Here is a 122,071-nt window from a genome sequence, read left to right on the forward strand (position 1 = left end):
AAGACAGGAGGACCTGGCATGCTCTGGTCCATGGGGTCACGAAGAGTTGGACATGACTTAACGATTAAACAAGGCCTAAAGAAGAGCAGTTGAACTATTTAAAATCTTGAAAGATGATGCTGTTAAGGTGCTACATTCAATATGCCAGCAAGTTTGGAAAACCCAACAGTGGCCAGAGAATTGGAAAAGATCAGTCTACATCCCAATCCCAAAGAAAGGCAGTGCCAAAGAATGCTCCAACTACCGCACAATTGCACTCATTTCACACGCTAGCAAGGTTATGCTCAAGATCCTCCAAGGTAGGCTTCAGCAGTATGTGGACCGAGAACTCCCAGAAGTACAAGCTGGATTCCAAAGAGGCAGAGGCACTCGAGACCAAATTGCTAATTTGCGCTGGATTATGGAGAAACCCAGAGAGTTCCAGAAAAACATCTACTTCTGCTTCATTGACTATGCAAAAGCCTTTGACTGTGTGGACCACAGCAAACTATGGCAAGTTCTTAAAGAAATGGGAGTGCCTGACCACCTTATCTATCTACTGAGAAACCTATATGTGGGACAGGAAGCAACAGTTAGAACTGGCTATGGAACAACTGATTGGTTCAAAATTGGGAAAGGAGTACGACAAGGCTGTATATTGTCTCCCAGCTTATTCAACTTATATGCAGAATACATCATGCGGAAGGCTGGACTGGAGGAATCCCAAGCCGGAATTAAGATTGCTGGAAGAAATATCAACAACCTCCGATATGCAGATGACACCACTCTGATGGCAGAAAGTGAGGAGGAATTAAAGAACCTTGTAATGAGGGTGAAAGAAGAGAGTGCAAAATATGGTCTGAAACTCAACATCAAAAAAACTAAGATCATGGCCACTGGTCCCATCACCTCCTGGGAAATAGAAGGAGAAGATATGGAGGCAGTGACAGATTTTATTTTCCTGGGCTCCATGATCACTGCAGATGGAGACAGCAGCCACGAAATTAAAAGACGCCTGCTTCTTGGGAGGAAAGCGATGACAAATCTTGACAGCATGTTAAAAAGCAGAGACATCACCTTGCCAACAAAAGTCCGAATAGTCAAAGCTATGGTTTTTCCTATAGTGATGTATGGAAGTGAGAGCTGGACCATAAAGAAAGCAGACCGCCGACAAATTGATGCCTTTGAATTGTGGTGCTGGAGGAGACCCTTGAGAATCCCCTGGACTGCAAGGAGAACAAACCTATCAATTCTAAAGGAAATCAACCCTGAGTGCTCACTGGAAGGACAGATCCTGAAGCTGAGACTCCAGTACTTTGGCCATCTAATGAGAAGAAAAGACTCCCTGGAAAAGCCCCTGATGTTGGGAAAGTGTGATGGCAAGAGGAGAAGGGGACGACCAAGGATGAGATGGCTGGACAGTGTCTGCGAAGCAACCAGCATGAATTTGACAGAACTCCGGGAGGCAGTAGAAGATAGGAGGGCCTGGTGTGCTCTGGTCCATGGGGTCACGAAGAGTCGGACACGACTAAACGAAACGAAAGAAGAGCAACACATTTGGTCCACCATTTTCTTTTGGATACAAAGCACCATCAAAACATACAGATTAAAAAAAAGCCAAGCAGCAGAATGGCTCCCACATTAGGTTTTTAACTGCCAAAAGTCAGACACCCGTTGCTTCCAGAATGGGTTTCCTTCTTAAAAAATGATTGGTATGCATTTCCATTCTTGAACTCAGGCATCTTACATTTTTTGTTCAGTATCCAAAAGAATCACCTAGATGGAGCTTTAATGAAAGGTTCCAGTATTCAAATTTAGTTGTCAATGGTCTTTTAAAGACAGGTTAGGTAAAATACTTTAGTCATCTGGTATCCCTAATAATGCCGTAGGTGTTCTGAGATACCATGATAGCTCTATGTGCTTTAATCTGGGACGATTCATCCACATATGCCAATCATCACCACTGCTTGCTGTTATAGCTACTGTTCAATCTGTATTTGTAAACAGGGCTGAAGCTTCATCCTAACTTATCTGTGTTGTTGTTTAGTTGTTGTGTCTGATTCTTCATGACCCCTATGGACCAGAGCACGCCAATCCCTCCGGTCTTCCACTGCGTCCCAGAGTTTGGTCAAATTCATGTTGGTCATTTTGATGAAACAGTCCAAATTATCTGTAATAGAGATAAATTAGCAAGGAATGAGGGGGACGTGGTGGGGCTGCAGGTTAAACCGCAGAAGCCTCTGTCCTGCAACGTCGGAAGACCAGACGTCATAAGATTGAATCCATACGACAAAATGAGCTCCCGTCACTTGTCCCAGCTCCTACCCACCTAGCTGTTCGAAAGCATGCAAAAATGCGAGTAAATAGGTACTACGTCAGTAGGAAGGTCACGGCATTCCATGTCTAGTCACGCTGGCCACGTGACCATGGAAACGGTCTTCGGACAAACACTGGCTCTATGGCTTGGAGACGGGGATGAGCACTGCACCCTAGAGTCGGACACGAATGGACTCAATGTCAAGGGAAACCTTTTACCTTTACCTAGCAAGGAACTATGCAGTGCAATAAAAACTACTAATTCAAGCAAATTAAGCACAAAATATATAGGTTTCCTTGTTTTTATTCTGTTCTCACATGTTTCCAGGAGCCTTATTTTAGTTCTTCCAGACATACACCTTTCCTCCAGAAGGGCAGCTCGGTCTCCGCTGTCTCCAGCTGGTTCGAGCCCATCCTATCCACCGGGCACCTCGGGTTCATTATACAGTATATCGCTGTAGCAGGTTGGTTGTGAGCTTTCGCTTATCTGTACATCCTTTAGGTCATCATAACTCAGCTCGGGTGAATAACTAGTGCGCCGGACGGGCTGATGAACCTCTTGGATGGAAGACTTGTCCATCTGCTGGTACTTAGAGGGCACCTCGGGTTCACTATAGAGTATATCGCTGTAGCAGGTTGGTTGTGAGCTTTCGCTTATCTGTACATCCTTTAGGTCATCATAACTCAGCTCGGGTGAATAACTAGTGCGCCGGACGGGCTGATGAACGTCTTGGATGGAAGACTTGTCCATCTGCTGGTACTTAGAGGGCACCTCGGGTTCACTATAGAGTATATCGCTGTAGCAGGTTGGTTGTGAGCTTTCGCTTATCTGTACATCCTTTAGGTCATCATAACTCAGCTCGGGTGAATAACTAGTGCGCCGGACGGGCTGATGAACATCTTGGATGGAAGACTTGTCCATCTGCTGGTACTTAGAGGGCACCTCGGGTTCACTATAGAGTATATCGCTGTAGCAGGTTGGTTGTGAGCTTTCGCTTATCTGTACATCCTTTAGGTCATCATAACTCAGCTCGGGTGAATAACTAGTGCGCCGGACGGGCTGATGAACCTCTTGGATGGAAGACTTGTCCATCTGCTGGTACTTAGAGGGCACCTCGGGTTCACTATAGAGTATATCGCTGTAGCAGGTTGGTTGTGAGCTTTCGCTTATATGTACATCCTTTAGGTCATCATAACTCAGCTCGGGTGAATAACTAGTGCGCCGGATGGGCTGATGAACCTCTTGGACGGAAGACGTGTCTGTCTGCTGGCACCTAGAGGCCAGCAGCTTTCCCGTTTGGACATTCCGCCAGCTGCCTTCGGCCACAGAAACCACCGTGTAGATGGGCAAGGACACCACCTCTGCATTCGTCAGGGACGAGGGCACACTCTGTAGGATTGCTTCGCTCCTAGAGGCACTGGCCACTTTTTCAAATTCATCGCCAGCCTGCAGCTCACCCAAAGACGGCGCAAAGGTGAGACTACCGCAAGACGCTTCGCCGGGTTTCTCGTCAAGTGGCCTAACATTGGCTTGGGATACCTGTGGGCTCTCTGCTGTATCTCTGTTGTGTTCCGGAGGTCCTCTACAATCAGTATGAAGACAGCTGGCACTTGTCTGTTGACTATGGCTTCTCAATATCTTCCCAGTTTTTCTGTTTAGCCAGATCCCAACTTCGAGAGAAATGATGCTAGACGTCTGCAGAGCTTCATCTTCTCCCTCAACATATGAGGATAAGCTCTCAAGGGTAGCCTTGCTTTCAGACTCACCAGGCAACTTGAAATCACTACCTAATGAGTTCCACATGCTGTTACTGTACTGAAATTCATCACACACTGGCTGTGGGCTTCTTTCTTGTGCTTCTTGCACAACGTCCAATTTGTTGCCCCTTTCGCAACCTAGCTTTTCGGCCTGTTGGCTGCTCCGCCGGGACTGCTGCACCTCCGCCTGTTGGCTGCCCCGCCGGGACTCCTGCACCTCCGCCTGTTGGCTGCCCCGCCGGGACTGCTGCACCTCCGCCTGTTGGCTGCCCCGCCGGGACTGCTGCACCTCCACCTGTTGGCTGCCCCGCCGGGACTCCTGCACCTCCGCCTGTTGGCTGCCCCGCCGGCTCTCCTGCACCTCCGCCTGTTGGCTGCCCCGCCGGGACTGCTGCACCTCCGCCTGTTGGCTGCCCCGCCGGGACTGCTGCACCTCCGCCTGTTGGCTGCCCCGCCGGGACTGCTGCACCTCCACCTGTTGGCTGCACCGCCGGCTCTCCTGCACCTCCGCCTGTTGGCTGCCCCGCCGGGACTGCTGCACCTCCGCCTGTTGGCTGCCCCGCCGGGACTGCTGCACCTCCGCCTGTTGGCTGCCCCGCCGGCTCTCCTGCACTTCCGCCAGTTGCCTGCCCCGCCAGCTCTCCTGCACCTCCGCCTGTTGGCTGCCCCGCCGGGACTCCTGCACCTCCGCCTGTTGGCTGCCCCGCCGGGACTCCTGCACCTCCGCCTGTTGGCTGCCCCGTTGGGACTCCTGCACCTCCACCTGTTGGCTGCCCCGCCGGGACTCCTGCACCTCCGCCTGTTGGCTGCCCCGCCGGGACTGCTGCACCTCCGCCTGTTGGCTGCCCCGCCGGGACTCCTGCACCTCCACCTGTTGGCAGCCCCGCCGGCTCTCCTGCACCTCCGCCTGTTGGCTGCTCCGCCGGGACTGCTGCATCTCTGCCTGTTGGCTGCCCCGCCGGCTCTCCTGCACCTCCACCTGTTGGCTGCCCCGCCGGGACTCCTGAACCTCCGCCTGTTGGCTGCCCCGCCGGGACTCCAGCACCTCCACCTGTTGGCTGCCCCGCCAGGACTCCTGCACCTCCGCCTGTTGGCTGCCCCGCCGGCTCTCCTGCACCTCCACCTGTTGGCTGCCCCGCCGGGACTCCAGCACCTCCATCTGTTGGCTTCCCCGCCAGTTCTCCTGTACCTCTGCTTGTTGGCTGCCCCACCAGGACTCCTCAGTTTCCACTTCACCCTTGCTAGTGTGCTGTTGTTCTGCAGCATCTTTTCCATCATTCTCAGGGCTGGTAAGTTCAGCTGCCGTCAGATTATCTTTAGCGACACCTTTTAATTTTTTTGCTATATAGTCCTGCATCCAGCTCCTCTCAGTTTGTTGACTACTGGATGTCATTAATTTGCCGGTTCTTCTGTTCATCCAGGTATTTATCTCAACAGAAATAATGCTGTATGTCTGCTGAGCTTTCGCAGAAAAAGAAGATACATGTTTCAAAAAACTTTGTTCACTGGCCTTCCGAGATTCAGGCACAGCGGATGGTTCACTTGGCTTTTGGGATCCAGGCACAGGGAATGGTTCATTGGCCTTCTGGGACTCAGGCACAGAGGACGGTTCACTGGTCTTCCGGGATTGTGGCACAGTGGGTGATTCACTGGGCTTTCGGGATTCATGTACAAAGAATGGTTCACTGGCCTTTTGTGATTCCAGCACAATGGGTGATTCGCTAGCCTTTCGGTATTCAGGTACAGTAGGCAATATACTGGTCTTTCGAGATTCGGACACAGTGCGTGGTTCACTGCCCTTCCGGGATTGTGGCACAGAGGAGATTTCACTGCCCTTCCGGGACTGCGGCACAGTGGGTGGTTCACTGGCCTTTCGAGATTCAGCCACAAAGAATGGTTCACTGGCCTTTTGTGATTCAAGTACAACAGGTGTTTCACTGGATTTCCGGGATTCAGGTACAGTAGGCAATATACTGGCCTTTCGAGATTCGGGCACAGTGGGCGGCTCACTGCCCTTCCGGGATTGTGGCACAGAGGTGGTTTCACTGCCCTTCCGGGATTGTGGCACAGTGGGTGATTCACTGGGCTTTCGGGATTCGGGCACAAAGTATGGTTCACTGGCCTTTCGAGATTCCGGCACTATGGGTGATTCACTGACCTTTCGGGATTCAGGTACAATGGGTGCTTCGCTGGCCTTCTGGGATTCAAACACAAAGGATGATTCACTGGCCCTTTGGGATTCAGGCACAGTGGGCAATATGCTGGTCTTTCGAGATTCAGGCACAGCGTGTGGCTCACTGCCCTTCCGGGATTGTGGCACAGAGGAGGTTTCACTGCCCTTCCGGGATTGCGGCACAGTGGGTGATTCACTGGCCTTTCGAGATTCGGGTACAAAGAATGGTTCACTAGCCTTTCGGGATTCTGGCACAATTGGTGATTCACTGGCCTTCCGGGATTCAGGCACAATGGTCAATATGCTGGCCATTCGAGATTCAGGCACAATGGGTGATTCACTGGTCTTTTGAGATTCAGGCACAACGAATGGTTCACTGGCCTTTCGTGATTCTGGCATAATGGGTGATTCACTGGCCTTTCGGGATTCAGGTACAATGGGCGTTTCGCTGGCCTTCTGGGATTCAGGCACAGTGGGCAATATGCTGGCCTTTCGAGATTCGGGCACAGCGGGTGGCTCACTGCCCTTCCGGGATTGTGGCACAGTGGGTGATTCACTGGGCTTTCGGGATTCGGGCACAAAGAATGGTTCACTGGCCTTTCGAGATTCAGGTACAATGGGCGTTTCGCTGGCCTTCCGGGATTCAGGCACAGTGGGCAATATGCTGGCCTTTCGAGATTCGGGCACAGCGGGTGGCTCACTGCCCTTCCGGGATTGTGACACAGAGGTGGTTTCACTGCCCTTCCGGGATTGTGGCACAGTGGGTGATTCACTGGGCTTTCGGGATTCGGGCACAAAGAATGGTTCACTGGCCTTTCGAGATTCAGGTACAATGGGCGTTTCGCTGGCCTTCCGGGATTCAGGCACAGTGGGCAATATGCTGGCCTTTCGAGATTCGGGCACAGCGGGTGGCTCACTGCCCTTCCGGGATTGTGGCACAGAGGTGGTTTCACTGCCCTTCCGGGATTGTGGCACAGTGGGTGGTTCACTGGCCTTTCGAGATTCAGCCACAAAGAATGGTTCACTGGCCTTTTGGGATTCCAGCACAACAGGTGTTTCACTGGATTTCCGGGATTCAGGTACAGTAGGCAATATACTGGCCTTTCGAGATTCGGGCACAGTGGGTGGCTCACTGCCCTTCCGGGATTGTGGCACAGAGGTGGTTTCACTGCCCTTCCGGGATTGTGGCACAGTGGGTGATTCACTGGGCTTTCGGGATTCGGGCACAAAGAATGGTTCACTGGCCTTTCGAGATTCCGGCACAATGGGTGATTCACTGGCCTTTCGGGATTCAGGTACAATGGGTGTTTCGCTGACCTTCTGGGATTCAAACACAAAGGACGATTCACTGGCCCTTTGGTATTCAGGCACAGTGGGCAATATGCTGGCCTTTCGAGATTCGGGCGCAGCGGGTGGCTCACTGCCTTTCCGGGATTGTGGCACGGAGGTCGTTTCACTGCCCTTCCTGGATTGTGGCACAGTGGGTGATTCACTGAGCTTTCGGGATTCGGGCACAAAGAATGGTTCACTGGCCTTTCGTGATTCTGGCACAATAGATGATTGGGGCAGGGTGGATGCTTCGCTGGCTTTCCGGGATTCGGACACATTTGGCAATTGACTGACGTTTTGCGATTCAGGCAGAGTAGGTGATTCACTGGCCTTGCAAGATTCAAGCTCAGAGGGCAGTTCGCTGGCCTTCCGGGACTGTGGGACAGTTGGTGACACACTGGCCTTTCGAGATTCAGGCACAAAGAATGGTTCGCTGGCCTTTTGGGATTCCAGCACAACAGGTGTTTCACTGGCCTTCCGGGATTCAGGTACAGTAGGCAATATACTGGCCTTTCGAGATTCGGGCACAGTGGGTGGTTCACTGCCCTTCCGGGATTGTGGCACAGAGGAGATTTCACTGCCCTTCCGGGACTGGGGCACAGAGGGCAGTTCACTTGCCACCCAGACCTCATCTAAGAGAGGTTGTTCGTTGGTCCCATTGGGCTCAGGCAAGTCTGGGCATTCTCCGGCTTTCCAGGACTCAAGCGTCATGGGCGGTTCACTGGCCTTCCGGGACTGTGGTACAGCCGGGGATTCACTAGCTTTCCTGGATCCAGGCAACTCAAACACGTATCGTTCAGGCGATTCAGGAAGAGCGGGCTGTTCGCTGTCCTTCCATGTCTCGGGGAGAGCAGGCAATCTGCTGCCCTTCCGGGAATTAGGGACCGTGGATGGTTTGCTGCCCCTTCGGGAATCAGCCTCAGAAGGCATTCCGCTGCCCCTCCTAGACCCAGGCATGGAGCGCAGTTCGCTACCCCTCCGGGATTCGGTTGGAAGAGGCCCCCTGATCTCTGTCTCGGACTCCAGGGCTCCAGCCTCTTGGATGACATTCTGAACTTCGGGCTCTGTGAGCGGCTGGTCAGCTGCTTCTTTTTCATCTAGGGGGCAGGCTGATCGTTCAACCTCAGGTTCTCCACTCTTTGACTCCGATTTTTCAGTAGAGAGCATCTGTTTTTTCTCCCTATAATTCTGGAGCCAACTAGTCATGGTCTGTTGGCTCTGGTTTCTCATTAGCGTACCACTTCTTCGGTTTAACCAGGTAGTTCCTTCAATGGAAATGATGCTGTAGGTCTGCTGACCAAATGAAGCTTTCTGTTTGGGCAGCACTGGCTCATTATCAAAAGACATGGGCATCTGGGGCTCCTTCTCATCATCCATTCTGAATTCTGTGCCCAGAGGTTTCTGGCCACTCTGGCTGTGTCTTGCTTCAAGTTGTTCACCTGCAGGTTCAGATTCTCGTCTCCCGGGTAGGAGACTGTCACGGTGAGGTTGCTGAAAGTGACTCTGCTCGCTGTCTCGGTGGGAATCTTGCAATTCAGCAGGGAGGCTTCTCCTGGGGAATCCTTGTGCTGCACACGGCATGCTGTCATGGCAAGAATCTTGTAACTGAATTGGAAGACTGCTTCGGTGGGGTTCTGGAGCATCAACTTGCCTGCTCCCACGGCGGGAATCCTCCAATTCTATCGGGAGGCTACCCCGGTGGAATTCTTGAACTTCTTGTTGCAAGCCATCATGGAAAGAATCTTGTAAATGAGTAGGAAGACTGCTGCGGCGGTGTTCTGTAGCACCAAGCAGCTCGCTTCCATGGTGAGAGCCTCGCAGCTCATACTGCAGGCTACTTCTGCAGCTTTCAGGTGCTTCTAGTGGCTGGCTGAGAGCACAGGGCTCTTGCAATTGAACTGGATGCATGCTCTGGTCTCCTTCTTGAAGGTCAGGCTGCTGGCTGCCACGGCGGGAGTCTTGCCATTCAGTGGTGGCACTGATTTTTTCAGCACTTGTGATACTTGTCTGTGCACCTCTTTCAAACAATTCTTTTGCCAGACTGTCTGCACTGTCTGTCTGTTGAGCCTGGTCAACTTTAATTTTGTGTGTTTTCTTACGTCGTCTTGCTCGTTGTTCGTCTGACCTAGTTTTTTCTGCTTCTAGTTGTTGGATGCTTGGGTGGGACCCCGTGCCTATCCTGTATTCCTGCATCTCTGGCTGGTGAACACTGTGATGAGATTCTTGGGCTGTGGGCTGGCGACTACAACGTCTTGATTCCATCTCCTCCAGCTGGTGAACACTGTGATGAGATTCTTGGGCCGTGGGCTGGCGACTACAACGCCTTGATTCCATCTCCTCTGCCTGGTGAACACTGTGATGAGATTCTTGGGCTATGGGCTGGCGACTAGAACGCCTTGATTCCATCTCCTCCGGCTGGTGAACACTGTGATGAGATTCTTGGGCCGTGGGCTGGCGACTAGAACGCCTTGATTCCATCTCCTCCAGCTGGTGAACACTGTGATGAGATTCTTGGGCTACAGCTTGTTCCATTTCTGCATCTGCAGAAGAGATTTTCATGTCTTCATCCTTAAGTGTTTCCTTGTCTAACTGCTTGAGTATCACAGATTCTTTAAAAGGCAGGAGAATTTCTGCAAGCGATTCTGGACCCCAAACAATACTTGTCTGGTTACCACTAGAGACCACATACACACCTGTTCTATCATTGAACCAAGAGTCTTTCTTCATTGTGTTGTTATTGTTCAAAGTTTGTCCCTGGGAAGTCTGTTGACATTCTAAGAAGTTGCTCTCACTGGCTTCCTGGCAAGGCTGCTGAGATTCCGGTCTCTCTTCTTGTCGACTAACCCGGCGAGATCCCCAGCTCTCCGCCTGGTCATTCCCAAAGCCAGAGTCTTGCCCTGCAGTTTGTTCCATTTCGGCCCAATCAGATACAGCAACCTTTTGTTCAGACTGCACTCGAGAAGACTTCTGACTCTGAATGAACGGATGGCCAACCGACTGTTGTTCCTGGCCGGGGAGCCAAGGGCTGCTATCATGAGACCCAAGAGACGTCACACTGTTTCTTGTGCTGCCAGAAACATCGGTCTGCAAGCTTTGGTCCACCAGTTGTTTCCGCTGGAAAATGCTGACTTTGCTGTCTGTCTGCAGAGATTGGTTCAGCACATCTGGCCTCTGTCCCGCTTTTCTCTCCATTTCTGGGCTAGCACTGCTACTCTTCTGCTCCTGAGCATCAAGCATTTCCTCATTCCCAGGGACTGTCTGGTCAAAAGAAGACCGGTGGCCATCCATTTCTCTGTCTGTCTATAGGCTGTTCAATCAGGTGTTGAGGCCCTAACGCAGCAGAAGGAGCAGCAGATCTTGCCGCTTGGGACTAGCCTGATCTCCCACTTGGGCCTTGTTCCCTTCTGGGCCTAACTACGAATAAATGAAACATGAACGCTACCTTGTCTGATCCCACCACGTGCAGTGATAATATTTTCATCAGGGCTGTGGTTTATGCAACATGGTCTAGCTAGCGTGTAGACCTGTTGCTGTTCCTTTGTTCTTGCTTTCAACCAGATGGAATAACGGCCTTGACCTCAAAGGAAAGAGCCATGGATTAAATGATCCCAAACCCAAACTCTCCCATGGTGGTTTGCTTGTTCTCGTTCTAGCTCATGCTCTTTGTTCTAGAAGTTTCAGCAAGTGGTCTGTGACATCACCGTCCATTCTGCTCCAGTCATTTCTATTACTGGAGCCAAGGAAGGTCTGCGATTAGCATTAGACATAAGAGATTTTCATTTTGGTCATCCAGGTATAGCAAGCCTCATCTATTCTTCTAAGGCATTAGAGCACATGCTGTCTTCCAGAGGAATCATTTTCATTAACAGGTGACTGATGGTAAGGTGTAAAGTTGGTTCGGGCAGTCAAGGGTTGGTCTACTTCCTTATTTCCTTTTGCTAGGCTCGACAGTACTGAACTGTGAAGTAAAAAAATGCAAAGATAGAGTTTCTGCTCAGAGTCACAATCTGTTTTGCATGAGGAGGTAAAGGTAAAGGTTCCCCTTGACAATTTGTCCAGTCGTGTCCGACTCTAGGGGGTGGTGCTCATCTCCGTTTCCAACCCATAGAGCTAGCGTTTGTCCAAAGACAATCTTCCGTGGTCACATGGCCAAGGCAACTAGACATGGAACGCTGTTACCTTCCCACCGTGGTGGTCCCTATTTATCTACTCACATTTTGCATGCTTTCAAATGGCTAGGTTGGCAGGAGCTGGGACAAGCGACGAGAGCTCACTCTGATGCGTGGATTCGATCTTACAACTGCTTGGTCTTCTGACCCTGCAGCACAGAGGCTTCAGCAGTTTAACCCGCAGTGCTACGACGTGAGGAAGGTTCCCTCAAATGCACTTGGTTCCAAGCAAGGCCGAGCCTGAGACTGTCTAGCTTTCTTTCCTTGATCTCTCACTCATGTTTTCCCTTCATTATCTGAATTCAGTACAAAGATCTCATATAACAACAGTGATGGTCCCTCTCTCTTCCATTATCTCACTTTTCAGTGATGTGTTATGTTTTCGATTTTAGACTATCAAGGAAAAGGCAAGGTCACCTCTCCTTATCTTCTGATAGCCAATTCTAAAGGAACAGACACTATTAAGTCACAAATTGTTATGATTCCTAAACAGAGCGAAAAACAAACACACATGTTTTAAAGCAACAAGTTGTGGTTGAAACCATTCTCCCAAAACAAAGATGTTCAAGCTATGGATCAACTTCCTCACTCAAAATATGTGTATTAACACACATTTCTTCTACTCCCAACAGACGCTACAGGCATTCCACTAATCACTGCATTTCACTATATAGTGCATGACTAGGAAATGAAACACAGACTTTGATCATGTTAATATTTTCAAACAGCGGATTTGCAAACACCATGCCCATCCACTTCGTGGACAGCAACTTCCCCGCTATATATGCTAAACTTTCTGCACACCTCTGTAAAGCTGTAAACATTAAACCAGAAGAGGCGAGGCTAAAGCTATGGAGACCAAAAGCAATACATCTTGTCCAAGGGATGAATGCCCAAGAGTGGCTCCCACCAGGACAAGATTCTGGCTGGACCATCTTGAAGTCGTTTCATAGACTTCAAAGCAAAGCAGGAAGACCGAAGAATAATCAAGTAAAATGGGGCTACGTGGATACAGGACACTTTTCCCCCCTGACTGTGGAGAAATTCAATCCATGCAGCATCTATCTATCTATCTATCTATCTATCTATCTATCTATCTATCTATCTATCTATCTATCTATCTATCTATCTATCTATCTATCTATCTATCTATCTATCTATCTATCTATCTATCTATTTCAACTTGTATACTGTGCATCTGGCTGCAAGGCCATTCTGAGCGGTTTACAATTTAGCAAGACAATAACAGTAAAAAAAGAAAATCAAACATCATGATTATAAAGCCGCCCAGAGACCTTTGGGTAGTGTGGGTAACATATAAGTTAAATAAATAAATAATGGGTCTACAAAAATGACATTTCATTCTACCATGAGAGGGTCACCTCTGGCCCAAAACCAGAAGCCTTCAATTGCATGTACAGCTGCCATTTATGTGTATGCAATTTATGCCCCATCACGTGCAGAAATGAAGTGAACAGCTGAGAAAACGTTATTAAAATTAGCCTGCTTCTGCTCAAAAATAATCCAATCATTCTGATCATCTCCCCAATGCTGTTTAATATCTACATGAGGCCGCTGGGAGGGGTCATCAGGAGGTGTGGAGCGCGGTGCCATCAATATGCGGATGACACACAGCTCTACATCTCCTTTTTTCCAACTGCAGGAGATGCCGTTCTGTCCCTTCGGCGTTGCCTGGAGGCTGTACAGGAATGGATGCAGGAGAACGGGCTGAGGCTGAACCCGGACAAGACGGAGGTACTGAGGGTGGGCGCCCCCACACCTGGGGACATGGGAAACTCCCTCATTTTTGGGGGGGTGACCCTGCCCGTCAGGGATGGGGTCCGTAGCTTGGGTGTCCATCTTGACCCGACGCTCACCATGGAGACCCAGGTGGCGTCCGTGGTCCGTTCCGCTTTTTTCCATCTCAGGCGGATAGCCCAGCTGCGGCCCTACCTTGATGTGGGGTCTCTCACCACTCTGGTGCATGCGCTTGTAGTCTCGAAATTAGACCACTGTAATGCGCTCTACGTGGGGCTACCTTTGAGATTGCTGCGGAAACTACAGGTGGTGCAGAATGCGGCGGCCAGACTACTCAGTGGGCTGAGAAGATACCAACATATCTCCCCCACTCTGGCCGCATTGCATTGGCTGCCCATCCGATTCCGCATTGATTTCAAAGTGTTAACGCTTACTTACAAAGCCCTAAACGGTTTAGGACCTCGATACTTGGCGGAACGCCTTCTCCCACCTAGATCTACCCGTGTCACTCGCGCGAGCCAGGAGATAAGGCTGAGGAGCCTAACGCAGAGAGAGGCCCGAAAGGAAAAGACCAGAATCCGGGCCTTCTCGGCGGTGGCTCCTCGCCTTTGGAACAACTTGCCCCCTGAGATTCGCGCGGCTCCCTCACTGGGCATTTTTAAGAAACAACTAAAAACATTGATGTATAGGCGGGCCTTCCCAACAGAAAACCCTTGACGATCTTTTTCTTATTCTGTTCTTTATTTTTTTTAATTTACGTTTCTGCTGTAAAGTTTTAAAATTACATTGTTGTTTTTACTGTAAGCCGCCTAGAGTGGTCTAATATGATCAGATAGGCGGGATAGAAATAAAATAAATAAATAAATAAATAAATAAATAAAATATTTTAATTTGCCTCAATTTTATTTATACCTGGCCATCAATTTAAATTGTGCAATACTCTGACAGGAATGAAGAAAGAAGAAAACAGATTTGTAGCACCACTATCTACTGTTGATGTTGTTCTCTACCGTCAAGTTGCCTGCAAATTATGGCACCCTTCCAAATGAATGACCTCCAAAATGTCCTGTCCTCAACAGCCCTGCTCAGCTCTTGCAGACTCAAACCTGTGGCTTTTCCTAGGGAGTCAGTCCCATCCCGTATCTGGTCTTCCTCTTTTCCTGCTGCCTTTCACCTTTCCCAGCATTATTGTCTTCCCCAGAGGATCCTGCCTTCTCATGATGTGTCCAGAGTAGGATTAGGCATCCTTCCGCCTCAAGAGACTATGGTACAGTGGGGTCTCTACTTAAGAACTTAATCCGTATTGGAAGGTGGCTCTCAAGTTGATAAGTTCTTATGTTGAATCTGCATTTCCCATAGGAATGGACTGAAAACCAATTAATCCGTTCTGGCTGTTTTTTTGTTGTTGTTGTTGTTATGTAGAGGTGCGTTCGTACATTGAAGCATTAGTTCCCATAGGAACTAATGCAAAGCTGGTTAATACGTACTCTACCACTAGGGGGAGAATTTTTTTTAACCTAAGATGACCTTTAAAAAAGAGCAGGAAAGGTTTTTTTTTTCCTGTTCTTATCTTGGATTTCTGTTCTCAAGTAGAAGCAAAATTTAGCAAATGGAGCTGTTCTTAAGTTGGATTGTTCTTAAGTAGAGACGTTCTTAAGCAGAGACCCCACTGTAATATGCTCTGAATAAAGGACTTGGAACAGCATCTAGTGTGGCTGAGGAGGCCAATTCGAGAGTTACAATCTCTTCCACACTGAAGACAAATACAATCTGTCCCCTGTCCAGCTCCCTGGTTTTGCTCGTTTCGGGACTTCCTCTTGGCCTCGGCCTGCTGGACAAGGGTCTCTTCAAATTGGGAGAGGCCATGGTGCACCACCTGCCTCCGGGCTGAATGCTTAGAGGTCAAGGTTTCCCATTTGTTGAGGTCCATTCCTAAGGCTTTCAGATCCCGCTTACAGATCTCCTTGTATCGCAGCTGGGGTCTCCCTCTGGGGCGATTTCCCTGCACTCATTCTCCATACTGGATATCTTTTGGAATCCGACCATCAGCCATTCTCATGACATGCCCGAGCTAACATAGACATCGCTATTTCAGTAATGTATACATGCTAAAAATTCCAGCTCATTCTTGGACTACTCTGTTTGGAACTCTGTCCTGCCAGGTGATACCAAAAATGTGTCGGAGGCAGTTCTTGTGTGGAGATGGTAACAGAGGGAGGTGAGTCCACACTCTGGCCCATGACTTGTGTTTTCTTCAGGCTGATTGTTAGTCCAAAGTCTTGGCAGGCTTTGCTAAAGTGTTCATGAGTTTATTCGCAAAGGCTTTCACGGCTGGGATCTAATGGTTGTTGTGGGTTTTTCGGGTTCTTTTTCAGGCTCTCCACAGGTTGCTGTCCTCTGAAGATGCCGGCCACAGAGACTGGCGAAACGTTAGGAAGAACAACCTCCAGAACACGGCCAAAGAGCCCGAAAAACCCACAACAACCATGATTCATGAGTTGTTGGAGGTCTCCAGTGGAGTGGGCAACAACAGCTGCGTCATCAGTGAAGAGGAAGTTCCACATGCATTTCAGTTAGACTTTGGTGTTTGCTCTCAATCTAGAGAGATTAAAGAGATTTCCATCTGATCTAGTCTGGAGATAGATATCTTCTGTTGCAGTTCCAAAGGCCTGCTTCAGCATTACAGCAAAAAAGATCCCAAAAAGGGTCAGCGCGAGGACACAGCCCTGTTTCACTCCACTTTGGATGTCAAAGGGATTTGATGTTGAGCCATCAAAAACCACAGTGCCCTTCATATCCTCATGAAAGGACCTGATGATGTTAAGGAGTTGAGGTGGACATCTAATCTTGGGAAGTATTTTAAAAAGGCCATCCCTGCTAACCAAATCAAAGGCCTTTGTGAAATCTATGAAGGCCACAAAGTGTGTCTGTTGTTGTTCCCTACATTTCTCCTGCAACTGTCTGAGGGAGAATACCATTTCAGTGGTGGCTCTATTAGCTTGAAATCCACACTGTGATTTTGGACAGACTCTGTCTGCAAGCACCTGGAGCCTCTTCAGCACAACACGGGCAAGCAGCTTCCCTACAACGCTGAGAAGAGAGATGCCACCATAGTTACTGCAATCTCCCTTGTCTCCTTTGTTCTTATACGTGACGATGTTTGTATCCTTCATGTCCTGAGGTACTCCACCTTCCCTCCAGCAAAGAGAAATACTGTACAAAATATTTCATATACTGTAGCTTGAGCCTAGAGTAGGGCAGCCTGAAATTCAACCTTTTTTGCCTCCATGCTTGATTTGTTCTAGGACTCATTTGTTTATCTTCCTGGCAGTCTGGGATATCCACAATATATCTTCTCCAATATATTTCAAACAAATCAATTTTTTCCCTATCAGCTTTCTTTCCTGTCCAGCTTTCACACCCAATACATGGTGACTGGGAACTCAAAGAGTGTAGATGATCTTGGTTTTGGTCTCGTGACACATCCTTACACTTGACCTTTCCTAATTCCTTCATTGCTGCCCTTCCTATTCTCAAATCTTCTGAGTGCAATCCTGCTGATCCTTTCTCCAGTCCTTGATACCATAGGCCATGATATTCTTCCGAACTGGCTACAGAATTTAGGACTTGGGGATTCATTCTTCAGGGGTTCCAGCCCTCCTTCAAGGGCCGATGTCAGATGGAACAGCTTAGGGAGGCCATGTTCACTTCTTGGTACCTCCGTGATGGGGTCCCTCAAGGATTGGCTGTTTCTCCAGTGCTTTATAATATCTATATGAAGCTGCTGGAAGAGATCATGCAGTGACTTGGAGTTGGATGTCATCAACATGCAGATGACACACAGCTCTCTCTCTCTCCTTTTTGTCTTCTGCAGGTGATGCTGTCTGTACAGGTCCTTGAACGCTGCTTAATGTTGATAATGGACTGGACAAGGGTCAATAAACAAATTGAATTCAGGTAAGATGGAGATGCTACTGTTGGGAGAATCATCGGACCAGTTAAACGCTGTGATGGGATTACACTCCTCCTGAAGGATCAAGATCATGACTTGGTTGTATTCTTGCACCCAACTCTCTCTATGGTGGCACAAATATCTGCTGTGGCCAAGACTACCTTTCATCAACTTTGGTTGATTACACCCCTAACAAATGCCTAACAACAGTGGTTTAGGCACTAATAATCAATAGCCTGGATATGGAACAACTAGAACTGGATATGGAACAACTGATTGGTTTAAAATTGGGAAAGGAGTACGACAAGGCTGTATATTGTCCCCCAGCTTATTTAACTTATATGCAGAATACCTCATGCGGAAGGCTGGAGAGGAGGAATTCCAAGCTGGAATTAAGATTGCCGGAAGAAATATCAACAACTTCCAATATGCAGATGATACCACTCTGATGGCAAGAAGTGAGGAGGAACTAAAGAACCTTGTAATGAGGGTGAAAGAGGAGAGTGCAAAAAACGGTCTGAAACTCAACATCAAAAAAAACTAAGATCATGGCCACTGGTCCCATCACCTCCAGGCAAATAGAAGGGGAAGATATGGAGGCAGTGACAGATTTTACTTTCTTGGGCTCCATGATCACTGCAGATGGACACTAGCCACGAAATTAAAAGATGCCTACTTCTTGGGAGGAATGCAATGACAAACCTTGACAGCATCTTAAAAAGCAGAGACATCACCTTGCCAAAAAAAGTCCAAATAGTCAAAGCTATAGTTTTTCCTGTAGTGATGTATGGAAGTGAGAGCTGGACCATAAAGAAAGCAGACCGCCGAAGAATTGATGCCTTTGAATTGTGGTGCTGGAGGAGGCTCTTGAGAGTCCCCTGGACTGCAAGGGGAACAAACCTATCCATTCTAAAGGAAATCAACCCTGAGTGCTCACTGGAAGGACAGATCTTGAAGCTGAGGCTCCAATACTTTGGTCATCTGATGAGAAAAGAAGACTCCCTGGAAAAGACCCTGATGTTGGGAAAGTGTGAAGGCAGGAGGAGAAGGGAAAGACAGAGGATGAGATGGATGGACAGTGTCATCGAAGCAACCAACATGAATTTGACACAACTCCGGGAGGCAGTGGAAGATAGGAGAGCCTGGCGTGCTCTGGTCCATGGGGTCACGAAGAGTCGGACATGACTAAACGACAACAACGAATCAATAGACTACTACAATGCTCTCTATTTAGGGCTACCCTTGAAGTCAGTATGGAAATTTCAGCAGGTTTGGAACACCACTGCCAGACTGGTCACAGGAACCAGAAGATATAAAAACATATCCCCAGTCCTGGCACTCCTTCACTGGCTCCCTGTTAGTTTCTTGCCCAATTCAAGCTGGTGACCAATGGTTACCTAAACGCTCAGCAGTTTAGGACCTCAATACTTGTCGGAATGTCTCTCCCACAAAACGCATCCTGCCCAGTTCTTGCAGTCTGTGATATTATAAATGGTGACACCTAAGGAGGCCAAAAGGAACCAGGCTTTTTCAGTTCTGTTCCCATCCCTCTGGAACAGATGTTTGTCAGGCGCCATCCCTCTGTTTCCAGGAAACTAATTAAAACTGAACTGCATGAAGCTGCCTTTTCTTAGTGATTTTAACTACTGGTCTTAGACATCCTAATTTGTTCTAAATTTGCTTAATTTTATTTAAATGCAGGTTTTTAAACTGGTGACAGTTTGTATATTGTTGATTTTAATGTTTTGTGAACCTCCCAGAGAGTGTTCACACTAGTGGGGCAGTATATACATTGAAATAATAAATAAAATCTGTCTTAAGATGCCTAGCAGCTATGTCTTGAAGTCAGTATGCATACAGACATAGCCCATAAATCTGATCCAGCAAGTCACATAATTCAGTGCATTATTTTCAGTGATTCTAACACAGGATGGCAGGGAGTATATGGAGACAAGCAGCTCACCAAATCCGAATGGGCTGCTACTCTCAACTGTCTGCCCGGTCATTCTACTAGGAAATAAAATGTGCGATCCTTGTACACCATGTTTCCACTGAGAATGCAGAGGATTTTGGAAACCAGATGCAAGGAGAAAACCCGAAGTAGCTACGCGTCCAACCCTCTACTTTGGGTCGCTTTCTACCAACCACCACCCCCGCACTTTCCCCTCCCGGCAGCATCTCTACTGCACCGTTTGAGGTGCAAAAATGTCCACAGTTGTACACTCAGCGCTACAAAATTTAAGGACGGGAGTGCAACCACAGCGCTCCCCAATCGTGTGAATACGTACGCCTTGCTAGATTCCTGGAAACTGGAGCGGTCCCTCCGTCCATTACGAGCCGTTTGCGCCCCTGCGAGCATGCACCGTGGAAGACAGGATGAGTCCCAGGCTCCCCTGGATTGCAACAGGTTTTTCTCCCCGCGGGAGAGCTTCGCTTCCTTGCAGCCCCGCCCCCGAGCCGGCTCCTCTTTGATTGACATCTCGGCACCTGGCGCTCCCGCCTCCCTGCCAAGCCCTTCTCCGCCTGAGCCTACAGAGGGCGCTCCACGCCCGGGCGTGTGCCCATTAAGGGGGGGGGGAAACCGAGGCCGACCTTTGCGCCTGCGCGCTGCGCCAGCCTCTCCCCCCCCCCTCCGCGCTCCACCTCCTCAGGCGGCCTCAGGCCCAGGCTTTGGGAAAAGCGGGACGGCGGCCGGGGCGGAGGCGGCGCCTGCTTCGGCGGGGCCGCGCCGGGGCGGGGAGAGAGAGAGAGACCCGGATGTGACCGCAAGGGGGCCGGGTCGGCGGGGAGGGGGGGGTGAGCGAGTGGTGCCCCTCCCCTCCACTGAGGGGGCCGGGAGGAGGCGGAAAAAGGAGGAGAAGCGGCTCCGTGAGGGGACGCCGGAGGGGGAGGAAGGCGCCGCCGCCGAGCTGAGGGGGGGGGGGGGGAAAGTGGGGAGGCTATGCAGCCGCCTCAGCCGCCCCCCTACGAGTTCCTCAGCGAGGAGAACGGGCAGAAATGGCGGGGGCTCCTGGTGCCGGCCCTGCGCAAGGTCAGTCCGCCCGCCCGCCCCTCCGTGTGTGTGTGTGTGTGTGTGTGTGAGTGTACCCCCTTCACCTGCCTCAGCTCCCGCTCCCTCGCCCCCCCTTCCCCCGTTCGCGAGACCCCCAACCTCTCCTTTCGCGCGTGCGCGCGCGCGCCCCTCTGACTTCTGTGCCCCTCCCGTCTCCATGGCAGCGGGACCCCGCCCCCCTCGCCCCAAGGGCTCCCCGTTCTTCCCCTCTGAGGGGTTGGGAATGGGGGGGGAAAGTAGGGAGAGGGACCCCGCCCCGCCAGGGAACGCCCCCTTCTCGCGCACCGGGGGGGGCGCCGGGAACCGTCCTTGGCCGAGCGCTCTTCCCCCGTTCCTTCACCTCAGGGGGGGAGTCTTTGAGGCATTGGCTGCCCCCCTTTCCCTTCAGTGACACCCCCCCTCCCCAAGTATTATTCCCTCCTCCCCCCACACATATACCCCTTTTGGGGGTTTTGGACCCTTCTCCTCATTCTTTGCACAGGGACCCCCCCCCTCAGATCACAGGAAACTCATCTCCCTCTCCCCCCCCCCCCAATATCCCCAGCCCTCATTCATTTCTCCCTGGCTCCCTTCGCACCTGCACCCACCCCAGGTGGGCCATATAGAAACGAATGAAATAAATAAACCCAGTAAGATAAGCAGGGTCTCTTAGCTCCCTTCATACAATCAGATGGGCAGGATAAAAATGAATTAAATAAATGCGATAAAAATGATGCCTTAGCCCCCTTTGCTCCTTTCACACCCACCCACCCACCGGGGGGGGGGGGAGAGTGTATATATATATGTTTGTGTTCATTTATGTGTATGTATGTGTACATACTGTATGTTTGTGTGTCTATGTGTGTGTATGTAAATATATTGAGATAGATATAGTCTCTCTCAGGTGGGGAGTGTGTGAAAGGAGCTTTCTTGTTCTGTTGTATTGTTTTGTTGTATCTATATACCGTATTTATTTCATTTTTATGCCACCCATTTGGCCAATGGCCACCCTGGACAGTTCCCAGGATGAAAATAACAATCATAACACAACACGATTAAAAAAAACAACAACCCAAGGTAAACACAAGATAGACCATATATTTTGGAATACATAAAGACCTTTAAAAGTCACTGGTGGTTAGATCAGGTGAGAGGCTAATAGGTTCCGCGGGGTCTCCACGGACAGATTATTTTGAAAGGCCAACTCTGGCCAAGGGCTTCCCCTTCTTCCCCCTCAAACTCATGTCAGATCCCAGCTGGAAAGAGGAAGGAAGTGGACGTGATCCACAGAAAGCTCGCATTCGAATATGGCACCTCGTCTTCCGGGTGCCGCAACGTTTTTTGTCTGTTGGGAAGCACTCCCCTTGCAAGAAGGCCTGAGGGTGTCTCTCCCCTGCCCCACCCACGCCAAAGGGGCAGGTTTCCATAGTGACTCTTTAGTGTTGCAGGAGAAACAACGAGAATGGGTTTTGTGGCTCCCGAAACGTTTTGCTTGGCATCAGCAGACATGGGCTGCGATCCACAAAAAATGGTATGCCAAGCAAATCCAGCCAGGTACCAAAGTACCACAAGATTCATTGTTTTAGAATGCACTGGTTAAAAGAAGCAAATGATGGAGGGTCGTGTTTTATGTTTGTTTTGGAGGGAACCTTTCTGAAAATAAGTTGCTCTGTGTGTCATGCCTGTGCATGCTCCTCTCTACAAAGCATGGAATCACATCTCCCTTTGCAAATCATCTGAAACCCCACATAATGGTCAAAGTTTATTTATTTATTTTATTTATTCAATTTATATGCCGCCCAAACTACCCAGAGGTCTCTGGGCGGCTTACAATAATTAAGATTCAATACAGCAAAAGATAAAATAATTAAAATACAATTAAAATACAATTAAAATTGCCATCAGACCCACAGCTAATATTATTTCAGTTAAAAGTCTTCTGGAACAGGAAGGTTTTGACCTGGCGCCGAAATGTCATCAGCGTCGGCGCCAGACGAATCTCAGTCGGGAGGGCATTCCATAGTCTGGGGGCAGCTGCCGAAAAGGCCCTTTGTCTACAAGCCGTCCCTCTTACCTCCTTAAGGGACGGCTCTTTCAAAAGGGCCCCCTGGCTAGATCTTAACTGCCGGGTAGGTTCATATGGAAGGAGGCGGTCCTTCAGGTATCCAGGGCCCAAGCCGTTTAGGGCTTTATATGTCAAAACAAGCACTTTGAATTGGGCCCGGGCAGCAACTGGTAGCCAATGTAACTTATACAGAATCGGCTTGATATGTTCCGTGGCAGCTGCACCACTCACCAGCCGCGCAGCTCGATTCTGGACCAGTTGCAATCGCCGGACCGTCTTCAAAGGCAGCCCCACGTAAAGCGCATTGCAGTAATCTATGCGGGATGTTACCAGTGCATGTGTGACTGTCATGAGACTCCGCTCGTCCAGGTAGGGCCGTAGCTGGTATAATTTCCGCAGCTGAAGGAAGGCGCCCCTGGCCACCGAGTCCACCTGGGCTTCCAGTGTTAGACTGGGGTCCAGGAGCACCCCCAAGCTGCGGACCCTGTCCCTTAGGGGGAGTGCAACCCCATTCAGGGCAGGGAAATGGCCCTCCAGCCTGTCCGGCGAAGCACCCACTAACAGCACTTCCGTCTTGTCTGGATTGAGTTTCAATTTATTAACCCTCATCCAGTCCATTATCAGGTCCAGACACGAGTTCAGCACAGAAACTGCCTCACCTGGATTGGTGGAAAACGAGAGGTAGAGCTGAGTATCGTCAGCATATTGCTGACTCCTCAGCCCAAACCTCCTGATGACCTCTCCCAGCGGTTTCATGTAGATGTTGAACAGCATGGGGGACAGTATTGAGCCCTGAGGAACCCCATGACATAAATGCCATGGGGCAGAGCAACTGTCCCCCAGCACCACCCTCTGGACACGGTCAGCCAGGAAGGAGCGGAACCACTGTAAAACAGTGCCCCCAACTCCCAACCCAGCCAGCCTATCCAGAAGGACACCATGGTCGATGGTGTCGAAAGCCGCTGAGAGGTCCAGGAGTATCAACAGGGTCACACTCCCCCTGTCTCTCTCCCGGCAAAGGTCATCGTACAGGGCGACCAAGGCAGTCTCTGTACCAAAACCCGGCCTGAAACCCGATTGAAATGGATCCAGAAAATCCGTTTCATCCAGCAGCGCCTGGAGTTGCCCGGCCACAACCCGCTCCAACACCTTGCCCAAATAAGGGAGGTTTGCCACTGGTCGGTAGTTGACCACCAGCCTTGGGTCCAGGTTAGGCTTTTTAAGGAGTGGTCGAATCACCGCCTCTTTCAAGGCGGTAGGGACCACTCCCTCTCTCAGAGAGGCATTCACGGCCTCCTGGACCCAGGTGCGAACCCCCCTGGCTGATCTTCCAATTAGCCAGGATGGGCAAGGGTCGAGCGGAGTGGTGGTAGAACGGACAGATCCAAGCACCCTGTCCACATCATCAGGTCTCAACAATTGAAACTCATCCATTAATACTGGACCTAAGCACGGCGCACTGGACACATCCTCTGATTCTGCAGTAACTGTGGAGTCCAACCCACTGCGAATCTGAGCGATTTTCCCCTCAAAATGTATGGCAAACTCATCACAGCGAGCTGATGAGCAGTCCGGGACCTCCACCGGATTTCCCGGATGAAGAAGATCCCGGACCACCCGAAACAGCTCTGCTGGACGACATTCTGAGGAAGCAATACGGCTGGAGAAATATTGCCGTTTCGCCAGCCGTATTGCCACGAAATAGGCCCGATAATGGGCTCTAAGTCGTGTTCGATCGGACTCCCAGCGGGATTTCCTCCACCTGCGCTCCAGCCGTCTCCCCTCTCGCTTCATCGCCCGCAGTTCAGAAGTATACCAGGGAGCTGTCTGGGCTCGGCGAGCAGGGAGAGGACGCTTAGGCGCAATCGTGTCAACCGCCCGGGTCATCTCCCTATTCCATAGGGTGACCTGAGCTTCGACAGGAGCGCCGACCATATCAGACGGATAATCCCCCAGAGCATTCAGGAATCCATCTGGATCCATTAGTCTCCGAGGGCGGATCATCTTAATAGATCCCCCACCCTTGCAGAGGGAAGAAGACGCTAATAGACTGAACTTGACCAGGAAGTGGTCTGACCATGACAATGGGGTCACGACCAGCCCCTCCACATCCAAACCACCATCTTCCAGTCCCGTTGAGAAAACCAGGTCCAAGGTGTGGCCCTTCTCATGCGTCGGACCGATGACACATTGAGACAGCCCCATGGTTGTCATGGTGGCCATGAAGTCCTGAGCCGCCCCAGTCAAGGCAGCCTCGGCATGGATGTTGAAGTCCCCCAGCACCAACAGCCTGGGAGTCCTCAACATCAGGTCCGAGACTACCTCTGTCAGCTCAGGCAGGGAGACTGTTGGTACGCAGCAGGGTGGGCGGTACACCAACAGAATCCCTAACCTGTCTCGCGAGCCCAACACACAATACAGGCCCTCGAGACCTCCTCTCAAAGGGACAGGAAGCCTGGTCAAGGAGATAGAACTCCTATAGACTATAGCAACTCCCCCTCCCCGACCCTCCGAGCGACCCTGGTGCTGGACTGAGTACCCAGGCGGACATAGCTGGGAGAGGGGAACACCACCCTCCTCTCCCACCCAGGTCTCAGTAATGCACGCCAGGTCAGACCCCTCATCCAGAATTACATCATGGATGAGGGCAGTTTTATTTTGTACTGACCTGGCGTTCATCAACAGCACCGTGTGGCTCGAGGGTTTGCTGATATGGTCGCCTGATACCATCTGGTTGGGGGTAGAACTAGAAGAGGGGATAGATGTAAGATATCTAACCTCTCTTCTCCTACGCGGGCATGTCCTACCCCCACCGCCATTCCTTCTCCTACCCAGCACCACCTCAATGGCTGCCCCCTCCAACACCCTCCCCCCTTCCTGTTCCATTAGATCCACTGTGGGTCTCTTCTTCATTGATGGCAATTAATAACAATTTAAAAACATTTAAAACATATATAAAATAAAACTTTTCTAAAGCCCCTTCTCTCCCTCCCAGCCATGTAGCTCATGTTGAGAGGGGGATGAGGCAGCCAGGAGCAGCAGGGCCTGATCCTGCAGGCACAGGGGAAGGTTGAGCCAGCTCCCTTGAGAAAGGGCTGGCATCCAACAGGGGCCCGACCACAGTTCCACTGCCTCTCACCCAGTGGGCTGTGGCCGGCAGATGGTCTCTTGTTCCCTCTATCAGCAGGCACGCTCGTCCGGTCAGGTCCCAAAGGAAGCTCCGGTTAAAACCTTTCTCTCCCCCTGGGCCAGGTGGCCGGTGTTGGTAGGGGATGAGGCAGCCGGGAGCAGCAGGGCCTGATCCTGCCAGCACAGGGGAAGGTTGAGCCAGCTCCCTTGAGAAAGAGCTGGCATCCAACAGGGGCCCAACCACAGTTCCACTGCCTCTCACCCAGTGGGCTGTGGCCGGCAGATGGTCTCTTGTTCCCTCTATCAGCAGGCACGCTCGTCCGGTCAGGTCCCAAAGGAAGCTCCGGTTAAAACCTTTCTCTCCCCCTGGGCCAGGTGGCCGGTGTTGGTAGGGGATGAGGCAGCCGGGAGCAGCAGGGCCTGATCCTGCCAGCACAGGGGAAGGTTGAGCCAGCTCCCTTGAGAAAGAGCTGGCATCCAACAGGGGCCCAACCACAGTTCCACTGCCTCTCACCCAGTGGGCTGTGGCCGGCAGATGGTCTCTTGTTCCCTCTATCAGCAGGCACGCTCGTCCGGTCAGGTCCCAAAGGAAGCTCCGGTTAAAACCTTTCTCTCCCCCTGGGCCAGGTGGCCGGTGTTGGTAGGGGATGAGGCAGCCGGGAGCAGCAGGGCCTGATCCTGCCAGCACAGGGGAAGGTTGAGCCAGCTCCCTTGAGAAAGAGCTGGCATCCAACAGGGGCCCAACCACAGTTCCACTGCCTCTCACCCAGTGGGCTGTGGCCGGCAGATGGTCTCTTGTTCCCTCTATCAGCAGGCACGCTTGATTCTAAGCACCGAAGAAGGCTTGAGCCAGTCAAGCACAATGTGCTATATTGCCGTGTTATTGCCTCAGTTTTTTATACTGACATTACTGTTCTACATGCCTTTAGGTGTCAAGAGCAGCTAAAGCAGACATTTCTGAACAAAGCATAACATTTGTCCTGTTGCGTGTTCACATGCTTTTCTGCATGTTAATCTATATCTCCATTATTCATTGCATGCATAACCCCTATTCTCATCACTCATTTTTCTTTACAACTCATCCTTGTTATTTTCTTTTCTCACCCTAATTTCATGCACTGTATAGATGCTGCTTAACCCACTGTTATCAAAACACCCCCCCCACTTCACGTATGTTTTGGATATTGTCCTATATACAGGCTTGCAGTAGTTGCACTAGAGCATTCCCCTTTAAACACAAACCCCCTTTCCCCTTTGCACAACATACCCTTCTTCATAGTTGCGTCTGCTGTGTAGCATAAATACGGAAGTTACCTTGATCTTAATAACCCTCCTACAACTTCCTGTGCTGAGGTGGGCCACAACCTGTTGGTATTGTGTGCTATCAAGTCACTTAAGACTTGCGATGACCCTCTGAATGATTTTAGTTCTCTAACGTCTATATCACCCAGTAGTGCAATACACACTCTCTGGGCAGTCAAACAACTCACGCATATAAACTACAGATAATACAGTGCCCAATTATAATCATTTACAAACAATCTTATCACTCTGATTGCAGTAGATGTCAACAGTATCCTTGAATTCCTTTATTTATTTATTTAACTCCAGTTCTTTGATGTTTCCAGAAAAAGAAGTCTGTGGACATAATTCTGGACTGAGTGACCCCCCCCAAAAAAATATCTTATCAATAACAGCCCTGCTCAGCTATTGCAAATTCAAGGCCACGGTTTCCTTTATGCAGACAGTCCCATCTCTTACATGGTATTCCTCTTTCCTGCTACAACTAACGTTTCCCAGCATTATGATCTTTTCCAATGAGACTTGTCTTCCTACAATGTGCCCGAAGTATGACGGCCTCTTACATTCTTGAGCCAACTCCCCTCAGTTTTGGCTTTTCTGTGGATGATGGGATTTTCAGTCCAACAGCACAAGAGACTATCGATTGCCCATGCCTGCCCAAGTGTCCTAAGCCGTCCATCCACAAGACTGTAGCATTCAGTTGAGAACAAATGAAGAGGGTAGACTTATGCTCAGAGGCGTCCTCTGATTAAAGGCGAAGGCAAGAATAGCCCAGATAGTCAACTGTACCAGATTTGCTTAGTGACGACCTGTTGCTGAAAGTTTTAGTGGGGAGCCGTATGATATTTGGTAAAGCCTGTTCATTGATTCATCTTCCTCTGCGCACATACCAACATTGGTAGCCACCTTTTGTGGCATGCATGCTGTGTGTTTGCCATCTGCAAATCTTCAGTCTCAGGATCTACCTTCTCTTGCGAAGTTGGGAGTTTCTCTGTTCACTGAGCCTGCTTTAGGCAAAAATCTTCCATCGCTGATTTTGTTGCAGTCTTTGTAACAGTCTTACTTTTCATTTGACCCTTCAAAAGTTGAATTGGGCTTGGGGTTTCCCTGAATACCATCTCTGTACGTGTCATAGACTTCTTAGAGGAGGCTGATGTGTGATTCTGGCTTTGCCATTATCTCTCTCTTTCTCTCATCCCTGAAAATGTGATCGATGTAAAAATGATAGAAGGGGAATAGGGAAAGTAGCCAAGTATTATCTAGTATTTATGAATATTGTATCCATGGAAGAAGAATCATTGTAGAAAGCTGATTGCCCCATCCTTCCCTAATTTGTCTTATGATTCGTTTTCATGAGCAAATGGAATGGCTGAGCCATTTTCCCCCCTACTGTGTCAAATATTTAAGGTTTGCCACTGCTTTTGTCACATAACCAAACCAAACATGCTAAGGTTTTATCAAATTTTAGATAATTTTGGGGGAGCAGTAATTCACCAATGTTTGTTGTTCCTTTTCATTGAAGGTTTGAGCTGTGTAATTAAGTATTTTATGAAATGTAGAGGCATTTATAGAATTGTAAAACTGTAGGTGAGGAAAAAAACCAGTAGTTGAAGAACAGCAGCATTGAGCAGGGGTTTTGGACTTGATGGCCTTGTAGGCCCCTTCCCTTTTCTATGATTCTATGATCTGTAAAAGTGTTTTGAAAATAAATCTCCTGGTATATAAGAATATTCCCTCATGCATTTTTCAATTTAGAGGCTACCTGGTCATATCTTCTTTCATCTGTATTCTGCTGCATGGTTATTTGGAAAGAAAGCAAACTGTGTTTGGAACTGAAGTGTGTTGTAGAGCTGTGATTTTAATTTACATTTATAAAAGGATTTTTAATTAGATTACAACCTGTTTTTCCATGGGGCACTTCAGTGCAGCTGGTATGAAGCTTCCAGAGAATCTTTCAGCCATGCGCTCATCAGTCTGAGACCAGATTAACTTTTCCACTGCAGCACCCATGATCGCATGTCCTGCGGGCTCTAGTGACCAGTTAGCATGAGCCAGTTGAAGTAGTTCTCGCACAGTAGGAGGGTCAATAAATAGGCAGCAGTGTTTCCTTTCTTCACAGACACAGCTGCTGCAGCATCTCTCCCTGAGCTCAGAGGCTTGGCGTAGCTTTTTCATGGCATGCAGTCTTATTTCCAGAAAGCACAGTATTTGGTGCAAACGGACAATCCTTTTTTCAACAAAGAAAAACTTGCTAATCATGGTGGTCTACTGACTGTCCGAGGGTATTAGCATTTTTTAAAAAAAAATTGGGCTAGGAGTTATGAGCGCACATTTAAAAAGGGCAAACTTCATCCGTTAGCAGTCCCAGATTAACATGGTTTAAGAGGGAGTGTTACAAGTTTAATATATGGATTGGTCTTTCGTGTGAAGTATCAACCTTTGTAGACTAGCACAGTACTGTACTGCTTTCGCTTTCTTGGGAAAGAGTTGAATTTTTCTTTCCTCGTAAAGGTGTGCTTGGTAAGTAGAATAAGGAGGCTGAGAGAATGAGTCTGTTTATATCTAGTTACAGAGACCATTTAATAGACTATATTCTAGGTAGGCATGCCAGAAACAGATTCCATTTCTTTCTTTAGTTCTGCTTTCGCTAAGCCTCCAGTAGCTATATTCTCATTCATTTTAAACATCTCATTCAATGACTGCTCCATACAGAATCTAGAGAAGTTCATCAAGAGGAAGCTGTGCAAATAAGGGAGCATAGGAGAAGCATCGTGTATTTTTTTTCCTCTGTGAAGTAGCAAACCCAGTTGCAAAAAGTAGATTTTGACAATATTCAAGGAAGAAGTAGATGTATCCCTGTCCGGCATGATATTAGCTAGACTTCTCTCCCTGCAGGTCCCACGTGTGATCATTTTAGCCTAGGCTTCTTAATGTTACCATCTCATTTGCTACACTGCTCTCCCTGATGATGTGTCTGAAGGAAGGATTAGGGTTGATGGCTTTAAAGGTTTTTCAGGAATGTTAAACTGTTGACTCTTAAGCTATCTATAATATAATGGATTACAATATTAGAACTCCTCTGTGATTTGGCGGCATTCTTCAGTGTGTAGCACATTCCAACCCTGTTAGTCCTCTAGATTCCCTTTTTCTCCATGGGTTTGATTTAGAGGAGAAACACTTAAAAAATTCATTTTTCTTTTCTGAGAAATGGGAAAGCTTTTATTAAAGATGTGGCTGATTACTTTTCAATTTGCAATTTTTAGCAGGATTTCCCCTTCCCTTTGAGAAATCAGGGCTTTCAATAGAGAGGGAAGGAGGGAAGGTTAGGTTTTTAGTTATGTCATTAGAAATTTTCCCTCAGTTTTCATCAGCATTCATTTCTGACATTGTGTGTGTGTTTGTTTTGTTTTGTTTTGTTTTTTTGGGGGGATACAAATGAAAAACGAAGCTCTTGGCAATGGCAACCAAGGCTATCTTATCCCAAATAAAACATGGTGTAACCTTTTTTGCCCAGGTTCAACAGCAAGTCCATCCCAACCTTTCCGCCAAGGAAGATTCCCTCTACTACATCGAGGAGTTAATCCTGCAGCTGCTGAACAAGCTCTGTGTCGCACAGCCACGAACGTTTCAAGATGTAGAGGTAGGAATGCTGGTGAAAAAAAACCCAGATGTTTCCTTACAAAACAATGCTGGTTTAAGAAAAAAGGAACTGAAAAACTGCTCTTGTAATCTAAGCCAAATCACAGCGTGAGTGATCCTGTTGGAGAGGGAGTAGTAGGCGCCATTTATAAAATAGGAGGCATCTCCACAGCGCAGCTCAGAGCTGTAGAATTATGCAGAGCCGTTGGAAGACCAGGGAGGGAGGGAGGGCATCCATAGCCTCTTGAACCAGGCAGGCATGGACCAGCTACTGCCAGGCATAAAGAAAGTAGAAGGCAGACGCTTGTCTTGGGGAGGCGTTTTGCTCTGCAAAATGCTTATAAACATTTGTTTTCAGTGCACGGTACTTAAGAGTCGTGCTTCAGAGAAGCTGCTTTTTTGCTCCCACAAATAAACTCGTGGAAAGACTGGGCTAGAAAACATGTACTCACTGTGCTGAGCTGCTTCGCACTCAAGAAATGAAAGCTCACAAACCAGTTATGAGGACTAATTTAAAAGAAGAGTAAGCCAGGTGGCTCCTGTAGAACCAAAAACACCTGTTGAGAGGAGAAAAACCAAATCCCACGTTGTTATGGACCCTGGAGAAGTGGGTGATCAACGTTTCCTCTGGGAGTGCAGAAACTGTTTCCAGATCTGTGCCTTAACATTTGGGCAGAAGCACATTCAGCAGCATTGCCATGTCACAGAACCTTGTCCATGTTTGATGTCTTCTACTTGGGCAGGAGCGTGTTCAGAAGACCTTTCCGTACCCAATTGACAAGTGGGCCATGGCGGACGCGCAGTCGGCTATCGAGAAGAGAAAGCGAAGGAACCCCCTCCTGCTGCCAGTGGAGAAAATCCATCCTTTATTAAAGGTCTGTTTTGCCAAGAGCTATCAATTGATGTGGGAAATGGTTGGTTTCCGTTCCGAAGGTTGAGTCTTGTTTCCTGACTCTTCCTTGAGGATCTTTAGCATTAGCAAATTCTGCTCTGAAGTGTTTGAAGCAACAATTCAAGAGAATAGGCTGAGACCCGGGCAGGGTCTTTATTTTTTTGTTCCTTTGCAAGCACAGCTAGTGCCAGTTGCAATATTTATAAATAGGCTTCCTCCTTCCTCAGAGGCTTTCCTTACCACCACCAGCAAATTCTGAAGTCCAGCCCCTCATTCACATATTGAAAGTAAAGAAGGGGACGTCAGAAAGGGCAGTAAGATCATCCGTCTCAGTGTCCCGAGCAGCATCCTAAATACAGGCTAGACTGCCTGGCAGAAAGTTGAGTCATCTCTTGCTTCAGCCGTTGCCACTGCTGTTGCCTGTCAGTGCGCCTTCCCACGGCTTGCCAGCTTGCGTTTGCTCACATTCAAGCAGATCGGATGTGACTGTGCATCTTATTTCTGTGTCAACTTTCAGGAGGTTCTTGGTTATAAAATAGATTATCATGTGTCCCTTTACATTGTGGCCGTCCTGGAATATATTGCGGCTGACATCTTGAAACTGGCTGGCAATTATGTTTTCAACATACGGCACTTTGAGATTTCCCAGCAGGACATTAAAGTATCCATGTGTGCAGATAAGGTAAGGAGCCATGGCGTCCTGAGCTTGTATAAGTGCTTTCTGCGCATCCTGATTCTTTGTCCATGTGTCTTTGTGGTTCTTAGTAACGGGTGCATTTTACCACTATTTAGGAATGCTGTCTAGGGTCATTTTTCTGCAAGCAGGAAGCTTCTAGAGGGTGTGACAAACCCAGACCTACTGGGATCTGCCACACAGTTACACTAAGCTGCCACCAACCATTCCCTATAAAAAGTCACACAGACCAGGGATGGATTTTTAAACAATAAAAAGAATAAGGTTTATTTTAAATACAAACAGGGTAAATAAAACAATCAGGTGAATAGGATAAAGTAACGTGGCTTAAATTCACTCAGACATACATACAGTTTGGTTCACCTAGAACCTTTAACTTAAAGCACAGACCCTGAACCCATCAGTTCTGGCTACCTACAGACCCCTGAACCTTTCAGGGTGGTACTCTGACCCACAGTAGTACCCTGTCAGACACACAGACTCCCACAACAGCTTCTTCTTCCCCAGCTGCTGCTTCGTCCCAACCCAGTGTCTCACAGTCTGTCTCAGCATCTCCCTTCACCACACAGGCATCACATATTTATACAGTACAGCCCCTCCTCCTGATGTCCCGCCTTCCACTCCCCATAGGATGGAACTTTCCCTCCAAACCCATGACAGACAGGTAACATCAGTGCTGTTATGTAACACCTCCCCTCTTTAAAAGTTGTTTTGTAGGGGGAAAGCTAAAAGTGCTTTTCACCAAAAAAACAACCTGCATAAAATACACAACAACATTTATACATACCATATAATACTTACATATACTTACACTCCAAGTTAACCATAGCAAATATGCATTTAAACATTTTACCATATACAGTACATCAATTTACCTTTATTAATACCAACCAAATTCAAAACCAGGTACATTTTAACTTTTTGTTTTCATTATATACATATAGTCCATGTTCTTTCGCCGTCTTCAGTCTTCAGGTCTTCTTGATAAGGCGTCAGCAACACAGTTCACTGACCCTCTGACCACCTTCACTTCAAAGTCATAGTCCTGTAAGTTCAAAGCCCACCTCATAAGTTTGCTATTGTGGGTTTTCATCGTCTTTAACCATTGCAATGGTGAATGGTCAGTACACAGAATAAAATGTCTTCCCCAGATGTAAGGCTTGGCCTTCTGGATCGCGTAGACTATGGCCAAACACTCCTTCTCCACGGTTGCCAAATGTCTCTCACCTTTTTGAAGTTTCCTACTCAGGTAGGACACTGGATGCTGGTCACCATTCTCATCCTCTTGGCACAGAACTGCTCCTACCCCGCTGTTAGACGCATCGGTGTAGATGATGAACTCCCGGTCGAAGTCTGGAGCACGCAGGACAGGATAGTTGATTAACGCCTCCTTCAACCTCTGGAACGCCGCCTCACAGTCGCTGGTCCACGGGATGCGGTCATCAGCCTTCTTCCTCGTCAGATCGGTCAGCGGAGCCGCAATCTCGCTAAACCTCGGGATGAACTTTCTGTAGTAGCCCACCAACCCAAGAAATGATTTGACCTTTTTCTTGGTGTTGGGTCTAGGCCAATCACGAACAGCTTCTATTTTGGCCTCCAGGGGTTTTATCATTCCTCCCCCTACCATGTGACCCAAGTATTTTATTTCTGGGCTACCCAGCTGACACTTGCTGGCCTTTACTGTTAGCCCTGCTGCACTTAACCTCTGCAGCACTAACTCCAGGTGTATCAGGTGATCTTCCCAGGTATTACTGAAGATCCCTATGTCGTCAATGTAGGCCACTGTAAAGTCACTGAGCCCTGCCAAGGTCTGGTCCATCAGCCTTTGGAATGTGGCTGGTGCATTTCTGAGACCAAAGCTCAGGACTCGAAACTCATAGAGACCAAAAGGGCTGCAAAAGGCAGTCTTTTCTTGATCCCTGGGATCAATTCTTAATTGCCAATATCCCTTTACCAGGTCCAATGATGAGATGAATCGACAACCCCCTATGGTTTCAATCAGGTTGTCTAGCCTGGGCATTGGGTAGGCATCAGGAGTGGTTACACGGTTTAATTTCCTGTAATCGACACAAAACCTAATGCTCCCATCAGGCTTGTCCACAAGGACTATCGGAGAGGACCAAGGACTAGAAGAGGGGACGATTATGTTCTCCCTAAGCATCTCGTCCAGCTCCTTCCGCACCTTGTCCCTATAGGGTCCCGTTACTCGGTATGGGGATACTGCCTGCGGGGGTGCATCCCCTGTGTGGATCCGATGCATCACTCCCTTCACTATCCCCGGCTTGTTGGAAAACACCTGCTGATATTTACTAAGCAGCATTTTTAGTTCTTGCTGCTGGTCTTGGGTGAGTGCAGGACTGATCTTTACCTCCTCTGGGTTGTATTTTACTTCCCCTCTACCCTCCCAGAAGGGTAATTCAGCTTCCTCACTCTCAGCTGCTTTTATCGCGAATAAAACCCTCTGTTCCCCTCTGTAGTAGGGTTTTAGGGCATTCACATGAACCACCCTCCTTGCTTGGTTCTCCTCCTGCTCTATTAGGTAGTTCAGGTCTGACATCTTGGAAATGACCCTATATGGTCCTGCCCATTTGAGCTGCAGTTTATTCTCTCTGCAGGGCCTAAGCCAAAGCACTTCCTCCCCTGGGTCAAAGTGCCTCTCTCTAGCTTTGTGGTCATACCATGTTTTCTGTCTGACCTTCTGAGCTTGCAGGTTTTCTGCTGCCAGCTCTAGATTTCTCCTTAGGTCATTCATCAAGGTGTCTATGTATGTCACAACGTCTTGTGGGTCATCCTGGGTGATCTGCTCCCAAATTTGTTTGATCAAATCAAGGGGCCCTTTCACCCCTAAGTGTGCAGCAGACATGTCAGAGTGACCCCTTTGTAAGATCATGGGGCGATACTTTTCAGGTACCACCAGCTGACTTCTGATCCCATCTCCCCCTCTTGAGATATTCCTCAGGGTCTCTCTATATAAAATCCCCTTTTTCTCCAGAAATCTCACTGGGGTTTCAGGTGTTAGCTGGGCGTCAGTCACCTGTTCAAAACACTTTTGGAGAGTGGCGTCTGCCTTTTGCTCCTGTCCAAATCTGCTGTCTGTGGTTAAGGTTTCCACCACAGCTTCTGAACTCCCCTCTGCTTCCGTCTCTGGCTCATCATTACCCCCCTGAACTGTCCCCGTGGTGGCTTGTGAGCGTGTAATCACTAGCACCCGTTTCACATGTTCAGCCAGGTCATTTCCCACGAGCACGGCTGCTGGCAGAGTCGATGAAATCGCTATCCGCCAATCTCCCCTCCAGCCTTGAAAGTTGACAGGTACCTCTGCTACTGGCAGAGAGATTACCTGCCCCTCAATACCTGCTACCTTTATGCTCTCATTTGGGATTATAAACTCCCGAGGAATAATATCTGGATGGCACAGGGTTACCTGGGAACAAGTGTCCCGCAGCCCCCTATACTGACGGTCAAGTATTCCTACGTCCACTCCTGCTGTCTCAAACAACTGAGAATCTGTTTTTATCAGCAAGCAGCGCTTCACCTCCATAAGAGGACCATTTTCCTCAGCCTGATCAGCAGAGGTAGCTGTTCCAGACTGAGTAGTCATGGCAACAGGCTCCCTCAGTGACACTGAGTCTTGCTCTTTCTGGACACAGAACACAGCTTTTGGCTTGGTCCCACTAGCATTCTGAGGCACCATTCCTTTTAGCTGCTTCAATTTCTCACACTCTGAGATCAGATGACCCTTTCCCTGACAGAAATAGCATTTTCTGGTGTATTTTGATTCTCTCTCCTCTTGTTTGGGTTTTCCCTCCAAATTCTGAGGGCTTGGTTTCATGCCTGAGGGCTTCCCTTCACCATGGGCCCCTCCCCCTTGCTGGCTTTTCCCTGGTCCCTGAGAGTACTTGCTGTAGGTTTCTTTGGGTTCACCTACAGATTTCCCCTCACCCAAGGGCTTTCTTATTTGGGAGATAAAATCCGCGATCTCTGCGGCTGCTGCCACAGATTTCGGTTTCCTTTCCCTCACCTGGAATTTCAATTCCCCATGCAGGACTGAATAGAACTGTTCCAGGGCTATCAAGTCTTTAAGCTGTTCATAGGTCTCTGTTCCCTCCTGCGACAGCCATTTCTCAAGCAGCCTCACCAATTGGGCCCCCACTTGGGTAAAAGTCTGTTCTGGCTTCTTGGTGAGGGACCTGAACCTTTGTCTCAGCTGCTCTGCATTTATCCCATGTCTTGCGAACACCAGTTTTTTAAACTCTGCAAAATCTTTCATCCGTTCCTCAGGCATCTCGGCATAAACCTCAGCCAGGCTACCACTGATTAAAGAACGCATGATGGTCATCTTCTCAGTTTCCCTCACTGAGAAGTCCACAAACGCTCTTTCCACTAAGGAAAAGAACACCTCAGGACAATCTCCCTTGTGGTACACAGGGAATTTCTTCAGGTCAGCTTTAGACAGTTGGCCTCCCTCAGAATCCCTATTGTTATTATTGTTCTGGTTCATCAGTTCCAGTTTTCTTAATTCAAACGCCATCCTTTCTTTTTCCAGAGCAATTTTCTCTCTCTCCATTCTTTCTTCCCTCTCCATTCTCTCTCTCTCTCTCTCTAATTCAAATTGCCTTTGTTTCTCCCTTTCCTCTCTTCTTTCTCTCTCTAATCTTTCCTCCATTTCCCTCACCCTCAGTTCATGCTGTTGGGCTAGGAGTATTTTTCTGAGTTCTGGGTCCTGCTCTCCTGTGCTGTCACCTTGCACTGAGCCAAATTCATCCTCAGAACCTTGGTCAATCTGGGGGTCTTTCACCTCACTCATGTCTGCTACTTGGCTTCGAGTCAAGGGCATAACCCCCCCCCTCAGAACAGGCTGCTTTAAAAAGTCAAGCCTCAAAATAAAACGACCACTTTTTTCCTTTTACCTCAGAACCAGCTCTCCCTAGAGATTGCTGCTGTTCTTCAGCACTAAAGTTGCAACAGTATCGAGTCAGAGCCTACCCCCCTCTGCTGGGCCTCTCAGCTGGCAAGCTAGCTCACTGTTGCTACGCAGATTTGCCTCAGCTTTTCCCGCCAAAACTAGGCTGCCTCAGAGCACCTAAATCTAAGTCTCCCCAGTTGGCACGTTCTTCTACTAGTGCACCTCCCCGTGAGGTACACCTAGAAGATTACCTACGCGCCTCAGACTGTCCCTGACTAGACCCCCCTTGCTCTGGGCACACTTGCCAAGGCTTTGCTGGACCGCTGGACAACTGGACCAGTCGTATCCCACACGCTGGACACCAATCAATGTGACAAACCCAGACCTACTGGGATCTGCCACACAGTTACACTAAGCTGCCACCAACCATTCCCTATAAAAAGTCACACAGACCAGGGATGGATTTTTAAACAATAAAAAGAATAAGGTTTATTTTAAATACAAACAGGGTAAATAAAACAATCAGGTGAATAGGATAAAGTAACGTGGCTTAAATTCACTCAGACATACATACAGTTTGGTTCACCTAGAACCTTTAACTTAAAGCACAGACCCTGAACCCATCAGTTCTGGCTACCTACAGACCCCTGAACCTTTCAGGGTGGTACTCTGACCCACAGTAGTACCCTGTCAGACACACAGACTCCCACAACAGCTTCTTCTTCCCCAGCTGCTGCTTCGTCCCAACCCAGTGTCTCACAGTCTGTCTCAGCATCTCCCTTCACCACACAGGCATCACATATTTATACAGTACAGCCCCTCCTCCTGATGTCCCGCCTTCCACTCCCCATAGGATGGAACTTTCCCTCCAAACCCATGACAGACAGGTAACATCAGTGCTGTTATGTAACAGAGGGTCTGAAATGCCACAGCGACTGGTTACAGGGAACATATGATTCCCCTTTTTACAACAACTCCATTGGCTGCTGATCCATTTCCAGGCACAGTTCAAAGTGCTGGTTTTAACCTATAAAACTCTAAATGGCTTGAGTCCAAGTTATCTAAAACAGGGGTCCCCAGTCCCTAGTGTGTGGCCCAGTGCCAGTCCGTGGGCTTCCTTGAACTGGGCCATGAACACGGATCTACGCCCCCCCCCCCACATGCATGGTGGGTGTATCACACTCCCGGGCGACACACCCATCCGCGAGCGCAGGGGTGCCCCCCCATAGAGCCCACAACTCTCAACCAGTCCACAGTCCTAAAAAGGTTGGGGACTGCTGATCTAAAATACTGTATCTGCCTCTATGAGCTTACTCGGGCATTAAGATAATCAGGGGAGGGTTTTCTGTCAGACCCGCCACCCTCACAAGTGCGCTTGGTGGGGACACGGGAAAGGGCCTTCTCTGTGGCTGTTTCCAGAGACTCTGGAACTTCCTCCCACTGGAGGCCAGGCTGACCCTGTCTTTTCTGTCTTTCCGCAAGTAGGCAAAGACCTTTCTCTTCAGGCCAGCTTTTTCTTAGTGATTAGGAGTCTGAGAGGGTTTCCTCCAATTGGATTTTTGTGCTCTGTTGCTTTTATGTGTGTATTTAGTATTGATTTTAATTACAATTTTTAATATACTTGTTTAATTCTCTTAATATTTCTATACTTACTGTTTTTAGCTTTTAAATAATGTCTTTTTAACAATGTAAGCCACCTTGGGTCCTTTTAAGGAGGAAGATCGGGTAAAAAAGTTTTAAATAAACAAATATTTCCTTCTCAGAGAGATATTGGGAATGTTTTCTCCATAAAATGTTCACATAGGCAAAACAACATTCAGTTCAACAGTTTTCAGTCAAGCAGTAGCTTTCTGTTTGCCTATGAGCATCATGCCATGTATAAAATCCTTCTTCTCTTTCTAGGTGTTGATGGATATGTTTGATCAGGATGACATTGGCTTAGTTTCTCTGTGTGAAGAAGAACCCTCTTCTTCTGGTGAACTCAATTATTATGATCTTGTCAGGACTGAAATTGCGGATGAAAGACAGTACCTGCGGGAGCTAAATCTGATCATCAAAGTATTTCGGGAAGCTTTTTTATCTAACAGAAAGTTGTTCACGCCTAACGTAAGTCTGGTTGCTGAGTCTGCTTTACATTTCGACAGTTGTGCACTTTGAGCTATAGTTAGCAAACTTGAAAAAGGTGGACGTTTCCCCCCTACATTTCTGACCCCAAGAAATAGGAGGGAGGTATCCCATCTTGCAGCTAAACCATGTTTTAAGGAGGAAGAATTCAACTACAGGGGTAAGGAAGGCGGGGGAGGGGAAATAGAGTGAGAATAGGATGGAGTTCCCATGCATGGCAGAAACAAACAGCAGGGAGGAGCACAAAAGACTTCACAGAGGGGGAAGATGTCCATCTCTGACAGGTGGAAGTACTTGGTGATGAAGAAGGGAGGTGAGCATGAGGCAAGGGAGGAGGAGTCCATGATCTGAACGTATTCTGTGGATTGCTTGAAACATAAAAAATAATTTTAACAAAGGAACTGCTCCTGCTGCTACTTCATGCGCTCCATGAATCACACATATGGGTTTTGTAGCTCACATGTGCAAAGGTTTGGAACATTCCTGAGTTTAAAAGGGAAGACCATTAGTGCTTTGAAGTGCTTTGGTTTTTATTCTAGTTTTTTTCCCTTGCCATTCAAACTTTATTTGGTAAATTCTTGAAGTATTACTGTATTTTTTGCACCATAAGACTCACTTTTTTCCCACAAAACAGGGGGGTGGAAAGTCTGTGCATCTTATGGAGCGAAGAAAACAGATTATATTTTCCTGTTTTCTTCTCCTAAAAAATCGGTGCGTCTTATGGAAAGGTGCGTCTTATGGAGCGAAAAATACGGGTAATTCTTTTGTAAGAACTGGTATTGTCCAAAAAAGAAATATCATTTTAGGTAATACATTCATCTTCACAGCTTCAATCCTCCCCATAAATGATATTTGAAATTTTGACCTTTTTTCCAGACCTTTTTTGATTGTACCAATTAATTTAATGTCATTGTCTTTTATCAAAGTTCTTTTTTTTTGGGGGGGGGGTAATCTGAATTCCTAGGTAGTTAATTTTTTGCCCTCTTTAAAACCTGTCATTTCTACTAAATTTTCGATCTCTTTCTTCATATTTTTGGTCAAAACTTATGTTTTTTATTTACTCATTTTTAATCCAGATACTTCTCCAAAAACCCTGGAGAAGGGTCACCATGTCAAAATCAACTTGAGAGCACACTGTTGTTAATAATAGCTTATTGTTATAGAGTTCCAAATAGAGTAGTCCTAGAACGAGCTGGAATTTTCAGCATGCATACATTACTGAAACAGCGACGTCTACGCTGGCTTGGGCACGTTGTGAGAATGGCTGATGGTCGGATTCCAAAGGATCTCCTATATGGAGAATTAGTGCAAGGAAATCGCCCCAGAGGGAGACCACAGCTGCGATACAAGGATATCTGCAAGCGGGATCTGAAGGCCTTAGGAATAGACCTCAACAGATGGGAAACTCTGACATCTGATCGTTCAGCCTGGAGGCAGGCGGTACATCACGGCCTCTCCCAATTTGAAGAGACCCTTGTCCAGCAGGCCGAGGCAAAGAGGAAGTCACAAAGGAAGCAAAACCAGGGAGCTGGACAGGGGAGAGATTGTATTTGTCTTCAGTGTGGAAGAGATTGTAACTCTCAAATTGGCCTCCTCAGCCACACTAGACGCTGTTCCAGGTCCTCCATACAGAGCACGCTACCATAGTCTTTCGAGACTGAAGGATGCCTACCTATTGTTATAGAGTGCAAGGACTCCCAACGGTCAGATTGGGCTGGGAGCCCATAAGGAAGAAGGCATTCTGTGAGGCTGGCAGGAAGCAGGGGGTTAAAATGCTGTTTCTTAGACAGTCTCAGCGGGGGCCATAAGGGCCCCTGGGGGACCTTGGCATATGTGAAGGGGGCCACAGACTGAAAACATGAGAAGTTTGTGACAGAGAATATGTTCATATTATATCTTTGTATGACGGACACCTGGAACCTAAGAAGGGCCGTGCCCCCCCCCAAAAAAAGAGTTGAGAATGGCTGATCCCGTTGACTGAAATAACCTATTTTTCCCTCAGTTTGATTGTGACCCTCACATATACTTTCACCAAACAGATGTTGAAATGCGAATGGACAGAGACACATATATGCCTATTCAGGACAGTTCTGTTTTCCTCAGGACATTGACATGATATTTAGCAATATAACGGATATTCACGAATTGACCGTGAAGCTCTTGGGCTTAATTGAGGACACTGTGGAGATGACGGATGAAAGCAGTCCCCATCCTCTGGTTGGCAGCTGTTTTGAGGATCTTGCAGAGGTGAGCTGGGAAAACGGTTCAGTTTGTTTTCTCTTCCCTCTCCATCAGCTTGGTCTATTGAGGAGCGCATGTCTGTGCATGTAGGGGTGGCCTGAAACATTTTTGCCTCAGAACAGTGACCCACTGATTCATCTAGGGGCGGTTGGTTTTAGCACACGAGGCAGAAAATCGCACAAATGCCCCTCCCACTTCCTGTGGTATGACAGTGACAATGAGAGCAAATTAAATAATTATTTACAGCCTTTCCAGGACCCCTAAAATGTGCTGCTTGAGACAGGGGTGTTACTCTGTCTCACGGTAGCGCTGGCTGGGCATGCGCATGTTTAGTTATACCCAAAGCTCTACCAATAAAAAGAATGTGCGTATTCTCGAAGACTTTCATGGCCAAACAGCCCAAAAAACCTACAACAACCCAAAAGAATACGTGTTAAAATAATAAATTTTGACAAATTATGGATTAGTTTAGAAGGAGGAGCAAACAATGGCTTCACGATTGAGATTACCTTTTCAAGTTCTTCCTCTCATGCATAAATCCTTTCCTCCATTTCCTAATTTTCACTAATTGTAGTTTTCGGTTGTATTCAGATTGAAAAACTTCCATTTTCACAAATGGGTGCCAAACCACAGTTTCCATAAACTGCGATTTGAGGTTAAAGCTAATTATGGCCTGCCACTTTATACCGCATGTTAGACTAGTGCAGACCTGGGCAAAGTGCGGCCTGAGGGCCACATATGGCCCGCGAGCCACTCCTGTCCGGCCCGCCAGTCGTTGCTGTAGTCCAGTGTTCAAGCATTTGCTCAAGCCCAAGGCAGACTGGATTTCTCCTCGCTGAACAAGTTGAACATCAAAACCATTTATAGCTTTTTGTCTAAAGTTGATCAGTTGCTTATCTTTAACATACCGCAAAAAACCTCTTTAGTATTTGTGAAGATTAACAAGTTTAACATAAAAACAATCATAACATCACTGTTCCATTTTATTTTTAAGTAAAGTTGGTTCGGCCCCCGAACACATTTCAGATTTTACATGTGGCCCCCCCTATAGAAATTATTTGCCCAACCCTGGACTAGTGTTATAGAAAACAAGGAATAAATGGGAGAGCTCTTGAACAGTGCGAGAGAAGGGAGGATATGAGTTGCACAGACATGGCTGATTTTCAGCCGTGGCTTGCAATGAGCAATGGTTGAGCTAAGCAAGAATCAGATGCATAATTTGTATGAGCAAATGAATAATTTACAAACGACAAGGGAGTCACAATATGTTGAAATTGTTTCTGTGATATGCTTGTAATGTGTTTGGAGGATGTTTCCTGCGAGCTAAATCTTATTCTCCTGCATATTTTCTTGCTTTGCTTCGACTGTGTTAAAAGACCTCTTCGTTCATGTAATGGTGACTAGGGATATGCCATTCTGTTTTTTGCGACTCTCAACTCCCAGAATTCTTCAGGAATCCGCCAGAGTTCTGGAAGTTCCAACTCTGAGACCTACATTTTGCTCAGCTCTGAGGCTGCATGTCCCAGCTGTGGCCGTAATGAATTTAAAAAGGAAGTTGCTACAGTGCTTCCTGGAATCATAGTTCTTCAGGAGGCTCCCCCTGTAGATCTACAACTCCCAGGAAGCACCAGATTAAATCAAGGCCCTGCAGGCTTAGAGCTCGGTCCTGGTGCAGAAGGGTGAAATGTTGGGGTGTGTCTGTGGGTTCGAAATCCCAGTATTTTGCCTGCGGAATTCTTGAGGTATTCTGGAAGTTGGAGTCCAAAAAAAAAGCAATGGTGCATCCCTTACTTGGATCTTGTCTGACTCATGTGAACCTTCAGGAGACATAATCTAAATCACCCTGGATTGTATCCCTCTAAATACACAAAAGTACGTATATATTATTATATAATTTGCATTTTCCCAAATAAAGTGCCTGTTACCTTGTACTGCTTACTGTCTCTTCCTAGGAACAAGCCTTTGATCCCTATGAGACCTTATCCCAGGACATCCTTTCACCACAGTATCATGAACATTTTAATAACTTGATGGCTAAACCTGCTGTGGCTTTACATTTCCAGGTATGGATGTGTCAGTATATTTAGAAGATTCAAACTGAGGCTGTCAGTCAAATGAAATTTAGGAACTACACACCTAGGCTTTCAGTCAAATGAATTTCAAGAGGGTTTGGTTTCCCTCCTGGCAACTTCTACGGACGAAGTTCTGTTTGCTTCTCTCTTTGTGTCTAGCTTGACCTATGTCTGACCTGATCTCCTGTAATGTGTTGCTGTTTCGGTAATGTGTTGCTGCTGGTGTGGACAGAAGAGTAGGAAGACACACACATGCCCAGGCCTCAGTCTGTTTATAACAGTCTCTTGGGTTCATCGAAGAGGCTTCTGGGAGTCCTATATACACATAAACTGCAGCCTTACCAGATACAGCCCTTTGGGAAAACTTTACTATAAAGCTGTATTCATAAAGCTGTATTCCGCTTTTCATTTCAATGGGAAAAATAGCCAGGAGAAGGGAAATTAGGTCCTCTAAAAGTGCTGGAGGAAGGCGCTGCTTTGTTTGATGAGAGGGTGCATAACAAATATAGAAAACATCTTTATGGTGGAATCGGGCGATAGGTGCCATGTAAAAGGGAGCTCCTTGTTCCCAGCTTTAAAAAGGAAAATCTTTAAAATCTTCTAAACCACGGTCTGAACTAGGGCTTGCATGGGGTTTCCTTGTTCGGTTCAGAGGCCAGCGGGTGATATTCCTGTTTTATCTAAAGCAACTCAGGCTTTGTCAGGTGTGATTCGGGCTTTGAATTCAAACTACAGTCCAGAAATCCAAATCACCCGCTCTCTCATTGACTTGTATTACCAAAAGGACTGTAGTGTTTGGTTAGTAAATGGTAATACATGGGATTTGGAAACACGAGAGACCCTGAACAGGTGAGTACACAAATGTGCCACATTTCATACAGCTACCTTTAGAGATGTGCATACCAGGCACCACTAAATTTTGCATTTTTAAAGTCGCTGAAATCCTATGGGCTGTTTATGCTAGCATATGTGGAATGGTGTAAATAGTTACCCTGTTTCCCCGAAAATAAGACCTAACCTGAAAATAAGCCTAGTATGATTTTTCAGGATGCTCATAATATAAGCCCTACCCCCAAAATAAGCCCCAGTTAAGTGAAACTACCCCCAAAACAAGCCCCAGTTAAGTGAAACTTCTGGTTGCTGCACAAACGCATTGTTCAGCAATCAGAAGATGACATAACTGTAAAATAAAACATCCCCTGACAATAAGCCCTAATGCATTTTTGGAGCAAAAATTAATATGACCCTGTCTTATTTTCAGGGAAACACGGTAACAAGTTGCTGATTATAGTTTGTTTTTCAAATTAAGTCATGCCACGTCTAGATAGCTTAATACCGTCTGCTGTGCCTGACTAGCAGATGTTGTCTAAGGTCTTAAGCAGGGCTCCTGCATAGATCTGCTGCCTGAGTACTTTATCTGAAGATGCTGAATCAAAAGCTGGCGCCTTCTGCACTGAAATCAAATTATCTACTACTACTGATCGTAGTCCCCTGCAGAAGGAGATTTATGTACAGCGCATTCTAGTTTGCTCAGATGTTTCTTGTCGGGGGTGGGACCCTGACTTCTTTTGCAGAAGGTCTACAATACCTAGGTTGTCCCACAGAAAACAACTTAATTATACAATCAGACATTTAAAAAAAATTCTTATGGTCTTTTTTCTTTTTAGGACAACTAATGAATTAAAGTTTGCATTTTGATTTCATTTCCCCCCCAGTCAATTGCCGATGGCTTTAAAGAAGCAGTGCAGTATGTCCTTCCGAGGCTCATGTTGGTTCCTGTTTATCACTGTTTGCACTACTTTGAATTATTACAGGTGAGAAAACACTCTTCAAAAGAAAGAAGAAACGAGGTAGAAAATATATTCTCATTGAATGGCGAAAGAGAGTGTTTGTGGAACTTGTGTTTTATCTATTGTCAGCTCAAAAAGGATAAGTTTAATTGTTACGTGGAAATTTTAAAAACTTTAAATATTTTCCCTTTGGAATAATATTTGGCGAGGAGGTCATGGGAGACAGAAGAATCTTCTCACGGCGTAAGGCATGGCAGGTTCTCTTTGGCATACGATTTTGTGAACTCCTCCCACCACCTCCTTCAGAGGCAGGAGACTGGAATCAACAAAGGCTTATGCCCCATGAAACCAACTCATCTTTAGGGTACCACAAGACTTTTTTTTCCCTGCAATGTAGTAACACGGCTGCCCCCTGACCCTAGAAATTTCTGTCTCTTGGTGAACATAAATAAGATCATGGATATGTTATGCTGTTATGCATAAGTGTATCCAGTAACCTAGAATTTAGAAAGGGAAACTGGGGATAGGTAGATAGGCCAACATGAATGAATAATCCTTCGACAGTTCTGAATGGGCCACAAAAGGGCTTGTTGGGATTTTTGCAAAGAATTTGAACGTATTCTTATTCCAATCTCATTCAGTAAAACTTGCAATAAGCAGAAGTAGTTTCAAGATAATGCTTCGTGTACATTACTTACCACTAACTGGGCCAAGATCTTGCATTTATCATTTTAGAACGGATCAATGAGTCACAAGGTTTTAGCTGAACAGAACTGTTTTAAAAGGTTACATGTCTCCAGCCTTCCCACCTCGGGGCTAGGTTATATTGAACGTTCCCTTGCTGCCTGCTTTGCATTCTTCTACCTGCTCCTGGCTTTGAACCCAGCCGGGGTGCGCACAGAGGAATGTCCTCCCCTCAGAACCAAAATACCGCTGTCATGTCCTGCAGGAGTAAACAGTAAGAATTACAGCCAGTCAGGTATAAGGGAATGTGTAGCCTCGAGGCAATGTGTCACGGCAGGCCAAGATTCCTCATGGCTCAAAAAACTTCCCCTTTAGCCATTGCAACTGCCTTTAGGAGCTTGTTGCCTCCACATTAGGTATCACCCTTGGAAATGGATTTGTTATGTGTGCAGGAGAAAGTGACTGCAATGCTGAGCAGGCAATAATTTCATTTTATTTTTTTTTGAAACGTTCCACAGCATGACTGCTTAGCGTTTTGTTTTACAGTTGGAAGCCATCCCTTGTATGAGTTGAAGCCAGGGATGGGACTTTTCTTCAGCTCTTTCCCCACAGTTCGGCCCACTGCATAATGCGGGATAGTATATTGTGTGGGGCACCCCTCAATAATAGAAAATAGGGAAGAGGGACAAAGAGGACACGGCATGGATATTTAATGCACAAACTTACTGAGTGCAGAAGGAGGCTGTGTATACCTTCCTAATCTTAGTAGCTCTCAAGACTTGATTGTCTCAGGAACTAAGTAGAATGCAGAGTGTTTGCATATTCTTGGGGTGTCTTGATTCGAGAGAAGGAGGAATCGCTCTGCTTGTTGGTCCCTACCAAGGAAAGTATGCCTCTCTTGTTTGTCCTGAAGAGTCAGCTCTTCACCCGTTCAGCCAGAATGATTTAGGAAACAAGTTGTATGCAAGACACTTGGTTATGGCAATGAGGATTGCCTCTCCTGGAATACTTGAAGGAGGCAGAGACAATAAGCCCAGGAAGGATGGAAGCCCTAACATTTAATCAAACAGGGGCGTGGGGGTGGCATTAACAACAGTGAAGGGAACAGACTGACCCAAAGGTAAACGTTTTTGCTTGTGGAACAGTCGTCCGAAAGTTCCCTGAAGAACAACCTTGACTTCCATTTCCATGCAAATCTATCCTGGTCATTTACCTTTTCTAATACTTGAATTAGAACAATGACAGCCACATATATAAACTGGTCAATCACATGTGTAAGAAAGTGTTCATATCGTCCAGCGGTTTGTAGGGGTTTTCATGGGAAATCCCATACTGTGTGGATTTGCATTATTTCTTAACTGTAGTATTATATAAATCTTCCCACTCACTCACCCAGTGCTGCTCTATTTATTATTTATTATTAGTTTTATTGTTCTATGTGCAACTCAAGTCTGTTACAAATACAGTGGACCCTCGACTTACAGACGGCTCGACTTACAGACTTTTCGAGTTACAGACTTCTCTGGCTGCAAAATTTAGATTCGACTTGCAGCCGGAGAATCGACTTACAGACCAGAAAAAACCCCAAATGGAACAAAAATAGAATAAAAACCGCTGGTTATGGGATTAATCGGTTTTCAATGCACTGTAGGTCAATGGAGATTCGACCTACAGACTTTTCAACTTGCAGCCGCCATTCCAATGCAGTGGTGCCTCGCACAACGATGTTAATTTGTTCAAAAAAAAAAGTTCTGTGAAACATCGTTCTGTGAAACACCATTTCCCATAGGAATGCATTGAAAACCGGTTAATCCGTTCCAATTAGAACGGATTGCCGTCCTTAAGCGAAAATCCCCAAAGGAAACATCGTTGAGGGAAACGCGGTTCCCCAATTGAAATGCATTGAAGCCAACTCAATGCATTTGAATGGGTTTGCGAAGTCCCTTTTCGCTCCTGTAAAAGTGCCTTAAACTGTTTGAAAAGTGTTTTAAATGCTTGCAATCGTTAGCCCACCTCCTGAAACGTATGCAAACTTAATTTGGTGTTGTTCTGAGGCGTCCTTAATTTTTGGTGATTTTTTTGTTTTTTCTCTCATTGAACTCTATTGAACTGTCCATCCAATGGCTTTCAATGGAGAAAACAAAAAATCACCAAAAATTAAGGACGCCTCAGAACAACACCAAATTAAGTTTGCATAGGTTTCAGGAGGTGGGCTAACGATAGCAAGCATTTAAAACACTTTTCAAACAGTTTAAGGCACTTTTACAGGAGCAAAAAGGGACATCGTTGTGTGAAAATTCCCCATAGGAAACATCGTTGTGTGAGGTGGCAAATTTTTCATGAAAAGCCATCGTTGTGTGAATTCATCGTTGTGTGAGGCACTCGTTGTGCGAGGCACCACTGTACGGATTAATTCCTTAAATAGAGGCTCCACTTGTAAATATCTGTCTTCTTAGCAATTGCAGGAATGTAGTGAAGATGAAGAAGATTGTGAATGCTTGAAGCAAGCCATCACAGCTCTCCTGAATCTCCAGTGTAGCATGGAACGCATATATAACAAACACTCACCTCGCCGCCGACCTGGGTAAGAAAATTAACTTTTCGGTGGACTTGGAACACAAAATAAGTTCTGAAAGCACAGGCATCATTTTGCATGTTGTCAGTATTTTGCTGCAGTGCATTTTTGAAAGTGGCATTTGTTCTGGTTACCGAGACAAGAGGTGTGTTTAAATCAAAGCCAACAGCCCAAGTCTGATCTTTTGGTCCCCTTTGCCATTGAAAACGGACTATATTCGAAGTCCTGTATTCTAACAAAATGTGTGTGTTATAGGGAGCCGGTGTTTTGGTTCTACAACTGTCAAATAAGAAGCAAACATCTGGCCATTAAAAAAATGAATGAGATCCAGAAGAATATTGACGGCTGGGAAGGGAAAGATATTGGTCAGTGCTGCAGTGAATTCATCATGGAAGGGACCTTAGCCAGAGTAGGAGCCAAGCACGAACGGCATGTCTTTCTTTTTGATGGTTTAATGATCAGCTGTAAAGCCAACCACGGACAGTCCCGCCTTCCCGGCTACAGCAGTGCCGAGTACCGACTCAAAGAAAAAATCATCATGAGGAAGGTCCACATTGTGGATAAGGAGGACGCGTGCGAATACAGGAATGCTTTTGAACTGGTTCCAAAAGATGAAAACAGCTTCATCTTTGCTGCCAAGTCTGCCGAGGAGAAGAACCACTGGATGGCCGCCCTCATTTCCCTCCAGTACCGCAGCACTTTGGACCGGATGTTGGATGCGGTGCTGCTCAAGGAAGAGAACGAACAGCCCCTGAGGCTCCCCAGCCCAAGCGTCTATCGCTTTGCTGTGGAGGACTCCGAGGAGAATATTGTTTTTGAAGACAATCTTCAAAGCAGGAATGGGATCCCCATAATCAAAGGTGGAACGGTCGTGAAGCTCATTGAAAGGCTCACCTACCACATGTATGCAGGTATCGGTGCTTTTTTTTCTTTTGAGTGACTTCAGGGAATTGTGTTTGTTGCAACCAAGGTAGAGGTCTCTAATAAATAGGTAAAGGTAAAGGTTCCCCTTGACATTGAGTCCAGTCATGTCCGACTCTAGGGGGCAGTGCTCATCTCCGTTTCCAACCCATAGAGCTAGGGTTTGTCCGAAGACAATCTTCCGTGATCACATGGCCAGTGCGACTTAGACACGGAACGCCGTTACCTTCCCACCATGGTGGTACCTATTTACTTGCATTTTTGCATTTTGCATGCTTTTGAACTGCTAGGTTGGCGGGAGCTGGGACAAGCGACGGGATCTCACTCTGTCATGTGGATTCGATCTTACGACGGCTGGTCTTCTGACCCTGCAGCACAGAGGCTTCTGCAGTTTAACCCACAGTGCCACCATGTCCCTAATCTAATATGAGACGGTGCTAAAAAAATTTTTTTTCCTCTTTGCTTTCCCAGATCCAAATTTTGTACGGACTTTTCTTACTACATACCGCTCCTTTTGTAAGCCACAAGAACTCCTGGATTTATTGATAGAGCGGTAAGTTTTTAAAAACTGCCATATGATGATCTGTAGTTGTTTTTTATTCTTATATTTGCAGCAAGAAATGTCTGTTTTGGTGGCCTATATAATCAGTTCATATTGGCATACGTATTCATTTGGTTCAGATCTCTCCTCTTCTCCTCTCCTCTCCTCCTGGGGCCATGAAGTGATGCATTTGAAATAATTCCGTTGTTTGGCAATATAATGCTGAAACAGTTCGTACTAAATTGAATATAGAGCATGTTATCAGTTAAGAAAAGTTGTGATACTGGATTTTAGCCAAAAATTGATTTCTTAAGAGAGTGGAATCTTTCTTACAGCTTGGTGGAAAAGGATAGGAAACGTATGTTGTTTTTTCTACTGGAAGTATATTTGGCTGATACAGAGCTACAAAACTGGGGTTAGGATTATTAAATATTGGGTAGTGTGTTTTTTGTTTTTTGGGCTTTTTTGTTTGTTTTTTTGCATGTTCCCCAAGATCAGTATTTTAAATCTGTCTTCAGTAGCTGCGCGGCCGGGGTGGCTACATGACTCCCAAAACGTCCTGGGGTGGGACTCCTTTCTTTGCATTCTGGGCATATTCACCTTCCAACTTCTTTTGATTGCTAGCTTTGAAATCCCAGAGCCTGAGCCAACAGAAGCCGACAGGCTGGCCATCGAGAAAGGAGATCAGCCAATCAGTGCGGACCTTAAAAGATTCCGGAAGGAATACATCCAACCGGTGCAGCTCAGGTATGCATTTCGCTTTCTTTCGCAGGGTCCGGGAGCCCCATTCAAATGATGGGACACAGGGGTGTAATCACTGTCTGTGAGAGAATACAAAACTCTCCTCGCTTGTAACACTGACGGAGAATGTAAGGCACTGAGTGCTTGTCCATAGAGTTCCTGCATGTGTGAACCAGGAGCTTATGTGTAATAGTAGCAGTATATCCTCAGACATTTAGATTCCTTTTCTCAGTCAGGAGCATCAGACCGGATGCGCTTAGGCAGATCTCTCACGTTAGCCCTTTTGCAAATGTATGAGAAGGAGGAGCGCCAACCTCCCTGATAGGTAGATAAAGATTACTGAGGTTTACAGTGTGTAGAGCACTTTTAAAATGTCTGTCAGCATCAAGAATAAGCAGATAGCTTGGGGAATGTGCAATAAGCCTGTATTACACTAGCTGATAATAGTACTGTATCTTATATATTTGCTTCCCTCGTCTTCGCTCTCTCTTTGAAATGCATTTAGAATCTAAAATTCGAGAATTTATTTATTTATTTTTTAAATAAGCCTCCCAAGATAATAGGATAACATGCATGTTGGAACAGGATTTGTTTGGCTGTTGTTTTAAGGGGAAATTGGGGGTCTATTTTGCAGTTTACAGACGCATAGTGTGGAAGTAAGCCTCCTTGAACTCAAAAAGCTCTTACTTCTGAAGAGATTTGCATAGGATTATTATTTATTTGTTTATTTATTTTATTTATTTATATCCCACCTATCTGGTCAATTACGACCACTCTAGGCAGCTTATAAAAGCCCATGGGGCTTTTGTGTGTTTTTGTTTTTTGTTCTGTTGTTGTTGTTTTGAATGCAGTAGAAGAAAGTGATCTTATGCTAAATTAGAGGGTTTCCTTTTTGGAGGAAAGACAGTAACTTCCATATATGTTCTAGAATGAAATCACTATTACCGGGCTGTAGTGATTTCTTTTTTTAAAAAAAAATCCATCTTCTCCAGTGACTACAGCGGTACCTTGACTTGAGAATGTCCCTACAGAAGAACGATTCGAGTTAAGAACAGCTCCGTTTGCAAAAAGTTGCTTCGACTTGAGATCGGAGCCTCAACTTAAGAACAAAAAAAAAAACACCCTTTCCTACCCTGTTTTTGACCTAAGTTCACCTTATGTCAAAAGAAGAAGAAGAAAATTGTCCCCTAGTGGTAGATACGGATTAACCAGCTTTGCATTAGTTCCTATGGGAACTAATGCTTCGATTAAGAACAGTGCCTCGACTTAAGAACGAAAAACAGCAGATACAGGTTAAATGGTTTTCAGTGCATTCCTATGGGAAATGGTGCTTCGACTTAAGAATGTTTCGACTTTATAACACAGTCCCAATACGGATTAAGTTCTTAAGTCGAGGTACCACTGTACTAGGCCACATGGAATGTTCCAAATAGAAATCTCAACGGGGCATCTGCAGCGGCTGCATTGCATTTCCGAAAGACAACATCTAGCTCACCTCAAGCTAGAAAGTGTGAGATTTCCACCTTAGAAGTATAGGTCTGTAAAAAGGTGGAAAGTAGACATATACAAATATCCTCCCCCACAGGTGGACATAATGAGGGTCTGGCCACCTGAGGCAGGACCATCCACACACTGTCCGCTGCTGCAGCGGGCTCGGCACTCCCTTCCTTTTGCTTCGGAGCGCCCAGCCAGCCAGCCACTCTTCGACCTGTCAAAGAGGCTCCTCGTCCCGCCTCCTGCCAGGAGCGCCTAGCCAACTGAGCTCCGAAATGATAGGGAGTGTGGGGCCCGCAGCAGCAGCCAATGGTGAGTGGATGATCCGGCCCCAGGGGGCTGGACCCTCGTTATCGCCACCTGTGGGAGGATATTCGTATATTAATACCCCCATCTCTAGTGGAAACTTTCTATACGTCGTTCACCTTCTGTCCTGAGTTTTCAGAGTAACATGATAAGGGAGACAGAAACGTTTACCCAAAGTAGCGTAGGGAAGTAGTTTTCCCTTTCCTTGCAAAAGACACGAGCACCATCTGTCTGGGCAGTTGGATCCACAAGGATTTAATGTTTGTAAAAACGCTTGAGGCTAAACTTGGTGGCTGGCAAATTTTTCCACATTATAGCCCATGCTAGAAAATGCCATCTTTCCCTATAGCTCTTGCTTTTTCTTTGGTTAGATGTCAGGGGGAAGAGTAGCAGAGATTAAAAGGGTGTCATTTCACTCTCTCTTATTTCTGACCCCTCCAGGATATTAAATGTGTTTCGGCACTGGGTGGAACATCATTTTTATGACTTTGAAAGAGATCATGAGCTTCTTGATAGACTGGAAACATTTATTTCTACTGTAAGAGGTATGTGGCTTTAATTGACTCGAATCATATTGTTCCAGTCCAGGTGTTCCACTTCATTCGATTTGCGGGTTATTGCCTGATCTCTCACATGTAGCTTTTCTTGAAGCCCTCAGTGTTTTACTTACCGTACTTGGGCTGTGCCTACACATGCATCTGAAGACAATGGTATTTACAAGTGCTGCAAGCCAATGGTCTGATGTCAATTTCCTGTCTAATTCACTTTCTGTTTTGCAAAAGGAAAAACACAGCACTGGGCAGGAGGGCTCCGAATATCTTTGGATCTGTTTCTTGCTTTTTAACAGGGGAAAAATTCATGTAATCCTTTACACAATTTTTTTAAATAATACAAACAGCTGATTTCCTTCACTTTATAAGAAAACTGGGTATGCTGTCACATGTAATACATACAGACGTTCCTGTCTTTCATTTACTCAGCTGGATAAATATTTGTGTGCTTGCCGGATGAGAAGGGCACACACAGGCTCCTATGTGGAAGATACAATCATGTAGGAGATTGTGGGAGCCCAGTGATTGTGTACTTAAAAATGTAGCTGGTGGAAAAGGCTTGGTTGCCAGGAGGTCAGTGCTCCTGCTGTGCCTGTGGAAACAGCTTCCACAAGTCGGTGCAGGTGGGAGAGAACAACCCACCTCCTTTTCTGCTGCTACCACAGACCATACCAGACACCTCCTTGGGTGGGGTGGGGCAGGAAAGGGCTCTCGTGGGGAAAAAGCATCTTCCTTTGCCTTTGACTAGCACAAGCAGAAAATCCGTTCCCCAAGACCATAGAATCAAAAAGCCGAAGTATGCTGCTTATATACTGCCCCATAGCGCTTTAAACTCCACTCTCTTGGCAGTTTATAATTTAACTATGCAACTTATATATGCTGCTCCCCCTCCCACTGAGCTGGGTACTCAAATTACCGACCTCGGAAGAATGGAAGACTGAGTCAACCTCGAGCAGGCTACCTGAGTCCATTGGGATTGAATTCAGGTTGTGAGCAGAGGCTTCGGTGCAGTTCTGCAGTTTAACCGCTGTGCCACGGATCAGTGGAGACATTTTCTTATTCATGTATTATACACAGGCTGAAGATTTCAGTTTTTCTTGACATAGAATTTGTAGTAGAGCGTGTGTGTGTGTGCACGCGCAACCACATGCATTGTGGTGCAATAGGATTAAGAAAGGGGTCCACCCCAAAGGCACCCCTGCTCCTTCTTTCGATCAGTGTGTACACGAGGCTCCATTTGTGTGCTGTGCAGAATCCAGAATGTGCTTGATTTAGACACGCAGTGTTTGGCGTGGACACTGGAAGGGAACTACAGTGCATTGATTAAAAAAACTTGCTTTAGTTGCAGTAGGACTAGAAAACCGTGTCAGAAACTAGAAGAAGTCACTGCCAGGGTCGGCAGAGCTGGGCTGCAATGTGCCACAGTCTACGTTAGCTTCTTATTTTTCCAAAAACCTACTGCTTCATGGCTCTTGTTATCTCAGATTTGCTTTCTCAAACATTCACCACCACCCTCACCCCCAGTTTGATCCCCGTTTCTAACAAGGAAACTTCTCTTTTTAATGTTTGCTCTGTGTGCGGTTCAAGATCCACTTGAATAACTCTGCGGTAACACACTGAAGTGCAACTGTACAAGCCTTCCCTCCGTGTCTTCCAGGCAAATCTATGAAGAAGTGGGTAGAATCCATTGCAAAGATAATCAGGAGGAAAAAACAAGCTCACGCCAATGGGGTCAGTCACAACATAACATTCGAGAGCCCCCCGCCACCCATCGAGTGGCACATCAGCCGCCAGTTTGAAACGTTTGACCTCATGACGCTGCATCCCATAGAGATTGCTCGGCAACTGACTCTCCTGGAGTCTGATCTCTACCGGTAAGGCTGTTTTATTGGGATGCCGATTCCCTGCATCGTACCTCTGAAAGTGATAATTGCAATTCAGTTATGCAGGCTGCCCCCTGCCCCCCCAGTGATCTGGGTGCTCAATTTACTGACTTCAGAAGGATGGAAGACTGACTGAACCTCACACAAGCTCCCTGGGATTGAACCTGGGCCCTGAGCAGAATTTTGGCTGCAGTCCTGCAGTTTAACCACTGCACCACAAGTAGGATTAAGGCTTAAATGCCTTCAACTTTCTGTATCTCATATCCTCTCCTGCTTTCTTTCTTTTTTTTTCAGAGCTGTCCAGCCCTCTGAACTTGTCGGGAGTGTGTGGACAAAAGAAGATAAAGAAATAAACTCTCCAAATTTACTGAAAATGATTCGGCATACAACAAATCTTACACTTTGGTTTGAGAAGTAAGTGCTGAATTAAGCTGAATGAGGAGATACAGTGGTGCCCCGCATAGCGACAATAGTCCATTCTGAAAAAATTGTTGCTATCCAGATTTGTCGCTATGCGGGACTAAAAACCCCATAGGAATGCATTAAAACCTTTAATGCGTTCCTATGGGGGAAAAACTCACCACTATGCAGAAATCCTCCATATGGTCGCCATTTTCGCCGCCCGGTATGCGAGGAAACCACATGAAAACGCTGCGGGCGGCCATTTTTTTCCCAGCGGCCATTTTGGAACCGCAGATCAGCTGTTTTTAAAACATCGCAATGCGATTTTTAGCCATTGAGAACATCGTTATGCGATCACTTTTGCGATCGCAAAAAACGCGTCGCTATGTGGATTCATCGTTAAACGGTGCGCTCGCTATGCGGGGCACCACTGTACAATGGAATAGGATTATAGTCATCACTTCCTTAACTGTTGGGGGAGGCCTGTTATGGACAGCTTATATTACAAAACAGTTACTGATTTTTCCCCCTGTTCAGTTCTCATTATTATTAAGGCCAGAATGTTTGCAGCAGGGTGTAAAGGTACTACTGCTTCCTCAGCAGGTATTTTCTCTCTCTCTCTCTTTCTCTCTCTCATTGCTTTCATTTGGATATACTGTATTCTTCCCCTTCTTAACATTTATCACTGTAAACGTCCTTTTGAAAATACAAAAGTAGGACTCATTATAAAACTATTTAGAATAATAAACCACAAATAAATATCAATCCCACCCCTATTTGCATCTAACGGTTCAACAGCTACATTCTGTTTTTAACTTCTAAGCAGAAGAGAGGTATGGGCTTCTTAAGCCTCCTGTTTTCTAATTGGCAGCGGGATTGACTACGTGACCTTTGAGGACCTTCCTAACTTCACAGTTCTGTGAAAAGCCGTGGTGGGAGAGTTGCACATCCTGTTTCTGACATTTTACTTTGCACAGCTGTCTTTCCAGATTTTCAGAACAGCTTTAAATTGCAAAGAATTGAAAAGAGATTAAAAAGCAGTGGGTAGGCATTTCTTTTTTTGGGGGAAAAGAAGTATGGAACTGTCAGGTATATTCCCTTGGTTTGCCAGATGGGATTTTCTTGATGTTCTAATTTATTCTGCACATGTGCACTTAGATATTTCATGCTGTTTTCAGCATGGCACAAGGGACAGAACATTGAAACAGGGAAAGAACTCCATTCAAAATATTGTTCACTCACTCAACCCTCAGTGTAACGTTTTTAGTGTGAGAATAAAAGGGGTTAGCGTCCTTTTGTGTGGCAGCCTAAGCGCCTTCTGCATATGGAATCTTTAAAAAAAACTCAGCAAAAAAATGTGCTTCTCTCCTCTCTCCCCACCCCCCCCCCCCCAATTTCTCATAATTTAGGTGTATAGTAGAAACAGACAACTTTGAAGAGCGGGTGGCTGTGTTAAGCAGAATCATAGAAATTTTGCAGGTTTTCCAAGACTTGAATAATTTCAATGGTGTGCTGGAGATTGTCAGCGCCATGAATTCCGTCTCTGTGTACAGATTGGATCATACCTTTGAGGTGAGTCTTCTTTCTGTCTTAGCGATTCAAATGGAGCCGGTCACTTTAAAATCATATTTAACGGCAATTGAATCTCAATGCAACTATGCAATGGCGTGTAGAGAGTGAGCGGTGGGATTGCCTTGTTTAAAAAACAAGGTTATATTTCAAGAAGCAGGTAAAGGAAACGAGAAACTGGACAGTTATACTAACATGGTCACCAGGTTGGGCTGTTTTTGTTCTTAGATTCTCCAAATGTAAAGCAGCAAAGGATTTAGCTTAACATTCGGAGAGATTTGTTCGTGCTTGCTTTTACTTTATGTTCTGCCAGAATGAACCCTGGAGAGTGGTGGTTTTTAGGGCAGCCTTTCTGTATTATAAAAGTCTATATTTCATTCCATATGTGACATATTTTATTGGTTATTAGAAGCATCCTTGCTATACCTGGGAATGTATCCGTAGCATGCTTAGGATGTCTGGCAGACATGAGAGCTGACTATGGAACCAGGTTTCAGAAAATGAAAATACAATTTATATCTCTGTTTCTATAAATGTGTTGTCAAGTTGCTTCTGACCTACGAAAGCCCTATAAACAGATTATTAAAGTCCATTTTTAGCAACCCCACTTAACTCTTTAGGAAGCCGTAGAAGGACATGGCTTCCATGATTGTGCCATCCCATCTCACAATCAATTTTTCTACTCCCTTCCACTTTTCCCGGCATTATTGTCTTTTCCAGTGCTGCTTCTCAAGATAAGTCCAAAATATTTAATCATTTTAGCTGAGAATTGAGGCTCCTTTTGATCAAGAACCCACTTATTTGTCTTCCTAGTGCTTCATGGTATTTGAATTGTCCCGTCCCCCCGCCGCCCCCGGTCAGCCTTGCACATTGTCTGACTTCCATTGTCCAACTGATCAGGAGTTACCATGGCATAGTCTCTTTGCATATTAAATGCTCATCTTCATTATTTGATATATATAACTCCCTAACTCCCGATTTTCCTCTCTTTCCTCTTCCTAGTGTCTGTCCCTCCTTGACCTAAGTTTTTCCCTTATATAAAATTGTTTTTAATTACATGGTTATAGTATTTTTGTTGTAAGCCGCCTAGAGTGGTCTTAATTGACTAGATAGGCGGGATATAAATTAAATTAAATTAAATTAAATTAAATTAAATTAATATATATTATTCTGGCTAATTTAACCAACTCGTTGGCTGGCTAACTCAGTGAGTTGGGTGCGCCCGGCTGCAGGTTCTTTTCGAGAGGTCATTTCTTGAGTGTGTCTCTTGGGGGAAGAGCCAGCCTTGGGCCAGTGGCAAAGTCCCAGAGCACGCTTAGAAGAAGGGAGTGGAATACCACTTCTCAGTCCTCGGTACCTAGAAAGCCCAGCAAAGGGAATTGACTTGCCAGCAGGTAGATTGCTAGTGTGGTCTAGTGGACTGAGCTAGGACTCATGATACAGTGGTGTCTCGCAAGACGATATTAATTCGTTCCGCGAAAATCCAATGGGAACAGATTGTCATCGTAAAGTGAAAATTGCCATAGGAAACATCATTAAGCAAAACGCGGTTCCCAAGTGAAGACACCTGTCTAACGAAACAGAGACCATTAAAAGACTCGTATAGCAAAGCAAGACCAAGCTGTCAAAAACATTGTAAAGCAAAAAACAGGGACCTAAAATTTAACTGTCTTGCGAGGCAAGGTCCCTAACATCGTAAAGCGAAAATTGGCCATAGGAAATATCATTAAACAAAGCGCAAGATCACTCCGGAAACCTCATCGTAAAGCGAATTCGTCGTCATACGAAGCAATCGTCTTGCGAGGCACCACTGTATCTTGGTTCAAATTCTGCTCAGCCATGGAAGGTACACCTGTTGTGCAGGAACTGGTAAAAAAAACCTCCTTAAAAAATTCATATACTATGGGAAAACCCTATTTGGGTCACCAGAAGCCAGATATACCTTGGTAGTGTTTAATAACAGCAACAAATATTTGTTTTGAAGACTTCGTAGCCAAAAATTCAACAAAATCTAGTAATGTATGGTTTTTATGTGTCTCTCCCCCCCCCTCCCCACTTTTCATTAAATCAGGCATTGCAGGAAAGAAAAAAGAAGATTTTGGATGAAGCAGTAGAGTTAAGTCAAGATCACTTTAAAAAATACCTGGCTAAGCTCAAGTCCATCAACCCACCCTGTGTGCCTTTCTTTGGTAAGTTACACTGCAAATTTAGCAGTAAATGACTTTTTGCTCAATCTCTTCTTACGCGCTGTAGTTGGTGGATAAGGCTATGGCCATTTAGAATGGTCATGTAGACCAGATGGGCGGGATATAAATCAAATAAATAAATTTAATAAATAAATTTAAGACAGAATTTTTGTGCTGAATACTCAGTGCTCTTCCTTTTAAAATTAATATTAATATATGGGAAGTATCCGGCTGGGGCCACTTTGAGATACAGGGAGCGGGACTAGAGGGGGGCCCTTGGCCTGATCCAGCACAGGACTCTTCTTTTTACATACTTACATTATGTTCTTATTTCAAAAAAAAGTTTAAAACCAAACATATCACAAGCCTCCGATGGCTGTTTCGGCTCCTCGGAATATTATCTTGCTGTTTTATCTATAAAACTCTCTTATCAAAGAAATGATAATATCAAGTAAATGGTATTACCTTGCTGGTTTTATCTCCTTTAAATTCATTTTATTCCCCCCCCAGGCCCAGTAATAGTTTTGTCCCTTACTCTGAAAATGCATGAGAGAGGCTCAGAGAGAGAGAGAGCTTGACCTGATTTGAGAGAGGAAAGGAACGGTAGCAGAGTCTTGCGTTGGTCCATGGATTGTTAAGGATGTGCAGATTTCTGCTCTCACTGAATTCTTTGTCAGGAAAATGAAGTTGCTGGCACAAAAAAAGAGTTTTTCTGTTAATTTGGGATTCTGGCCATTGTCCTTTAATCAGGCTTCTGTGCCGTTCCCCCCCCCCCTTTCCTCCACAGTGCTGTGTCTGCCTGACCTGCTCCAGAGGGTCCCTCCTGGATATGACTCTTTTTGTCTTACTTTTAAAAAACATGATTGTTCTAGGGTCACACTGTAATCTTTCTTAAAAGCATATACCAATTCCTATATAAATGACTGCCTAAATTTCCATCTTTTGACATTATACGTTATTTTGGGTTTTTACTTGTTAGCCTGTGTGCAACTTCAGAGAAACCTTGTTATTTTCATATAATCTACTTGCTGCTACAGCTGACGATGATGATAAGGATAAGCATTTATGACCTATTCTTTTGTTAAAGTATTAAAGAGAGCCTTACCAAGGATAACTGGAGAAGTGGGGGTCTGACAAAGAATTACTTTCCTAACCCTATCATGCAGAAGGGAGAGCTGAAAATCAAAGCAGGGTCTCTTTAACCCCTTCTGGTGCACAAGAGTACTGTGTGATATGCCCTGAACAATTTGCTTTTCTGTCCTTGTGGGTTCTAGCCATTAAAAAAGCTGATGAGTGCGGGCCGTCTCAAATCCCTTTCCCTCTCTCCATTTAGGAATATACCTGACAAATATTCTAAAAACAGAAGAAGGAAACCCTGACTTCCTTAAAAGACAGGGGAAAGGGTTAATCAACTTCAGTAAGAGGAGGAAAGTGGCGGAAATCACAGGAGAAATCCAGCAGTATCAAAACCAGCCTTACTGTTTACGGGTCGAACCAGACATACGGGTAATTGGAGAGCCTCGGCGTTCTTTGCTGAAAGAATGTGTTGATGTTATGCTGAGACTTTTACAGCTGTAAGCCAGCCTGAAGCTGAGATTTAACACTGTGTCATTTACTGAAACTTGAGGTACACAAGCAAGGACAAGTGATACCTATAGGTAAAGGTAACGGTTCCCCCCTTGACATTGAGTCCAGTCGTGTCCGACTCTAGGGGGCGGTGCTCATCCCTGTCTCCAAGCCTTAAAGGCAGCGTTTTGTCTGTAGACCATTTCAGTGGTCACGTGGCCAGCGCGACTAGACACGGAATGGTGTTACCTTCCCACCAAGGTGGTACCTATTTATCTAGTCGCATTTTTTACGTGCTTTCAAACTGCTAGGTTGGCAGGAGCTGGGACAAGCGATGGGATACCTATACTAGACCACCCAAAATTATTTTTTTTTAAAAAATGCTAGCTTTCGACCAATGCTAGTCTTCCTCAGGCAATTCCCCAATCTATTGTGGATGGTGCTGGGCGGGGGGGGGACCCATACAAAAGTCCCAGAAGTTGCGGCCGATGTCCTTGCCATGTTCTTGTCTGTTCCTTAAAGGTGAGCTCCGATAATGCAAACACCTGTCGGGAGTCTCGGATTCTCCTTCCTCTCCTGGGGGGCCGCTGGTTGGATCCCCCCTCCCAGCTCTCCAAACCAAAGGCTTTCCCCCTCCGTCATCGCCGCCTTTTGAAACTCTGGGTTCCTATTTTGCAAAGGGATGGAAGTTACGGAGCAATGCGGCAAACCCCCATCAGAGAACTGGGGATAAAAATTTAGTCTACCCCTCACTAGGTAGAGCCAATTGAAGCCAAATCAACCATATTGCCTAGTGGTTGGAAGCAGATGCTTGCTTCAGTTTGCAGTCCTGCTTTGCTGATGTTATGCGTCCATGTAGTCTTGTCAATGGTGCTCTGGGTGGCTATTCTAGGTATTCCTCCATAATAATAATTGTGTGCCATCAAGCTGATTCCGACTTAACAGCAACCCTTTCCAGGGTATGCTAAGTTCCTTTCTTCTGAAGGCACCTTGGGACTTAGCCACACAGGCGGATTCTTTTCCCAGGTGGCAGCATGGGAAACCTAACTCCCACCCTCTGGCTCCGCATACCTAAACCACTGAGCTATCTGGGCAGCTCCGTAGTCCAGAAAACAAAAAGAATCAAAGCAAGAGCCAGGGCAGGTGATAAGACTTTCGACTTGCAACTGCTGTGCTTTGGGCATTCCTCTTTGAGCTTTGTCTTGAAATATTCGTGGAAGGGATTGGGAAAGAAGCAGGAAGCAGAATTTTCTAGACCTATTTCTTTTGACTTAACTTTGTAAATTCATCATAGGGTACCGGATGCTCTGACCTCCTGAACTACCACCCCAGTGCCTCTTGAGTCCCTTCTCCTGTATTTCTCAGTACTGATAATGCACCTTCTGGCTGTGTCACAATGATGCTGTGGCTGTCTCAAGACCTTTGTTGTTCACTAAGAACACGTCAAATACACTTTGAGCAAGTGTCATGATGCCATCTCGCTCTGAACTTACCTGGTTTTGGAAATTGAGAAGGATCAGGCCTGGTTAGGACACGGGTGGGAATGTCAGAATTCTTCCTGTAGAGCAAAAGCCATTGATAACCAGACAGGGTTGAACATGCTCGGCTTGACAGTCTGACTCACTATAAGATGGTTTCCTATATTTCTGTGATGTCACTAGTTGTCAGTTCTTGTTAAGTGTGTCCCTTTGTCTTTGGTCTTCCTCCTCTCTCCCCTGTTCTCCTGCTGCTTCTAGATTTGCTTCATCCCAAGCATTGTCAGAGCTCCAGAATTTATGGCAGTGGCAGAATTTTTTTCTTTATACAGAACTTAGTGGTTTTTTTTTGTTTTGTTTTTTTGTTTTTTTTTTTTGTTTTTTTTTTGCTAGAGTGTTTTCTGTCTTGCTCTTTCAGTTCTCCAGCGGTGAAAAGGGATAGAGGGCTTACTGTGGGCTCATCATGCATGGTAGCGTAGCCCAAGGTCATATGGCAAGCTCTGAAAAAGAATGTCCATGAGTTTAGGTGGCTGTTATTTTGAAAGCTCTTTAAGGTAGAGAGGAAAAAAACATGTGATACGGTTTTCTTGAGTTCATGTACAAAATAGTTCCCAAGCTTGTATTCCCCAGATGTTCTTGGACTACAGCTCCCCGAAATCCTGGCCAGTACAGCTGGGGTAGGGATTGAAGGCTTCTGGGAGTTTTAGCCCAAGAATTCCTGGAGACCCAAGGTTGGGAACCACTGATGCAGAGTACAGTCAGGAAATGTCAGAAGCAGAGAATTACCTGTATGTCTTCTCTTCCAGAGAGCTGGTGTATTGTAGCAGATTGCGTTTGACGATTTAAGGGGACCTGGGTTAAGTGGAAATTCACGGGGGCTTGGGGGCAGAGAGTGGCAGTGTTAACTACTCTTGAATATCTCACAAACTTCAAAAGTTCAAACTTGTTTAGTCATTAAGATTGTGTCCTACTCTTTGTGACCCCATGGACCAGAGCACGCGAGGCCCTCCTGTCTTCCACTGCCTCCCGGAGTTGGGTCAATTTCATGTTGGTCGCTTCAGTGACCCTGTCCATCCATCTCATCCTCTGTCGTCCCCTTCTGCTCCTGCCTTCACACTTTCCCAACATCAGGGTCTTTTCCAAACTGGGTCACCATAAATTGGAAGCCTCTCACACATTTTCTTACCCCTGCCCTAACGTAATTCATGCATACATTATTGTGAGTAAACTCTGTCTTGTCAGGTGTGTCTGAATGTTTTACCGCCCAGAGTAGACCTTTGGTCTAGATGGGTGGGGTAGAAATCAAATCAAATCAAAATAAAATAAATAAATTTTGTACATTCAGTTTGGCAAAAAGGTAGTAAGACAATAATGATACCCATGAAATTATTTTTTGTCTTTTCAGAGATTCTTTGAAAATTTGAATCCCATGGGAAGCTTCCAGGAAAAAGAGTTCACAGACTATTTGTTCAACAAATCGCAAGAAATTGAGCCTCGGAATTGCAAACAGCCACCCAGATTTGTAAGCTATTTACGTATTTTTAATTATTTTAAAGCCGTAGGGCTCTATCAATGAGTACATAAGATACTGTTAGAATGCAACTTACAATATGCAACTTTTTGTGGGTACACACTTCTTCAAGGCAAAGCCCAAATGTTGATGGCAAGATGGATTTCGCCAGGTACATCTTTCATAGATATAAGCAGGAAGCGGTCAGGTTGTTTAAAGGGGCAGCTCCTGCTGTGGATTGGGTTCCACACCTCAGTTCTTGGAACAAAGAGGCACAGCCCATGTGCACATGCACCCCTCTTCCCAGTTGGCCCTTCTTCAAAATAGACAACGTTCTGCTTGGCCGAGGGAGGAGGGGTGACACAGAAAAACCAGTATCCTCCCTCTGAAAATTGGGGTGATAATTTAGTAAACTCACTAGGTTTAAGCAAGTTGGGGGTCAAGATTGACGTCAAAATAATATTACCTAGTGGTTGCAGTCCTGTTCCACTGATCTTGAGAGTCCATGTGCCTTCATGTTTGATATTTGGGGGGCGGAGGAGAGTGACAGAGACAGTGGGCTGTCTTGCCTCTCCTCTCCCTGGGATCTGGCTCTCCACTCAACCTGGGAATGGCAATGGTATGATGAACGGGGGGGAAGCTGAAAGCTCGGGAAAAGAGGAACGGCCTCTGGAGAAGGAAAAAGGAAACCTGAGAGATGAGTACTTAAAAAGAGGGGTTTGTAAGCAGTGGGGCGGGGAGAGTAACCGAAGGGGGAAAATAGAAGAGATAGTCCAGGAAGAAAGGAGGGAGAGGTCAATGAGACCTTAGAGAAGGGAGCACATACTGCAGATGGACTAGAGAGTGGACAGGAAAAGGAGGAGGAGGGATTAGAAAATTGACATAATTTGATGAGATTATTGAACAAAGACAAGATCAAGAAGGAGGAAGAAAAAGAAAAGGAACGGTTATCATAATTTATAAGATTTTTAGTACTTTCCAGCTTCGAACAAGCAACAATCAAAAACAAGTGGTAGGAGGACTTTGGGAAAGAGACTAAAGGAGAGGATTGAAACAAGAGAGGGTCACAAAGAATAATGAAGAATGCCTATAAGGATAAGAGAAAATGGCTGTAAGGTTAGCGTGGAGATGTTATTTAACTCCAGTAAGACTGAATGTAATAAATAAAAACATGCCATCTCAATACTGGGGATGCAAAAAAGAAAACGGGACCTATATGCCTCCGTGGTGGATGTGTGGAATAGGAAAGAAAGAATGGGCAGTGGTTTTTAAGGAAATTAGAAAAATTTGCTGGATGCAATATTTAGATATTGCTAATCATTGCCCTCCTGAACATAATAAAGAATGATCATTTGAAAAAAGATCAGAGTTGGTTGTTATAAAGTTTGCAGTAGCAAGATTAATATTTGCAAAGAACTGGAAAAGCAGTTTGTCTTGAAGATTAGTATGAAGATATGTGGAGCTTAGCAATTAAAGATAAGTTAACATGTGAAGTGAAAATAAGAAGAGGAATGGTAAAGTCTAATGGTTTCAAAGATGTATGGAATCCATACTATGTCTTTTCGAAGGGGAAAGGCTATAGGCCAGCAAAAGAATCCATGTATTTTTTTGAGAGAGGTACTGGGTGAAAAGTATTAACAAAATTGATATTATTGATCACCTAGTCCCGCAGGTGAAGGTGGCATGGGTGGGGAAAGATCCATGTGTATGGTGTGTAGTCACTTCTGATTTGTGTTTGAGTTTTTATTTTGTTCTTTGTAATTTTTCTTTTATTAATTAAAAAGAAAAGAAAAGGGAGAAGAACCAGAAGAAGAGGAGGAGCGTTGGGGGTTACTGCAGGAGCGAAGAGCCTTACCTAGCAGAGGTGGAGTCTTCTGAGGGGATAGGGGACGGACCCTAGGGAGAGCGGGGACACATTTTAAAGGGAGCTCCCAGGGCCTGGGGAGATGGCTTCCTGGAGGGCACCCAGAGAGGAGGCTGAGCATCCTGGGAGCCCTCAACCATGTGGAAAGCCGTTCTCTGCTTGCGGAGAAAGGAAAGAGGCGGCTGTGCCCAAGAATGAGCTTCAGAGGGGTGCCCGCCTCTTCCTAACCCCGGCCAAAGAATCAGGAGAGTGCCCTGCCAGGCTCCCCAGTACCTCAAACGGAGGAAAGAGAGAAGGGGAGATTCTCCGGCCTGTTACCATAGTAGTCAGAGAGGCCAGCCCTGTTTGCAACAGCCCTCGCCTCTAGCGTATATAAAACTGATCGGTCAGGGGCCAGACTCCTCGTCGCTAGCTCTAAAGACGTAGGGGTGTTTGTCTTGAATCCAGGAATGGGTGTGGAAGTTCACCGAGCAGTATTGAAGACTGGTTTAGAACTGATGAAAGCGATCCTTCTTGATGAGTTGTGGTCTCAGTCAACAAATCCTGTTTGTTTGAGTAGAGCTTCGTCTCCTTCTGTGGAATGTGTTTGTGTGTGTGTTTAGTCGTTTAGTCGTGTCCGACTCTTCGTGACCCCATGGACCAGAGCACGCCAGGCTCTCCTGTCTTCTACTGCCTCCCGGAGTTGTGTCAGGTTCATGTTGGTTGCTTCGCAGACACTGTCCAGCCATCTCATCCTCGGTCGTCCCCTTCTCCTCTTGCCGTCACACTTTCCCAACATCAGGGTCTTTTCCAGGGAGTCTTTTCTTCTCATTAGATGGCCAAAGTACTGGAGCCTCAGCTTCAGGATCTGTCCTTCCAGTGAGCACTCAGGGTTGATTTCCTTTAGAACTGATAGGTTTGTTCTCCTTGCAGTCCAGGGGATTCTCAAGAGCCTCCTCCAGCACCACAATTCAAAGGCATCAATTCTTCGGCGGTCTGCTTTCTTTATGGTCCAGCTCTCACTTCCATACATCACTATAGGAAAAACCATAGCTTTGACTATTCGGACTTTTGTTGGCAAGGTGATGTCTCTGCTTTTCAAGATGCTGTCCAGATTTGTCATCGCTTTCCTCCCAAGAAGAAGGCGCCTTTTAATTTCAGGGCTGTGGAATAGAAGTACAGAAGAGGGGAACCCTGTCCGCCCTCTTGGAAATTGGGGTGTGTGCGTCACAAAGTATTTGATTTTCGCTGGGGAGGAGAAGTTGAGTTTCCTTCTAAGGAAAGATGCCTTTTAGGTGTTTGGCTGAATTGAGAGACAGCATTGCCTCCTCTTACTTTCATTTCTAGGCTGGAAAATGTGCTGTGGATTTGTGGTATCTTCCCTTTTTGTTCCCTTCTTTCTCTTAAAACTCAGAAAGAGAAGAAGAGGTTGGGAGGCTGATCAGTTTCTTAAAATGGCTTGTGTGACCTGATGATCTGGGTGTGCTGAGTTTTTACACTTTCAGGGGCTGGGCAGTGGCACCTCAGAAGCTCCAAAACGTGCCAGTGAGGAGAAATCTGTTTAAGAGTGTAAAATGTGTTCTGTGTACACTACCCAATATTAAACTAATATTCAGAAGGTTTTCTGATTTATTTGAAGCAAAACATAGCCCTCCTTGCTGCTTCTTTGCTAAAGAATGTGTCTGACTGCTGCAATAAAATGCATTTTGAAGACATTAGCATTTCATTTTTAAATAAAATATTGCCTGAACGTGAAACGTAAATGTCGTACCAGTTTAACAGGATTATGCCATTTCGGCACTGATTTGTTTCAGTGCCCGCTACACAGTGTAACCCTATATATGACAAGAAGAATATGTCAAATGGTTTCTCTTTCTTTCTTTCTTTCTTTCTTTTCTCTCTCCTTCTCTTTTTCCCTCTCCCCCCCCCAAGCCCAGGAAAACAACGTATTCTCTGAAATCTCCCGGAATAAGGCCAAACACAGGCAGGCATGGTTCCACGTCAGGCACGCTGCGGGGTCACCCCATGCCCCTTGAAAAGGAGCCCTATAAGATCAGCTTCAGTAGGATCACGGAGGCCGAGCAGGAGTCTGCCGCGTCAGCACCAACGTCGCCAAACATCCCGTCCACCCCACCGGTGTCTGCGTCTTCAGAACTCAGCGTGTTCTTAGACATAGACCTCAATAGCTCTTACGGTGCGTGTTCTCAGTAGCTTTCGGTTGATTAGCTCCACCGATCAGTGGGGAGGGTGCGGCTTGGGCAGACTCCCCTCTGGAATTGGATGAGTGGCTCAATGTATTTTGAACACTGCCTTTTCCTTAAGCTTCTTTTTAAAAAACCAAACAGAAAGAGAGAGAGAGAGAGAGACCTCTCTCTCTTTCTTCCTACTTCCAGTCCCACTGCTCTCTAAGCCCTTCTCTTTATGCTCCTGGCAAAGATTTTCCTCTTCATTCCCACCCGACCCCACCTAGACTTTGTCCTCTTTCTTTGTGTCTTGGGAACATATAGAACTGAGTTGTCTGGACCTTTTTGTGACGTGCAGGATCGGTATCTTTAGATGCGGTAAATGTAATAAACAAAACAACAGTAAACTTTGAGAGGGCATTGTCTTGCCCAAATCAGGCCAATTAATTCCCTTTAGAGATAAGTGTAGATACGAACTTGGTTCTTCTAACATTCCCGTCTACTGCTGTGCGTACTCACGGTCACCCAGTGTTAACCTCCAAAGTTCTAAATCTGAAGCCGAATGCGACGGAGAGGAGTTTTTCCTGAGAGCGTCGGCTCTGCTTCCTCCCACTGTGATTCCTGTACAGACATCGTGTGACTCTCCCTGGAGTGAAATCGAGGCTGTCTGCCTTGTTCTGCCCTCCCCACTTCTCAGGGCTCAGCATGATCTCAGTAAAAGCTATACTGTTTCCCTGAAAATAAGACCTAACCTGAAAATAAGCCCTAGTAGGATGCTCATCATCCTACCCCCAAAATAAGCCCCAGTGAAGTGACACCCCGCCTTCTACCATTGTGCAGGAACCAGGAGAAGATGACAGGACTGTATTTAAATAAACGTAGATGGTTATACATGAAGAAAATAAAACATCCCCTGAAGATAAGCTGTAATGCTTTATTTGGAGGAAAAGTTAATATAAGACCCTGTCTTGTTTTCGGGTAAAACAGTACAGCTTTTACTGAGATCACGCTGAGCCCTGAGAAGTGGGGAGGGCAGGACAAGGCAGACAGCCTCGGTTTCACTCCAGAGGGAGCCACATGTTGTCTGTACGGGAATCACTTTGGTACTTTGGCATTTCAAGGGCTTGTTCACATGGAGGCAAAAGTACCTGGTTTAGTTCCTTTGGGTTATTTTCCCCACTAAATAGACAATACAAGACTGAAGTAGAGCAAATCAGCTTTCTTATTTTGTTTTAATCCTTGTATTCTTCTGTAGTCTTATATTACGAAACCAGGCTTTGTTGGGGGGGTGGGGATGGAACTTACTGCTACGGTGCTTCCTGTGCAGAGTTTATTTCTCTATCAAAAGTTCATAGTTGGGAAGCCTTTGATTAAATCTTATTAACTTCTGAAATGGGGGTCCTGGGCAAGGTTAAAGACTTTTTAAGAAGCCTTTCATTCCACTTTGAACAAATCTGGAAGTGGAGGAAGGTAGTTTCCCGACTGACCCCAGGGACATGAAACAGCCCTTGGCACACCCCTGCTCTGAGAAGGAATTGTTGTCTTATGACGGACTTCGGTGCTGCTCCATCAGCAGGACACAAAATTCAGTTTTTCTTCCTGAAATGGCCTAGGGAAAGTAGCCTTTGCAACCCACTCATCGATGATATGAGGAGGCCTGTGTGTTGCAGCTGTTTAGTGTATTTCAACAGCAGGAGGTCCATAGAGGGGTTCGAGGGGACCCGTGTCTGTTGAGAATTGAGTTCTGTACCAGATAAGAAAAATTAGAGTACAATGCAAGACACCCACAACTTCAGGCTTCATGATAATAACACAAGTTAAAGAACGAATGGGTTTCAGAGCAAGGACACATACATTTTTACCCTACAAGAATCATTGGAAAGGATCTCGAAAGCACTTCCAAGGTGGAGCAAGCGTCCTGTCAAGTGCCCGAAGTATCGATGGCAGCAAAGACTGGCCATTCTCTTATGGAGAGTATATGATTCTGGGTCTTCCTCTCAGCTCTGTTTGCAAGGCTAAATGTGACTCTGGCCGTGATCAATACACTGCGGTCCATACTAATGACGTACCTTGTGCCCTTCCTTCACAGGTAGCAGCAATAGCATCTTTGCACCTGTCCTTTTGCCCCAGTCAAGTGAGTATCTGAGCTGCCCCTGCAGAATTCCATAAGGCCTTTTTATAACAGTAAGGGGGGGGGGAGAGACAGGCACTAGGATGCCACTGTGTTCCTGTATGTGGGGAAAGAAACGCACTCAAAAAAACCCTAAATCCCTGATGGTCCAAGAGCAGAAATTGTTTTCCACTTTTTGCTCACTCCCTTCTCTTTGTTTCTTCAGAATCCTTCTTCAGTTCATGTGGGAGTCTGCATAAATTAAGTGAAGACCCTCTGGTCCCACCTCCTCTGCCTCCTCGCAAGAAGGTTGATCAGGATCCTTCTAACTCAAAGGTAGGCTGCCTGCCGGAGAGCATCTTTCTGGGAACTTGTACAGAAGAACGTGAGGGCGACCAAGGCGCCCAGGATCTGGGGGGCCACGTGAAATCTCGTCTCTTCCAGTCCTTAATGGCCACGGACTTGTCTCTTCTGTGCTGCAGCGGTCTTCTCAGGACGCGGACTTGCTAATGAGGTTGCTTATTTTAAGATGTGTCTCTCGGGGACTGTCTTCCTTCCACTTTGCTGGAACCCCTTAATCCCGCCAAATTAGATTCGATGGGTATGCACATTCAGGTCCGGAATTGATAGAAGTGAGGAACTGCCCTGAGAAAGAATATCATTTTTGTGTTTGGAAAAGTAAATTGTAAATTTTCAAAGAGAGAGAGAGAGACAGTTTGAGGGACTTGATGCTGGCTTGTTGCTCTAAATATGTCCTTTCTTTCATGTTACTTTGGGAGGCGATCTAGCTTATTTCTCTTCTCTTTATTTCAGAGCGGCTCCAAATCCGACGACGACCCTCCTGCTATTCCCCCCCGGCAGCCGCCGCCTCCAAAGATACAGCCCCGCGTCCCTGCTTACAGTGGTTCGTTTGACCCGCTGCCGCAGCAAAGCCCTCCTCCCCCGCCGCCGAGGGACCCTCTTCCCGACACCCCTCCGCCCGTCCCCCTTCGCCCCCCGGAGCACTTTGTGAATTGTTCCTTTCACCTCCAGCCACCCCCCACGGGACGCTTTCACAGAGATCCCGACCGGCTCCGGGAAGCCTCCACGTGCCCAAGCTCACCCAAGACGCCTCCCAGCACCCCTTCGCCTCGCGTCCTGCGCCGCTGGTGTGGGCTGAGCCCAAACCCCAACCACCTCGCAGCTCCCCCGGTCCCGCCGCGACAGAACTCCAGTCCTCAGCTGCCCAAGCTGCCACCAAAGACTTACAAAAGGGAACTCTCCCACCCTCCTTTGCACAGACTCTCTTTACTCGAGAACGCGGAAACACCTCAATGACCTTCCCCACGCGAGTCACGGACACTGGAAGAGTAGCTGTAAAATGTATTCGCGAAGGCTTTCACGGCCGGGATCTAATGGTTGTTGTGGTTTTTTCGGGCTCTTTGGCCGTGCTCTGAAGGTTGTTCTTCCTGACGTTTGACCAGTCTCTGTGGCCATGGGCCTCTTCAGAGGACAGCACTCTATGCTCTGGTGCTCTGAAGTGCTGTCCTCTGAAGAGGCCGGCCACAGAGACTGGCCAAATGTCAGGAAGAACAACCTTCAGAGCATGGCCAAAGAGCCCGAAAAATTGACAACATCCAGTAGCTGTAAAGTTCCTGTTTTTTTTTCTAATTTATTCCAATAAGGCAAAGCATTTGAGTACCTTGGCAAGTTAACTGTTGCAACCAGGATGCTGCTGATCAAGACTCAGTTCTCAAGGATTTTAGCATCGAGACCCGTTCCCCACTCACCGCCCTGGCTCCACTGCCCTTGTCTTCACTGGAACAGCCTTCTCCTCAGGGGATCAGTCGCACTGCCTTCTCCTCCTCCTCCTCAGTGCTGACTGTTCTGCCAGTACAAAGAATTTAGATTTTTGCACTGTCAATGACAACACTACATGAGTTTTAAACTGACGTCAGTTCATTGCACTGAGCCAAAAAAAAAAATGGTTGCTGTTTAAAAACAAAAATACTTCTAAACTGGAACACAAGCGGCCTTTTTTTTTTTTAAACATAGATCTTTCTCGAAGAGAGCACCGTCCGCTGGGAAGCTGTCCCCATCGAGACCCCTTCAGTACAACTTGCCTGGGGAAATTTCCGTTAAGATTGTGCCCACAATGGGTGGAATTCCCACCCAAGCGGGGAAGATGTATATCATGTTTCTGATTTTTTTATAAATCATTCTGGCTTCTTGCCTTTCCGAAGGGGAGGAAAAAAAAACCCTAAGAAATTGGTGAATGACCGTTTCTGCTGTTGTCAAACATTAGTCGATGCGATGTCTTAATTTCCATTGATTTTGCTGCTGAGAAGAGAAAAGAACAAAGCTAGGAAGAAAAAAAGAGAACAGAATGCCCTGCAAGCGGTTATTGTAAAGTGAAGCAGAAAACAGCCCTGCCTTGCCCAGTTATTCAGAGTATTTAGACGGTTGTGCCTTCTTTTCCGTTTTGGGCAAGTGGAGGCGTCTTAAGCTAAAAAAAAGTTGCCTGCTGTTTCGACAAACCAAGCTATTATGCCATATTATGTACAGTTGTTTATAATGTATATTTACAGAGTAATAACCTGTATACATTTCTGTGACCCGAGGCCTGTCCTGCAGTTTCTTAATTCCTGTTCACTCTATATCATTGTAGGCGTTTTCCTGCATAGCAGGGACGTTTCACACACACCCCGGACTCCAAAACGATAACAAAGCAGAACAAAAGCTAAACGTGAGGTTTTTCGCCTCAGTTTCCTTTGTAGTTCCCTTCAGGTGTTTAAACAGGGAAGCACCAAAGAGCTTTTTCCCGTTTGTTTGTTTGTTTGTTTGTTTGTTTTCTCCTTAAAACAGCAACAACAAACAAACCTTCATTTCTCCAGCAGAACTCCGGAATAGTTGGCTAATTGAAGCTGATGCATAAAATGGGTCTGGTTCAAGTACTGTAGAATTCAGAAGCCTTTCCTTGACTAGTTTGTGGCCTTTTACTGTGCTTTGTATCAGAGTTCTTAACCAGATTAATAAATCAACCCAGTCTTAATTTTTAAGAAAGTCTGGTCAAATTGTATTTTCCTTGCAAAAGTCTGAGCAACTTTGAACCTTTATTGCACGTTCAGACCAGACGTGGCTCTGTATGTTTTTGTGCCAGAAATGGAAAAACCAAATGGGTGCTCTTAGCATGGAGTTTAAAATATAATGGCTGCAATCCTTTAATTTACAACATCAGCTGCAGTGATTTTTTTATTTTTTATTTTAGAAATAAACATCTTTGCAAATCCTAAAGGCTGTAAATCTGCCTTGGGATCCCCTTCATCATCATTGGGAAAATGGCAGGGGGGCTGCAGGAAGGGGAGGCGGTGGTCTTTAATTTCCAAAAACAATGACACCACAGGTGGGGAAATACTGGTTTTAGGGGATTAAGATATTCTGAGTAGGTGAATTTAACACTTTTTATGGGATGAGAGGGAAAACAGGTTTTGAGGATAAATCTACATTGCTGAGTATGCATTGAGCTGGCATTTCCCATAGCAAATATGGAAAGTTTCAAAACTCGGGCCTTTTAACCATGCTTGTAAAGTCTGTAAAATGCATCACACTCTACAGGAGTGGAGAGAAACCTGCTTATGCTAGAAAGTGGGTTTGCCCTTAGCGCTGCCTCCAGATATCAGGCATCTGGGGGGGGGGGAGGTGATGAGACATTTTTCATCCATTGCAATGAAACAGAGAGTGTCAGATTTTGGACAAGAAGAATGGATTTGGAAGAAGCGTATAAGGCCATCAAGTCCAAAACAAAACGTCAGGGAAAGTTGAAGGCAGCAGGGGAAGAAGTCCAAATATGAGATGGTCTGACTCATACCGTTTCTCTGAAAATAAGACCTAACCTGAAAATAAGTCCTAGTATGGTTTTTCAGGATGCTCATAATATAAGCCCTACCCCAAAAATAAGCCCCAGTGAAGTGAAAGCTTGCCCTCCACCCTTGTGCAGCAACCAGAAGAAGAAGACGTGACTATTTGTATCAATGTAGATTGCTGTACATGAAAAGAATAAAACATCCCAATGCATTTTTGGAACAAAAATACTGTATAAGAAAGACCCTGCCTTATTTTCAGGGAAACGCGGTAGGAAGCCATGGCTTTTGAGTTTGGAAGGCTAAAGTAAGCCACAACTAGAGTAGGCCCATTTGAATCAATGGACTTGACTCATAAAATTTCCACTGATTCAATGGCTCTATAAACTAGCAAGCTAAGCAGCAGATTTCAGCCCTTATTAATTGTGCGACAACAGAAATGAAGTTTATTTATTTAACAGATCATCCCAGGGACTATTTCCAGACTTTTGGGAGAAAAGAGACGTACATCCAGAAAATCCAAACCTATGCGCTGGGAACAGAAAGACAAGGACCAAGGATGCTGCCTTGATTTTGGTTTATTCTTAAGGATTTTTTTGTTGTTTAGTCGTGTCCGACTCTTTGTGACCCCCATGGACCAGAGCACGCCGGGCCCTCCAGATTCTTAAGGATTACATTTCGTTTTTGTAGGATGAACTGCCTTGATGGGGCCTTTGGAACAAAAAAGGGCACAGAGGAGAAAATTGTTATGCCAAACAATTTACCTTAAACAAAAGACTGAGACACGAAGGCTTTTCTATTGAAGTTCATTTTATTTACATAAAAAGGAAAAACAAAAACAGAACGCCACTGCAGTTTGGCGGGAAGAAAAACCAATTTCACCTTAATTGTGGGTGATTAGGATTTCTTCAAAGAACAAAGGAATTGGTACAGTCTTATAGCTGTCCCCTCAGGGCGAGAGGGGTGGGCCTTTGAGGTCATTAAGTTAGTTAGCAACAATTCATTGGATTAGTGAAAACACATTTTAGACATGCGCAGAACAATTCACTTTCCCTAAATTGGGCCTTTGTCTCAACATTCCATGCTTATCTCAGAAAAGCGTGAGACCTTGAACAGAGAAGAAAAAGCAAGGAGAAAGGGGGGGTCGAGGAGCCTGTTTTTACAAGGCTGGCTAATCTCTTCTGAATACACACACACACACCAAACAACTTGTTTTTCTTTTTCAAGTAAGAACAATCTTTTATGAGGCAATTGCCTTAATTGAATAAGTCAAACTTTCACTTCTATCAATTCCCCCGTTTTTCTTTTTATAATTTCTTTTGACTTATTCACAATTATGAAAACTTCCCCCCTCCCCCAGACCAACCTAAGGTGTCTTTCACTTGGACAATTTTCATAGGAGCCCCAGGTACAATCGAACTTTACAGGCACCTTCCTGAGGCTTGCAGGGCGTGGTAGATTAGGTGACTAACTTCACACAGTTTCATACAGGAACAAACAGGTGAGTTTCTGAACTACACTTGCTGCTATTCTCCATACCGTGTTGTGCTGAACCCAGCCTATTCCACCACATTTAATTCTAGTCCAGCCTCCATTACTAATTACTGTAACACGGAATTCAATCCAAATTCTCTCGGGGTTTTCTCTAGGGTCATAACAAGTTTGAGTTTCAAGGGAGTCCTGACAAATTTTGTACTCTACCTTGCCAAATGCACAGGAGGCAATATTATCAACACAATTGAAGATGGACTTATAGGTTAAGGTCTGCTGTTCCCTGCTTCCCTGCCTTGTCGTTATTACACAGGGGCAGGTGGATCCTGTAGCTTGTAGCACAAGGCTCAAGAAGAGCCCTAACACTATCCTTATTTTGCCATCAACCCGTGGTCTGCCAATAAACAATTGCCTGATATTTCTCCAAGACATTAGAGGGGTGGGCTTTACCTCTGCTTGTAGTGGGAATTCCATTCCTCGTCCTCTGAATCTAGACTGGGCACTGACCAGGGGCTTGCGTTCTTGCACTTCTAACACGTTTCGTGGTGCACCGAAGATGCGTAACGGAGCCATCCCTTGGGAATTGGTCTCTGCCTGCGCCGAGCTATCAGATTGAATTCTCCACGGACAGCTTGCAATTGGCGTTTTTACAGCCTACAAGCTTAAGCACATACCACCTCAAAGCCGGGTTTTCGTCAATTTTAGTTATTCTGGCACTCCAATGGTGAGGGCAAAATGGCAATACAATAAACAGTAAGGCTCTTCGGGGAATGACCTAGTCGGAGTCTGACTCTGATCCAGGGCTGATGTTGCTATCTCTGATTTTAATGAGGGGGCACTGCTTGCAATCTCGGTTATGCCAGAACTCTAGACTTGAAGCCAACTTAGTGCTAGTATACAAAGTTCCACGGCCCTTACCTCGTACCTCTTTGCGTACCATCAGTTGGTTACCACAGGCCAACCCTTTGTATTCAGTGTCCCAATAGGAAGTGGTTTGTATTTGTACCTTCCACTCTTCCACCTCCCCTTTTGGTGTTCGACTAATTGAACAGGAAAACCAGGGACAAATTCTACCTGTTATATAGGGAGTTATAGACATTACTCTGACAGCAATTACCCAAATAGTGGTAACCTGGGCAGGACAATGAAATCCGACAATCCTCATTACCACCGAGAACCCCACAAATCTGTAAAAACTTCGTTAAAGATTTTCCTTTCCTCCTCCCAATCAGTGGTCCCCTCGTCCTCCAACACTACTTGATCACCAATTGAATATCTTTTTAAGAAATAGAGTCCCCTAAGACTCCTGTCTATTCTCAAATGTACCTGCCAAATTTGGACCAGATTATTAACTTTTCTTACTTCTATATACACACTAAAGAAAGGACAATATTTATGCGCTAACCGACTAATGGACATTACATATGTCGTTTAAAAATAGTCTTTTAGTCCGTCCTTGGACACAGGCACAACTTTTCACCGTCCCTCAGGGTCGACTGCGCGCTTGGCTCTGGTATAGTGAGTCCAACCAGCTTCCTCAGTTTGGATGACAGTCTCTGTTGTCAACAGTATCTGGAACAGACCAAGCCATCTTGGGGCGAGCGGTTCACTCTCCCATGCCTTGATATAAGCCCAATCCCCGGGGTGGAAGGAATGCACTGCTACCTCCAATGGCGTCCGTTGCACTGAAATGCCTCGCTCCCTGTTATCGGAGAAAATAGAGAATAGGGCCAGCAAATACTTTCTTATAAAGGCATCCTTGAACAAATCTAAATTAAGGCTCACTCTCTGTGTATCTCTGTGCATTAACATCCCAAATTTCCATTCTGCACAGGCTTCAAAGGGCGAGAGTCCTGTAATGCTATGCAGCTGCTAGGGGCAAACCCTTCGGTCAGGGCAACTGCGCTTGTTGCATCAACTATTAATTTGCTCTTTCAAAGTCTGGTTCATCCTTTCAGTTTTTACCCCTGTTGCTAACCATTGATTGGATTAACCCATATCTACAAATAATTTGTTCCAATAAGATTTTACAAACTGTCCCTGCCGTTGCCCGAGCCGTAGGGTATGCCTCTACCCAGCCAGTGAGCTGATCAGTTATTATCAAACACTGATTCCAAAGTCCTGACTTTGGCATATCAATAAAATCACATTGCAAATGTTCAAAGGGGTGGATGGCCAGAAGTCGTCCTCCCATTTCTGTTTTTCTCGGGTTATTCTTATTTACTCTCTGGCAAGGAATGCAGTGGGCTAAAATGGTGTTGGCGTGTGACCACACTTTTCTTCCCTGTATATTTTTGCAGAAAGGCTGAGACCAGAGCCTTAACTCCCCAGTGTCCTCCCTCATACAATGCCTTGAGGACTTCCCTGACCACCCCCTCGGGCAGCCATTGTCTTCCATCTCTCAACTTTAGCGTGCCATTCACCATTGTAGCTCCCTGCTCCTCTGTCAATTCAAGCTCCTTTGTGAATACACCAAAGGGGCAGTGATCTCTTTACTGGTAGGAATAAGGGCTGCTAAGAGGGCGGGATTCAATTCTTTTCCTGCCGCCTTTCTTGCTACCTTGTCAGCCAGCCGGTTTCCTACTACCTCCGGGGAGTTTCCCTTCTGGTGCCCTGAAATGTGGATAATAGCTACCTCGAACTGGAGGCTCAACGCTTCTAAAGTGTCCAGTACCAACTGATGGTGAGCCAGATTCTTGTAAGTAGTCCTCTTTCACTCCAAATTTTTCCAAAAACGTGGACTACTCCACATGCATACTTAGAGTCTGTCCAGATATTTACAGATTTTCCTGTGCTTATGTCTAAAGCTCTTTTAGGGCATATAATTCTGCTGTCTAAGCTGACATGGACGGGGGAAGGGGTCCAGATTCAACTTCGAACCCCCCCCCCATCCTCTCTACCACTGCATATCCCGTTATTCTTTTCCCATTCACTACTCTAGAGGAACCGTCAGTGTACAGGTTCCATGTTCCCTCTATTGTCTCTTCCTGTAGGTCTTCCCTAAACTTTATCTGTAGACCAGTCAGGGCAATACAATCATGTTCATTACACAGTTCCTTCCTGACAGTTTCTGATAAACCCTCAGTATTAGATCGAGTTTTTCAAGGAGAATAGCCTCGATCTGTAGCAGCCTACTGACCATCATCCACCGCCAAGGATAGTCCTATGCTGGTGTGAAGAATGCAGGACAATCGCTTCCTTTGTTCCTATGTTGCATTTACTCCTGTTCTCAAATTCTTCACCTTAAAACTGAAATATATTTTCTCCTAACGATTTCCGGGTTTAGGCTCGATGTAGTTGTTTGTTATAGGAATTAAACCATAACCCATAGTTTGCAAGGCATCCATGCCAATGATTAGATCCTCTGTGGCTTCTGGATAATTCACTCTCAATAAAAATACTACACATTTTAATCTCTTAAAACTGGTAGTGACCCCTGAATGCAAAAGTGACTTCTAAGGAATTCCCACAGAAAGTGCCTATGTAAAACAGGCAAACCATTCCTGGTGTGAAATCAACCCCCCTTGTCTCTCCAACTCCCACTTTGTGCATCTGGAGAAGCAAGGAGGGGGATCTGAACATTCCCAGCAATTCTGCTTGCTATCTCTTATCTACTAACCTATTTCTTTCTCCTGTCAAATTCTCTTCCCTTGCATTTCTCTATCACTGTCAACATCTTCACACCTCCAAAGCCTCCTTTTCAATTCAGGCTTTTTAAACACGTACTTCTGCCAATCAATCCACATACTGCATCTGTCATTTTCCTGCATGTTTTTCTGTGGGATTCCATAGTTAACAATTCCCCTAGTGTCTTTTGTGTGTGTGTGTGATTTTCCCCATTTTCTAACTACAAATTTTACAGATCCAGAAGTGTAGCTTTCCAATAGGCTTTTACAGCCCCTTTAGATGGAAAAGAATTACCCTGTTAATCACTAAAGTCTGCATGTGTTTATACAGTCCTAACGCTGGCCGGGATCTCCCTCCCTCAACACCAGGCGATTTTTTTTTTCCTACTCTGTGCCTACTCTTAACCCTTTATACCCCAGTAAGTTTAACAAGCCAAAAGAGCTTTTTCTCATTCCCTGTTTTCCATTCGCTCCTATTTCTCTTAGGACTCTTCCTGAGGATTCCATTTCATATACACTTTTGGATAACATTCTCTGTGTTTTTCATGAACTTTGAGAAAGTTACGTTCCTTCTTCTCTTTTTAATCCCTTTTCCTTTCAGCTAACTGTAGTGCTCAGCTTAGAGCAAACAGTTCTGCTGTCCGAGCTGGCATGCACTATTAGTTTTGTTAAGGATTCCTTTCCTGAATCTCCTTCCTCCTCTAGCTGTATCGCTTGTTGATACACACTTATTTTTCCCTCCTTTATAGCCTTTCCTTTCCCATTTCCCCTCAAAACTCTTTACCTGATCTTGCAACAACTTTCCTTGCCTTCTTTACAATATACTCTCTCTCTTTGCCTAGCTTCACCTAAGTATTTCCTGAGCCACCTTAAAAGTGAACACAGTCAGGGCCCCTTGCCCCCCTTTCTCTTCCCCCCCCCCCCCCGCTTCTTCATTCCCTTCTCTTCTGAGCGGGTAGGGCAGAGAAAAACTCCTCCTGTTTTCTCTTCTTGCTACCACTTTTTGAGCTTTTCGCTAGCAACTGTCCTATGGGTTTGGTTGTCATGTCATCCATTTTCTGTAACTTGGACTTTATATCTGGGTAACACCCTGACACAAATTCCAATCTCAGAATATTTTCATTTCCTGAATCTTCTGGGTCCAGCCCAGTGTTCCTTCGCATATTGCGTTTTAGCCTTTCCAGATATCCAACTGAACTTTCATTCTTTTCCTTTCGGTTGACCAAAAAGCCAATTTCATGCTAACAGTCTTAGGGACTGTTGCCTCCAACCCTTTCAACAAGAACTCTTTCATTTCTGCACTTCGCCCTCTGATATTTTCATCCTGAAAATCCCAATCTCCAGGGGTTACTTCTGGAAGGGATTCCCCGGCCGCCTGTTCTGTTCGAGCGGCAATTGCCAGAGTCTCCTATGTGACTCCGGCCAGCTGCTTACAAATGTGCAGCAGCTCTGTGGGCTTGTAAATCATAATCCCTAAAGCATCTCTGAGACTTCTCTGAGTGGATACTGGGCACTAACTCCCTGCTCTTTCATCTGCCGTGCCTTAGAGCGGGTCACCGGTCCCTCGGACAGCGTCCCGTCTTTATTTTCGCCATCCCCCTCCTTTTCTTTTACTGAGGTGGAGCAGTCCAATTTACAAACTCCAATTTTGTCATTTCCTCACCTTGTAACTTAGAACCTATCAAGTCTCTACTTACTGCCAGTTTTATTTCTTCTCCAAATTTGATTAGGTACCATATCCAAAAATCTACATAAGGGACACGGGGCGGATGGGCCAAATTTTGGCCCTTTAGAACGAATATCAAATTGTGTCTAAACTCCAGAGCACACGGACCATTTCCTTCTCTGTCTGAAACTCCTGTACCTTTTTACAGACTCCCAATGCAGCAACAGCTTGCCCACCGCACTGTTGCCAGGAATTCCTAACTCATTACCACCCCCACAAGGGCCTGGAGTCGGGGCGTCCCCCTCGGAATTCCTACCTCGGTCCCCACTGGACCTTCTGGACCCCCGCGGGCCCTTTTGGAAGTCTGTATTCCCATCCCACGGGAGACAAAGACATAAGGATAGGGAGGTTGCGTAGAGAGTAAGGGGTCTCTCTGACGCAGACACAAGGAGGGTACAGACAACAGTCGCACACCTTGGCCCAGGGTCCCGGACTACTTCAACGGCCACCTCTGGGAACCGCAAGGTCACTCACTCTTCATTCACACAACAACAACCAACCCTTTCAGAGTTTCTCACTACGACTTACCAGGTCCGTTGATCTGCTGGTTTGTTGATTCGTTGGCCGGCCGGCTTAAAAAAACTCTCGCGTTCGTGCCTCTTTCCGAGTTCTTGATGCCAAGCAGCCAAAGCGTCGGCAAGGAAGCGGCTGCCTTAAAAGAAGGCAGGGGCGCCTTCCGATTCACTTCACCACCGCCTGTTCTGCCTGACCTCAACTGGATAAAAATCCAGCCCCAATCGGGGCGTTTAGAGATCCCGGACGAGCCCCCAAATTGTTATGCCAAACAATTTACCTTAAACAAAAGACTGAGACACGAAGGCTTTTCTATTGAAGTTCATTTTATTTACATAAAAAGGAAAAACAAAAACAGAACGCCACTGCAGTTTGGCGGGAAGAAAAACCAATTTCACCTTAATTGTGGGTGATTAGGATTTCTTCAAAGAACAAAGGAATTGGTACAGTCTTATAGCTGTCCCCTCAGGGCGAGAGGGGTGGGCCTTTGAGGTCATTAAGTTAGTTAGCAACAATTCATTGGATTAGTGAAAACACATTTTAGACATGCGCAGAACAATTCACTTTCCCTAAATTGGGCCTTTGTCTCAACATTCCATGCTTATCTCAGAAAAGCGTGAGACCTTGAACAGAGAAGAAAAAGCAAGGAGAAAGGGGGGGTCGAGGAGCCTGTTTTTACAAGGCTGGCTAATCTCTTCTGAATACACACACACACACCAAACAACTTGTTTTTCTTTTTCAAGTAAGAACAATCTTTTATGAGGCAATTGCCTTAATTGAATAAGTCAAACTTTCACTTCTATCAAAATGATCCGAGAGACGTAAGACTGCAGGGCTGTCAAGTGACAGGAAACCAGATTTCGGCTGAATATTGGGGGGGGGCGGAATCTTAAAATCTTTAGAGCAGTACCACCATGGGACCCATATGACCTCAGGGGGAGGTGGTGGGAACTCCAACCATGGAAATAGGACAATCCACTCTCAGACCTGCTTTGAGCCGGACTCCTGCCTTGAGCAGGGGGTGGGGTGGGACCAGATGGCCTTAAGATGCCCCTTATGGCTCAATTATTCTAGGATTCCAGATCGAAATGGGTAGAGACACCAACGGAACAAAACACTTTTTTAAGCACTTGAAACATTTTAATTATGCTGATTGTGTGTGTGTTTTAAGTTTCCTTGTTTAACTTTGTGAGTGCCCCTTTGATGGGGACAAAGGTGGCTTTTTAAAGGAGATGATTTTTTTAAAAAACCACACATTTATTACAACATGCCCAATGGAAACGCTGGCCAGATGGGTCAGTTCAAGAAAAACGGGCCTTCCGTTGGGTGTCCCCCCCCCCCCGTGGCAGGCTGTAAAAGGTCTCTTGAAGCAATGGATACCCCTCTTTATTTCAGGAATATAAATGATCTTCAGAACAATTTTTGAGGCCTTCTCGCTGCCAATTTAGCTGGAAGCGTTTTATATTTCGCCCTGTTAAATGGTTCCCATGCCAGCAGCCCTCATTAAGTAAAAATAAAGAAGACCAGAACCATGGTGTGACCCTTTCAAGGCTTATTGTTTGTATAGCAGGGAAACACACACACACACCCCGCATCCACAGGGGATGCGTTCCACGATGCTGCCCCCGCCGATGCTGAAAACCGCGGATGAACGCGAACGGTCTACCCTGCAGGGCAAGGGCGTGATCTCGGGCTTCCTCGAGCGGCCCGTTCCAGTCACTCCGTACAGTATTTAGAAATCCAGTATTTTCTGAGATTTCCCCCCCTTCAACCCTCGGAGTCGCGGATGCGGATCCCGCGGATACAAGGATCCTGCTGGGATAAGAACCTGCGGGGCCTTCAAAGAGGGACGGATGATTTTTTAAGGCGAGCTTCGGTGGGCAAGAGTCGTCATTTCGGGAAACGGGAACCACCACCTCCTCCTCCTGAGGAAAGGCCGCGAGAGCCTCCCCTCAGCCTCCCGACCGACTAGGCCCGGGCCCGCCTTTTCCGTGACGAGGCCGGGGAGGAGCGGCTTCCCCGCGGGCCCCGAGGAGGAGGAGGAGGATGCCGCCGCCTTCGCCTTCGCCTTCGCCGGGCCTCTTCGAGCGGGAGCTGCCTCGGCGATGGCGGCGGGGCTCGGGCCCCGGGAGGAAGGCGCCTCCCTCTCCGCCTCTCCGGCTGGCGCAGCGCTCGGCCGGCGGGACGGGCTCGGTGGTGTGGGACGCCGCCCTCGTCCTGGCCCGCTTCCTCGAGAAGAGCGCCGAGGAGGAGGAGGAAGAAAGAGAAGATGGAGAAGCCGAAACCGCCGGGGAGAGGCCCCGCGGCCGGGGCCGGGGCCGGAGCCTCCAGCTGGGGCGGAAGGCCGTCCTCGAGCTGGGCGCCGGTCCGGGCCTGGTGGGCCTCATGGCCGCCTGCCTCGGGTACGGGAAGGCCTGAAGGGGGTCGGGGAGACGGAAAGAAAGGCCGCCAGGCAGGCAGGCAGGCCTCCCACCGGGAAAGCTCGGCCTGGGAGGGGGACACGTGTTCTCCCTCTCTCGCGTGTTTCCGCGTTCACACGCAGCGCGGGCCGCGTTTCCTTTCCTTTCCTCACTCGGCGTCGCGGGTTTGCTTTGCTTTCCTCCCTCCTTGTTTCTGGGACCCAAGAAGGGCTAGTCTGGTCCCCACCTAAACCGCGGCCCTATTTTGCTTTTTTTTTTTTTTTTTTTTTTTGGCTCTTTTCCCCCTCCTATTGATTTCCCCACGTGGCCCGCATGGGCTTTGGAAAAGAGGCAGGTTGCTCCAGGCGTCCCCCCACCCCACCCTCAGACCCATCCTCCCCATCCAGCATGGGCAGTGTAGTCCTCCCCATCAGGAGGGCACCCAGTTGGGAAAGCCAGCCCTTATTTTATGTCCTCTCAGATACTGTACTTTTTTCCAGCTAATTTTTATTGGGTCCTCTTGAGAGTAAGGTGGAGTAAAAAAAAATATTTTAAATAAATAACAAAATTCATGTATATAAATAAATCAAATAAATGTGCCGTAGGTCACGAGGGATGCCTGGTTCGTTTTTGTGCACCGTTTGCAGTGGCTTGAAACGGATGTGCCGTTTCTGCTTGCGCTGACAATGATTGGGTGGGAAGCAAAACTTTTTATTTTCCAACAGTGAGATTGCCTTTAAGGGTCTTTTGCCTCTCTTAGGCCAATGCATTCATGAGATTACAGCTTCCCCTTTTAATTAACGAGATGCCGCTTCGTTTTGTAGGGCCAGCGTCACAGTGACGGATCTTGAGGAAGTCCAAGACTTGCTGAAGATGAACATTGAAAATAATCAGAACCTTATCACAGGTTCCATTCAAGCCAAGGTACTGAAATGGTTCGTATGGATTTTTCGTTTTGCAATGTAAATTCTACCAAGAGGCTGTTTACGCGTGCAGGGGGCGGGGAGGCAAATTTAATCATAGAGAGGAAATCTTAAATGGGGACGAGGTCTGTACAGTACAGTAATTCAAAAGCCAAGGTACCCGTACAATAAAAGCTCGAGATTGCTTTTGATGTGATGCACCGGTTCCATGTTCAGTTTGAAGTAATATTTTATGGCCAGAATTCTGTTGGTGAGGTTTGCATGACGTTTGCATAAATCTGTTGCAGCCACTTGACAAGATACTGTGCAGAGGATCATGGTTGGGGCACAGTTGAACTTGTGACCAGGCCCAACTGAGATGCATCTCCCCTGCCCCTCATTAATTAGCCGCAGTGAGCTGTGGCGAGTGACACAAACCTTGCGCAAGCACCAGTTGGACCGTGGCCTGTGTTCATCAGAAGATCTCTCGCCAAGTCTTCAGGACAGGGTAGCTGGAAACGGAACTAAATAAGACAAATATATTGAGGGCCTCCGTGTCTTCGGGCTGGCTTTTTACCATCTGACTGTCACAGCATCTTTTGCGATGCTTATTCCTGCCTCTCTGTTGAAGAAAAAGACTTATGTCAATAGAATCCTATCAGTGTTTGCACAAGGTTGCATAATTTACTATATCTATTTGATAAAATGCCAAGATGCGCCTCAGTTGCTCTCCCATCACACAATCGAGATGCACTCTGCATCCTGTTAGTTAGCTGTGGCAAGTTGTGTATGTCTCATACCAATGCCAAATAAATAGATAAATAAATGCTAATGGGAATTATATTCCTCTCTGATTTTTGTGTAGGGGTGAAGAAGTAACAGACTTCCTTCCTGCACCGGATTATATACTGATGGCAGACTGCATCTACTATGAGGAGGTAAACCCTTTGTCCCCCCACCCACCCACCCACTTTCAAGTTACATATTGGCTGAAATCCTATTTCTTAATGTCATAGTCCCAATGACAGTAGGCCCATCAAATCAGGTTGGGATTGGGTGCTCCAGTTCCTCCATTGATTCAATGGGCGTACACTGGCTGTTGTTATTTATTTGTTTGTTTATTTTTAAATAATATTAAAAAGGGCCCAAGGTGGCTTTCAACAGTTAAAAGGTGGTATTTGAGTTAGTAGCAACGAGTGTACGATATTTAAAGGATCAATGACTACAATATCAAAAAACATAAGCAACACCAAAATACATTCAATGCAGTAGTAAGGGACAAAGCTCGATTTAAAAAGACCTGTTTAGGCAGGCAGCTTAAAGGAAAAATTGCCTGAAGAGAAAGGTCTTTGCCTGCTTGCGGAAGGGCAGGGAAGATAAGCAATAGGATTTTCAGCCATTGAGGGCTTTATTTAGGAGAAAGCTTAGTGGCATATCCCATTTCCAGAAGTGCTTCCACTTGGGTTCTCCTATCCCAGCTGTTACGAAAGTCTACACAACACATATTTGAACAGCATTTCTCCATCTTTGTAGGGCTGGAGTGAATTTGCGGGTCGAGAAAAGCAGGGAAATCCTGGCAGTTAATCTCGGGTTAAAAGTGTGTGATATTCTCAAAAGGGACTTGTGCTGAGCTAGTCCTGGGAGATCAGATTGAATGCGAGGCCCCTGACGGAGTAAAGGAGGACCCTGGTCTCTATGTAGCCTGGTCTCTCGCTCCCTCCAGTGGCCAATTCTGGTACCTTCGTCTTTAGAAATACTCATTTCTAGGATTTTTCTTTTAATATTTTGAGACTTTGGAGAAGTGAATCAGCAGACACTGATCCTGCAGATAAGGAGGGGGGTCCTTCTTTTGTTTTTGTTATGTGACCTCCTATGCACAGTTTGTGAGACTTTGAAATTGAGCAGTCGCACCTGTGGTCTGCTTTTGAGTACCTTGTGTGACCCTCAGAAATCCATTCCACGTCCTGCCCCCCTTTAAAATCGCATGTAGCACCTTTTATTAGGCTTTCTGTCAAGCTGCTCAAGCTACCGTTTCAAATCCTCACAAGAGCCCTATGAGATGGGTTGCAGTGGATCCAAAATTACATTGCTGCTTAGGAATTTGAATCCCGGTGCCCCCTGTTCTTGATCTTTAGACCAGAATTATTCCATTATTAGTACTTTCTTCCTTGGGCTTTAGAAGCATGAATTAAGGTGCTTTGTATTCAAAAGGATGTTATTCTCACAGGGCCCTTGTGTGTGTGATGACGGCTGAAATCCAGTCGTCACTTGCAAGCAGAGTAGTCCCACCGAGTCTGTATAGCTTACAGGGGAATGGATTGACCAAATCCCCACTGATTCGGTTTGACGTTTCTTCAGACTGAATGAAACGTTCCACACGCTGAGCCACCTGAAAAGGGAGGCAATCCTCACCTGCCTCTCCCAGGGGAGCTGGCGGGTGGTTCTCCCATGTGCAGCTCATAAAAAGAACTCTGCTTTGACGACCAATAAACTGGGCCTGGCCAGCCTTTCGTCATGCTCTGGGTTAGCCCCTTACCTACCGAAGTATTTATTACAAATAACGATGGGCTGCTGCTGCTACACTGCAGATGATTTGCTGTTTTATTGGCAGTCGCTGGAGCCTCTCATCAAGACCCTGAAAGACCTCTCTGGCCCCAGGACCTCCATCCTTTGCTGTTACGAAGAGAGAACCATGGGGAAAAACCCAGAAGTGGAGAAAAGGTATTTTGAGGTGAGTCATCATCATCCCACGTCACCAGCCGGACATCGTTGTTGTTGTGTAGAAAAAGCCTGAAATTGTTGCATGAGGATGTAGGTGACGGGAAAACACGAGTTCTGTCCCTCGATGTCCCAATAGGTCATCTTCATGGTTCACGGTCTCATTATTCTTGTCGTCTCCCTGGTGTCACTGTGGACAGAGCTTGAAAGTTAACAAGTTGCAAGTAATATCATCAATTGCAGATAGTTACCTTTGAGAGGTTTACCGTTATGTCATGAAATTACATCTCAGAAGTATTGTAATAAGCAGGAGCAAAGTTACTCGCATGAGAGTGACACAGTTACTTTCAAGTAACATTTTGGAAGTATTTTTGACAGAAATTTGTCCAATTTTAATGCAGTCTCTTTTCGGTCCTCTGTGTATGTGTTGTGTGGGAGGGTCAGTAATGGAAAGTATCAGAAATATAAGGGGCAGTGTAACAAATACATAAAAGCTTACCACTGTAATGAGTAACACTTGTTTCAAACACCATAAAGTGTATCAGAAACAAATTACTTTTAAAAAGTAGCTTCCCAGACCTGAGTTTGAGTCCAAAGGACATTGAGAGGTGTGGACTTTTGATTCTAGTCCGTTTTAAATCCCAGCTTCTGCAGAAGGACTTTGAGTTGGAAAAGGTTCCTCTGGAGGAGCACGATGAAGAGTATCGGAGCGAGGACATTCATATCTTTATCATCCGAAGGAAGTATACGGTATGTGTCGGTCGTGGCAGCTTTGGGGATGAGCTGATCTTTGCTCATGCTTCCAGGAAGGTCACCCTTTTAAGTCTTTGGCAGCAAAAACAATTTTGTGGCAGCTTAAAAACAAACAAGCGTTGTGGAGTGCTGTCCACGAAAGCTTTTATGAAATATTATCTGTCATTCTTTGTAGCCAGTGGCAGAAAAATATATATTTTGCCTCCATATCAGGAATTCTGTTTAAGGGAGCAACTGAGTGGCCTCGTTCTCCCAGCCTCGATCAGTCTGAAGAGGGCTACTCTGAGGTGCAGTATTACCATTTTTGGGCTCGCCTTGCATCCACAGGCAAGGATTGACCACCTTGCACTTCATTTTGTTGTCTTTTAAGTTCCATTCACCAAGCTCTGAAACCAGAAGTGACGGATTCAGTGCAACGGTACTGATGACTCTCTCCAAACCTTGGCTTGCAAATCAAGAGCTGGGCTTGGGTTCAACACCCCCGTTCCCTGCCTTCCTTTTCAGGTGCAAATCCACCTCCTCATATTGGCCTTCGCCCGGGTCTCACGTTGCACGTGCACGGAGACTAGCCACAGCGCATGGTAGCCCCGGTTCTTTTCCGTGCAAGAGGAATTTGGGGAGGGTCATCGTTGCTTGCTTGCAGAGGGACTTAACAGAAGAAACAAGTGCAATTTCTGATTTCATCCCAGTGGTTTCTATCTTAACGTTTTTCAGAATTTACCATCCTGACACCTCTGATGTTGTCTTTCGGGGCTCTCGCCGTTGGGAAAAGACCCGGCCAAGAGGTCTTACGGATTCTCTGCAGAACATCTTTGGGCAGGAGCGGATCAGGGGGCGAATCTCTTGCGAAGACAACACATGGGGTCAAGTTTCTTGGAAGATCTAAAACGCAGAAACTTGGGCCTTTGGATGACCTGTTGGCATGGGAGGTGGTTGCAAAAGAGAAGAAGGCATGTGATCGGATGGACACCCCCTCACGCACGAAGTGCACAGCCAGTGCTTTATTGGCAGATGGTTTAGTGCTTATATTTATATACATTATCCAGCCTCTCCAGTAATGTTTTATTTGTAACTGTGTACTAGAAATTCTCTTATAAAGATGCAAGTTATTAAACTCTTGCTGTTTCTAATGCATTTGTAAAGGCACCCCAGTGCTTTACGACGTGGTTTCAGATGTCCTTGCTGGTACTCGCTTAAAAGAACATATTAGAGCATATAAAAGACGAACGGGAGACATCAGAAGGAACCCAGTCAGAAGTGGGGATAGCGTTGTAAGAGGTTGCAGCGGGTGGAGGGGAAATACGTTTTCTTTGCTTTTTTAGGGGCCCAAAATGTCTTGGCCAACTTAGTTGGCGGACTTCTTTGGACTCGTAGTTCATGTGTTACGTGGCATCAGATTTCCTCAGGATTTAGGATGACCTTCAAGAGGCACTGTCATGAATATCAGTGGTCTAACCTTGCAGACTGGAGGCTACAGTTCCTGTATTGAGTCGGTTCATTGCATGCTAGGCCTTTTTCTTCTACTACTGCCTTTCACGTATCCGAGCACTATCGTCTTTTCCGGAGGGTATGGACTTCTCAAGGTATGTCCAAAGTATAAGAGCCTCGGTTTAGTCAATTGGATTATAGTCAGAGGTCAGGCCTGATTTGATCTGATGTGCCATCCAGTCACTTCCCACCTACGATACATCCATGAATCAATGACTCCCAAAAGGTTCGGTTGCTAAGAGTGTTCCGCTGAGGTCTTGGATGTCAAAGGCCGTGGCTTCCTTTCCTGTGTCTCCCATTTCATTTTAGGTCTTCTTTTCCTGCTGCTTTTCCATTTTCCTAGCCTTATGATGGTTTGAGTAATAAATCTGCCACTGTCAGAGCCAAAGCGGAAAAAAACAAACAGTTTAAAAGCTTAAAACATTCTAAAAGGGTAACATATAAATATTGGACGTTCTCAAGATACTTTGGGAGGTTTTTTTTAAGTGAACCGTCCCCATTTTTAAACTTCCTGAGTCTTTGTTTCTCCTTCGGATGGAGACACAAACATCCACCCATAGACAAATATTTACAAATAAAAACAGAAGAAAAGGGAAGTAAGGTAATATACACTGTAGTATTTTATTATGATTTTGTTCCACTCTCCTCTAAGCAGAGGCTGCTGCCAGGTAAAGCTGGCCATTTGCTTGTTTCTTATCTTTAATTTATATACTACCCTGTGAGTGTAAAGGGACGTGGTGGAGCTGCGGGCTAAACTGCAGAAACCTGTGCTGCAGGGTCAGAAGACCAAGCAGTCGTAAGATCGAATCCACGCGACGGAGTAAGTGCCCGTCGCTTGTCCCAGCTCCCGCCAACCTAGTGGTTCGAAAGCATGCAAATACAAGTACATAAATTCAGACCACCTCGGTGGGAAGGTAACAGCGTTCCGTGTCTAAGTCGCACTGGCCATGTGACCACGGAAGATTGTCCTCTGACAAAACGCTGGCTCTATGGCTTGGAAACGGGGATGAGCACCACCCCCTAGAGTCGAACACGACTGGACAAAAATTGTCAAGGGGAACCTTTACCTTTACCTTTACCTTACCGTGAGTGTAAAAGCACTATTCTGGGTGGTTTGACAACAAGTTATAATATAGATTACATGAACAAAAACACTAACAGCCCAAAAACCAAATGGCAGCAAAGGCAATTTCCCAATAAATATCAGGACAGGAGGCAAACAGACTGCCAACCTGGGTTAATAGGAAAGACCTTCCTGAAAAGAAATGTTTCGCGTTGCCTTCTAAACGACAACTGCTAGCTAGGAAGGAGCTTGGAAACAACTTGCCTGCTGCAGCTAAAATCTCCATCTAAGCAGTAAACCTGGCTTTGACATCATCCGTGTGTGAATTTGGGACATTATTAACAGCATATAAGTTGGAACGACCCACAAGAACTTGATGCACAGCCTTGAAGAAGGTGACTTGACCTCAAATGCTTCCTGTTGGTTTTCTGCTTTTGTTTTATATATTCTTAATGGCTGATTCAAGGCACCCCCTGTTCCTCTGGGAGCTGATTCCATAAAGTCGGTGCCACGGCATAGAAGGCCCTGCCTCTTGGAGAAGACTTTTGGGGCCTCCCTCCGAGTGGCTGCACGGAGGAGCCCAATCTGGCTGCACAGGCAAAGGCTTTTTTATTTACGGGATGAGAAAACCTGCTGTGGAAAGCAAAGTTGGTTTTAATTGTGGAATTGCTCTTACTGTGTGGCTGGAATGGACCGCGTACGTAGCTCAGTGGCACAGATCCACCTGGTGGGGAGGTTCCAGATTCCACGTCTAGCACCTTCAGTGAAGAGGATTATAAGCCATAGGCAAGAGATTCCCCCATCTGGGGTCCTGGAGAGCCACAAGCACCCCGCTTTCTGTTAGACGAGAGGATGAGAAGACAGAAGGATCCCTTTCGCAGCATTGCAGGTGGGTGGGTGGTGTATAAGAGAGTTTTCGGCAACATTTGCTGACTTCAGGAGAACGCAAGAATAGCAGTGAAAGGAGGATCTGAATTTAGGTCAGATTTTAATCAGCCCACTCCGAACTGGGTTGGTTTGATAGCCCCAACGTTTTGACCAGAAGGGGGCACAATAAGACCAGAGTCTGGGCAGAGACTGGCTGGAGAGGGGCCCTAAACTTTGAGAGCAGCCGAAGGGACAGCGTGGCTGGTCCCGCAGCATCCTAAGAACAGTTGCCCGGGGCACGTGCTGTAAACTTCCACCACTACCACCATTCCTTAGAGAGAAGAAAGCGTTTGTGGCACCTGAAGACAGACGCCATCCATGTCAGGGTGAACTTTCGTGGGTTGCAATCCACAGAAGCAGATACGGGGTGGAGGGGGGGGGATCCAAATGTTGGGTGGTGCAGGACTTTGGATTTTTTCTTAAATTTTTTTGTTTTCTCTTTGTTCCACGGGGGGGGGGGGCGTATTCCATTCAGCTCTTCCTCACGTTGAAGGCAGAATGGTGCGGAAGGAGAAACGGTCCTTGTAGCTACGTAAGAGGCTTCCGGATGAGCACGGTCAAGTTGCCCTCTTTGCCTTGCCTGGTTCATTTATTTTATTATACTTTTTTAATTCTATTTTTATTGTTAGCCACCCAGAGTAGACTTGTGTCTGGATGGGGGGGGTATAAATTTAATAAATAAATAAAAATAGACTGAGCAGTGACCCCTACCGCATTCTCTCCCCATCCCTCTCCTGTGTTTCCCCCAGTGCTGCTTCTGGTTTTCTTCCCCCACCCCCTCCGGAGGTGGGGGAAGATAAGGGGTGTTGGAGGCCAAAGGACCCAGCCGAGTCTTTTTCACCAGTCGCAGAAGGGCCCCTGATCTTCCATCGTGGTGGAGCCAGACCAGACTGCCAAAGTGTGTTAATAGCCAAGGAGGCCACCCCAGAATGATCTGACCGGCCGGCCGGCCTGCTTGCCTGCCTTTCGAACTTCATTCCCAGGATTGAAGGCAGACACCAGAAGAGAGAAGAGTGTTTCTTTGGCTGCTGGGTTCCTCTCTCTTGGGCATGGCAGAGCCAACCTGTAAGTGTGGAAGGGAGGAGATCATCCTTTGACTTGAATTCCTGCCGTGAGCCGGGGGTTGGACCGGATGGTCTCAGAGGGCCCCTTCCCACTCCATCATTCCTTGATTCTGTGGTCCTGGCAGCTATTCATGTCTTCTGTGATCTTCAGTAGCAAGAAGAGCCATAAAGGTGGACAAGTCGACCCCATCCTCAGCCCACCAGTTTCTCCTGCATTTTCCAGATCGCAGTGTGTTTCATGTGTTGCAGCTAACCGGTCGTCCTTCCACACAAGCAGTCGTGTGGCTCTGGCACCTGGCCCAGATCTTCTGCAAGAGGCTTTATGGGGAGCAGGCCTCTGGCGAGCCAGCCGATGTCAAAGCTGCCTTTAAAAGTGGAAAATACAGAAACCCTTCAAGGGTTGATGAGGAATGAATGGGAGAGGCATTTCCTAGCACTTGGCCGCTTGCATCAGAGAAGGAACCCAATGTTGACTGGATGGAAAATGTCAGATTTCCTAAGTCTGGGCACATAAAAACAGCCCATCCGCCTCTCCAGGCTGCCCCCCTGCCAGCACCGCGCTTGGCACGGCTGACTCAGTCAGGCTCGGCTTCGTGGCCCTCCCAGTCTGCCCCTGAATGCTCGAAACAACACAGGAGAGCCAGCGTAACCGGGGAGTCTTTGGGGATGCCTTTAAAATGGACACCTGCTGCGCCTTGCTCACCTAAGACGCAAGCCTTTGAGCCAGCCATTTTTAAAAACGTGGGTGGGGTTCATCCCAAGCATATAATATATACCTGTGTTGTGTTGTGTTGTGGGTAGGTGTGCGTGCATGTGCACATGTGTGCACATGTGCTGGATTCTCTCCCCCTGCTGAACACGAGCAGGGCTCCTACCGATACCCTTGAAACACATTCTGCTTTTTTTTCCCTGGTTCATTTTTAATACATCCACAAACTCACCTTTGGGTTTTTCTGGGAAACCTCGACCTGGCTGGTCGCCCTTAAAATGAAACCCTCACTTTGGGGCAAAAAGTTAAGCCTGGTTTCCAAACTCTGCAGCCTAAAAAGAGAGGAGAGCGTATGAATGAATGAATGCCAGCCCTCTCTGCACATGAATCAATCAAGCTTGCCCTTGCTTTAAGGTTCTGCCGCTCCCTGATGCCACAGGGGAGCCGGTTGGGGGCCCTTTTTGCTAAAGCCCTCGATGCCTGCTAAGGGGGAATTTGAAATCAAAGCAGGCATTTCCATCATTGGGGCTGGGAAAGCTGGCAAGCGTGCATGCACGGGTCCCCGTCTCTCCCCCCCCCACCCTCCGCCCAGCCGCTGAAAGGTTTGGTCAAAGGCCAGCTGGAAAAAATAGCGTTGCTATTTAAAATAGCTCAGAGGAATTTACTCAATGAAAGCAGCATCTTCCATCACGCAGGTGCACACGCACCCCTCCCCGATGCCTTCTGCCACAACGTGTGAGCCGGTTTGCCTGCCTTGTTATTTGCTCATTAACTTGTGCAATCGTTTGTCTTTTCCATTGTCGCAGCCTCTGGCTGGCAGGGTGTGTGCAGTTGAAAAGCCTGACAGCCGCGCCTCGGGGAGGAAAGACTGGCAGACAGGATGCTGCTGATCTGGGACGAGGCTGAAGGGAGAGGAGAGAAGGAAAGGTGGAGGGATGCGTCTTCCTGTTTCTCAGAGCCCATCTCTACCCAAGCTAAGGGGAAACCAGCAGGTTTTGCTTCCTCCCGGGACCCAACCCATCTCGTCAGCATCTGGCCTAAGTGAGCGACCTATGCCGGGGATGGGACTGTATTTATTTATTTCCCATATTTCCACCCTGCCTTTCTGCTCAAAAGGACCCGAGGCAACTCACATTGTTAAAAGGACCCTATTTAAAAGTGGAAAACAATACGGATATCAATATGAAAACAGAATGAAACAAGTATATTAAAAATGGCAATTACAATCAATACTGAAAACACACTGAAGAGCTACGGAGCACAACAATCCCATTTGGGGGAACCCTCTCGGACCACCAGTCGCTCGGGGAAAGCCTTTTCTGAAGAGAGAAGGGTTTTAGCCCGCTTGCGGAAGGACAGCCAAGAGGGGGCCAGGCTGGCCTCCAGTGGGAGGGAGTTCCAGAGTCTGGGAGCAGCCACAGAGAGAAGGCCCTTTCCCGGGTCCCCATCAGATGCACCTTTGAAGGCAGTGGCAGGACCGACAGAAAGGCCTCCCCTGATTATTTCGGCGTTTGGGCAGGCTCAGAGAGGGGGATTCGATCATTCAGATAGCTCAGCCCAAACCATCTGCCACATCTTCCACCGTGGCCCATCCAGAGATGTCAGGAGCAGACACAGACACCCACCCTGTGACCTGCACCCTAAAACCATAACGAGGATTCGGATGGTGCTGGTGAGGAGGATCCCAACATTGCTCTGATGTTCCTCAGTGGCAGCAGAACTTTTCACCCCTGCCTTCTCACTTTTAACACAGCCTTCCTTATTGTCCAAACATAGAGACCGGAAGGTTTCCCAAAGTCCCAGAGGCAGTTTGGGGTGGGGTGGTGGTGGTGGGGTGTGTGTGTGTGGAAGTGTCCGTGGGTTTCCAGCACAGAGTGCGAATTCTCCCCTCCTAGTTCTGCTGGACCCCTCCGTTCTGCCCGTGGAGCAACCACACGGCATCCTGTCCCTTTAAGTTCCCTTTTCCTAAGAAAGACTCAGGACATTTTAGAATTAAGGGCGTTGTTCTTGTTAGATGGTATTTGAGGTCACCTCCAAGTTAAAGGGACCCTGTGAAAGAGCCCTCTCCAGAACGTCCCGTCCTCAACAGCCTGGCTCCGCAATTGCAGACTCAAGGCGGTGGCTTCCTTTAGGGAGTCGGCCCATCCTGTATCTGGTCTTCCTCTTCTCCTGCTGCCTTTCTCTTTTCCCAACATTATGGTCTTCGCCAGAGGATCTTCCCTTCTTGTAATGTGCCCAAAGTAGGACAGCCTCAATAAGGTTGCCATTTTACCATGTCCAAGGGAGCATTGAATGCATCCGATGGAGATCAAAATGACTGAAAGCAAGTGCCTGAAAGAGAATGTCATTTCAGGAATTAATGATAAAAGATTGAAGCATTGTCTGATGTATATATACTCACAGCAGCTAGATTACTCTGGGCCCAGAAATGGAAAACCGAAGAGGTTCCAACGATAGAAGAGCTATTAAAGAAGTTATGGGACGTAGCAGAACTGGACACCCTATCAGAAGCACTACGGGAACAGCCAAGAGACTATGTAAAGCAAAGCTGGGGACTAATATATTCTTGGGCCCAGAAGACGGCAGGAGTCTAGGGTAAAATTTATGACATATGTATGACCATTTAGTATCTATTGTAAATCGATATAGGGAGATTAGGGGGGCTAACGAGGCTGGAATCTTTGACTCCAAAGGGGGGAGGGGGTATTTTAAATAGAGGGATCAGCTAAGTTTTTTTTTCCTTTGTATATGTGGTCTGATTTCTTTTCCTGTTTTTGTTTTTTTTTTCCTCTCCTCTTTTTCCTTTTTTTTGGTGTTTATATGGTTTTTTGTATGTTAGAAATTATAATAAAAAAATTTAATATTAAAAAAAATAATGTTCTCATTTTTGCCATGTCCGAGGGAGCATTAAACGCATCCGATGGAGATCAAGAATGACTGAAAGCAAGTGCCTGAAAGAGAATGGGATTTCTCTCGTCCACTCTTTGCTTTGAAGCAAGAGCAACTTGAGGGAGGGGGGGGACTACCCATAACAAGGCCTCATCTGGGACTGGGTGGGGGAAACTAAGTGGGGCCTCCCATAGCCGATCCTCATACATGGCTAGGGTCAGAGATCGGCAGCATGACAGCTCTTTGAATGTCCATAGCTTGACGAGGATTCCTTGAACCCCGGGAGCTGTAGTCAGCCATGTGGGCGGGTGCCTCTGGGAGTCGTAGCACAGAGAAATTATATCCGGGCGGATGGAAAGGAGTGACGATCTGGCATGTTGCTTATGAAATGCCTCCTTGCTATTTTGCGATTGTGCAACGATAAGGAGTAGAAGAGTGTGCAGATTTGCGTTTTTGACCCACAATTCACTCGGTTTTCCGGTTCCCTGCCTTGCCGCTCCCCATGCCCTGAAGCCGTCCTGAGTCCATATACACACTCACACACGCCCATGGGGGCAAAAGGCACAACCATGTCGGTCTACAACCATCAGGATCCCTAGACCGTATGGCGTACATCCCTCAGCTGTTTTTGCCATCTGCAAAACAGGGAAGAAATGAGGACAGGAACCACATAATAAACAAAGCAAGATGCATTATTGTATAATTAAACTGCCGTGTACAGCCACCCTCTTCAGGCGCACGCCAACAGCATAGTTGGGCAGAAACTCAACATTGCAAAAAAAAAAAAACAACAAACAAAAAAAACACAACAACAGGGGGTTTTCATTCTTGTGAAGCCAATGGCTGAGAAAAGCAGGACATACAAAATAAATAAATAAAATAAATAAAAATACAAACGGCTTTTTGTCGCCTCCGCACAGCAATCTGTCTTTGTTTTCATCGAATTGTTCGCAGGGAACTACCCCTGAGAGACCCCTGAGGTGCAATAAAAATGTCCTGTCAAAGCAGAGCCTGGCCATGGGTCCGTCTGGTGCCACGGTGCCCTGGGTATGACGGCCCTCCCAGGAATCAAAAGGACCTGCCTTTGCATTCTTGACGCCTTCGCTAAGGCCGTACCTCATGCAAAATGCAGGAGGAGGCCCGTGGAAGACAGGGGTGATCCGAAATGGCCAGGAAGGGAAGGGCTCCGTTTTTGGGGTTCTGCAGGCTTCTTGTACAGTTGTCATTCTCTCCTTTGGCCAGAGATGTTCAGGGCATCTCTCGTGTACATGGACTGAAACCCCCACCCTGTCGGAAACCTCGGTTCAGCCACCTCCACCCCATGGACCTTTACATGGAAGTAAACCACACGCATTTTAATAGGACTGGCTCTCTCACGTCTGTGGATGAGACGATGCGCAGCCTCACCTGGCCTCAGGCTATGAAGCAGGATGGCCAGAGGGCACCTCCATCCTTGAGAGGCCACGTGCCTGGCAAGAGCAACCCGTGCGGGGAACGCGAGGAGGAGACGCACACTTGGTGACCCTCCACGGGTGAGCCCATGTTCCCCGCGGGTCTCTGGGTTGGCTCCAACAGGAGCAGAATGCGGGCCTTTGCACGGTCTTCTGACGTCCCTTGAAGGAAATGTTTGGTGCCGCAGTGGAACCAGTTTGGAAACTGGCCACTCCCCTTGCTTCCAACGCCGGCTGGTCAGGATACCAAGAGATCACCCAGGCGGATGAGATATACAACCAAAAGCCTATCTCATCCTCACTGAGGGACAGTCTCATGAGAGGGCCGGCCCAGGGCCCAACACACTAGCCGTGGGGTCTGTTTCACAGATGCACCAGCTGAAACCAACAGGTAGAAAAAGGACTTATTAAATAGGGCCAGGGATTTAGGAGGTTTTACTGAGTTGACGTTGGGCTGTCTCCAGGCACTTGTGGTTTAACAGTTTATAAATATATTAGATTGCATGACATGATAACGAATGTGCAGAGGCCAATTGGTGCTTGCATAAGGTTTGTGTAACATGCTGTGGCTAATTGCAGCGTTCATTAAGGAGGCACTAGGGGCATGCGCCAGGTGATGCGACCAAGATGCCCTCACCCTGGGCGCCTAATCAATTTGTCACAATTAGCTGAAGGAAGCTTTGCAAACTTTACTCACACAGTGTGTGTGTGTGTGTGAGAGAGAGAAGCGCAATGTCTGGGCTGCCAGGATGCTAAGCTAGCTGGGTGGCTGGCGCCGTCCCTGCGGGGTGGTGCCTCCACTTGCTCTGAATGGCAGCATTTGCAATTTATTGTGTCTGGGTTTTCCTCTGGTTTTTTTTGGGGGGGGGCACGTGCCTTCCTCACAACGACATCGATCTGTACGGGAACTCGGTCCAGGGCTTTGAGCCGGCTTTTGCTGCTCTTGCAGTTTCCTTTCAAACTCCTGCCTCCGAGGCGACCGCAAAGCTTCGCCAGGGGATGAATTGTTGTTCCGATAAACAGAGACAAAAAAGGGTGAGAGGACAGGGCGTAAGAGAAATGCTATTTTGCGCTCCCCCTTTCCCACAATATCCCCCCCCAAGCTGGGTGAAAAAGAGGACAAGGGAAATCCAGAGGGGGGGCGGTTTCCCAGAAAGGACAGTAACCCAGAGAACAAGGCGGCTCCCAAATCCGGATCAAAAGTAACGTTTTTCACCTCTGGAATAATCCCCGCTCCTTCAACCTTGCACCATTTGATTAGAAAGAAAACTGACTAGAGATGGACACAAACCCAGTTCATCCCAGTTCACCCCAGTTCGTCGGGCTCCATCAGCCCCTCGCCAGGACCAGCCTTTCCTGATCTTCCACTGATCTGCCGGTCCCGAGCAAGAGCTCAGGCTTCTCTGCCCCGCCCTCTTGGCTGATCTGTCACTCAGACAAAAAGGGCGGGGCCGAGAAGCCTGTGCTTCTGAATTCAAACAGAGTCCCGCCTCTTTCCTCAGTGTCCTTTTGCCTCTCCAAATTCAAAGACAGCCCTGCTTCTCTGCTTTGCTTTTCCCCCTCTCCTAAGTCTGTTGGAGGAAGGGACGTGGTGGTGGTGCGGGTTTAACCGCAGAAGCCTCCAAGCTGCAAGGTCAGAAGACCAGCCGTCGTAAGATCGAATCCACGCGATGGAGTGAGCCCCCGTTGCTTGTCCCAGATCCTACCCACCTAGCTCTTTGAAAACATGTAAAAAGGTGAGTCGATAAATACATACCACCTCGGTGGGAAGGTCACAGTATTCCGTGTCTAGTCGCACTGGCCACATGACCACAGAAACTGTCTTCGGACAAACGCTGGCTCTACGGCTTGGAGACGGAGATGAGCACCACGTCCTAGAGTCGGACATGACTGGACTAAATGTCAAAGGGAACCTTTACCTTAAGTCTGTAGGAAGCAGTCTGGAGTCTGTTGAAGTCTGTTGTTGAAGCCAGTCCTGTTTGTTAGTTTGCTGTGTAAACTGTTTACAACTGCAAGCAAAGAAATTTTTATTCTTTCTCCGAGTAATGTCTCAAAGTGAGTTACTAAGACTAGGTGCCAGTTCCTGAGAAAAAGGGGTGGACTACTCTGGTTTGTGGACTACTGGTTTTTCCAGTAGTGATGTAAGGAAGCAAGAGCTGGACCATAAAGAAGGCTGACCGCCAAAGAATTGAGGCTTTTGAATTGTGGTGCTGGAGGAGACTCTTGAGAGTCCCCTGGACTGCAAGGAGAACAAACCTATCCGTTCTAAAGGAAATCAACCCTGAGTGCTCCCTGGAAGGGTTAGGGTTAGGGTTAGGCTCCAAAACTTTGGCCATCTTATGAGCAAAGAAGGCTCCCTGGAAAAGACCTTGATGTTAGGAAAGTGTGAGGGCAAGAGGAGAAGGGGACGACAGAGGACGAGATGGATGGAGAGGGTCATCAAAACCACCAACAGGAATTTGACCCAACTCCGGGAACCAGTGGAAGACAGGAGGGCCTGGCGTGCTCTGGTTCATGGGGTCACGAAGAATTGGACATAACTTACTGACTAAACAACAACAAATTTGCATATCTAGGTAACATAAAGCATCTCCCCCACCATACACAGCTTGGAGAAATACAGTGAGAAAGTGAAACAGAACATATTCTACAGACAGGGTTTTGTTACTTTTGTACTTCTCACACAATTTGTTCTGTGTTACAACTTAATGGCACAACCAGCCAATTTAGCTGAGAAAATATTTCCTCTCAAAACAACATTTTTTAATGTTTTGGCCTCTTAATTTGTAGGAAACGGAGAAATTCCTTCCATTTAATCTATTTGCTGTTGTTGTGACTTTCTGAAACCGGGGCGGGGGCGAGAAGGTGCCCAATGAAATCTTCTGAAGGTCATGATTGTCGCCTTCTGTTGAAAAACACAAAAGTGAACTTAAAAAGACACGCCAGATGGACAACTGTGCACAGAAATCCATTAAAAAGAGGTAAACGGCTTGCCGAAATTGTACATGTCTAGAAATTGGTTACTAAGGTGTACTTTGCACAAAAATGTGTAGAACTCGGTTCAACCGTTAATTCAAAGGGAGATTGGCAGCAAGAAATCAGAAGACAAAGACTCAGAAGGATGGAAATGAAGGAATGAGAGAACATCATCCCCAGCTTTTTCCCCCAGGTACTAGAAATGGATGTGAACAGTAAAGCAAGCCAAGATGGTTCATTTGCAATGTTCTGCTGGGTTGGAGAGATTTTTTCTGGACTGCCAGAAAGACGAACTAGTGTGTTCCAGACCAACTCATGTCTGAGCTTCCTCTAGAAGCAGAGACGGTGAAACGGAGGCTTGGGCACATCATGAGAAGGCAATATGCTGTGGAAATGTTAGGAAAGGTCGGAGTTAGCAGGAGAGGAGGAAGACTAAAGACCAGATGGACTGACTCTCTAAGGAAGCCAGGGGCTTAAATTTGCAACAGTGAAGAAAACTGTTAATGACTGGATGCTTTGGAGGTCGCTCCTTCCTCATATGTTGCAGGCGACTGGATGGCACTTAAGGACAGCAATGAGTCCCTGCTTCTCATAGAGCATGTTCTGTGCCAATTGCAATTCAGCAGAGGCCAAAGCACCAACAATTACAAATTGCCTACTAGAAAAAAGTTGTCTTTTGTTGTTGCAATACGATATTAAGGCTATTTGCACAACGCCCAGAGAGTCCCTGTCCTCTGTGGGTTGGCATTATAAAAATATAGCAAACAAATAAACATTGCTGTGGACTAGTACCTTGACTCACAGCAAATTTTACTTTAACCGAGGTGGCTCAGAGTCTGTGAAATTGCCCCTCTGCCTGGCCCGACGCGGATGGCAAACTGTCACATTCTGGTTAAAGGAAAAAAGGCTTTCCAGCAGAAGTTTGTTGTTACAAAAAAAGCTGGAAAAACGTGAATTTTGCTACTGGCCATGCCCAGCTGGGGAAAAAAAGCAAGAGAGGGAGTATTCACCCCGAGGACTGGTTGCTATTTCCTCGAGATTCACTCAAATGAGGGAATGCTTGGACGCCCCAGGAGAAAATAGATCTGCTCAATTGACACGGCCCTGTCGTTCTTGGCTTGCTTTCCTTCTGAGTCACTCGCCGCCTCGCTCACCGGCCTCGTCTGGATGTGCATACGGCTGCCATGGAGGGATCAACCCGGGTGTGTGCAAACGGCTGCAGACTTGGGAGGAAAAACCAGCCGGGCTTGCCTTCGTTCAGTCCAGACCACCCACCAAATTCTGCCTGTGATATTCCGGTGCTTCTGGTGGAAAATGCAAGGGGTGCTTCCCAGGGCGGTAGGCAGCGTGGTGTACAGAGACGCCTGCCGCCGCCACCACCCCACCCCTTGTTGACTCACAGGCAAACCGGAATGAATGATCCACGTTATGTAGACAGAGTGTCCATCTGCCCGCTAGAGGAGTCTCGGATGCTGCTGCCTCAGAAGGAAAGGTGTGATGGAGATCCCACAAGAGGGATCTCCCCTTAGGATGTCCCCACTACCTTGTGAACCCCAGGGCAGACCCAGACTGGCCCCAGTTCAGCCACATAAGCAAGCCCACAAGCACGGCCACAGTTTGGAAAGGATGTTTGAAAAGTAATTAGTTACTGCTGCAGTTCCACTTTGAAAAGTAATTAGTTACTGATGCAGTTCCTCTTTGAAAAAGTAACTAGTTACTGCTGCAGTTCCACTCTGTAGTAATTAGGGATTGCGCCAGTTACAGGGTGTTCCAAGCGAGCTCTTCCATGTCTAGCTGTTCGAAGGAAGCAAATAGTAACCGATCAGAAGGATAGGAGCAGGAGTGGGGACTCAAGTCACTGGAATCGCTGTAAAGTCAGACTTAAGTCGCACGGGTGACTCGACTTACACTTGAGTTGGGGTCCCCCCACCACCCATGACTTAGAGTTGACTGGTGACTCGGAAACCCACTCATTCCTCCTTTTTTTAATGGGGGAAAACCCGTTTTTAAGAGGGATTCAGACTTGGGCCTCTGAACTTGCCAACATCCCCAGATATGAACTGCAGTTTTCCTGTGCAACCCACTGGAGCTTCCCTTTGTAAGTGTAATAATAACCGAAAGAGTTATAGTTACACCACAAATGAGACATCATTAAGGCATTCCTTGTTACTCTGATTAAAAACAGAACAAATAACAAGACATTTATCCGTCACCAGTGATTTCCAAGATCTGACAGCAGCCTCCTCGGTGTGTTGTTGATTCCAGCTGGATGGCGCAGAACACACGCGGATGATGAGGAGGATAAAACGGCCATAGTGGTGCCACGCCTTCTCTCTTCTTAGCTTCACAGGCGAGAGACTTATTTCAGAGGAAGCTTCTTGGGGTCGGGGTGGGGGGGCCGGAAGACGAGCCACAAGGTGCCTGTAAATGGGTCAGAGGAGCCTTGCTTTGGAACCTGCCTGCTTGCCTCCAGGGCTCCAGCAATCTGTGGGGCAACCTGTTTTTCAGAACGAGCTGCCTTCTGCCTTTGCACAAGCCGGTCGCACTCCCGTGAGTTTTTTTTTAAATCTCATTTTCAAGCTCTTGAGAAATTTTGCTTCGATGCCCAGACCTAAAAGTGAGTAAGCAGGCCTGAGTTGGAACCCAAAAACGGGTGGTGAAAAAGCCACACAATTGGGAGTAAAATGGCACTTGGGGAAATTAGAGGGTCTATTAAACAGGCCTTGTTATCTCATGCATTCCACCAAAGTCTGAGCGAAGGGGACAGTACGACAGAGGTATCACACAACTCCGTTGCTGTATGTAAATGAAGTTCTCTTAACATGCTAAAAATATAGCCATAATACTTACCGTTACAGTAACACTTGAGTATTAAGCTGAAGTATTAGGTTGGACAATAATGTTAACAAAAGTTGAAGACCACAGGAAAAAGAAGAATCACAGAATCATGGAGCTGGAAGGGGCCTCTAAGACCATAATATCCAACCTCTTGCTCAGGGCTGGACTTGAAATCGAGGCAAATTTGAAAGAGAGTTGACTAAATTTCTCTTGAATGCCTTTAGAGCTGGAGCGCTCCCCACCTCTCGAGGCCATGAGTTCCACTGTCGTACTGCTCTAACAGTGAAGAAGTTTTTCCTGAGATTCAGACGGAATCTGGCTTCCTGTCCCTTCAGCCCATGGTTTCGTGTCCTGCACTCTAGGATGATTAAGAACAGATCCTGCCCCTCCTCTGGATGACAACTTTTCAAGTATTTGAAGAGTGCTATCATATCTCCCCTTTGCCTTCGTCTCTCAAAGCTAAACAGGCCATGATCATTCTGTTTTTCCTCCTAGGGCTTGGTTTCCAGTCTCCTGATTATCCCTGGTTTCTTTTAACTAACTAGATGTGGCCAGGATAGAACAACTGCCAGGTGGATACACCGTGGGCTACAGATTCGTACTCAGGGAGTGCTTATGAATGGCTCCTTCTCCAACTGGGAGGAGGTCTTTGATTTGGATTCTTTGCACCCTCTTATCCAGATCATGAATAAAAATGTTGAAGAGTGCCGGGCCCCCAGGGCTGAGCCTTGGGATACCCCACTTGGTATCTACTAAACCTTTGGGGTCCTGGCGTTTAATCCTTTTGATACCCATTATGGAAGTCAGCTCCACATCTTAGATTGAGATGCACAAAATCTCCCGTTTGACCTTTGTTGAATGCAGACGGGCCGTGTTGGGAAAAAGACAGTAAAGATCGCATGAACGATGTTGAGTGGGTGGCATTTGTGGGGACCCGTAACGGTGGTCCCGGAATAGACGTGAGAGACGACCAGTCTTGTTCCCATTCCTGCATCCGTGTTGCGTGCCAATGGCTGCTTAAGATGGGAGGGAGAGGGGCTTTCTGTAAGCGACGACAGGCTGGCCACCCAGAGCCTGGGAGACTTTAGGGCCGTGAGCCCCCCCTCCCCCGAATGCAGACGGGACAGGTCGCCTCCCCACCAATGACACAGATACTCGCCAGCTCAAGAATGCATTCAAAATGTGCCGTTTGGGAAGGTCCCACATGCCGCCACCCCCCCGATCCCCTCTTTGCAAGAGAGGACTCATGGGTGATCGTAATTGCAATTAGTGTACGAGATAAATTGTATTCCATGCCAAGTAATTTTAATTAGCGGCTCCTTCCCACAAAACCTTCCATTGTTGCTTCATCTGAATCCTACATGTCACCAGTAGTGGATGCCCAAAAGCTGGTGCCTCAGAAGCGACAGTTTGTGTTCCGGGTGGATTGTATGCAGAACAGAAGGCTATGTTTTACAACAGTTTGCATTTACAAAAATCATCTCAAAAGGGTCATAATCTGCCCCCCCCACCAGACAGGACAAAGCTGGAGAGGAGACGTCAGTGAAAGTAACAGGGCTTTTCTTACTGGTCTGGCTCCAACGGGCAATGCTGATGAGCACAGAAGCCACGTTTCACTAGGATCATCTTGACTCTTCAGCAACAGGAAACACTTAACGGCCGCAAAAGAAGCACACAAGGTTTCGGCCAACGAAGGAGCTGTTCTACTCCATCTGCCTGTGACGTGTGTGTGTGTTTTCCAACAGAGTGTGGTCTGTTCTCTAGAACTAGGTTTTAGAGAATAGACCCCCAACCTTTTCAGGCTTCCTCGCTATTACCTTTCTCTAGACTCAAGGAATTACAGGCATTTTCTGCCATTTTGGTGGGTCTCGAACATGGTCCTGTCCGGCTGTGCTTTTGGTCTCCCCAGACCCCCCAGATCATAATTATTTCCCATCTTTCTTCAAGCAAATTAAAAGGCGACCTATGTAGTGGTCCTCTTCCCCACATCATCCTCACAGGACCCCATGAGGTAGGTCAGGGCTGTGAATTTCATGAGAACCTGAACCCGGATCTCTGAAATCTCATCCCTTTCATCAACCTCTACACTCAATGGTCACTTTAAAAGAGGACTTTGAAAACCAGTCTTTAAAAAGGAATGGAAATATAGCTCTCTCAAGGATGGAGCTTCTGCTGCCCAGAGCAGTGTATCTTTCAGTGCCAGTTGTTTCCTGGTAGGCTTCTTGTACAGTTATCACAACAGGGTTCAGGATGCCAGGCTAGCTGGTGCTTTGCTCTGTTTCAGAAAAGTATTTCTGTGGACCACAACCTGTGATGCTGTCTGGGATTCTAGAAGAGGAAAAGCACCCTTTAACGCCCTTGACATTGAGGTGTGGGATAACCATCCACAAAGGCTACATAAGGAGCTAATTAGGATTGTGCTGAATTCTACCAAAAAAAAAAATACATGCCCTAGCTTCTGTGCCAGAAAGGTGCAGGACAGCTCTTAAAGAGGCAAGATGGACTGATCAAAGTGGAAATGCCTGTGGATGTCATCCTTTGTCCTGAACCAAACTGTTCCAGCCGCAGGAGCCTTGGGGTGCAGCCAAAATTCTGCTCACGGCCCGGGGTTCAATCCCAGGTAGCCGGCTCTAGGTTCACTCAGCCTTCCATCCATTTGAGTCGGTAAACTCAGTACCCAGCTTGCTGGGGACTGTGGTGACAAGGTGTAGCCTGCATCATTACCTTGTCAATTGCCCAGAAAGTGTTTTAAGTACTGTGGAGTCGTATATATAAGTAGCACGCTTTGCTTTGTCTTTACTCACAGCGATCCATGTATTGATCTATACTGGGCAGCCTCTTATTTCTATGTAAGTCCATGCATTAAAAAAGGAACCCAACCTGTTCATAAGGGGAAAGGGCTCCCTGCCGTCGCGTCACCCCAGCCTTCTTGTACGAGCAGTCGGACAGGCGGCGCGGCTCAGGATCCCAGCCCTTGTGAAGAAAGACCCTTTGTCTGGGGCAGGAAGCGCCGTCTTGTTACTCCCTCTTCCAGCTTGTTAAACAAAAAGGAAAAGCTATTGTCGGAAGGTCCTGTTTGCAAAGAGAGTAACCATCAATTCCTGCCATCTTTCTCCTCCGTCTGTGACATTTCTGGATTTTCAGGTGGATGCAGGGAATACAGAAAAGTGTGATCCTGCACTCCCGAGGAGACTTCAAGGGGAGCTCCCTTTACACTTCCTGGGGATTACTACCAGGAGGAGGAGGAGGAGGAGGAGGAGGAAGAGAAAGAGGAAGAAGAAGAAGAAGAAGAAGAAGAAGAGGGGATTCCATCACACCTATCCCCACCTTTGGAATCAGCACACCACCCATGAGTCAGGGTTATACATGCCCTCCACGGAAATTTGCAGAGTTCTCAGGCCTGGCAACCCAGCTCTCTTGCCTTCCCATTTTGCCTAACCCAATGCAAATAAGAAAAAAAAGTGTCTTTTCTCCCTCTGCTAATTATAGTGAGAAACGAGGCAAAGAGGGCAAGGCAGTCCTACCTCCCCACTGAGAAGTTTTTAGTGGGCAACTCCCTGGAAGGTTACAAAACGCACTGACTTTACCTGCTGAGCAACGCTTCACAGCCAGAAAAGATAATTGAATGCTTGCCATGATGACAGGCCTAAGCTATACACACGTTAAATGCATTGCCTGTCATTTGAGGGCCTTTTTTCCTAGGGGGTTACACGATCCCACACCACTTCTGCTGGGGAGAACATTGGGAGTGGGGTGATTCCATACACGTGCTGCATCCAAGCTTGCTCAGACAATACATGTTACCCTTTCCTGTGTGTCTTTCCCATTTATTTCACCCCGAATGATCAGCAGTAACAATCTGTACCTTTAATTCCTCATTAGGCGGCCAATGTCTTCTGACCTTCTTCATTTGCTGCGTGGCAAGGTTTCATGATCTTTCTCAGTGGTTTGGGCCAGATGGCTGCAGAGCAAGAGGTTGTGAGTTCGATTCCCCCACCCCACCCGAGCCTCTTTGACAGGGGCTGGACTCCCGGAGCCAGAGGGTCCCCTTTTCCAGCTCTGCCATTCTAAAGATGACTAGATTGTAAAGGTTATTCCTTTGCTTTAGTATTTATTGGCTGGTTTTCTTCAGAGGCCAATAAATTCTCGGTTTTGTCAGACTTCAAGACGGATGGTTTGTGAAACACAACTAGCCAGGGGTACTTTTGTTTGAGGGGGGCGGGCCAGTTTCGGAGATGCACGAAATGTAATTGCAGAGCTGAAAATTATTTACGATCGATAGGACTGTATAAATAGCGTGGCCCTGCTGTGGATGGGCGTGTGATACATTTTTGGAACCTCTCGAGAAATGGTGATTAGGGATTGTTCCTCACCCTATCCCCTCCACCCTATTTTGAAAAAGCTGTAACCAGGACATGAAAAACATAAAGACTCTGACGCGCCCTTCCAAGACCCTTGGTAGTTGCTGCAGATTAAGTCAACACAACACTTCGGATACAGGGACAAAACCAACTTGGCTTCGATCCTTTGTCCTCTGCGTGATGGACCTGACGATCTGCTCTGGACTGGCTTCCACTCTATTGAGAGGTTGTCCAGTTGAGAACAGAAAGGTGGGTTTCTCAAACCATTGATGTCTCTTCTTACAAACTCATTAGCTAATGAGCTGCGGCTTCGTGGCTGCTTCCAGACCGGTAACTCCTTCGCTGTTAAATGCCACCACCACCAAGCTGTGTCTGACACACGGTGCCCTACACCCGAAAAGCTGTGTGGTTAATGGGTTATACTCTCGCCAACTGAAAGTCTTGGCTTCTTTTACTGCGTCAACCCATCTCACGCTCCCTCTTCCTCTTTTCCTACTATCTTCCACTTTACCCAGCATGACTGCCCTTTCCGGTAAGTCTCGTCTCCTCAGAATAGCTGAAATCCAATAGAGTACGTCACAACTAGTCAACTCCTCCAAAAGTTCCACGGAATCCATGGGCCTACTCCGCTTGCAACTTGCCACTGGGTTTCAGCCCATTGTCTCCGTTCAATGCAGTGGAGCGTTCAGCCTTGACTTGATCTTATTGTTTATGCGCTGTCCAGTTGCCTCTGAGTGACGGCAAGCCTATGAATGAGTTTGGCCACTTTGGAAGCACTGGTGAGTTACTTCTGAAACGGACAGAGGAGGAGGAGGAGGAGGAGGAGGAAGGAGGAGCGGCTTCCAGAATGTCTCATCATTAAAAGCCCTGCTCAACTGACAGCTGTGGCTTCCTTTGTCTTGACCTGGCACCCCTAAAGTTGTTGTCTTTCCAGCGATCCTGTGGTGTCTCTTAGCGCTGCCCAATCACTTCCCTTTACATTTAAGCTTCAGGTCACAACACCCATTGGTCTGTGGTGTTGCTCTTTTTCAGTGTGTGCGTCCTCCCGTATCCCATGCTTAATCTGGGAAAGAATATTAACTCTGCGACCAGACCCACTGGCTTACTGGGATTGTGCAGGAAAGGGTTTGAGGGTTGGTCCAGAATCCGACATGTTCATTCGGCGTAACTGCGAAAGAGGGCTATGCGGAAGGTCTTTTCCATGGGATGAATGTTATCGTAGAGAAGTCCCCCTGAGCTGATGGAGAGCGAGGTGAACAAAAGGAAGGAAGGAAGGAAAAAGAGAAGCCACTTGCAAAAGGCAAACTAACCCAACCCTCTTGGGAAAATAACACCATGGCAGATGTTTAACTAATACAATAATTAGATTAACATATTTTGCCAGCACAGACAAGTGGCGTTTGAAACACTGGAAGTACTTGTTTCACATGAGCAATTGGGCAACTGCTGTTGTCTGCCTTCACCCAGAATGTTTGCTTAAGGCTGGGTTGAGCACCTGAACGCTGAGCGCGGTGGAAGAGAAAAGCACCGAGAGGGAAGAGGGCCGCGCAGCGCAGACTCCGAATTCAAGCATCCTTCGTTTGCTCTGCTCTGTTTCAGCATCCTTGGCTTCCATCGTTCTGAAACCCAGTCTGGGGAACCAAGGAGCTCTGCTCTGAAATTTGTTCATGTTTGCATGGTGATTTCTTGTTTGCTGTCCAAACAACAGGTCACATATCTCCCCTTGCATGGGAAGTGCGAGTTCAAATCCTCACAGCTATGAAACATGTGGCAGAGCCATCTCTCCCCTTAGCCTGCTTTACAGGGGGCGGGTGTTTGGGTCATACTGAACAACTTTCATTGAAAATGGTGCGAGAGAAGGGGGATTTGAGACACCTGCTGACAAAAAGGAACACCTTTCTATTCCTCATGCTGGACGCTCGTGCTTTTAAATAATCATCCCTGTGCCAAAATGAAGCTATTTGAATGGGAAGCCGCGGTTAAATGTTCTACGTGTGCAGCTTTCCTCTCTGACAAAGGATCTTAAAAGCACACTTATGGTTACTAGGCAATTTCCTGTCATTAAACAGAGTCGCATCACTTCATCTTCCGAATTAGCACAGTATTTTCCACCTAGTACTGCCACTGGAGTAGACGGCACCTAATCCTTCACCACAGGCAGAAAATGTCAAGGGCCAGATCTGTCACTAACTGACTAGAACCAAAGCACGCAATGGCAACAGAAAAAGTTGGGCACCACACTGTCCCCATGCGCAACGCAGTGCCAGCATTAACCAAATGTAGCACAGCTGGAGGAAGAGACTGCAGCATCCGGCGACCGAACAACAGGAAAATTAGAGGAGATTCTAGACTACTAGGGACACAGCAGAGTCCCGGGGCTTCATATATGAACCTTCTACCGCAGAATTGTGAAGTTGGAAGGAGCCTATAAGGCCACTGAGTCCAACCTCCTGCTCAGTGCAGGAATACAAGTCAAAGGCTATCCGCCAGGTGGTGGTCTACATTTCTTTTGAAGGCCTCCGGTGTTGGGAGCACTCCCCACTGCCTCTTGGGGCCATGGGTTCCCTTGCCGTACTGCTCTAACGGTTAGGAAGTTTTTCCTGATATTCCGTCAAAATCTGCCTTCCTGTAACATGAGCCCATTGTTGTGTATCCTGCACTCTAGGATGATGGGGAAACAGATCTATGATGGTTACATTCCACAACAGGAGGAACAACTGGTCTATGAGCGGAAATGTTTTAGTGCCTCATTAGAAATACAGTGGTGCCCCGCATAGCGACGATAATCCGTTCCCAAAAAATCGTCGCTATACGGATTCATCGCTATGCGGGGCAAAAAAGCCCATAGGAACGCATTAAAACATGTTTAATGCGTTCCTGTGGGCAAAAAACTCACCGTTATGCGAAGATCCTCCATGCGGCTGCCATTTTCGCTGCCCTGTAAGCGAGGAAAGAGCGCGAAAACACAGCGGGCGACCATTTTTTAACCCGACGGCCATTTTGGAACCACCAATCAGTTGTTAGAAAAAATATTGTGATGCGAAAATCGGTAAGCCATTAAACACATCGTTATGCGATCGCTTTTGCGATCTCAAAAAACACATCGCTATGCGGATTCGTCATTAAATGAATCGCTCGTTATGCGGGGCACCACTGTATTCTAGCGAAAAATATTCATAAGCTTTTCAACACAGTTAGGCATCTGCTCAGTGCAGTGGGACTCAGGTAAGGCCTCATAAGGTGGCTAGTTCTTGTACATCTAATCCACTGTGGCTTCAAGTATGTGTCAGTATGCTACCACACGTTACTCTAAGAGGCATATTTAGGATGGTGGGCCAGCACACATTTGATTGAATCATTAAGAACTGTTAATTATTCAGAGTGAGCTTGGTTGTAGTGTGAATCAGGGTGAATTTGATTTTATTGACTGAAATAAAAGAATTTGATTTTTAAATTTAAAAAATGGATTTTTATACCAAGAACTGATCATTTTTTAAATATCATATTTTTTTGACAATTTAAACTTTAAAAATCAATTAAAAAATAAATTGGTTTTTTTTAATCCACCCTGTTGTAAACCAACCCTAAGGGCCCAGCCCAACATGGAATGATAACAGACTGGCATAGTTTTTAAAATCAGAATGACAGTATAAACATGAAGAGTTATCTTGCAATATGGAATAACACTTTTTTCCTGTATCACCCAAACCATATTAAAGCTGGGACATGATTTTAAAGCGAACATTTATTCAATGTAAGTAAGAGACCTCTGGGTAGTGTGGGCGGCATATAAATTGAATAAGTAAATTGAATAAATAAATAAATAAATTTCTCCCAAAGCCTTAAATTGTAACCATGAAAGAAGAAATGCTCACATTTAAAACCAACAACACACCTTTAACCCCAATAATTTTAACTTCTACAGGCATGACCTTTACTGCAGCTCCTGCTTAAATTTCTGAGCTGTCACAAAATAAACCTGCAATCATCCCAAGGGGCCCATAATTCGAGACTAGCCAGGACTGCTTGGTTTGCACTTGCAGCCATTTGTGCCTGGTATCACAAACACTAATATGAAGGACTTAGGATTTAAGAGAAGATATAAAAGCACAATTTTTTTGACTTTTGAGTCACAGACAAGCACAGCATCTTTCCCTCTTGAAGCTTACTCAAAAACTTATTTAATTCTGAGCAAATTCTTCCCGGTTTAACTTGGATTGTGCTCAAAGGTCAAAAGCAGCACTCCCTTTATATTAGGAAATGATTTATAGAATCGTCTTTTCCCTTCACGGATCCCCTGTTGCATTTGAAAAAAAAAGCCAGAAAGAATCTGACACTGGATTTCTGGTGGCAGAAAATTGAAATCCACAAGAATCGGGAAGGGCTGCCCCCTCTTCCCTCTGCAGCCCCCTAGGAAGCACAAAAACCCCGGTTAGCTAAAAACCCTCCAAACATGGTTTTCAAGTAACCACAACGAGAAATATGTTTTGACAGGGCTGCCATGCCAACACAACACTGGGCCTAAACTGGGGCTTTTAGTCACAAATATGCAGCTGTTTTATTTTGTTCAAATGAACCACCTTAATATTCATCCCGGCCGTGAAAGCCTTTGAGAATACACCTTTGATATTTGTTTTATTTAGTCAATTTCTGTATTGCCCATCTGGCAACCCAGGCCATTCAGACATCATGCAAATGGAACTTTGTGGGCTTTGAAGTTATTAATGGGGGATAATTTAAGGCACGTCTGAATGTTAGCTTTGGAAGTGGCTTTGAACTTCAGTGTCAACCTAATTACCTATTAAATGGCAGTCCTTCAATCTTATCTTTGTTTCCCATCCATTTTCATGGAGACTGCACCCATTGCTTGGTTGTGCTGGCGCCCATCTTTTTGAATTCTAGCCACTTCTAGGACCTACTAAACACAATGTACAGTAACTTGTTTCCAACCAAATATGAACAGAACAGTCTTTTATCCGCCCAAGAAAATGAGGTTTTCCTGTCACCAGACATATCTTTAAACCAACATCTTTACCTCAACACTATCCACCACCACACACTAGAACATATGTGGCCCAAGGGTTCTCTCAACTTCTAAGAGCCAATAAAGTTAAATCTCAACTTATTCAAAGCTCCCGCAATACCCTTCCCCCTTTTACTTCTGGAAAATCACTCCATAGGCAAACAAGATTTGCTGAAAAATGTAATATCTCCTAAAAACAAGCATGCAAATACTATTCTGTCTCCCACACTCAAACATAACAGGAGAGCTGCACTGTATAATTGTTTTATTTTCTGCTTATTAGTTCTTTTACCAACACTACAACCATAATGCAGACACAAAATTCCTGTTTACTTTATTCAGGGAAATCACAGTCTACAGACTCATTCACTTATCAGACAATTTTAACGCCATTCAAAAACGTATTCAGTTTCACTGTATAGTCACATGAACACAGACTTTGGATGTACTGATTTCTTTTTCAGAAGTGGAATTCTAACAGCTTGCATTTGTACTTTGCAAACTGTAGATACATGTCTAAAACCATTGTTTTAATGGCTACTTTGAGCCAGAAAAAAAAAGACAAAACCATGTTTGCTTGAAAGAGGACACTTAATGAAAACATGTGTAATGTTTTTTTTCAGCAGCAATAATTATTTGGTGCATTTCCCACACAATCCATTCACCTTTGTGACTTCCACCCAAAACTGGAGATTTTAAAACAAAGTCAAGATTATACTTATCCTTTTAACCTACAAAACCAGCATACTGTAAAAACAAAATTAAAAGAATGTACAAACATTATGTATCTAAGTTAATGCAGGTGTATGATTTGATTCCGCCTTGGTAAGAGAAAATATACAACAACACTACACCAAAGGTAAAATGACTGTAGTTAATAAGGTTTATGCAAAAGTTCGAGAACCAGTAACAGATCTTCAAGTTTTCCAGTTTAGGCAACTATTTTGTGCTTGGCTTTAGTTATTCCAGAAGAAGACAGCTAACTGTTTATGTACTTTTCGTGTAACCACTACTACCAATGCTGCAGAAAAAATAATAAAATCTAAATTCCAAATTTATTTTGGATATAACCAACATAGTTTAGTTGTTTTTTCTCAAATTTATGCTATCTCAGCAGAATTGTTTCTGTACTTCTTATTGATTTTAATTTTACTGCTCTGACCCCAAGATTTAAAGTGAATGTTCCCATTCAATTTGGGGGAATTAAGAAAAATCAAATAAATGTAGAATAGATCTATCAAGAATCAGAGCTAAACTTGTTTTCTGTTACATAATGCTAAGTGTTCAGTTTTAAGAAATTAATTACTCATTAATTTATTCCCCTCAAACATCTTTGGTACAAGCTCAAATGTCCACGATTTAAATAGCAAAGTCAACACTGGAGAAGTGTAGTATAATGCCCCAATTTTTTTTAAACTCATACCCTTTAGAAAAAAGCAATTTTCTTCTGGTTTTGTAGCAATACATTCCAAAAATTCCTCAGATGAGCTTTACTCCTTGAGGAAATCCAAAATTAATCCTTAAGGCTGAATAAGAACCAGCTGCTCTACATTTTTGCACCCAGTATCATTAATACTCGATTGAGATCATTTTATGTTAGTCTGAATTCACTATCAACATCCCCCCCCAATACAACTAGTCAGACATTTGAAAGCTGTGATATGGTAAAATGAAACACTTGTCCTTAAAGAACAGAATGTGGAAGTTTACATTCAGTGTCGATTGCTCACTCTCCACCTCAATCACTGGTTACCTACCTGAAGGGCTTTATATAGTTTTATTAGACATCAAATAAAGATCCTGTCACAACAATGGCTGGAATTCGCCTGCTACTATTTGCCTGAATTAAGTATATATATATTTTTTGTAAGAGACAAACCTAAAATTGAGAGATTCAGGGGCTTCTCTCAAGCTCAGCAGCGTCTGCAAAACCAAGTTATAACATTTTTCTTTATTGAGGCATCTCAATAAAATCTACGAAATGATTCAGAAGCAGATGTAGGTTGCTTTCACTTCTTCAAGTTAATAAAGGTGTATCTTAGAAGCCAAGATGAAAGTCTAAAAGTATTTTACCTGCATTTTAAGAACTTGTATGTAGACTAACTGCAATACTGCTACCGCTGTCTCAACTGTTAAGACAACAACAGTTTCAAAGATTCTGGACAATAAGCTTATGACTTTAAAAAGCAAAGCATGTGACACAGTGATGCTCACAAATTATTGCTGCACTTCGTGGAATGTAAGTACTTTTGCACTAAACCCAAGAAATAATACAATTACTCAGTATTGCAGCTGAAAAACTAATTTTGCAATGCAACGTATAAGAACTTTGTTTTCATATCAGTCTCATTTCAACTTGCACATGGTTATTCTTTATAAAGGGGGCTAGTCTGTATCCTTAGCTATGCATCATATTTGCTCTATAACAACCTATACCCAACATTCTGAAATTGTTCTCACATGAGCTTCAAAAAGTTACTTTACTGGACTATGGCTCCCAAAAATACTCCAGCCAGCATGGCTAGAGGCTATGCTAGCTTGTGATTTAGGGAGCAGTACTTTAAAAAAACTTAACTTTCGCAAGTTCTTGTTCTTATATGACCTGGCCAATGTCAAGCCGGTAAACAATGATAAATTTGTTCTAAAAGTTATTTTTCTCATTTATCAACAGCCAGATAAAGGAGATCAAGATTTTAGTCCCTTTTTTATCTTGTAGGTAAAGTTTCATCAGATAGAGGACAGACTGCAGCTTGTTCATAAACAATGTTTTTTTCAGTTTACTACATAGCAGAGACCTACCAACATATTTCCCATGGTTGCAAAAAGAAGCCAATCTACAGCAGATGGTAATGGAAAGGAGAGGGGGGAAAAAACGAACCAGAAAGCATACTTTTTAGAAAGTGATACCTTAGCCCCAGGACTGAAACAAATGAAGTCAACCCATCATAACAAGGACTCTCAAAATAGAAGGGAAAAAATGCTTTGCAAAGCTACAACACCCCCACCATGTAGCTGGAAGTTTGCTATAGAAACTAATGTTTGTGTTCATTCACAGTTGAAGATCAGAGCCTCTTAACATCAAGCAAGAATTGTATTAAACTGAGGATCCAGTCAAGTGTATAGATGAAAAAGGTGGTGGTAACTGGAGGTGAGCAATCATTAAAATCCTACAGATGCTTAATTTTTGAACAGAGAATTTTAGTACAGAGAATCATTCTTTTTTTGGGAAGCCACAGTGTTTCTTTTCCGCTCTAAACTCTTGTGGAGACTAACAACAGTTTGTAATTTTAAAAAAACCACACCCATCATTAGGATTTATAGTTAGATGTTAACCATGTCAGCCCTTCATAGAGTCCATCACCCGAGGTGGCACAGGATGGCTGAACATACCAATTCCTATCCCGGATGCGGGTCAGGCCCAGTTTCTCTTGGATCTCATGAGGCTTCATGGCATCAGGAAGGTCCTGCTTGTTGGCAAAAATGAGGATGATTGCATCCCTCATCTCCCGGTCATTGATGATGCGGTGCAACTCCTGACGGGCCTCATCGATGCGGTCCCGGTCGGCGCAGTCCACCACAAAGATCAGGCCCTGAGTGCCCGTGTAGTAATGCCGCCAGAGGGGCCGGATCTTGTCCTGGCCCCCGACATCCCACACGTTAAACTTGACATTTTTGTAAGTCACGGTTTCCACGTTGAAGCCCACCGTGGGGATGGTGGTGACCGCCTGGCCCAGCTTCAGTTTGTACAAAATGGTGGTCTTGCCCGCCGCGTCCAGGCCCAGCATCAGGATCCGCATCTCCTTGTTGCCAAAGATCTTGGACAGCACCTTGCCCATGATGACGGCGGGGGCGGGAGGGGGCCCGGCATCCACCAGGAGACGGAGAAAGGGGTGGGTGTCGCCGCCGCACCCACTGCCACCACCAACACCACCAACACCGCTCGGCGGCCCAAAATCCCCCTTGCAGGGAGGGCACCAGGGGTGGAAACAGGAGTCACAGCCACCAGAGCAATAATAAAGGAGCCCCCGGGGGGGGGGGGTTTGCACAAGTTGGGGGTCTGGAATACCACCCCAGATCCAGTCCAGGCTAAGCAGGGGTAGGTGGGTGGGGGGTAGGGCGGGGGGGGAGGTTCAGAAAGGGGTCAAACTTGTGGGCGGGAGGTGGGCACACGAAGACCCCCTAGGCCCTCCCCTTTGCCGGGGTGGGTGTGGGTCGGTGGGGGGGCACTACTCACTCAAGGGGAAGCGGGAGCCCCACTCCGGGTGGCCGGTGGGCACGGAGGAGGGGGCGGAGCAGCCCCTCGAGACCCCTGGGCGAGGGGGCGGGGCCTCATGGGCGGGGCGGGGCGGCGGGGAAGAGGGCGGGGCGTCTTCCAGCCGGCCCCTCCCCCACCCTCTGCAGGGTAGGCCTGGGGTGTTTCCCCCCCCCACCTCAAAGCCCGGCTCTCCCCGGCGAGGCTTCGTGGCTGCGAATGAAAAAAGAAAGAAAAAAGAGAGAGAAAGCGTCAGCCAGTCCCTTCTGTCTTCCCGCCCGGCAAGGGTCCTTCAGGGGCAGCGCCCGCCCGCCCGCCCGCCCGCCTCAGCCTCGTTACCTCGACGGTCCCGCTGGCCCTCAGCGCCCGCCGGCCCGCCCGGCCAAACGGCCGCTCGCTCTCTCCGTCCGCCCGCCCGCCTTGCTGCCTGCCTGCCGGCCCGCCTCGCTCTTTTTCCCCTCAGAAAAACTCCCTGCCTTGCTTGACTGGCTCGCGCTGGCCCGCCGCAGCGCGCATGCGCGCAGCTCGCCCGACGGCTGATGTCGAAAGACACCCCGCCTCTACTGGGGGGGGGAAAGGAAGAAGATATAGGAGGCGCGGTGCGCAGGCGCTCGACGCCGCGCCTTCGCTGGGGAAATGAGCATGCGCAGAGCCAACGGGGCACCGAGGAGGACGGGAGGATAACCCGATAGTAGTGCGCATGCGGAATAGAGTGCGCGGGCTCGGGCCCTCTTGCTCGTACCGGCTTTGCTTGCGCATGCGTAGAAGTTGGCGATACTCTTCTTTTAGCGCGTAAAAGTAGCACCACCCATGGCGAACCCATCGGCACATGCGCCCTCTCGGCTTGGCGCAGCCTCACTCCCAACCAAAGCAAGAAGAATGGATTCCCCCACTGCATTTGCCTCAATTGCCCGATGTCGGGTGCGCAGGCGCAATGGTGTTCTCTCTGAGCAGGCCATCCTACTGCGCATGCTCAGTAATGAAGCCTTTGCCCTGAGTCTAGCGGCACAACCTTGATTCTCCAGGAGTTCATGGACTGCAATTCCCAGAAGCCCTTGCGCGCACCCAGGAACGGGAAAGGCGTGTAGCTGATTGCTCGGCTAGAGACCGCCCCGAAGTACGTCATCCTCTGTAAAGACGGGCTTGCCTTTACTTAAAGGGCTCGCAGGCCTATTTCACAGGCTAGCAAGGTTATGCTCAAAACCCTGCAGTACAGTACAAGGCTTGTTGTTTAGTCGTTGTGTTTGACAAGAGTCAACTCCGTCAGAGTTGTCAACTGCAGCAGGAGAGGAAGGGAGTGGTCCTGAGGGACTAGATAGGCGGGATATAAATAAAATAAATAAAATAATAAATAAAAAGCAGAAGCAAGATGGGTGAGGTTGTCCAGGTAGGAAGAACAGCTGAAGGAACAGAAAGCAAACTAGAGTTTTTTTGGGTGCAACCTTTGACGTTCTGGTCAGACTCGTCCCATCGGCACCGCAATTCAAGGATGAGAACCAGAAAGAAGCATGATAAAGACTAACCAGTTTGTGCTTCAGACACAACAATAAACGATGGTTTATTGAAAACAGAAGCGAAAGATTCTAACTTCTTTCTTTCAAACATGCCAGTAAGGGAAGAAAGCAACACATGAATAAATCTTAGTCTCGACTGGAGATGGAAATGTTCATATTCATATGCCAGGTGATATAAATTTTGCCACCACAGATGGCCCGGCCTTTTCGACACCCCCCCCCGAACTTGCTGGTCCACTTCCTACTAGCCATGTGTGGACGGCTATGGCCACTTGCTCTGGACCAATGGCAGAAGCAGCCCGGCTGGCACTTCCCTGCCTCCCTGCGCAGATGACCGCTCAGCAGCTGAGCTGGGAGACTCATCATCTCACCGTCCATGGCCCGGCGGGAACGAGACCCAGCAGTGGCCCGGGCCGCTGCATCCCTTTCCCGGTACACTACATTCCTGTAAAGTAAAAGTTACAAAGTTCCCTGACCCCCCCCCCCTGCTCTAACCATTGGGGCGAAAGAGCTACAAAGAAGCAGCCGCTTCGCCACCAGCGATTAGTATATTTCAATTTCCCGCCCCTTTCCCCTGCCTTTTTCTGTTCGTAATTCAAAGCACCATTCGCAAGTCAAAGCAAAATTTTGCTAACGGTGCTGTTCGTAACTCAAAACGTTTGTAGGTCAAGGCGTCCGTAAGTCACCGCACCACTGTCATTGGATAAAATTAATTCCAAGGGCTTATTGTTTTTGGTGAACTCTTCTGACAGCATGTGGCGGCTGCGATGTCGTTTTTTCAAGCAGTTCTATTAGCCGAGGGAGAGCCTGATCATCGCTGATGTCCAGAGGTTCACAAGAAGGCAGTGTGTGTGTGTGTGTGGGGGGGTGTCTGGATAAAAGCTACTCTGGGGCAGGCCCCTCTCCGTCTGTAAGACAGCCAAGCTCCCTAGATTTCTATCCCACCTCATCCAAGGAGTTTGGAGGACGCAGGTGCAGGAAGGCCTTATGCCTCCCGCCTCGGCCACCAGTCCTGCACGGCTCCCAAGAGGCCGACCTGACCAACGTCCAGTGGGAAGACATGTTCCCTGGGCGTGAAGCCGCCGTCCTTCTGGCCCTGTCTTCTTCTTGGAGCTGGACCGAACACAGGTGTCCTAACGGTACAGGTGCCTCTGCAAACGCGGAGAGACTAAGGCTCCGAAGGAAGGAGACCCCCTGCTTCTTGCAACGGGAACCTCCTCGTGTCCCCAAGGGCTATGGCAAAACAGCCGTAGTCTAAAAAGAGTGAAGATGCCTGTGACAAACCCAGACCTACTGGGATCTGCCACACTTTCACTAAGCTGCCACCAACCATTCCCTATAAGAAGTCACACAGACCAGGGATGGATTTTTAAACAAATAAAAGAACAAGGTTTATTTAAAACAACACACAGGCAAAATAAAATAATCAGGTGAATAAGATAAAGTAACGTGGCTTAGTTTCACTCATACATACACACAGTTTGGTTCACACAGAACCCTTAACTTGAAGCACAGACCCTGAACCTATCAGTTCTGGCTAACCAACAGACACCTGAACCTATCAGGTTGGTACTCTGACACACAGTAGTACCCTGTCTGACACACAGACTCCCACACCAGCTTCTTCTTCCCAGCTGCTGCTTCTTCACATCCCAGCGTCTCCTGAACTTCACCACACAGGCTTCACATATATATACAGTACAGCCCCTCCTCCTGATGTCCCGCCTTCCCCTCCCCATAGGATGGAACTTTCCCTCCAAACCCATGACAGACAGGTAACATCAGTGCTGTATGTAACACCTCCCCTCTTTATAAGTTGTTTTGTAGGGGGAAAGCTAAAGTGCTTTTCTCCAAAAAACAACCTGGATAAAACACACAACAACAGTTATACATACCATATCATACTTACTTATACTTACATTCTAAGTTAACCATAGCAATTAGGCATTTAAACATTTACCATATACATTACATCAATTTACCTTTATTCATACAAACCAAGTTCAAACAACAGGTACATTTAACCTTTTTGTCACCAACATATATACATAGTCCATGTTTCTTTCGCCGTCTTCATTCTTCAGGTCTTCTTGACAAGGCATCAGCAACACAGTTCACTGACCCTCTGACCACCTTCACTTCAAAGTCATAGTCCTGTAGGTTTAAAGCCCACCTCATAAGTTTGCTATTGTGGGTTTTCATTGTCTTTAACCATTGCAGTGGTGAATGGTCAGTGCACAGAACAAAATGTCTTCCCCAGATGTAAGGCTTGGCCTTCTGGATCGCGTAGACTATGGCCAAACACTCCTTCTCCACGGTTGCCAAATGTCTCTCACCTTTTTGGAGTTTCCTACTCAGGTAGGACACTGGATGCTGGTCACCATTCTCATCCTCCTGGCACAGAACTGCTCCTACCCCGCTGTTAGACGCATCGGTGTAGATGATGAACTCCCGGTCGAAGTCTGGAGCACGCAGCACTGGATAGTTGATTAGCGCCTGCTTCAACCTCTGGAACGCCTCCTCACAGTCGCTGGTCCACGGGATGCGGTCATCAGACTTCTTCCTCGTCAGATCGGTCAGCGGAGCCGCAATCTCGCTAAACCTCGGGATGAACTTTCTGTAGTAGCCCACCAACCCAAGAAATGATTTGACTTTTTTCTTGGTGTTGGGTCTGGGCCAATCACGAACAGCTTCTATTTTGGCCTCCAGGGGTTTTATCACTCCTCCCCCTACCATGTGACCCAAGCACTTTATTTCTGGGCTACCCAGCTGCAGTTTGTTTTCTTTGCAGAGCCTAGGCCAAAGCACTCCCTCCCCTGGGTTAAAGTGCCTCTCCCCGGCTTTCTGGTCATCCCAAGCTTTCTTTCTGACCTTTTGAGCTTTCAGGGTCTCTGCTGCTAGCTCTAGGTTTCTCTTTAGGTCCTTCCTCAAAGAGTCTCTATATGTCACAACGTCTTGTGGGTCATCCTGGGTGATCTGCTCCCAATCTTGCTTGATCAAATCAAGGGGCCCTTTCACTCTTCTCCCAAATAAAAGTTCAAATGGACTGAACCCGGTACTGGCTTGTGGCACTGATCGATAAGCAAACAAAAGGGATTGCAGCTTCTGGTCCCAATTGTTTGGATTCTCTGCCAAGTAAGCCCTAATCATGCGCATTAGAGTCCCATTGAACTTCTCAGTTAACCCATTACTTTCAGGATGATAGGCAGTGGTTTCCTTGTGCTTAATTCCACAGATTTGCCATAAGCGTTTCATGAGCTTTGATGTGAATGATGCGCCCAAATCTGTGATTATCTCTGAGGCAAATCCCATCCTGGACATATACCCCACCAAGGCATCTGCCACTGTGTTAGTTTCCATGTTAGTCAAGGGTATGGCTTCAGGGTACCTCGTGGCATGGTCCACAATGGTGAGAATGAACCGGTTCCCCCTCTTTGTGGCCTTGGGCAAAGGTCCCACAATATCCACCCCTATGCATTTGAACGGAGTGTCAATCACAGGCAAAGGGCACAACTTTGCCTTGGTCCTGTCGCGGCCATTCCCCTGCCTTTGACACACATCACATTGTTTACAGAACTCCCTGATCTGCTTCCCTATGTCAGGCCAGTAGAAATTCTGTGTGATTCTCTGCTGTGTTTTGTTCACCCCTAAGTGTGCAGCAAACATGTCAGAGTGCCCCCTTTGTAAGAT

At 46.5% G+C, this 122,071-nt stretch overlaps 4 protein-coding genes and 1 long non-coding RNA gene across 6 annotated transcripts; 2 read left to right on the plus strand and 3 right to left on the minus strand.

The window, feature by feature from the left end:
* Positions 1–2,710: 2,710 nt before the first annotated feature.
* LOC110089154 (uncharacterized) lies at positions 2,711–12,802 on the minus strand. The gene has a single exon (XM_072991780.2). The coding sequence runs from the start codon at positions 10,841–10,843 to the stop codon at positions 2,711–2,713; it is 8,133 nt and encodes a 2,710-aa protein (XP_072847881.2). The 5' UTR covers positions 10,844–12,802.
* Positions 12,803–20,328: 7,526 nt separating this feature from the next.
* On the plus strand, positions 20,329–71,882 carry SOS2 (SOS Ras/Rho guanine nucleotide exchange factor 2). Of its 2 annotated transcripts, XM_072986924.2 has the most exons (23): positions 20,329–20,465; positions 30,476–30,601; positions 31,344–31,475; positions 32,010–32,174; positions 38,995–39,198; positions 41,320–41,463; positions 43,410–43,520; positions 45,245–45,343; positions 48,460–48,587; positions 48,834–49,489; positions 49,971–50,052; positions 50,665–50,787; positions 53,023–53,126; positions 54,790–55,006; positions 55,310–55,429; positions 56,827–56,989; positions 59,058–59,175; positions 60,506–60,678; positions 63,619–63,735; positions 67,499–67,760; positions 69,839–69,883; positions 70,086–70,195; positions 70,673–71,882. In XM_072986924.2, exons 1-23 carry the CDS (start codon positions 20,376–20,378, stop codon positions 71,174–71,176), a joined length of 3,993 nt encoding a protein of 1,330 aa, XP_072843025.2. In that variant the 5' UTR covers positions 20,329–20,375; the 3' UTR covers positions 71,177–71,882. The 2 variants fall into 2 exon arrangements, with proteins under 2 accessions (XP_072843025.2, XP_072843026.2); XM_072986925.2 differs by lacking the exon at positions 32,010–32,174.
* A 4,877-nt stretch (positions 71,883–76,759) lies between these two features.
* Positions 76,760–81,209, minus strand: LOC144586319 (uncharacterized). Its single transcript, XR_013541090.1, has 2 exons — positions 81,070–81,209; positions 76,760–76,891 (listed from the first exon to the last, which is right to left on the minus strand). It is a non-coding gene; the product is annotated as an uncharacterized LOC144586319 (long non-coding RNA).
* A 1,790-nt stretch (positions 81,210–82,999) lies between these two features.
* Positions 83,000–88,940, plus strand: VCPKMT (valosin containing protein lysine methyltransferase). The gene is made up of 6 exons (XM_020812017.3): positions 83,000–83,456; positions 84,278–84,388; positions 85,221–85,293; positions 86,967–87,086; positions 87,719–87,823; positions 88,541–88,940. The coding sequence occupies exons 1-6, from the start codon at positions 83,101–83,103 to the stop codon at positions 88,553–88,555; spliced, it is 780 nt and encodes a 259-aa protein (XP_020667676.3). The 5' UTR covers positions 83,000–83,100; the 3' UTR covers positions 88,556–88,940.
* Positions 88,941–112,863: 23,923 nt separating this feature from the next.
* On the minus strand, positions 112,864–117,518 carry ARF6 (ARF GTPase 6). The gene is made up of 2 exons (XM_072986926.2): positions 117,207–117,518; positions 112,864–117,080 (listed from the first exon to the last, which is right to left on the minus strand). Exon 2 carries the CDS (start codon positions 116,449–116,451, stop codon positions 115,924–115,926), a length of 528 nt encoding a protein of 175 aa, XP_072843027.1. The 5' UTR covers positions 116,452–117,080; positions 117,207–117,518; the 3' UTR covers positions 112,864–115,923.
* Between the last annotated feature and the right edge of the window lie 4,553 nt (positions 117,519–122,071).

Source organism: Pogona vitticeps, chromosome 1 (genome assembly GCF_051106095.1).
Source record: "Pogona vitticeps strain Pit_001003342236 chromosome 1, PviZW2.1, whole genome shotgun sequence".
Classification (NCBI taxonomy): domain Eukaryota; kingdom Metazoa; phylum Chordata; class Lepidosauria; order Squamata; family Agamidae; genus Pogona; species Pogona vitticeps.

Bases quoted from the DNA above. Each gene is read 5' to 3' on its own strand.
- VCPKMT (XM_020812017.3), top strand. From the start codon at position 83,101: ATGCCGCCGCCTTCGCCTTCGCCTTCGCCGGGCCTCTTCGAGCGGGAG. The intron at 85,294-86,966 runs GTAAACCCTTTG...TTTTATTGGCAG, and splicing joins ACTGCATCTACTATGAGGAG to TCGCTGGAGCCTCTCATCAA. The intron at 87,087-87,718 runs GTGAGTCATCAT...TTTAAATCCCAG, and splicing joins TGGAGAAAAGGTATTTTGAG to CTTCTGCAGAAGGACTTTGA.
- ARF6 (XM_072986926.2), bottom strand. From the start codon at position 116,451: ATGGGCAAGGTGCTGTCCAAGATCTTTGGCAACAAGGAGATGCGGATC.
- SOS2 (XM_072986924.2), top strand. From the start codon at position 20,376: ATGCAGCCGCCTCAGCCGCCCCCCTACGAGTTCCTCAGCGAGGAGAAC. The intron at 41,464-43,409 runs GTGAGCTGGGAA...GTCTCTTCCTAG, and splicing joins GTTTTGAGGATCTTGCAGAG to GAACAAGCCTTTGATCCCTA. The intron at 50,788-53,022 runs GTATGCATTTCG...TGACCCCTCCAG, and splicing joins ATCCAACCGGTGCAGCTCAG to GATATTAAATGTGTTTCGGC.
- LOC110089154 (XM_072991780.2), bottom strand. From the start codon at position 10,843: ATGGATGGCCACCGGTCTTCTTTTGACCAGACAGTCCCTGGGAATGAG.